The sequence below is a fragment of the Amblyomma americanum genome, chromosome 5, assembly GCF_052857255.1.
Source record: "Amblyomma americanum isolate KBUSLIRL-KWMA chromosome 5, ASM5285725v1, whole genome shotgun sequence".
NCBI classification, from domain to species: Eukaryota; Metazoa; Arthropoda; class Arachnida; order Ixodida; family Ixodidae; genus Amblyomma; species Amblyomma americanum.
This window is the reverse complement of record NC_135501.1, coordinates 11279506-11401401: the sequence shown is the minus strand read 5'-3', so window position 1 is coordinate 11401401 and position 121896 is coordinate 11279506. Positions and strand designations below refer to the sequence as shown.

Sequence of the window (121896 nt, the reverse complement as noted above, 5' to 3'; positions counted from 1 at the left end):
CCTGTTTTTGTCCAGATGGAAAAGTACAAAAATTCACCTGTAACCTTAATGATGAAAGAATGCAATGATTTACCTTCCAGGATTGCCATGATAACAGAGTCTTTGTTATTTCATTCAGGATCACTTTCTTATATGGATTCCTCACACTTTCAGTAACAAAATTTGATTTCTCAGATTACTAATTCGCACCTGCTGTTTATTTTCTCTGTGAATTTTAGTAAGAATATTTACTTGGCAATGATGTTTCTCGACTTGCACCTGAGTGCCGTACCTACGCTGCTTTTTTTGTTTCTGAAACAATTTTGTTCCGCTTTGAGTCCCCCCCATCTCCCCCTATGTAATGCCCCAAGTGGACCCTTAGGGTACTTGAATAGATCAATAAATGAGGCTGTGACTCACCGATTCTCCTCTGGTAGATGGAGAGGTGTCCAAGAAGAAGATTCCATAATGTGCTCCTCAGCTTGATATGCAGGCCACTCACACACTTAAAAATTCATTGGTTTATTGATTCATCATTGCATACAATATACCATGCAGATCAGTTAGTAGATATTAGTAAAAATTGCCACGGCGAAATCAAGCTAAGTCCATTCACACAGTCTGGGTGCCTGCACATGCTGTGTTTAAGATTATGCTAATAATGCATGCTGTGGATGGGCCACTCACGCTATCAAATACGCTCTTGGCATATGCACAAGCATTTGACATTCATGGTGTTGAATTCTGCTTCAGAAATAGGCACATTTGACAGGTCCATTTACCATTGCTGGCCTCCTCCTTCGTGGCGTCCCAACAGAGGCTGGGGCGGTTGGCAAAGTCGGAAGTTTCTGCATAAAATAAACTGTTTAGTAATGCAGCCCACCTTAGAATGCCTGTTGCCCTGTTCTCCTCCGCCATGCATCAAGGGATAAGAAGGAAAGCAGGACATGAGGCTAATCACAAAATTACTCGGCATGCCCACTACTAGGCCACGCAACAGCTTCAGTGCATATGTACTCAATGCCTTTCGATGTCACTGCAAAAGAAAAACGCTCGCACATTGTTAAACTCATATCACATAGCATGTTAAGGTAATGTTATATGTCTACACATTTTATTTTTATTATACACTCAAAGTGTTGCAGAAATAAAGCAGGGTTAATAGCACAACTGTGTAGAAGCGTGAATACATACAGCTTTAAAAATTATTGCATTAAATTTTGTGTCGTGCAATCTCCTTTTCTGAATGCCCACTGGAACTGACGTTAAAGAGGTTGGCATGTACCCATATAAGAAGTATTTCATGAAAACTTATACAAGGAACAACTGAAAAAGAAGAAAACATGACAGTACAAATTTTTCATGTAGCACGCATGCCAGTTTGCACCGAATACTTTCTACATAGCTGTCAATGACCTTGTCCAAAATCAGTAAAACCAGTTTGGAATAACGTGAAAAAATTTTGTAGAAAAGATATCACTGACCTGGTGGAGTATGTCTTGCATAGCCAAATTTTTCTTGGTACTGACAGATTATTTGTAGTGGAACTCTGACGAGATGACTATATTGATTTGTGTAACGAACATAAGCAATGAAGGCACATGAAAGAATATTGTGGCAGTTACTAATGTGCTTATGTGGTTCCACAAAAAGGTACCATCCTATATGAAGGATCTTTGCAGAACCTACTGCACTCTGCTACTGTCTCCTGTAAGCATGGGGCCTGACAAACAACTGCAGGTTCTACTGCACTTTACATTGCAGAATTGCAACGACATCCTACCTCATGCAGTGAATAAACCTGGATGGAAACCACACAGGACGATATGAAACTTACTGGTGTAAGTTGAAAGGCTTGAGATGGCCCTGGCTGAATGTCCAGCATTGTGGCCACATCCATAGATGCCTGTAAAAAAATTTTGTTCAGGAGAAATGTGTGTGTACCGAGACATAACAAGCGTTCAGTTTTAAGCACCTAGTGAAAAGTGGAGAAGCATCACACTACTAGACCGTTTTGAGTTATGTCTGAAGGAATAAAGATATGACTGGTGTGCTGAGGTGGCTTGGTCAAAACTTCCTCTGAGCCTGCGCCAGGAAGCTTTCTTTTACCTAAAAATTCACCCGTTTCGTGACTCGTGCTGCGAGGATAAACTCAGACACTGTCAATCTTCTAGCAGTTGCTGTCACAAAATGGTATATCGTAACATACCTGTTGTGATGGGCCTGGTAAAGTTTCCTGGCTTTCAGTGACATCCATAGGTGCCTGTGAAAAAAAATTTTATTCTTGAGAAATATGCTTCTACCAAAGCATAAGATGTATTCAGTTCTAAGCAACTACTGAAAAATAGAAAAGCATCCCACTGCTAGGCTGTGTTTTCAGTTCTGTCAAAAGGATTATAAAAAATGACTAATGTGTTGAGGCGATTCAGAGAAAACTTCCTCTGAGCCAGTGCCAGGATGCATTCTGTTACAGAAATCTGTTTTTGGTCGCTCGTGCTGCGACATAAACGCAGACACTGTTGTTCTTCGAATTGATGCAGTCACAAAATGGCATATTGTAAAATACCTGTTGTGATGGGCCTGCCAAAGTCTCCTGGCTTTCAGCGACACCCATAGGTGCCTGTAAAAAAAAAATTTATTCTGCAGGAATGTAATCATCGTCATCATCAGCCTGACTACGCCCACTGAAGGGTGAAGGCCTCTCCCATGTCTCCAATTAACCCTGTCCTTTGCCAGCTGCGGCCACCGCATTCCCGCAAACTCCTTAATCTCACCCGCCCACCTAACTTCCTGCCGCCCCCTGCTACGCTTGCCTTCTCTTGGAATCCACTCTGTTACCCTTAAGGACCAGCGGTTATCTTGCCTTTGCATTACGTGCCCTGCCCAAGCCCACTTCTTCCTCTTGATTTCAACTAGGATGTCATTAACCCACGTTTGTTCCCTCATCCACTCTGCCTACTTCTGGTTTCTTAACGTTACACCTGTCATTTTCCTATCCATAGCTCACTGTGTTGTCCTTAACTTAAGCTGAACCCTCTTTATTAGCCTCCACATTTCTGCCCCATAGATGAGTACCGGTAAGATACAGCTGTCGTAGACTTTTCTCTTGAGGGATAATGGTAAACTGCCATTTATGATCTGGGAGAACCTGCCATATGCGCTCCACCCATTCTTATTCTTCTAGTTATTTCCCTTTCATGATCTGTATTAGCGGTCACTACCTGCCCTAAGTAGGCATATTCTCTTACTACTTCCAGCACCTCGCTACCAATTGCGAACTGCTGTTTCTACTTTGGTTTTCTGCATATTATTTTTTAGCCCCACCATTCTGCTCTGCCTGTCTAACTCATTGATCATGCTTTGCAGTTCTTGTCCTGAGTGGCTTAGCAAGGCAATGTCATCAGCGAATCGCAAATTACTCAGGTATTCTCCATTAACTCTTATCCCCAAATGTTCCCATTTCAGGCCGCGGAATACCTCCTGTAAACAGGCAGTGAATAGCACTGGCGAGATCGTGTCTCCCTGCCTGACACCCTTCCTTATTGGAATTTTATTGCTGACTATATGGAGGACTATGGTAGGCGTGCAATCGTTATAAATATCTTCCAATATTTTCACATAACACTCTTCCACACGCTGATTCTGCAGTGCCTGCATGACAGTTGAGGTTTCCACTGAGTTAAATGCTTTCTCGTAATCAGTGAAGGCCATATATAGGGGTCGGTTATAATCTGTGCATTCCTCTATGACTCACTGATAGCGTGAACATGATCTATTGTTGAGTATCTTTTACGAAAGCCTGCCTAATTATTTGGTTGATTAAAGCCTAAGGTTGTCCTGACTATTAGCGATTACCTTAGCAAATACTTAGTAGGCAATGAACAGTAAGCTGATCGGTCTGTAATTCTTCAGGTCCTTGACGTCTCCTTTATAAACATAATGTTAGCATTCTTTCAAGCTCCTGGTACTCTCGAGGTCACAAGGCATTGCATATATAGGATGGCTAGTTCTACTAGCACAATCTCCCCTCCCTCCTTCAACAAATCTGCTGTTACCTGATCCTCACCAGCTGCTTTCCCGCTTTTCATTCCTACTAAGGCTTCCGTTACTTCCTCTTCTCTTACTGCTACGGGATGTCCCATTGCTGTGCGCTACGGCTTCTCTCATTAACGTTCTGATTGCATTGGCTACTGCATAGATTTGTGTCTCTTTGGCTATTTGATATCTTATCCATATTGCTAATGATATTGCCCTCTTTGTCTGTTAACGCATACATCATGTACCAAGCATACAAGGTGTTCAGCTTTAAGCAGCTAGTGAAAGATGGAGGTGGAGCATCACACTTTAAGACTGTTTTGAGTGCTGTCTGAAGGGTTAAGAAATATGATGACTAGTGTGTCATGGGATTCGGATAAATCTTCTGGTGAGCCCGTGCCAGGAAGCAGTGTTTGTAGCTCCTACTCCAACATATACACAGCCACTGTGATGCTTTGAATAGCTGTAGTAGTCACAAAACAGCGCTGTTTGAAAATACCTGTTGCAGTGGAGATGTGTGACTTTGTGTTAGTGCTTGCTGGGCGCCATGCTGAGCAGTGGCAGCAACAGCTGTGCCATCGCCTGGCTGCTGTGAAAGGGGTTCCTGCTGTAAATGAATAATGAGGTGCATCACATGCTCGCAGTGGAACGCCAGCCTTAGCTAAAAAGATGCATGTAATTCAACAGACAGATGTACCAATCTGAGACTGTCAATATGGAACACAGCCAGTGGGCGAGAGTGCACCCATTTCTTAAGAAAGCAACAGCAGAGAAATGCATTGTTAGTACAGCAGGTCTACCATATTTTTGAGAAGGGAGAGTGCGGTGTCTCTCCTCAGGCTCACCCAGCTATACCCCATGAAGTGTGTATGGTATGTGTATGAGGAATTATATATGCAGAACTGCCGTATCTGTATAATAAGGGAGCTAATTATACTCATTGGCATCCACCCAAGCGCAGCTATGCGGCTAAAGGAAAGCTATAAATTGTTTCCACAGAAACTTCGCAAAAGAAAACGGGATGATTCCCCTAAACATTTGGCCAAGCTTTCTGCCTGTGTTGTGTCTTTTTTTCTTTGTCTCATGCTTCCCTTTTTCCTTATGTGTATGACATTTACCGAATTTACTCGCGTAATTTGCGCCCGCACATAGATTGTGCACCCCAAAAAGTTTCAAACTTTTAACCCGATAAAAAAAAACTACTCGCACATTTTGCGCACTATGCTGAGCCAGACCACCAGCATGTATGCGGGTGCGAACTGTGCCGTTTACCCGGCTTGCTCGCGCTGGCGGTCGCTGTCCCGGACGAACAGTTGCGCGCGCGCCCGAATCCAAAACTCTACCGTACCATTTGCTATACGGTTTGCCGCTAGTCAGTCGGGCCACACGCAAGGGCCCCGTTTTATTGCCCGTTATCTCCTCCAACGGCTGACTTCGCGATTGAATCTTTGCGCGTTTATTGCTTTGAGCTAAGCACGTGCCGTCATGTCATGCCACCCCGCGGGGAGCTATAGCGTGGGGAAGGGGGGACGTGTCAACCTTGTTGCCATGGGGCGAGGGGTGCCAACCTTTTTTTTAGGACGTGTTCGGATAACTCGCTTGCGCGTAAATTGCGCACCCTCTTTTTGGAGCCCTAATTAAAGAAAAAACGTGCGCAAATCACGCGAGCAAATACGTACGGTGCTCTATGCCTTATGGAACTTCTTTGTGATTTCCTTTGTAAACGAACTATAGTTTTAAGGAATTACAGTGCTCTCTCAGTGACACTTCCCAGGTGCTATGGCCGAGATGACAACAAAAAATGCACCGCCTACTGCTAGACGCAAACATTTGCACACTACAAGTAATAATTAAATAGAAATGATGCCCCAAGGAAAACTGTGGTGTGCTCGATGCTCTCTTTTTTTTATTTTCTTGTGATGATGGAGTGCGTAAGCTAATAAATAAATAAATTATGTACAGTAAGCAGAATTTCACCAGAGCCATATATAAACCGCAGCCAGTTTAGGAGTATAATGACACAATTACTTTTTATCAGTGCGGGAGTACTGTAGCCGCGCTACTTGATCATAACGTCTAGCTAAAGCCATTTATTCACAAATCATTCTATTTCTTGCACGAACACCTAAAACATCATATTGAACGCATGCTTATGCAGTCAAGTTATAATAAAGCACCTTCTCAATAAGAGCATTTCTTTCCAATCTCTTGAGAATGTATAGAAGGTGGTTCCTCACCTGAAGGGGGACGGCATCCGCACGTATACGAACTACGAGCGGCGACATCCGATCGAAGTGCTCGGGCAGGAAATGTTTTGAACATACGCAGGTCCATTTTGCTGGCTCCCAGTCTCTGGCCTGGTCTAACGGCCTCAGTCCACTGCCTCCTTCGCTCTGGATCTTTCGGAAACCTGTTTGAAAACAATACTATTCACTGCACTCGGACAAAGAGCCACCGATAAGGCCGGGGCGGTACGAATACCACGTTCACGCCGTGTCGTGCGTTATGTTCTGCGAGCATGCATTTTACTCATTACGCAGTCAATTAAATACGAAAACAAAATGCAGTATACTTACGTGTGGAAAGTGACGCCCGGTTCTTGTCCTGGCGTGCGCGACCGACACCCAGGAACGCAGCAGCTGGGCATCACAGCGTCTTTGTTGTCAATGGGAGCAGAAGTCTCACTTTCCGCCGTGTCTGACAGGTGCCGACAGCCTGGCGCGGCGCGAAATCGTCTGCTCGCGCCGCTCGCGTTGATCTTCGCGGCGCTCGCATGCCATTGGCTGAGAAAACGGCCAAGTGTCATGGCGGAGCCCTCGCTTCCGGCTTCAAAAAATGTGACGTAGCAGCCTCTCCTCTTTTCCTTCTTTCCTCCATGCGAGCCACCAAAAGCCTCAGTGTTGCCAACACAGAACCAGAATGTACGGTGTGCAGCCGCTGCACGACAAAAATAAACAAAAATCGTAAAAATAGAGCGACATTATGATACTCGTAAAAAAACGCTGGAAATCGGGCACTTTACGACAAAATCGTAAAACTTGGCAGGTATGTATGAGTGTTTTTTCTGGAATAAACCTCAGTTGTTACATGAAGGAGCTAGACACCGCAGCGGACACGGGACAGAGAAAGAAGATAACACAGGGCGGTCCTCTGTCCCGTGTCCGCTGCGGTGTCTAGCTTCTTCATGTCTCACCAACTGGCCTACACATCTACCCTCCTAACTCAGTTGTTAGTTTGCACCTGTCCTGTCTTCTTACATGTGATTGTCTAGAAAGCGCAACCAATGTTTCCTATTGCAATGAACCAACTTGCCCAACAACGCATCCTGCTAAACTCCAGATGGCAGATGCATATTCTAATTTGGGTCTTGCAAGTGATTTATATGCGAGTAATTTTACATGGGATGGAGAAAGATGGAGGTCTCGCTTAAGAAAACATAGTGTTCTGTTCAATGCTGAAATGATATCGCTAATATGAGTGCGCCGTGATAAGTTGGAAGAGAGGGTGACTCCTAGATATTTATATGATTGTACTGGCTCAGCTGGTTTGTTGAAAACGGAATAATGAAAGCGATATGGTTTTTTAACAACGTGAGGAGGACATGAGTTTACATTTAGTAGGATTGAGGGACATTAGCCAATTATTGCACCAATTTAGCATGCTGCTAAGATCTGTCTAAAGAGTGTTCTGATCATGACAGTTACCATGGTGCAATAAATGACACAATCATCAGTGAACATTCAAATTCTATGGGAAACATGCATGGGTAACTCGTTAATGTATATTAATGAGAGGGGACCGTGGACAGGCCTTTGTGGAACGCCTGAGGCAACTGGGAGGAATTTAGATTGGTGGCTGTTAAAACACTGAATGAAAGCGATGACTTAGAAATCCTTCAGCCCATTTAAGCACATCAGAATGTAGGTTTAGCTGCGCAAGTTTCGTAATAGGAGGTGGTGAGGAGCCTTGTCAAAAGCTTTTGCAAAAGCTAGAAAGATGGTGTTGGTGTGGATTTCGTGGTCAAGAATAATGTACAAGTCTTGAAGGAAAAGCGATACAGTAGACTCGCGATAATTCAAACTCGGATGATTCATACTTTCGATTAATTCAAACAAATTTCAAAATTTTGGTTGGCTGGCTACATTTTTAAAGGATTTTAAAACCGCTTAATTCCTACTGCGATTTCTCTTAAATTTGGTTAATTCAAACTTTTTGTCTTGCTGTTGCACTCCCAGAGTGCTAAAGAGTGGTGACCGAGGTCGCGTGAGTCATGTTTACGGCGCTGCTTGAAATGAATGCCCTCCAACCGTTTTGCTCCAACGCGGCTGCGTCGACCGGAGTTGCGCCGTCGCGGCATAGTTTCGTTTTCCGAGCTGCGCTACCATCCCGCGACGATTGCAGTTGCTGGATGTGCGTCAGCAAAGTAAGGCCAACTGCGTGCCAATTAGGATGCTAATTGGCGCGGCGCTGTTCTTGTTTTTTTTTTTCCCTTCCAGAAAGTGCCTCACTGTTCCGGCGCAAATGGGACTTCCCCTCATGTCCATCCATGTGGTCCTGTGCGTCGATAATGCACCCTCATTACGAGCTGCTCGTTGTATGGTGAAGCCTTCTTGCATGGACACCGCCGCGTGTGAGGAGGCTCTACCGCTACTGCATAGCACTGTCAAGTAGGCCGCTTAAGGCCTTACTGTTTTGGAGCAGTTCCACTTTGGTATTGCTGACAGTGGGCAGGCACTACAAAATGACAGAATCGGAAAAGATCGTCACTGCCGCACAGTTTTTCACTCAAAACCAGTGTATTTTTTCATCCACTAAATTTGCCGCAGTGTAAAACAGTTTCAGGGTATTTTTTTGTAGCCATTTGACTTTTCGACTCTCGGATAATTCGGACCTTTTTTTTCGTCCCTTGAGGTTTTTACTCTATTGCAAAACCAACGCATTACTGATAACTTTTCTCGACCACACCTGAGTAAACCAACTTATCACTGCTGTTCATGGATATTTTATGTTGTGTTAAAGCATTTAGCTACATTTGCATAGAGAAATAGATCCAAAGTACTATTTGTATACATATAGATATTGATACAGCAAATTGCACTCAGTCTTCTATAAAGATGTTACATTTTACGATACAGCAAATTGCATTCAGTCTTTGACAAAGATGTTACGTTTTACGTTGCCTGAAGGTTAGTCATGTGCAAGGACGACCAGGGCACAGATCACAGGGAGTACTGGACAAAGCGCGCACACCACCCAGGCACTTCATCTACGTCGTCTGCCCAGGGATTATCCGGTGCATGGCCCTCCGGCCGGAAGAACACCATCACGGTGTGCTTGAGGGAACAGCTGGGCACGGCGAGATGTAGGGTTTCAGGCGAGAGACGTGGACGTCACTTTGAAGTGGGCGGGAGGTGGCGTCTGCGAGGGCCGGAACAATCCCGTAAGTGACGGCAGTGACCTGGCGCAGGACACAGTATGGGCCAACATAATGGGATAGAAGTTTTTCCGAGAAGCCGACGCGCCGAGATGGGGACCAAAGCAAGATGAGGGAGCCAGGAGAGAAAGAGACTATGCGGTGACGGTGCTTGTGGAACTCTTGCTGGGAGGCCTGCAAGTCGAGTAGTCGGGAGTGGGCAAGTTGACGGGCGTGGTTGTATGGGCAATGTTGTCGTGGGCGTATTCAGATGGTGGCGCAACAGGAGTAGGCAGCACCGTGTTCAAAGGCAATTGGGGCTTGCAGCCGTATAAAAGGTAAAACGGGGAGTAGCCAGCAGTATCATGGTGGGAGGAGGTGTACGCGAACGTAACATAGGGGAGAGCGAGGACCCAGTCGCGGTGATCAGGAGAAATGTACATGGCGAGCATATCGGTCAAAGTGCGGTGAAGGCTTTTGGTAAGGCCGTTTGTCTGTGGGTGATAGGTGGTGGTGAGCTTGTGCTTAGTAGAGCAGGAACGAACAATGTCGGCGACAACCTTGGAGAGAAAGCAGCGGCTGCAGTCGGTAAGAAATTGGCGGGGAGCACCATGATGTAAGATGACGTTGCACAGCAGAGTCTGCAACATCGGTAGCAGTATTGGTTGGCAGTGCCCGCGTGATCGAGTAATGGGCAGCATAGCCCGTGGCAACTGCAGCCCATCTGTTGCCGGAGGCGGGTTCCGGAAGCAGACCCAGAAGGTCCAAGCCGACACGGTAGAAAGGTTCGGGGGGCACATCAAGGGGTTGAAGCGGGCCAGCTGGGAGAGTGGCAGGGCGTTTCCGGTGTGGGCCAGAATCTCAGGTAGCAACATAGCTTTGTACGGCGCAGTAGAGATGGGGCCAAAAGAAGCGATGACGCACGCGGTCGTGGGTACGCGATACACCCAAGTGGCCAGCAGTGGGGAGATCATGCAGCTCTTCGAGGAGAGCAGGACAAAGGTGCTTGGGCACAACGAGTAGGACGTCGGGGCCAGTCGGATTAAGGCTGCGGCGATATAAAGTTCCATCATGGAGCACAAAGGTGCACTTCTGATAATTCAAACCAAAATCTCTGGTCCCTTGAAGTCTGAATTAACGAGAGTCTACTGCACTTGGGTTTCACAAAAGAAGCCCTTACAAACTTGTGTTGTGAAGGATGAAAAAAATTCATTTGAGTCCAAGAAGTTTAACTGGTGAGTAGGCGATGTGTTCCACGATTTTACAGGGCACATTAGTTTTTGAAATGCCCCTGCAGGGGCATCTGCAGCGTGCAGATGTAGGTGAGTTGTGACACCACAGGTTCCTGAGCATCTGCAGGGACATTCCTGCAGGGGTATGATGGTGAACAGAGAGTCACCACGGACCCGAGCACCCGCGCTTAGCCGTGTGTTGCTCAGCCATGTCCAGGGAAAAGGGGATCCTGGTGGTTGAGCCAATGCCGAGCGTTTTGACCCTTACGGCCCCTCGGCAGAGGAAACACACCACTTTGGCCCCCGCTTCCTGTAGACGGCACCTCCAGCCTGACCCGACCAGGGGAAATCGGCAGTCGCCATTTCCTATCCTCTCCTCCCATCTTTCACTTTCCTATCCCTTTCTTACAACTCTCCCATCTTCTCTTTGTTTCTTGGTTTTTCTGTCTTCCTGGCAGCTAGGGTTAACCTTGTGTGGCTGACAAACCTTTGTTACGCCACATTGCGCTATAGTGGTGGTTTACAGCTGGCGTGGGCAGGGCTTTTTAAAGGCTCCTGTCCTGTCCCCATGTTGGGCTCCGTGGTGGACGTTCTGGCACTGTTGTCGGACACCAAACATTTTTTATGGCTTCCCATTTTGTTTACACTGATCTCCCTAGAAAGACAGGGTGCACTGAGACAGAAAAATTCTTCCTAAAAAAATCAACCAGTTTCCCACAGTTCTATATAGTGCACTCTGAAGACGCAGAAAAAACTGCTAGGCTAATTTTACCATTTCTTGTAACCAGAACTCTCACAGATAGCAAAGGCCAGGGTTATAAGTTAAAGAACTAGCAAATGGCAACCTCCTACTAGAGCTCCTGTACAACCACCAGCATGAAAAGTTAGCAGAAATAACATCTTTTGGAGACACACCTGTGACAGTCAGCCCACACCGATCCTTGAACACAGTGCGAGGAGTTATCTCAGACGACGACCTTAGGCATGTAACAGAAGAACTTCTTGAAGGACTGAAAGAACGAAATGTGACCAATGTCTATAGAATAAAACTGAGGAGAGACGACAAAGAAATAGCCACGAAACACATAGTCCTCCTGACATTCGCATCAAGCATACTCCCAGAATCCACAGAGATCGGCTACATGAAACTTCAACTCGAGCAGTACATACCAAACCCTCGGCGCTGCTTTAAGTGCCAACACTACGGGCACAGCTCTTAGAGCTGCCGAGCCCAAATGACATGTGCGAAATGGGCTTCACGTGAATATGACACTGATAACTGTACAGTTGAATAACACCTGTGTGCAAAATGTGGGGGCAGCCACCCAGCGTACTCATGTGCATGCCCTGTATGGAAACGAGAAATTGTCACAACCAAAGTAAAACAAAACATATCCTTCAGGGAAGCATGGAAGCAAGTTTCTTTGATGCACAAATCTAGCTTCTCCGCTTTGGTGCAGCTGGGCACGGCACCACAGTGGCCCAGGTCACACATAGTGAGCTTGGAGCAGGGCGACCCGTGCTCCAGGTAGTAGCAGCTAGTGCTGCACCATTGCCCACAAAGCAGGCTGCGCAGTCCTCCAGGTCAGCGGGCCCCAAGGCCCCTCCCCACACAGAGAGGCCCAACACGAAAACAGCCTGCACGGGCGTCCAGCGTATCCGAGGATGTGATGGGCACTAGTTAAGGCAGTCCTGTACCGTCAACGTCGGAAGGACGGCGGGGCTCCTTGGATCGGCATAAAAGAGAGAAGCCCCGAATCAAGTCGCCCGAAAACACAACTTAGTTGTTTCACTAAGATGGCTTTAATACACTGGAACTGCCGGGGACTTCTACATAACCTAAACGACATAAAAGACATGCTAGCCACACACTTGCCTGTGGTGTTGTATTTGCAAGAGACAAACTTATGCTCTTAACACAAAAAAATTCTCAAAAACTATTATATCTTCCGCTGCGACCGAGAGCAGGCGAGCTGGCTTTCGGGTGGCGTTGCCATCATCTTTAAAAATGGAGTTGCAGCTCGTGAACACGCGCTTAAACTAGATTAGAAGCTGTGGCAGCCATCTTACAAACATTTAAAACAATTACATTGTGCTGTGTGTACCTGGAGCCACATCTTAACATAACCATTCATGAATTGGAAAACCTTTTAAAGCAGCTGCCAGAGCCATATTTAATATTAGAAGATTTTAATGCATACTCCAGGTTTTGGGGTTGTGAAAAAACTGACACTAGGGGACAAATCATTCAGGATTTTATACTGTGTAATAACCTTTGCCTACTAAACACTGGAAAACCAACTTATTGTTCTCCTAGCTCAGGAAAAATGAGCTGTGTAGATATATCTTTTAGTTTGCCATCGATTTCAAATCGGATGTCCTAGATAACCCATACGGAAGTGGTCACCTACCTGTACTAATCAACTTAACATCTTCACCAGAAGTCATTCCAACAAAACCGCGATGATAGCAGCTTTAGTAGTCTGGGCACTGTTCCAAGAAAAGGCCAGCCTAGAAAAAAATAGTTATCGGCAACCTAAATGTAGACAAATTTAGCGAACTATTCACAAACTGTATTATTACCGCTGCACGCCTAGTCACCCCTCAGTCCTCTGGAGCAGTAAAACGGAATCACAAAGTATGGTATACACAAGAATGTAGAGAAGCTAAAAAGACACAACACAAAGCTAGGGGAATATTCCATAGGTATCCAACGCAGGAGAGTTTAATCAACTTTAAAAAAGCGAAAGTGAAAGTCGGATGTATCTGCCCCAGTGCCAAAAAACTTCTTGGCAAAATTACGTGTCATCTCAACAAAATCAAAACACATGTGGGAGCTACTGGCAGCTACTTCCCATTCACAGTTCCCCTTCTGACAGTCCCTGGTATACAGACAAGTATAGAAGAACAGCCAGGTATTTTAGATAAATATTTTTATACAGTTTCCAGTTCATCCCACTACACAGATTCATTTATAGAATACAAAAACACAGCAGAGAAGCAAAGACAGCTGACAGGTTGTGGTGCAAATGAACCCTACAATAATTTAATCACAGTTCAAAAAATCCATACAGTACTTTCCTCCAGTAAGCAGACTGCACTTGGCCCAGAACAAATACATTACCACAAGCTGGCCCATCTCTCTGAACCTGCCGTAAAGGCACTTTTGGGGTTTTTTAACGAAGTTTGGGTATGGGGGAAAATACCCGAAGCCTGGAAAAAAGCTGTTATTGCACCGCTTCTTAAATCCGAGTAGCCACCAACCACTCTTAGCAGTTATAGACTAATAGCCCTTACCAGTTGCCTCGCCAAATCCTTTGAAAACGTCGTAAATATAAGATGGACTTTTGTCCTTGAATCCGGCGAGCTCCTTGACATCCATCATTGTGGTGTCAAAAAAGCACGCTCCACAACCAGCCAGCTGGTTCGTCTTGAAAATACTCTCTGTGAAGCCTTTGTACACCAACAACACTGTCTTGCTGTTTTTTTTTTTCGATTTAGAAAAAGCATATGACACAAACTGGAGGATTGGGATTCTTCAGGACCTGGCTGAGCTTGGCATGCACGGCGGGATGTTGAACTGCCTAAAAGAATTCTTGTCTAACCGTTCATTCCATGTGCGCCTAGGCTCAACCTTTTCGAGGAATTTTATTCAGGAGTGTGTTTTAAGAACAACTCTTTTTACTGTAAAAATGAATTAATCCCAAGGTCCATTATGTATTCAGTCTGTGCAGACAATCTCCAAATAGCTTGTACATCCTCCACCATATCAACATGTGAAAGACAATACAATTAACAATAAATAAACTGGCCACATGGGCAGACAGAAATGGTTTCCGGTTTTCTCCATTGTTTTCTCGCTCAGATGAGGCATGCAGATAGATCCCACCATACACCTGAACGAAGCTGAGTTACCCGTATAAAATGAACACAAATTTCTAGGCATAACATTTGACAGAAAATTCACTTTCCTGCCTCACATAAATGCGTTAAAAAAGAAAGCTTCCGGATCACTGAACATATTCAAAGTCCTTTCACATAAACACTGGGGTTCTGAAAGGGCAAGCCTTCTACATATTTATCGCTCTGTGGTATGATCCTGCTTAGGCTATGGTAGTATAGTATATGGTTAAGCAAGGCCGTCTTACTTGAAAATGACTAGGCCCAGTACACAATTTAGGTTTGCATCTTTCAACTGGTGCATGCAGGACGTCACCCATAAACAGCCTGTATGTTGAAACCAATGAACCACCACTTGCAGACAAAAGAAGCATGCTCACGTGTTCATACATTCTAAATATTCTTTCTGTACCAAAACATATCTGTCACCAGTTATAAAGCGCCCATCTAGAACACTATTTAACAACAAACCACAAACTACCGGGCTACTGCTCTTGCGTTTTGAAGAGATGTGCCAGAATCTAGGCATATTAAACACATTACCTGGCATTGCACGAAGACAAGATCCACTGCCCCCATGGTACATTTTTCGTGCAATCTGAGATTTCACTTTTACGTAGTTCCACAAAAAGCAAACTCCGCAACAACATATAGCAATACCCGTTGTTGGGCGAGTTGGTGTTCACGGTGATCCATAACAGCGCGACAGATGGGACAGAGAAGAAGGGACGCAACACAGAGCGCTGACTCACAGCTAAAACGTTTATTGGCCGCCAGCCAGTATAAATACTGCCTTGGTGGCCGGAAAGGATACAAGCACGCTTGACTTGCGTGATATTCAAAATCGCCAGTACATCAGGCAGGTGTCATTCGTGGGAAATAATGTCACCGCTACAGCAGGCACAAGTTAGCATTCACAGTCAAGGTCACGATTTTCCTTATCTGACAGCGCTACAGAGGGAGTACTGATACATTCATCTGAGGTCCTAGCTGTAAGGTGGGCTTCTATTATTTCTCTTGCTAGTGAGTCGCAGTTATTTGCTATCACAGAGCATTCCTTATACAGCGGAAAACAGACTTTAGTATCATCATCATCTTTGTCGTCTTGTAGTGTCTACAGTGCTTTGCTACGTGGCCTGTCATGGCGACATATGTTCTTAACCGATGAGTTAAGAACCAATGTGTTCTTAGCGATGTGTTCCTGGCTACATGCGACAGAATGTTGAAAGAGCGTTTTGACAGGCCCAGTGTTTGTCGCATTTTTAGATTTGTGGACAACTACTTCGTGTTTTTACACTGTGACAACCTCGATTTTGGGCAGCAATCGCATGACATGTTTTCGGTATTTTCAGAGTGACTTAATCCATTGATTTTAACACATGAAGTGCAGTGAATGACTTTATTAGGTTTTTAGATCTTTCGCTTCATTTCACTTCATCCCATGTTTGTTGGGCTTTGAGCCCCGTGGTGCTAAGCCAGTCTTGCCGTTTTCATCAGCTCATCCAAAGCTGGTGAAGAGAGCAATTGCTTATTCTGTGCTTTACAATGGTGTAAAGAAATCGTGTATGCACAGGTTGGAGCACAGCTTCTGCAACCAACTAAACTGCCTGACAGAAGCAGAAGTTTTAGGTTCCGTTGCAGAAAAACTGCAGAAAAAGTTCAGATTCGATAAGGTAGGTGAAATGAGACAAGAGAAGAAGAAAAGAAAGATTGCCGTGGTACCGTATCTGCACGAAGTCTCGCACAACTTGAAAAGAATTGGGAAACATGCTGGTGTTGAAGTTGTCTTCTTGGCGCCTAAGCCACTGTCTAGCCTGATCAAAAAAGTAAATTCAGTGGAAAGAGAACCACGCAGCTGCTTGATAAGGCACGCAAACAATTCGTGCCTTTCCAGGAAGGAGTAATTTATTCTCTGCCGCTTTTATGTGGCAAGTGTTACATCGGCTAAACTGGCCGATGTGTTAGTGAAAGATTAAAGGAGCACGAATGTAATGTCTCTCGTGTCGCCATCACAGGCCACGTAGCAAAACACTAACTACAGAGGCGATGAAGATGATGAAGACGATGATACTAAAGTCTATTTACCACTCTATAAGGAATGATCTGTGATAGCAAAGAACCACGACTCGCTAGCTAGGGAAATAATAGAAGCCCACCTGATAGCTAGGACCTCTAAGCAATGTATCAGTACTCCCTCTGTAGCACTGTCAGATAAGGAAAATCATTACCTTGACTGTGAATGCTAACTTGTGCCTGCTGTAGCGGTGACATTATTTCCCACGTATGATACCTGCCTGTTGACACGTGCCTGATGTACTGGCGATTTTGAATCTCGCGCAAGTCAAGCGTGCTTGTATCGTTTCCGGCCACCAGGGCAGTATTTATACTGGCTGGCGGCCAATAAAAGTTTTAGTTGTGAGCCAGCGCTCTGTGTTGTGTCCCTTCTTCTCTGTCCCGTCTGTTGCACTGTTATGAATCAACATATAGCACAAGAATTTCTTGCACTAGGGGAAAATACAGTGGTTTCACTGACTTTTATACTGATGATTAAAAAATAGATGCTTACATAGGAATTGCAGTAGTATGAGGAAATGAGAAGGAAATAGTAAGGCCTCCACAGTGTGCATCTATCTTTCATTTCATTTTTATTTCCTTAAAGACCCCCTGTAGGGGGTTTTACATCTTTAGAAGAACTGCAGACTGGGTTAGTCAATGTTGATTCATAATGGTGGTTCAACAGCACAAACGCACAGACCAAGAAAAAGCAAGATACACAAACCAGCGCTGAACTTACTGCTGATTTTTTATTAGGAAGAAGTACGTCATATATACACACACGAAAAAACAGCACACATGCGCAGTGTCAACGAACTCCTAGTGCTGGTAAAAGGTAAAACCGCTTTAAAAGCACATGTGCATCCACAGAACCGCTACCCGCTATGTAACCCCTTTTGAATTACAGGTCCTTTCATTCAAAGCTTGTAAAAAATGGCATCGTTACGGAATGCTTAGGCGTGGCAGTGAAGAAATCTTGTCATAAAATGATGCCCAGTCTCTTAGCCCAGGCAGACAGATGTAGGCAAGCTGGCTTCCCAGACTCAGGTCTCGTCTTGTGTGCAGACAAAGTCCTCTGTGCACTGAAATCGTCTGAAAGTACCTTAGGGCTGGAAAGGGGTTCGTAAGAAGGGAGAAGAAAGGCAATGGTTATGCCATATGTTCACACGCTGCCGCACCGGATTAAGAGAGTGGAGAGCAAGCATGGGGTGAAAGTTCTGTTTTCCGCTCCTAACAAACTAGAAAGAGTGAGAGCGGTGGTTCAAAGAAGGCATGAGGGGGCGCAAAAGAAATGCTTACATGGACGAGTGCTCTTCCGTGTTTGTTCATGTTCTTTTAGTGCTCGCAAAAAATGACAAAAGGAATGCTTGCAACATAAATCATGAAAATAGATATGTTCCCTGTAAGACTGGCATAGTATATCAAATCCCGCTGTCCTGTGGCCTTACCTACATAGGCCCGACTGGCCGCAGCGTTAACGTGCGGCTCATGGAGTGCGCTAATTCTGTAAGAAAGAAAGAAACTAACTTAGCGAAGCATTGTTCCACGTGTAAATGCACGCCATTTTTTGATGCCAGTGATGTGTTGTTCGTTCATTCTGCCCAGCACACTAGAGAAGTAGCTGAAGCCTTTCATATTATCAGAAAAAATAAAGGGTGCGTGTGTATGCAATCTCTTACATTATCTCTTTGAGAAATGGATATACTACATAGTGGGTAGCAGTTCTGCGGATGCACACGTGCTTTTAAAGTGGTTTTACCTTTTACCAGCACTAGGCATTTGTTGACATTGCTCATGTGCGCTGTTTTTTTTCCGTGTGTGTATATATGACGTGCTTCCTCCTAATAAAACTTCAGTTGTAAGTTCAGAGCTGGTTTGTGTGTCTTGTCTCTTTCTTGGTCTGTGTGTGTTTGCGCTGTTGAACCACCATTATGAATGCACCTATCTTCACAGCCAAATGTTACGCTGTGTGCATATCAGTAAGAAAAATAGTCAACGAGAATCTCACAAACAGGATTATTAACACATTATCCCTTAGTGTACTTACTGCTCTCCACTCTAGAAATGCTAACACTCCTATGCTTGGTGACATCATACACATCATTAAAACAGCAACAGCTCAAGGCCAAAGCATAAAACTCTGCTGGGTACCGAGTCATGTTGGAATTGAAGGCGAGAGAGCAGACCTCTGTGCTGCTCAAGCTCTTGGCAAGCAAATAAAACAAGTAAATATTCCCTTTAAAGATTGCATGAACTTAGTACATCGTAAAGTAAGGAAAAAATGGCAGTCAGCTTAGGACAATGAAGCAAATAACAAACTAATAATAAGTACAGTGGAACTATGTACAAAGGCGCAGGACCCATAGCCAAGGCTAGTGTCAGGTCCATCACAAAGATACCTTGCAAATGCAGCAGGTGGAGGGAACACTTCTCACATAAATAAATTCTAAACAATGAACTCGCACCATACTCTTTGTGCATCAGTTTCATTAAAAATATGTCCATATATACATTTGTTGTTCATGCGGACGTTCTTTATACATAACCTTAACAGAATAATTTTGGCCGAAAATTTACACACCCAACCATCCTCAAAATTAGACTCGGGAAGAACATCTTGAGGAATGGTGAAAAATTACTTTTAATTTTAAAATCATTAAGAATGCTATTCCATATTGGTGCACTGTTGAACTCAATTAGCGTTTTCCCATATGCAATGCGGCATATTGGTAAGTTAAAATGATTTGAACTTGCAGCTCTAGTGTACATTTTAGGAGTTGTAAAGATACTAAGGTGAAACGGCTCATTGGTTGCGGTATATTATGAATTGTCTGTGCTGCTTTCAAAGTATAAATGGAATGTAATGGTAAAATGTGGGCTGTCTGAAAAAGTGGCTTGCTAGGGCAAGTGTATTTGGAATATTTGATAATTCGTAGCGCTCTCTTTTGTTGTCAAATTATAGGTTCAAGATATGTGGGGTATGTGTTACCCCAAGATTCTATGCAGTAACTTAATTGATTGTGTATAAAAGCAAAATATAGTACTATATGTAGAATAGGATAAACAAAACATTCTCACGCTTTCAAGACAGTCCATATGCAAATTTTGAACAAACTTGTTTTATGCGATTTCTCCAGTGCATGTCGGAATCGAAATGGATGCCTAGGTATTTTGTAACTTGTTACATGTTGTGTCAGCTCATTGTTTATATACAAGGTGATTTCGTTGTAGTTTAAACTTTTTCCCCTAGAGCTGAACACTGTTTTTTGTTTTCTGAGTATTAGCAGGATTCGGGCGATCCTGAACAAAGGGGGTCTCCAGGTTGCGCACAAGCCCACCGTTGCGCTTTGCCTACCTGTTCCCAAAGACCGGCCGCTGAGAGAAAAGAGCCCAAGGCATTGTCTACAAAATTCCTTGGAGCCGACTACGACGCAAGCTACATCGGCGAAACCAAAAAGCTCAAAGAAAGAATTCGGCAACATAAAAGTGACGTCCACAACTTCGCAAGAGAGCGCAATCCTGTAGCCGAACATTCCGAAGACTCAGACCACAAAATCAACTTCGACGAAACCAGCATCCTGGGAACTGAAACAAATTACTACAAAAGGCTCCTTCTCGAATCCTGGCACATCCAAACCACGCGGAACAACATCAACCGCACAAAAGGAAACCTGCCCCGAGTATATGCCCAGGGACTTCGCTCTTCAACTCAACGAAAAAAAGTTGCCATGACCGCCTCCCCACAGTGCAACAACGTGACTAACAGCCTTAACCCCCCCCCCCCCCCCTTTCCTCTCCCTCCCCCATGCCTTTCACATCACAGCTTTCATTCCCTTGACCCCCTCCTCCTCTCCATACTTAAAAGGCGCTAGCTACTGCCCCAGTCACCCCTGATGAAGGAGCCAAGCCAGCTTCAAAACGTTGGGTTTGAAATTAAAGTTTTTGGTGAGAGATGTGCAGTTTATTGTCTTCAAATCCAACCGGACAGGCAAATCTTTCTAAACGTTTAGTTTTCAATAAGCTGCAGTGAGTTTTTTCAGATCCTTTGATCGAATTTCGCATTGCCACTGCTGAAAACGTAGATTTCTCTTGTCATGCTCCTTACATGGCTTGAGCTCATATACGCAGAATTACAACACTTGCTGCTGGAAGTCTGCTTCTCGGCAATAGCTAGCGTAAGAGGGGATCTCGAGTACTGCATTGCAAGCTTAGGTTTTTTTCTGTGGCCGGGTGTGTGTGCATTGTAGAGCTCTGCTCTGGCTGTAATTTTTTGATTGGGCCGAACCCACACGAAAACCTGACCAATTTGGCCCAGCTTTTGAACTGCACCAGCTCAGCTCAAGCCCAGAAACAAAGCGAAAGCCAAGTGCGCATTTAAATAATGGCAGAAGTTCTTTCCATCATGTACAGTAGGGGACAAAAGTCTCCTGACCACGTGCTCCGCAAAGGAAGCCCATAGCTCTATTATTAGCCACCGGCTGGAGACTGCACTTTCGGAGGCGAAAGAATGGGCTTTTGACTTTCAACTCCACATGTGTGGCCTCCAGCCGCCGGCTAATAATAGAGCTATGGGCTTAGCGCAGCACGTGGTCCAGAGACTTTTGTTCTCGACTGTACTTGAAGGAGCCCTGCGTCGCAAATCAACCATGCGGTTTTTATTTTTTATATGCATAGCATCAGGCATGGTGATGCCTTTGACACCCAAGGAGATATCCAAAATGATATTTAGTATTTCAATTTGTACCAAAAACGACTGTTTTGTGCCGACAGTGATGAAATGTCGCGGCGATTTTCAATAGCGGTAAGGAGGTGGCAACCAAATTGGCCGCACCCTTTTTGTTAGGCTGGACGTACAGTTCCAACTTAAACGATGGAAGCCAACAGTCACCGAAACCAAGGAGCATAAGGGATGTCCTTTTTAATTGTGTAGTTTTATCAATGGGAGATTAATAAAAGCAGAAGAAAAACAATCACGTGCCACCACTGGGATCCGAACCTACGACCTCCGAAATTCACGTCCGGTTTTCTACCATCTGAACTGCGGTGATGGCTGACTAATCAGCTGCTTTTGACGGCATTTATGTGCAGTGTAAGTGAACCTTGAGAGTGTTCACCAGGGACACCCTTGTCCATAGCGGTGTGGTGGACGTAGAATGTCCTGTTATTACCGCGAGTACCACGTAGGAATGCAGTCGAACGGTCAGGGCAGAAGCTGTGTGAGAACCCTCTTATGCAACCTATGGCATCAACACTCCTAGATTCAAGGCCCTGTCGTCGTAGCTCAGTTGGTAGAGCACCGGACGCGAAATTTAGAGGTCGTGGCTTCGGATCCCACGACTTCCGAATGTGCTTGTTTTGGTTGTTTTTCTTCTGCTTTTATCAATCTCCCATTGATAAAAACTACAATATTAATAAAAAAAGGCATCCCCTATGCTCTTTGGTTTCGGTGACTGCTGTCTTCCATCGTTTATGTCATAACGAGCACCTCTTTCCATTCCCTTATCTGCTTAATAGTTCGAGTGCCTCGAATCCGGCAGTCTTGATGTCACCTAAGGCATGAGGGATCAAAGGGATCTAAAATAGAATGTTTTTGAGTATTGCCACCTTTTCGCTTGTTCAAAGAACTGCAAAACAAAAGCAGCACGAGCGAATGAAAGCTAATAAGAATCAAGCTAGGGCGACAGTTTTCGTTTCGCCTAAAAGTATTGTGCAAGCGAGTGCTGCTGTTGAAACTCTCAATATCGAGAAGGTAGCGAAGAAAAAACCGTCTGTCGGACATCATAGCCAAAAACATGACGAGAAGAGAACAAGAAAATAAGGCCGGGGGGGGGGGGGGGCGCAACCAGTCCACGTCCGTCTGGGTGAAGACAAGACCGCTCATTGAAATGGTGGCAAAAACCCCGAGGCTCTCCTTTCCCTTGATCACTTTTTGAGAGTCAAGAAACCGCCCACTTACCCTCACTCTACCATATATTCCTCTGCCGGTGTTGCATATGAAAGTAGAAACTACAGCTCTATAATATCTTGTATATTTTGCAATTCCATCACATTGGTGTTTGGGGAAAGGAAAATGGCACAGCATCTGTCTCACATCTCGGCGAGTCTAACATCTCACTGCACCGTAAGGGAAGGGATAAAGGAGGAACTGAGAGAAAAAAGGAAGGAAGAGGTGCTGTAGTGGAGGGCTCCGGAATAATTTGGACTACCTGGGAATCTTTAACGTGCACTGACATCACACAGTCTTTGCGTTCCCCCCCACCGAAAAGCGGCCGCCGCAGTCGGGTTTGAACCCGGGTTCCATCACATTGAAATAAATGTTTTAATCATTCCTAATAATTAGGCTACACTTTGGCCGTAGGGGCCTAGGTGAGAGGAGGATGAGGGGGGGGGGGGCTGTACTGAAACTTGGCTCCCCCTCATGAAGAATGCTGTGCACGTCGATTGACACCATTCAAAAACATGTCTAAGCATCTTAGCTGCTGACGCTAAGCGGCCACTCATCGTCTCTGCAGCGAGCGCGGGAACACACGTGCGTAACCTTGGTTCGGGGCATGGAATATGTGTGATAAGTGACCACTTTCTTCAAACATTTAGACTATACAAATTGGCCAAATATACCACCACATCTTTGAGGCTCAGGCTATGCCAGGGGAGCCACGAGTGCAATTGGCTGTGGGAGTAAATCTCTTATTCCCTCCATTGTCAGCAAAGAAGAAACCAGTGAGTGAGAGTGAGTGGTTGTGAGTGCGAGTGAGTGGCTGTGAGAACGAGTGGTCATGAGTGTGAGTGATTGGATGCGAGTGTGAGGATATGAGTGCGAGTGGACATGAGTGTGAGTGGACATGAGTGATAGTGTGAGTGAGTGGATATAAGTGCGAGCCGTCGCGAGTGTGAGTGTCATTGAGCCACCTCTCATGGTGCCGAGGCATGCTCCTGAGATACGAGTTGTTTGAGAGACTAACTGAGTCAGGTTAAAATTTAAACTGAGATCGATAAAGTTCTTCGCCTCTGCATGATGTGCCATGTTCCGCCATTCAATGTCCGGGTAATTAAAATCGCCAAAAAGAAGAATTCGGGCATTTAAGTGTGTGGTCACAAATTCATGAAAAGTATTGTTCAGACGATGTGGGAAGTCTGGATTAGTTTTTGGAGGCCTGTCGCAAGCGCCAAGCAGCACTGTTATGGGGGGGGCACGACTGATGACCCATAACAGAAGAGGCATACTCTAATTTTGGGTGCACTAGACACTTCAGTAGAGTATGTTGCTCGGCTAGTTGGTTCATAAAGCACAGATGGTGGAACTAGCGAAACTGACACAGGACAAGACAAAGAGGCACACACACACAACACTTCTGGGCTTACAACTCAGCGGTGTTGTGTGTGTGCCTCACTGTCTTATCCTGCGTCAGTTTCGCTGGTTCCACCATCAGTGCTCTAGACGCTTATATAGCGGTAGTTTTAATAACACAGAAGCAAGGGAGAAGTTACGATGAAGAAAACCATTATTAATAATATGTTTAACATGCATATACCATGATATGTTGGCAGTAACGTATACTCCAAGGCACTTAAAATCAAAATAAAGAAATCAAAACAAAATAAAAATTATCATCATCATAAGCCTGACTACACCCACTGCAGGCCAAATGCCTCTCCCATGTCTCCCCAATTAACCCTGTCCTTTGCCAGCTGCGGCCACCATCTCCCCGCCAACTTCTCAATCTCATCCACCCAGCTAGCTTTCTGCCGACCCCTGGTACGCTTTCCCTCTGTAGGAAGCCACTCCGTTACCATTAAGGACCAGCGGTTATCTTCCCTTCGCATTACATGCCCTGCCCAAGCCCATTTCTTCCTCTTGATTTGGACTAGGATGTCATTAGCCGACATTTATTCCCTCACCCACTCTGGCCGCTTTCGGCCTCTTTAACGTTACACCTATCATTTTGCTTTCCATAGCTCGCTGCATTTTCCTTAACTTAAGCTGAACCCTTCTTGTTAGCCTCCACGTTTCTGCCCCAAAGGTTAGTACCAGTAAGATGGAGCTGTTGTATACTTTTCTCTTGAGGGATATTGGTAAACTGCTATTCATTATCAGAGAGAATTTGCAATATGTGTTCCACCCCATTCTTATTCTTCTAGTTATTTCCATCTCATGATATGGATCAGCGGTCACTACCTGACGTATTCCTTTACCACTTCCACCACCTTGCTGCCAATTGTGAACTGCTGTTTCCTTCCGAGACTGTTGAGCATTATTTTGGTTTTCTGCACGTTCATTTTTAGATCCACCATTCTATTCTTATTCCCAACTGTTCCCAATCCAGGCCTCTGAACACGTCCTGTAAACAGTTGCTGAATAGCATTGACGAGATTGTGTCTCCCCGCCCGACACCTTTCGTTACTGGAATTTTATCGCTGGCTTTATGGAGGATTATGGTTGCTGTACAGTCGTTAAAGGAGAGTTATTAAGGAAATAAGTGCATGAAGAAGACTTGTTAGGTGTGCGTGTTGCTCTCATTGCTTGGCAGTTACCTACATTAAGTTGCACTGCCGTGGCGGCTCAATGGTTATGACGCTCGGCTGCTGACCCGAAAGACGCGGTTCAGTCCTGGCCACTGTGGTCACATATCAATGAAGAAATTTTAGATGCCCGTGTATTGTGTGATGTGAGTGCACGTTAAAGAACCCCAGATGGTCAAATTTTCCGGAGCCCTTCACAACGGCATCCCTCGCAGTAATACAAAACGTACCACGTCTGCCGTTATGGACGAAGGTGGCGTTGGTAAACACTTGTAGCGGCTTTATGCAAAACCGAGCTCACTGTGGCAGTGGAACGGGTGGCTGGGGGCACAAGAAGCAAGTCCGGGGCGTAGTTGTCGGAATGGCAAGCATACGGTAGGGCTGTCTCGCTTGTCGCGGAGGCACAGGCACAGCACAGGCCCGGTTCGTAGGTGACGTGGTGATGGCGATTGTCATACACATACTTCTGTACTTGCTGGGACGCTTGGAGCCGACTACGGGCGTTTGGCGAGTGTCTGCAGCTTGAGCAGTGGCGTCACGGGCGTAGGCGGGACGGTCAGCGGATGGGATGAGTGTGTCCAAAGGCAGGACGGCATGTCTCCCATATAAAAGATTGAATGTAGAGTAACCAGTTGTGTCATGCCGGGAGGTGTTGTAAGTGAACGTCACATAGAGCAAGGCGAGATCCCAGTCTTTGTGGTCGGGGGAGACGTACATAGACAACATGTCTGTCAATGTCCGGTTGAAATGCTCGGTTAGCCCATTCGTCTGTGGGTGGTATGCTGTGGCAATCTTATGCTTGGTAGAACATGAATGCAGGATGTCGTCAACAACTCGGGACATGGAATAGCCTCCGCGGTCTGAATAATTGACGAGGGGCACCATGTTGTAGAATAAGATTGTGCAAAAGGAAGTCAGTGACATCGGTCGCGCAATGCACGGGTGATCGCGTACCGAGTGGCATAGTCGGTGGCTACTGCGACCCACCTATTTCCGAATTGTGAGGTCGGGAATGGTCCAAAAAGGTCGAGCCCTACACAGTGGAACGGCTCCAAAGGCACGTCTATAGGGTGCAGAAGACCAGGAGGTGGTGCCGAAGGCTTCTTCCTGCGTTGACAGAGGTCGCAAGCGGTGACGTAACGCCGTATTGTACGGCATAAGCCAGGCCAAAAGAAGCAGCACCTTTTCCAGTCGTAAGTTCTTGCCACACCAAGGTGTCCAGCTGCAGGCAGGTTATGGAGTTCTGCGATTATAGAAGAGCGCAGCTGTTAGGGAATGATGAGAAGGAAGGACGGCTTGTCAGGACGGAAGTTGCAGCGATAGAGGATGCCATTTTTGGTATCGAAGAGCTGCAGGGAGCACTTTGAGCTTCCAGAGCTGACGTTCTCGATGGTGGTTCGCAAATATGGATCCTTGCACTGCTTCTCGGCGATGTTGTGTAGATCAGAAATGCCAAACAGGGAAGGGTCATCGTCAGTCTCACTGAGATCAGGTGGCTCGTCAGGGTACTGAGACAGGCAATCAGTGTCTTGATGAAGACATCCAGACTTGTACACAACAGTGTACGAATATTCCTGAAGGCGGAGCACTCAGCGGCCAAGACGCCCGGAAGGGTCTTTCAGCGAGGACTGCCAGCAAAGGGCATGGTGGTCTGTGACAACAGAAAAAGCATGCCCGAACAAGAATGGCTGGAATTTAGCTAGAGCCCAAACCAGGTCGAGGCAGTCACGTTCGGTAATCGAGTAATTTCACTCGACAGGTGAAAGCAGGCGACTAGCATACGCAACAACGCGGTCTAGACCCCGGGAGCATTGTGCCAGCACTGCTCCGATCCCGTAGCCGCAGGCGTCTGTGCAGAGTTCAGTAGGGGCAGCGGGATCAAAATGTGATCAAAATGATCAGAATCGGTGATGACGTCAGCAGGCGAACAAGCGTGGAAAACGCATTTGGTTGATCAGGGCCCCAGGTAAAGTCGGTGTAAGTCTTCAGTAGGGCAGTGAGGGGACGAGCGATAAGGGCAAAATCTTGACACAGCCTAAGAAAACTGCACACGTCCTTGTGGGACTGTGGACGAGGAAAGTGTGGCACCGCTTCAATTTTAGCGGGGTCAAGACATACACCGGAGGCATCGACGAGATGTCCAAGAATGGTGAGTTGCCAGCGGCCAAATTGGCATTTGGACGAGTTCAGCTGTAGCCGAGCTGTACGAAACACAGTCAGGATACTCCTGAGACATCCAAGGTGCGAGGCAAAGGTGGGAGAGGTAGCACATACACAAGGTAGCACATACACGTAGACCACTTAAATCTGCGAAGGAGTGAGTCTATCATCCTTTCGAAAGTAGCTGGTGCATTACAAAGTCCGACCTTCCACCTTGGTGGAGCTGCGGCAAGACGGAACTATGCAGCGGACGCTACCTTTCATGGCCGACGGAAGCATCACCCCAAGATTCAGCTGCATCGGTGTCCTCCATCATCCTCACTCACCCTCGTGATCCCGGACCCTCCTCTGGGGACGATGACGCCGTCGTCGAGACCTGGCTTTGCTAGTATGAACGGTGCAGCGCTAACAACCGCTGGGACCAAATGTTCATGCTTGTGAACATAGTTTACCTTAAGGGCACGGCGTTCAAGTGGTATGATACCAACGAAGAGACACTGACCAGTTGGGATGACTGTAAGTAGAAGCTTATCGACCTTTTCGGAAAACCACTTGGCTGGCAGCTTGCCGCTAAAAGAGATCTTGCCAGTTGCGCCCAGTCATCCACGGAGTCCTATGTCTCTTATATTCAAGATGTGTTGTCTCTGTGCTGCATGGTGGATACAGAGATGAGCGAGGCTGACAAAGTCGGACATGTACTCAAGGGCATCGCAGACGATGCCTTCAATCTGCTCATCTACAAAAACTGCGACAAGATTGCCGACATCATCAAAGAATGCCGCCGCTTCGAGAACGCCAAAAGCCGACGGATCACCCAGCATATCACACGCCTGCCCAACACAACTGCGTCTTCCTCCTGCCAAGATCTTTGTTCTCGGAGCCAGCCGACCGCACCTGAGAATGTGACCCGTATTGTACGCTGTGAGCTTGAAGCAATTGGTCCGGCTCCCTTAGCAACTCCTGTGGCCAACCTGCCGCTGACCCTTCCACTTATTCAAGCCATCGTGCGACAGGAAATTGCTAACTTGGGTTTCAACTCAGTCATCGCTATTCATCGGCTCCGTGTTATCGCCCCGACGCTGCCCGCTCAAGCTCTTTCTCGCGACCCTTCGACCAATCAAGCCCCACCACCGATGTCTCACCGCCACGCTTCAGCCGCTCACCATCCCCACAGCGCCGCCAGTCCTGTTCGCTGCAACGACTACGCGCTTCCTCTCCCAGCCCCTACTGACGATCACAGGCGGAAAACTAGCTTCTGCAGCATCTAGAGGTGATGCTGCAGTGACGACCTGGCCCCAAAATCCTTGTTTAGTTCTTCGTACCCTGCACCTCTACCAAGGATGTTACGGGGAAATACTGTTTACATTTATTTACAAGCATTAGGGGTTACAATGAAGAGTTCCTAGCAGGGAGCACCATCGTGAACAGGGAGCAGCATTAACTTCCTCTTCTTCGTTCGTCCTTTCACACGAGAGGCCACTTCGTCGTAACAATATGTAAATTGGGTGCGCTGCTGCAAAAAACACTGTTCATTTCGTGACATTGGTATAAAGGTTGTTTACTGGGCTTGAAAAATAGTAGATAACATGGTGCAGCGTTCAATGCCTTAGTGAAATCAATAGAAATGCAATCCATAAAAGATGAACAATCCAAAACAGAAAGCAAATCATTGGTAAAAGCGAGCAGCTGTGTTTCAGAAGAACGTTGTTTGCGAGACTGAATTCAAGGCGAGAGATTAGGTTAGAATAAATTGCATGCAATTGGTGCTAATGAAATAGGTCTCTGGTCATCATCATCATCAGCCTGTCTACACTCGCCGCAGGGCAAAGGCCTCTCCCATGTCTCTCCAATTAACCGTGCCCTTTGCCAGCTGCGGTTACCCTTTGCATGCAAACTTCTTAATCTCATCCGCCCACCTAACCTTCTGCCGCCACCTGCTACGCTTACTTTCTCTCGGAATCCATTCCGTTACCCTTAAGGACCAGCGATTATCTTGCCTTCGCATTAAATGCCCTGCGCAAGCCCATTTCCTCCTCTTGATTTCGACTAGGATGTCATAAACCTGCTTTTGTTCCCTCATCCACTCTACCTGCTCCCGGTCTCTTAATGTTACATCTATAATTTTTCTTTCCATGGCTCGCTGCGTTGTCCTTAGCTTAAGCTGAACTCTTCTCTTTAGCCTCCACGTTTCTGCCCCAAAGATTAGTACCGGTAAGATACAGCTGTTGTACACTTTTCTCTTGAGGGATATTGGTAAACTGCCATTTATGATCTGAGAGAACGTGCCCTATGCGCTCCACTCCATTCTTATTATTCTAGTTATTTCCCTCTCATGATCCAGATCAGCTCTTACTACCTGTCCTAAGGAGACGTATTTCTTTACCACTTCCAGTCCCTCGCTGCCAGTTGTGAACTGCTGTTCTCTTGCTAGACTGTTAAACATTACTTTGGTTTTGGGAGGCGTTGCGAGCGCCCGCATGGTCAGACGTGTCTTCGCACGGCTCCGTGTTTCGATGCTGATATCCAAAGAAATCTCGCCCATCTACCAGGGATTGTTTGGATAATCGCACGTTGGAAGTCACCAGGACCACGAGGATACCAAGTTTTCCGAAAAGTGAGTCCGCATTTCCAAGAAATCACGCATTTACTTCGAGGCTAGAGCTAAGCCTAACCCGGGCGCCAACTCTGGCGCAAGGCTCCGGCAGGTGCGGCGCAGGAGCAGCAGCGACAACCGCGGCGGAAAGGTGCAGCTGCGCGACGCAGCGGCGCCCCTAGCGGGAAGAGCGGCAAGCGCCGTCGGCGCGTCACCCGCCCGCGAAAATTTGAATCTACGCAACCATGCAAGTGGTCGAGGGCCGCGCAGTGGACCCGCAGGAGTTCACCGTACCAGGCCAATGGTTCCAATGCAAGGGAAAGAAATATGTTCCACTGGAGAAGAGCAAGAAAGAAATTTAGACCGAGCAATACAGGCTCAAGCAAGCCCGGAGAAGATTGGCGGCCATGTCGGTCGAAAAACAACAGACTAGAATACCAGAGGGAGCTGACAAGATCATCATCCGCCGTAGCGGAGGACTCGACAAGCTCCTCAAACACAGAATCGCATACCTGACCAAAGTCATCATAGCGTCAGTGGGTATAAATACTAACGAAGTAGGCGAGGAAGACGTTGTTATTCCCAACACGAAACAACATTCAATCCTCATCGCCACCACGAGCGGAGAGAGAAAACTGAAATACACCAGCATGAGCCGAATCAAACTTGGAGAAGAAGAAATCGTGGTTTTCGCCTATGTGGCCACGCCAGATGACTGCGGCAAGGGGGTGGTACACGGCGTCGATGGAGAATTCACGCAAGAAGGCATCATGACAATGCTAAGACACAAGGCGAACCCCGAAATCATCGGGGCCAGAAGATTAGGAAAGGACTCCACGTCAATACTAATTCTTTTCAAAGAAAGCTGAGTACCAAGGACGGTCATCCTAGGATGGGCCTCACACAGATGCTACCTATACCGGAAGAAATATGAAGTCTGCAAGGCCTGTGGCCGACTCGGTCACAGGATCGACGTATGTCCGGACCCAAAAAACGTCAAATGCCGTGGCTGCGGGCAGGAGAACCCTCCCGAAAACCACTCCTGCACGCCGAAATGCCAACTCTGCGGCAGAGACTACATACTCGGAGACAGCAAATGCAAGCTAATACATCGTACACCGTATGAAGCCAAGAAAAGATACTGGGAGAAGAAAATGAGAGAAGAGGAGGCCACGGCAGGAGCCAGTGACCGATCGCAACAGTCACGGGTGCACCAGAGCCGCCTGCGCACTAAACCAGGCAGCGAGGGGAGCGGCTATACAGTTCGAGACAACTTCTTTCCGAGGCTGGGAGGAGAACGACAAACTTCCCGGGGACGGAGCACCTCCAAAGGAAGAAACAGATCCAGGGGACATTCGAGCTCGAGAGACCGGACCTCCAGCCGGACCCGGGGAGGATCAACGGCCTGGGGCGGCGAAAGCAAAAGGGTGAGTTTCGCGAGCAGGGTCTCCCAGAGCGATGGCAACAATAATAAGAAAGATGAGGAAATAGAAAAACTAATGAATATCGTTAAAAACGAGTGATACGATCTCCAGCCTTAAGAGGGAGGTACAAAATCTAAAAACGGCCCTAACTACGGCAGAGGCTAAGCCAACGGCAGTTGTCAGCACTCCCCAAACAGGTACACCATCCCTGGTAGCACCTAAAGCAAAAACCGCACTAAATAACAGCCAGGAGAGCGAAAGTGACATGGTGGTCGAGGATGCCGTCCCGCCCCCATCCAAGCGCAGAATCAGGGAAGAGAGCAACTCAGACCTGACTGCGGACGAAAAGCTAAACAAACTAGGAGCAAAATGGACAAATTTAAAAACTTTCGCAAAGGAAAGGGATAGCAAACTAGAGGATTTTGTTCACCAAATCCAGAACCAAATGCAGAACAATTTCCGTTTAATAACTGAGGCACTTCAGCAGCTGAAGGGGGAAAATGCCGTCATACATGCACGGCTCGCTACAGTTGAGGAGAGCATCACCAAGCTTAGCAATGGACAGGTCGCCCAGTAGTACCCAAATTTGGCAGTGGAACTGTCGCGGCTACCGACGCAAGCGGCCGGTGCTACAAAGCGCCTTGTCGATGCTCGAGACAGCCCCGCTAGCAGTTGCGCTGCAAGAGACCGGCGGTCCGGCTAAACTGCAGGGTTATCAGGTTTTCCATAGCAGCAGGGGAGACAAATCAAGGGCATCAACATTAGTCAAGAGAAACGTAGCAACAATAGAGCACGATCTAGAAGAAAAGGTAATCGAAAACGTTTTCGTGGAAATTTTAACAGGAAAGAAGCGAGAATCAAACATTTTTCTCTTAAACATATACAGCCCACCCAAACAGAGGAAGGTTAGGTTTCGGGCGGTAATTAACAAAGCACTTAAAATAGCAGAAAACCAAGCCTTAGTCATAGTAAGCGACTTCAACGCCCATCACCCGGAATGGGGGTACCCGAAAGAAGACCCAAAAGGGAGACAATTATGGGAGGATATACACAACCTGGGACTTACGATACTAACAGATCCGGAGCACCCCACACGAGCTGGAAATAGCGTCAGCATGGACACTTCACCGGATTTAACCCTCGTCAGAAACGTAGGAACGGCGAAATGGATTAACACGGAACAGAACTTAGGCAGCGATCACTCTGTCATAGCAACAGAGATAAGAACCAAGAACAAGCAAATAGGCAACAAACTCCTACGAAGATCACAGAGTGGGACCACTTTAGGGAGCTCAGAGGAAACAGAGACGAGACAGTCATAAATAACATCGGAGACTGGTGCGAAGCAGTTAAGGAGGATGCCAGAAAGGTAACCAAAACGCTAGACGGGGAGAAAGCTCCCGAGATAGCGGACAGCCGACTCCTACACATGTGGGAAGCCAAACAAGGCATGGAGCGCCGACTAAAGAAACGGCAGGAACAACCGCAATCTCAAAAGAAGATTGGCGCGGCATAATAAAGAAATAGAGGATTACGCCTTTAAACTGTGCGAACAAAATTGGAATAGCAAATGCGACGAAATGGAGAGGAGCATGAATCTCCCCCAGACGTGTAACATTCTTAGGCATCTCATAGACCCACAAAAATCCAAAACGCAAGAGAAAGTTACAATGACCAAAGTTAGACACGCGTGTGGGGAATCCGATGACGAAAGCCTCATGCGCAAACTAGCTGAAACCTACATAGGAGACACAGACAAAAGTCGGCTTCCCGATTATGAAGGAGCCCCGAACGAGATCCTGGACGCGGCCATTACGGTAGCCGAGGTAAGGGCGGAAATAGACTGAAAACCAGATCGGCTCCTGGCCCTGACGGGATTACGAACACAATGTTAAGGAACCTCGACGACAACTCCATAAAGGCCCTCACAGATTACATGCAGGAGTGCTTGGAGAAGGGCGAGATTCCCCCGCAATGAAAAACGGCCACCGTGGTCCTAATACCTAAGCCCGGGAAGCAGCCGCAGATAGGGAACCTTCGACCTATATCCCTCACATCGTGCGTAGGGAAACTAATAAAGCATGTCGTCCAGACCAGAATATTGAACTACATGGAAAAGAATAGGAAGTGGCCATATGAGATATATGGGTTCCGACCCCATCTCAGCACACAAGATGTCATGCTGCGACTAAAACAGGATATCATTGACTCCAGAACCAGGGACGCAAAGGTTATCCTATGTCTCGATCTCAAAAAAACATTTGATAATGTTAAACATGAGGCAATATTGAAAGGACTCAGCCACGCCGGAGTAGGCTACAAAACCTATCGCTACATAAGAGACTTCCTCACAGATAGAACTGCGAGCATAAGCTTCCAGGAGATTAAATCCGGGGAAATAAAGCTAGGAAGCAAGGGAACCCCTCAAGGGTCGGTGGTATCACCCATTCTCTTTAACATGGCCATGAGAGAACTCCCAGGCGAACTTGAAAAAATTGGCAACCCAAACTTAGAATATAGCCTGTACGCGGATGACATTAATCTATGGATCAACCGAGGAAGTGATGCAGAGATTAATCAAACCCTACAGGCAGCTGCCAATATAATTTCAACGTATGCAGAAGAACGGGGCTTAGAATGCTCGCCCGAAAAATCTGAAATATTCATATATAACGATAAGGCTCTGAGGAACAAACCACCCTCGGAAATTCAAATTTCTGTAGGAGGAAAGGAAGTATCCAAAGTGGACATAATCAGAATCCTAGGCCTTCATATGCAGTCGAACGGGAGAAACACGATAACCATCAAAAAGCTTGAGAGCCACGTGATGCAGACCCTCAATCTCATCAAACGTGTCTCGAGCAAAAGAGGCGGTCTTAAAGAAAAAAAAACCTACTTAGGCTCATACACGCTTTTATAATAAGTAGAATCAGCTACGCCACGCTGTACCTAAATCTCAAAGCAGCAGAGAGGAACAAAATCGACGCTCTCATAAGGAAGTGCGTCAAGAAAGCTCTAGGCCTGCCCATGTGCACATCCTCAGAAAAACTCCTAGCACTGGGCATACACAACACGCTTACAGAGCTCGCAGAAGCAGTCCAGACATCACAGCTAGAGAGACTCAGCACAACACATGCGGGCAGAGCCACACTAGCCAAAGTCGGACTCCAAACAGACAGAGGGAGGATATCGACATGGAGATTAGGAGCAATCTCAGGATTCCCCCCTTACCCAAGAACATGCACACAGAAATGAACAAGGAAAGAAGACAAAAGTGGGCAGAGGTGATAGAACGCATCTATGGTGACAAACCTCAGGAGGAGGTTGCCTACGTAGATGCAGCGGGCGATAGACATAGTCAGTACACGACCGTCGCGGTAGTGAACGGAGCGGGTAGCCCCATCACGGTCGCAACTATCCTAGGGACAAACACCGAGACGGCGGAGGAGGTCGCAATAGCACTAGCTTGCGTCGGTTCCAAAGCTAAATACATCATAAGCGACCATGATTGAACTGCGCAAAAGAAACGGGGACCAAGAAGAAACACGTACACACAAAGCGCTGTGTGTGTGTACGTGTTTCTTCTTGGTCCCCGTTTCTTTCGCGCAGTTCAATCATGAACGAAATCCACCAACTAGCCCGCCTCAAAACCCTTCTTGAATCATAAGCGACAGCAAAGCTGCAGTCCAAAATTTTAGTAGAGGGAGAGTCTCTCCCCTCGCCGCCAAAATTTTAAGACAAGTGACATTGAATAGAACAATCAACATAATCTGGACCCCCGCGCACGAATCTGTCCGTGGCAACGAGGCGGCCACGAGGTAGCTCGAGATCTCTACCACCGACCTGCACAAGACGGGCCACCGTTCGCAGATCACGGGAGAGAAGGGAGACTAATCTCCTGTCAGGAAGTTACAGAATATTATAGACAACATCGCAGGTACTTTCCCCCACCTAGCAAAGCACTCAACAATCAACAGGCGGTGGCGTGGAGGCGTCTACAAACAGATGTCTACCCACACCCAATTCTAAGCAAACATATCATTCCAGAAATAGAGGACGATAAATGCAAGAAGTGCGGGGCGAGAGGGACCCTCGACCACATAATATGGGAGTGTAGCCAATCCCCAGGCACGGCAAAGAACATTAATAGTAGAGATACCTGGGAGACCTTGCTCCGGAGCACGGATCCTGAGCTCCAGCTCACCGCCGTCCGACTGGCTGAAAAGGCCGCCTGGATACAAGAGATCCTGGCCAGCATCTGACGCGACTACCCCATGCGGTGGGATCTCTCCTGATCCTCCTCCCTCAACTGAGGGTATGGGACAGGGGAGGTCTGGATGAGGTGGTCTCATTCTGTTGGACAATAGAGGTTTTTCACTCACTACTTTGGTTTTCTGCATGTTAGTTTTTAGACCCAGTATTCTGCTCTGCCTGTCTAACTCATTGATCATGATTTGCAGTTCACCTCCTGAGTGACTCAAGAAGGCAATGTCATCAGCGAATCGCAGGTTATTTAGGTATTCTCCATTTACTCTTATTCCCAACTGTTCCCAATTCAGGCCTCGGAATATCTCCTGTAAACAGGTGGTGAATAGCATTGGCGAGATCGTGTCTCCTTGCCTGACGCCCTTACCTTATTGGAATTTTATTGCTGACTTTATGGAGGACTATAGTAGCTGTTAGTTGCCATATATATCTTCCAGTATTTTGACATAAGGTTCTTCTACCCCCTGATTACGCAATGCCTGTATGACTGCTGAGGTTTCCACTGAGTCGAAAGCTTTCTGGTAATCAATGAAGGCTATATATAGGGGTCAGTTATATTCTGCGCATTTCTCTATCACCTGATTGACAGTGTGAATATGATCTATTATGGAATATCCTTCATCATCATTTGGTTGATTGCCGCCGCGGTGGCTGAGTGGTTATGGCGCTCGGCTGCTGGCCCGAAAGACGCGGGTTCGATCCCGGCCGCGATGGTCGAATTTCGATGGAGGCGAAATTCTAGAGGCCCGTATACTGTGCGATGTCAGTGCACGTTAAAGAACACCAGGTGGTCGAAATTTCCGGGGAGCCCTTCACTACGGCGTCCCTCATAGCCCGAGTCGCTTTGGGACGTTAAACCCTATAAACCAAACCAATCATTTGGTTGATTAAACTCTAAGGCTGCCCTGACTCTATTAGCAATTACCTTAGTAAATACCTTATAGGCAACGGATATTAAGCTGATTGGTCTGTAATTTCTCAAGTCCTTGGCATCTCCTTTCTTAGGAATTAAGATAATCTTTGCATTCTTTCAACCTTCTGCTACAGTCGAGGTCATAAAGCATTGCATATGCAGGGTGGTTAGTTTTTCTAGCACGATCTCCCTCCATCCTTCAACAGATCTGCTGTTACCTGATCCTCACCAGCTGCTTTTCCACTTGCATTGCTCCTATCGCTTTCTTTACTTCCTCTTTCGTTACTAGCGGGATGAGGCATTGCTGTGCGCTATTGCCTCTCTCATTAACGTTCTGATTACATTGGCTACTGTACAGATTTTTGTGTAACTCTTCGCCTAATTTAACTCTCTTATCCATATTGCTAATGACATTGCCCTCCTTCTCTCTTAACGCATACATCTGGTTTTTACCTATGCCTAGTTTCCTCTTCACCACGTTTAGGCTACCTCCGTTCATTAGAGCATGCTCGATTCTCTCCGCATTAAACTTTCTTATGTCGGCTGCCTTGCGCTTGTTTATTAATTTCGATTGCTCTGCTAGATCTATTCTGTCTGTAGAGTTAGACGCATTTATGCTTTGGCGTTTCTTAATCAGATCTTTCGTCACCTGAGATAGCTTGCTGGCATCCTGTCGAACAGTCTTACCGCCTACTTCAACTGCGCACTCTGTAATGATAGCTGTCAGATTATCGTTCACTGTATGAACATCAAGATCGTCTTCCTCATTTAAAGCCGAATATCTGTTCTGCAGCGATATCCTGAACTCCTGTACTTTCCCTCTTACCGCTAACTAGTTAATGGACTTCTTCTTTACTAGCTTCTTCCGGTCCCTTTTCAAGTCTAAGCTAATTCGAGACCTTACCATTCTGTGCTTGCTACAGCGCACCTTTCCGAGGACGGCCACATCCTGAACGATGGGCATAGTATAAAGTCGATTTCATTTTTAGTCTCACCATTGACACTCTTCCATGTCCACGTCCTGTTCTCTCTTTTGTGGAAGAAGGTATTCATGATCCGTAAATTAATTCTATGTGCTAATTCGACTAATAGCTCTCCCCTGCTATTTCTAGAACCCATCCCATAGTCTCCTACTACGTGGTCGCCAGCCTGCTTCTTTCCCACTTTCGCATTGAAGTCGCCCATCAGTACAGTGTAGTGCGATTTCACTTTATTCATTGCAGATTCCACATCTTCATAGAAGCTCTCAACGGTCTGGTCATCATGGCTGGATACAGGCGCGCAGGCCAGCACCACTTTCAGCTTGTACCTCCTATTGAGCCCAATTACGATTGCTGCCACCCTCTCGTTAATACTATAGAGCTCCTCTACGTTGCCAGCTATATCCTGATTAATCAGGAATCCCACCCCTAGTTCTTGTCTATCCGCTAATCCGCGATAGCACGATGCGCCCGTCCTTTAGTACTGTATACGCCTCACCTGTCCTCCTAGCTTCACTAAGCCCTATGACATCCCATTTAATTCCCGCTAGTTCCTCTAACAGCACTGCTAGGCTAGCCTCACTAGATAGAGTCTTAGCATTAAACGTTGCCAGGTTCTGATTCCAATGGCTGCCTGTCCGGAGCCAGAAATTCTTAGCACCCTCCGCTGCGTCACAGGTCTGACCGCCGCCGTGGTCAGTTGCTTCACAGCTGCTGAGGGCCGAGGGTTAATTGGTTTGTTCATAGAAAGTTCATGGTGGCCAAGTCCTGTTCTGGTGAGTGAGTGCGTTGTTGGTTCTGCTCACCGAGGTCAGGCTGCACCCCAGGCCTGGTTATGCAATTCCATCGACACGCGGATTTTTTTTTTAAACCTAGTGGAGAATTGCGTGGCATCAGGATTCGAGCGCCGGTCCTCTTGCACGTGAGGCGGGCGCTCTACCTCTACGCCATTGCTGCATCTAGTAAGGTCTCTAGTAAGAGCTGTGAACATCAGCACATTTATGGACTGGAAGTGCCTTCCAGTTGTCCAGCAGCATGGCACTGTGCGATGACTACAAAAAGACATACAGTTAAACCTGGGTGTAATGAACCTCCACACAGCAAATTCCTCGATGCTGCGAAGTTTGTTAATCCCCCCCAACGACGCTGCCACTGAAGAGTGTGCATTTGAGACCTCCATGTAATGAAGGTGTTGCAGCAGTTGACCTTGATGCAACGAACATGCTGCGCCGAATACCTATTAGCTAGTGCTGAGTTACTCAAAATTTGGCAGACCCACGCGAAGGTTTCATGATGATAAAGCACGAAGTGACATGAGAGGAACGCATTTCGCAACGAGCGACCGCATTTCACAATGCACCATTCTCCAGCACAGCCAACGCATCTCCAGCGCTTACTGTTTTGGAACAGCATACCACGTGATATTACAACAGTTCAAGCTCAAAAACAGCGGAAAATAATGGGTTGTAATAAAAAATAAACGACTCGAGCAGTGCGCATCCATTGCCCCGCGCGTGATTCCGCCGCCGGTAGTTGTTGGGAGAGGGACGGCAAGCGCTGTCGCCACAAGGCGGAGTCCATTTTCTAGGGGCAACACATAGGCCGACAGCGGTAACATATGCATGCCGCGGTTCCTCTGCCTCTTCCGCCCACCCCACTCGTGGCGGCATTGCAGTAAAGATGATTTCACTCATACTTATTTCTTATTTTAGTTCCCGTTCTGCATTGCCCTTTTCGAGTCTTTCGCGAAAACTGCATATAATGAAAAGATGAATGTAATGAAAAAACTGAGTTTTTTCAGTTTTGTTATCTGTACAACAATGTTGTAGTTTGTGTTGTGTAGTTGTATAGGTTATTAGCATATGAAGCAACAAAAGTCTGTGTGAGAAAGACACCCACGAGGACAAGAGGGCAGCCGTGTATGTGCACCAGATGCTAGAAAGGTCCTGAAATTCAACAGGAAAGAGGGTCTCTGACCGAAAATTTCTTGCAGTGAAGTCACGGATATCTTCTAAGAAAAAAAAAAGTTTTTTTTCTTCTGGGGTTTCAAATTCAAAACCTAACTTCTCAAGATCTCTAATAGGCAGTGGATATTTTTAGCTTGTTACATACCTTGATATCAAGGGAAACCAATGCCATGCATTTTAACAAGTTCCCTGTAGCAAAATTTCTTCAAATTTATAGTCAGAAAACTTGCACGTGTAATGCACAAGAACTTGATTTACATTAAATGGCATGTTTGGTCGACGTGGACCAGTGGTTATGGTACTACTCTGCTGACTCAAAAGACTCTTGCAGTCACATTTCAGTGGAGGCCCATGTACTATGCATTGGCAGTACATGTTAAAGAACCTGTTACGAGCATGTTCGGCCTATGCTGAGAAGTGTACTGGCTCGGCGGTCGGCGTCAACGGCTAAACTCCGAAGAAGACAAACGCAGGCAGGTAGTACACCACATTCCACTGTGCAAAACAGCACATGCACTGCTCATGCTGTGCCTTTTTATTCCCACAAGATCGTGGCGCTGCCTCTGGGTGGCACCACGTGAAACAACTGTGTGAAAACGAAACTGCAACAGAACTCCAGGTGGTCGAAATTGTCCGGGGCCCTCCACTACTGCGTCCCTCTTAGCCTGAGTCACTTTGGGACGTTAAAGCCCACAATGCCATAATCCCAATTGACATGTTTGGAACGAGTGCAGAAAATGTGTGTTCCCTGAAGATTTGATAGTTATGATTTCATTAACACATTCACTGCATCGTGGGTCAGTGGCGGGCCACGGCATGTATTCAATTTGTGCAATAGAAATACTGACTGGCGCGATGAACCCGTGGAACCTGGTAACCAGGCTTTTTAAAGAGCCTGTGAAAACACATGGCAGGTTGGTATTGCAATATATTATCAGTTCCAATAAGTTGGCTTTGCCTGAGGATCACTGGGGGGTCACGCCCCACCCAAAAAAATTTCGTGGTGACCCACTGGTGGGGCAAGATGCACAGGGGTTAGGGCTCAGAAAATCACTGCCGCAGTCAACGTGTTAATAAAAAACGTTCAGTCTGAGACCCACTTCCCCTACATTGACCACATGGTAAACATGCAATACCGAGATCCACTTATACTTTTCGTGTGTCCAGCCTGCAGAATGGAAAAGTGGGTGAAGGCTGTGCATTCTGAGCAGTGCGGAGAGACATAGCAAAGGGTGACATAAAGCACTTTGCTTTATGCATGCCTGCATGAGCCGTCCTTCATATACTTATAAAAGCTTGGGGCCTTCTTAATCGCATTCTTAAAGAAAATGCGATAGCATTTAGGTTGCCTGCTATGGTGTCTACAATGAACAATGAGCGCCCGACGTTCTTCTAGTGATTTTCCTGCCACTGTCCTTATACGGTATGCATGATTCATCACCTTCTAGAATGTTGAAGTACCTTCCATTGGATTACCACGAACTAATCCAACCCACTAATCCACCTTAATCTATTTTCTCCGGTGGGCCTATTCATGAAATTTTAAATGCCCTCAGATTTTTCAAATACGGCGGCGCCCTATGATTGGTCCACTGGTAGTGAAAACTCTCTTAACCAATCGGGGAATTTTGCGACTGACAAGTCGGAAATTTTTTGTGAGATGACAACCTAAATGGTATTGCATTAAAAGACAGTGTTCCTTGCAGCCCCCTTGTCTGTTCAAACTGTTTGGAATGCACACAAATAAAAAGAAACAGGGCTCAACACCCCTACTTGTGAGTGTTGTGCCCAGAGTACTATTTTTCTATTTTGCAGTGCCACCCAAGGAGCTGGGCTAATAAAACTGGGGCCGAATTACGGAAAGATTGTAAATGAGATCTAAGTTTGTGACAGTTACCTAAAAAATGACGAGACGATGAGACGTTACCGCTTGACGCACTGATGAATCAGCCAATTATAGCAAGGTGGTGCCTTGGAAGCATTTATTTGTGCAGAAAGGGACCATCTGCTAAATTTTTGCAAATTGACTCTTGAAAAATGCAGCAAATCGGGTAAGGAATGTTTTATTTTGCCAAGAAAGCTGTGTTTGAAGCTGAAAAATACGAAGCAAAACAAGAAGTAACCAAAGTTTTGCTATTGAATTTGCTGGTAGGTAATTTCTGCTGCCTCGAGGTTGCGTTGATGGTGGAACATGTTGGGCTGCAAACGAACAGCTGATTTCATGCCTAGTTATTGTTTTTTTACATGTCTCCTAACAGCAAATTAAATGCATCTTTGTGCATCCTTTTTCGCTGTTGCTCGCGCTGGCACAACTGCCTTAGTTGCATCACCATGTATGCTGCCACCATTTTCAGTCACAAACAGAATGCACCTCCTCAAAAGCAATCACAAAAAAAAAATTTGCGCCAGCATAATTAGGTGTGCAATGTCACCACTCTTGCATGAGGCAAAAAAACGTGTGACCAATAGGCTAACTGATCTTTTTGTAACAGGTTTGTGATTTTATCATTGTTATTTGGCCCCTGTTGTGAAAGAAAGAGGGTTTAATAATTTCCCAGCCAGTTTTGACCATACTTTTCCTCAAAAAAAAGTTTTTTCAAGCAGCAGATCATGAAGTCATGCAAGACCAGTGTTGGATGCCTGCTGATGTCTGCAGGGTCTTCACTGCAGGCGGGCGTTTGTGCATGTAGCAGCTCTCGTTGGATGCTTCTCTTGCAGGTGGTGTTTGTTGTATTTGAAATCATAGTTCTTTGATTGTAAGCTGAAAACTAGAAATAAAAACAATCAGGTTCCCATATATGCATACTTTACTGTTTTATGCCAAAAGGCATTGATGCTCAGACTAAAATAAATTGTACTTTGTTGGTTGTGGATGCTCATTGTGAGGGTGGGTGCACTCATCTGTGTCATTTTCTACCTTTGCCTGTTTTGCGCTGTACCACCCTTCAACGAACTATTATTACCAACTTGCCCAGCTATCCATCCTTGTTTATAAATTGTTCTGGTTCATTATATGTGTTCGAATGTTTTTAAGGTCACGCTCAGCTATGCCAGAGTTGGCATAGCCCAACTGAACCCAGGAAGGAAACAATGGTCTAGCTGAGCCACAACACGTGATGGCAACAAACAACGGGAAAGGCAACCCTTGTGTTGCTCTAGTTTTCTGTGAAAATAACTAGCCTCTGCTATCCTGTCCCCTTTCTTGTCCCTGTCCAAGTTCCATTGCTGTGTGCTGGTAGGCCCTATTGAGTCACTGTTGAGGAGGTAACTTTCAGTCAGCCCTATTGCCATTTGAGGTATGAGAAACGCTTTTCTTCCTACTTAAGTGGCGAATTCAAAACCCTCCAACTCAAGTTCTGTGATAGGAAGGGTTATAATTTCTTAAAAGCTCGCAACAAAAACTTTACATAGCACATTATGTAGTGCACAAGGACTTAGTTTACATGGAATAAATGTGACGTTCGGAATCAGCACACAATAATCCTAGTCTTCTGCAGATTTTGCAATTGTGACCCTCTATTCTCTTTAAGTGGATGCAACAGAAGACTGCCCAGACATCCCACTTTTATTCCTGACACCTTGTGTGTCTGTCTCAAAGAAGCTTTCCACATAGTAGCATTCTGTTGCCATGCAAGTGTCGTGCAGCTTTTACACAGTTGCATAAGCAGCCCCAAACTTAAAAAGAAAGGCATCGATAGACGCAACATGGGAGCATGACATCACTGCAGATATGGGCTTATGCAAGTCACTTATCAGGCACATATATTTCTGCACAAATTTTCGTGCAGTGGCAATTTTCCTCTTCCATGTGCACCTAGAACTGTCCTAGTCTGTGCAGGCTGAACTTGCAGCAACTTTTCCTGCCCCAAATAACTTTATGAGACGAGCTCTTTTGTCATGTCCTGGGAAGTTTGATCAGCCATCAGTAATACACATGTATGTTGTTGCTTTGCTCATGCACTTTTGTACCAAATGGTTCCATCAGTAAACCTGAAGCAACACTAAACTGAGATGGAAAATCCTTTTGGAAATCATGCCCTTGCTGCATCCCAGGTATATATGGGGAAACTGATCAGGCCACTTCCAACTGTAAGCCTTGTGTTTGCCAAGATTTGATATCTTTTCTTCCCCAGTTTTTCAGGAAGGCTGTCTATGAAGGATGCTAAGTATGCCTTATTTTTGTGCTAACACATCAATAGATTGAGAAAAAAGCATTTCACTTTTTGTGCAGAGCCATCAGTGCTACACCAGTGCCGTGTTTCTCCTTTCATACTGATGTGGAACTCTTGTGCAAGTGAACATGGCTCAATAGAAGCCACACTCGAGCAAACTTGGCTGGACATTCTCTGCCCTCTGTATTCATCAAACAAACCTTGCTCATTTGATTGAGACCGGAACCTGTCTTAGATGGATGCAGAAATTTTGACTCGCACAAGCTCCACTGAACGTTGATGCTTGTTCCAATATCTTCCCATGCTGGTCCCTAGTCCAGATTACTGACCTTTACCACTGAACAACCACAAACAATGGGCAGACCAGCATTGCATCCGATGTACAGATTACTGGCCCACCAATTAAAGGCAACCTTGCAGAATGTACATTGTTGTTCAATCCTACGTACAATACATTTCCATGCTACCCCTTGTCCTCGGAGCAGCATTTCAAACTATGTTACAAAATAAGATACAACAAAACCTTCCTGTATGATGGAACTTCCAGTATTGTTTTATATATTGATAGCCAGGGATAAGTGGGTCCAAGGCTTTGCAGGTATGTATGTGTGTGAACACAAAGGTCAATAAGCAGATAATGGTGTCGCACTTTCAGAACTTGTACACATTGGCTATTCATTAGCACTACTTGGTTAAAATAACTGGTTACCAGGAAAGGAAACTTGCAGTATTAACAAGAGGCACAGCAGGGAAACAAACTAGGACAGCAAAAGGAGATCTGTAAATCTTGTTGCCGGGCTAGTTGGTTCGTGCCTAATAAAGGTAGTTTTACAGCGCCGAAAGCTGGACAAACACGCAGGTGGATAATGTGCAGGGCAGGCACCGTACTCCAACTAGATTGATAGTCGCGAATGAGCAACAAAGACTGCTCATGATCCAAAAGTTAGATTATGAAAAAACGATCACTTTTACTTTGGTCAGCAAGCGCTTGATCCTTGCTTTGGCTACAACCCCTGTCTAACCAAACCCAACAGACTCCTTTCACCACTGTAAAGATTCCGAGGTGTCAGTGATGTAAGCAGAGCCCACTCTTTTGATGAAAAATGATGAAACGTGTGTTCTTGCTCCCGCTTTAGCAATCCTATCTGTGTCAATCTTGGCTCACAGATTTGTTTTAAATCACAAGATCGGTAGTGGGCGGGCAGATGACTGTTCTCTTGCTCGATTATTCACACATCGGCCAACCTTTCCATACTTAGAGGATTTCGGAAATCACTCTGGTGGCAAGTACTTACGGTGGAAACATGGTTTTCCTTCCTCCATGGGTGGAAACGACTGAACAGGACGCATGCGCTTCTTCTCTCCTTCGTTTCCATCAACGTGGACCAACCCCGGACGTACGGCTCGAGTGCTTCTTGGAGCAGCCATTTTGTTATCCAGAAATTGGCCGCATGTTACCTGCATGCGCTCGATCGAGCGATGGGCGAAAGGAAAAAAAAACACTTAATGGCTATCTCATGCTTACTTTCGGCATAAGCGAATGGGCAGTGCTGTTGCCATTATTTTCAGCGGGCAAAATAAAGCGTACCTTTCGAGCTGCAACTAGCGGAAGAAAACTGTTTTATGTTGGAGGTATAGAAACAAAGTGATTGTTGCAAATTCAAGCTAGCTGGTAGTTGAGCAAACAAGGTTTCACGAAACAAATAAGGGGCGTTCACAAACGTGGGCTAACTGAAGCCAACGTTGCTTAAGCCGGAAGCGCCTAAACTAGAGTGGCACGGAACTTCAGTTACCTCAATTTTTAACACTGCAGGCAAAAAGACAGTTGCTTTTATGGAAGCGCCTCATCATACCTTGATAAACGATTATTCCTGTAATGTGTTCGATGTTCACGGCACCCGTCACATTGCACAGGACAGCACCTCATTAGAAATGTTCAACCATAGAGAAACATTTGGTCATAGAGGAGGGTATGATATCGTTCGACCGCAAAGCAAGCACTAGCAAAGCATAATCGCTGCTTCGGTACGCATCCGTTCACGTTCTTTTGCCCCAAGCTAGTCACCCAGTACTGCGCGTCCTCTGCGGCGGTCTTCGACGTCAAATGCAGCTTGGCTAGTAGTACGCCCTGTTGCAGCTGCCGGCGTTAAGCCCTTTTGCAGCTGTGTGCCTTTGGCTGCCGAGCTGTTGTGTGTAGCTGTGCCTCCAATAAAAACGGCAGAGCATGACTTCAGCAGTGAAATTTGCGGAATAAAGCCGCCTGAAATGGTTGCAAATTATGTAAGTACTTACAGCAAAACTGCAAGTAAAAAGCACTATGGAGATGTAAATTTGCATTTATAATATTCTCTGAAACAACTACTGCCGTTCCTGTCAGGATGGCCGAGTGGTCTAAGGCGCCAGATTTAAGCTCTGGTCCTCGTAAGAGGGCGTGGGTTCGAACCCCACTTCTGACATATTTTTTTTCCTCATTTTTTTTTTTTTTTTAAATGCTAGCACAGGTGCTTTAACCGAGGCATGAACTGATCCACATGTCTTGCGAGTTGCTTCTCGTCACTCCATGCTGACGTCCGCGCAGTTGCGTCCTTCAGTGAACGCGTAGCGCACGGAAGACATACGAACCCACGTAATCATGCGCGCTTGTTCTGGATGAATAATTAAATGCTATCATTTGAGAAATATGAATCAGCTGGTCCAGGTTTCCACGGCTACGCGCAGTGAACTGGGGAGAAGCACAAGGGTCATTCCACGCCAAACGTCCCACCCACTGAGCACAGAATATATAGATGTCCTGAACTGTCTGTAATGGTCATAGACATCTTGGGCTACAAAATATATCTACAAGACGCTGTTTGATACTTGTCTAGAAGATATTGAGCCAAGATGTCCAGAAGCTGTCTTAGGAAGTATTTTTAAGCTTTCAGCAGCTACGCAAGACGCTTACTAATCCGCTTAAGCAAGTTGTCTTCAAGGCATTCTGCTTCAGAAGCCTGGAGGCTTCCTCACGAGACGTTTTACGGCTTGACTTATACATAGCTTCAGTGCAATATTTACGTTTAAATAGGAAACACCTAGAGAGGCACGTGGCCATCAGAAACATGACAATAGAAAAGAGTTCAATTCACATCTTACCAATTAACATATACACGCATGCATGACTGCATATGGCAGGAATATTTTATTGCCCCGTACATGCTATTCCGATTCCTGCGGCATATGCGTGACAACTGCCTGCCCAGTGAGCCCCAACCAATCTACTAAACAGATATATATGTGTTTTTCCAAGATGAACAAACAATCTTAATAAGGCATCTCAAATGACCTCTGAGACAGGTATTGGATATTTCTTAGACGTCTTGACGAAGAAATCTTGCAGATGATTACAAGGCGATTCTAGGCATTTTGAAACACTCTGTAGACACCTTCTAGCTCAGCTAATGCTCCCACTTTTTTTGAGCTACAAGACATTTTGCAAGACTTCTTGTAGATATCTCAAAGACAAATTCTAGAGGTGTACACTGGCTTGAGTGACAGCCTACAGCAGGAAACATGTATGACAATCAGAATTCTCAAGAACTCATTTTGAGCTATCCCCGAAAGTGAGCGTGGCCGCTCACTAAGCACGGTACGTCTTATAATTAGACTCCAAAATCTAATAGTGATGTTTCAGTAAAAGTTGAGACATCTTTCACAGACGTCTAAAGTACATTTTACTTGACCTTTTTTAAGTAGAATGCGTGTGCGTGCCCATAAATTAGCTTTCATTTCTGAGTTTATTTTTCTTCTGTGGTATGAATCAAGACTTGCAAATAACAGAACGTCGCATTTAAACCAGACTAATTCTAATGCACCAAGAATGAATTAACAAACACGAAAACATATTCAGTAACTTTGTAGATCGGAAGTTCTCCCCATGCACATTGGAGTGGGGTATATAAGGATGACCAGCTAAGGTTTCCTGGTAGTATAAGGTTAGTGCTGCAGGGTTTGTATTCTTTGATGTTTTGTGTGCTTGTACGGATGACTGTGGCGGCCTTTATTAAGCAGTGCATAAAAAATCTTAGCCACTTTAGACTACATATCTTGTGGGAGCCCTAGCTGAGCTAGAAGATAGGTACAAGATGTATCAAGATGTCGAAAAAATTTTTGCAAGCAGACGACAATATATCAAGACATTTTACAAACGTTTAGTAACTGCCTGAGAGGCCAGTTGAGATGTCTATAAGACGGCTTATCTAGGTGATTATAATATGTCTGACGAACTTTTGTGGGTGTCTAAAAGTTATCTTGGGTCAGCTACGAAACATCCTATAAGACATCTTGTTGCCCAAATAGGTGGAGCATTAGCTGAGCTAGAGGACATCTACAGAACGTCTGAAAGGTATCTGGAAATATTTTGCAAGGCATTTGTTAGATGCCTTGCCAAGACATTTTTCAAACGTTTATAAACTGTTCGCAGATTCACTTAGGACGTCTTCAAGACGGTTTGGATCATCTTGCCAAGATTACTTCTAGTCCTCTGAAAGATATGACACAGTGTTCAGTGGGCCAGACGTTGCGCTCGACCATCTTGTAGGTGCGTTTCCAGTTTCTGCGAATCATAGCAATGGTCGATGCTCCCAACTTAGTAATTTGTCGAAGTACACGAGCTCGCGTTGGCCATGTGCGGCCTATAAAGAGAAATAGTTTGCCACTGTATTGTATATATGGTTAGTAGTAAACATGTAGAAAGCATTCCTGCCGTTTATTTATGCGCTAGGCATTGAATAAAACAAGTTTTGACACTCTGCACTAGCCGGAATGATTTTACTTCGGGACAGTAGTGAGGGGAAGTGCTGGCGTTGTTTCGCCAGAGCAGACATGCGCTCATCGTCTGCTGACATACCTACGTGTCGCGCTGCGCGAAAAGTGGGGACAGCGTCGTGTCCCCGATCTCCTGTCTCGCTTAGCGCTGTTTTTAGCCGCATGACCACGCACCAGCCAGGCCGACTTGTCCTCTTGTTAAGCTGGTCGATTTTATGAAAATTTTTGATTTCTAGAATTATTTTCTTGTCTAGCCCTGAAGTCTAGTTTCGTGACGAAAAATTATAGCAAAATATTGAATACAAATTTATAAATTACGCTTTTTAGAAGTGTGCTCGTCAAAAATTGTGAGGTAATTTCTTTGATTTCAGTGCCGCATTTCTTTGACCAAAGCAAAAGCGAAGATGCCATAAACGAGGGAATAAACTTTAAGGTTCGTTTTGTAACCTCTCACATTTTCTGCGACTTGATCACTCACCTTCGTAATTCGCATGAAAATCAAATGATTCCATTTGTCGCAAACTATTCCTGAGACGTTGAGGAGCGTAATAAATCTCTCGATTTTTTTCCCTACACGTGCAGTACTGTGTTAGTTATTTCTTGTAAGAAACGTTTTCATGAAATTATGCATGCATAAGTACTGATCATATAGAAAAAGAACTAATCGCGTCATCGTACAGAACAGGGCTTTATGTACATGCTGGCATAAAAAAACTGCGCACTATCTACTCAGTTATTTGAGACCTTGGGGGGACTTGACGACGGTGTTAATTATAATTACCCAGAACTGCACCAGGTATAGCTATAAATAAAAAGATTTACTGAAACTAGCGTAGTAATTTCGTATTTGCACCAAGTTTAGTTACATTTCGCATGCATGAATAACGAAAACACTTTTCATTGCCGCGTCCCCTCTCAATCTCGCCACGTGTCTGTTAGTAGCACGCCTGCGGCTGCTTCTTTCCAAACAAGCTTCGCGATCATGTACTACCTCATGAAACATGACACATGCATGATGCAATGAAGAAGCATACGGCGTTTAGCACACTTAAGGTACGCTATTCTAAGCACACCAACGCGACCGCGCAAGATTGACACAACTTACCAGACTTCTTTCTACTCGAATGAAATAATTACGTCATCATATCAAGAAACAGTTTCAAGTAAATATTAAATGTCATAAAACGCGCCATTAAAACATGGTGCGCTATTAACAAAATAACGCATTCCTTGGGGGCGAGTGAACCTGTCGGCGCCCCGTGCACTCCGGCTCAAGGTGATAAGTACGTGTGCAGCTGCATATGTCTTTTTTTTCCTTGAGCAATTATCAGCCTACTATCCTGAAGTTCAGGTGAATGAACGCAGTATCTTGCTTGCTATTAAGTGCATTGAGTGGCAGTGCCTATCGACTCCCAGACTTCGCGCTTTACTACCGTGGCCCAATGCCTGTTTGCCAGTTTCCGAATGCGGCATTTATGCGCGAGAAACCTATCGAGGCTAATTTAATATTTTTTATGCTACTACGCGGATCCAGCAGTGACGCAGCTGGTCAATACATGCTGCTTCTGCAGTGCACAGGCTTGAAGCAGCCGCCGGTAGCTGCGGTAGGCACGGGCAAGCGGAACCTGTTTTGCCTACCATGCGAAAGTCGCTGCTAACATCAGCGCCACCGCATCTTCGTGACGTCGCGGGGTGAAGGAGGTCCATAGATGTGTAGTACTTATAACGAATTTTACAAGCGATGAAACTGCATACATCGAAGTGAAAAGAAAATTCTGAAGTTGAAAGATGTGCGTTTTGATACTAAAACACTCGTTAATTTCACCCTGAGGTGGTCCAAGTAAAAATAGAAGCAATTAGAACAGCATTGCCTTTCGATTCTGGAATTTTTATCGAGGTAATTTTTGTTTAAGGCGGAGGTCTTAGGCGCGGATTGGGGTGACGCTCCCCTCCCTGCGGTGGGCTCCTCTTCTAGGCCGGACGCCAGGTGGCCGACCGACGATGTCGTTCGGCGACCTATTCGGCCCGCTCCGTGACTCGGAGTTGAACCTCCGGGTCCGAGCTGAGCAGCGCGGCCTCCCACTGCGATTGGGTAGAGAGCTACAGACTGTTCGACGGCTTGTCTTGATTACACAAGTATAGGATGTGTGGTGTGTCTGCCCACAGATCTGAGAACAGACGGGGCTGAACTGCTCTAGGCACCATATGGAGTACATATGTACGCATTAAAGTGTCTCTTTGGAGCTGCCGCCAACTGACTTGTGTTTTACTTAGAGATCAATGTGGTTCTGGGAGGATCTGTCTTTCTTACTTGATGTGGGTAGTAATTTCTTTGTAGGTCCTTGGCCGACCTGAGCGCGGGCTAGCCCACCTCTAGGTTAACTACAAATCCTCGGGCAAATTGGTGCGCCGCTTCGTTTCCAGGATGGCCCAAATGGGCGGGGACCCAGATCAATGTGATCTGGCGGGTATTGGAGATTTTTTGTAATATTCTGGTGGCTGCGAGAAAAGCGAGAAAATAATTTTCGAAGTTGAGAATTCGCGTCGCAAGTTTCGTCGTCTCTTAATGCCTCTTCACCGCACAGCACGACACTGGCGACACTGTGGCCAGACGAAATGTAGAATTCTTGTTCTTAATGGGGCCATGACAGCCTAGGGCCCCTTTAAAGGGGCCATAACTAGCGCCTGTAACATGGCGTTCGCCGGTCTCAGCTGTATCCGGACTGAGAGCTGGCGGAAGCGTCCGACAGTGCCATGCTCAACGCCGAGCACTGGCCTTCCAGGCACTGGCGCGTAGACTGTAGTCCAGAGTTAGGCCTGGGTCACCGCCACCACGAATTCCGGTAAAAGTCCACTAAAAACGAAGCCGAGGCTCCAAAGAACTGCTCAGCACACACCAGAACCACTAAGGAGAGCATCCATGCAGTCATCCTCAGTATCTAGGCGAACACTTAACCGTTGAAAAAAGGAACAGTTCGCGGAGCGCACGCAAAACGTGTACGTTCTGCCGTGTCCGGAACGCTTCTCACAGCGTAAACAAAACCAAAACAGCGGCAAAAGCACGTAACCTTGCCTGTGCTGCTGCCCTTTCCTCTTTGATCGCCGGTGCGGCGCCAAAAGAAACATGGCCGCGCGCGCCGTCGTTTCGAGAATGTCCGAGTAGTGTCTACTCATTTGTCGACGGAGAGGGCGTAGCCTTGACCCCGCTAAATGATGCCCTCTCCATTTTTTCCCTCTCGTCGGCAACGGCGCAAGACGAGAAGGCTCTCGAAACTTCTGGAACCCGGTTTTTGCGCTTGACCAATAAGGTCGCGCGCCTGGCGCGAGAAGGAAATTTTGCAGTTGATACTGCGTGTATGTGCGCGCCTGCCTTGGCGCGAAGGACGAACAGACGCGGACCGCGCCTATAAGTGAGGGGCGTTGTCCGCTCTCTGTCAGCCCGAGCCGCCGTTTAAGCTTCAGAAGCGCGCCCGCTCGACTCCCGGGAGAACACCACTCGCCAATCCACGGACCAGCGAGGCAGCGAGCGCCAACCTGCGGGACGGCACCGTCGTGTTCCTCAGGTCGTCGGACTGTCGCAGTGCCCGGCGAACAAATTGTGTTTTGTTTGTTTGTCTCGCTCTGCGTTAGTGCACTTTGGTTGCAAAGCTGTTGTTGAATTGTAATCTCTCTCGAGTGTTACTCTGCATTTGCTGCATTGTTTCATGGAATCGGTTTGTATGTGTTATTACGAGTGATTGTGGAATCCTCTGTATCGTCTCTTTACTGTATAAACTTTGTTTTGTTTGTGAACCTTTGGCTCCGACCCATTTTCTGGCTTGCGACGGGCGAAAGCTGGGCACCAAACGCCCACCCCCTTGTCATTTGGTAGCTTGTCTCCGGCTGTGCTTGCCACGCTGAGTCGAGGGCGCCTCCATTGAGACCGAGACCGCTACCCCCACACGCTTTAAGGGTTTCTGGGAGTGCACGCTTAAGTGCGCGAAGAGGTGACACCCACCCTGACCCACGTACGAAAAGTGGAAGGAAGTTCGCGTCCTGTGCGCTGAAGAAACGTCAACTTGACAGTGAAGGCGCCTCAGTTTGTGTGCTAATTTTGACTTCCACTTTTCCTACGTGGGCTTAAGCCAGACGTTCACGTCGACGGTGCAGGAGAGCGTTTGCCGCGCTGGCACGCGGTGCTCGGCGATGTTGACTTCGCCGTTCAGGTGCGCAGTAAGCAGCGATTATGTCGCCGTTGTTCTTGGTAAGCACTCACGCTGTTAGCGGAGCCTGGTTCAGGCTTTGAGAATAGTTTACTGCCGAACAAAGTGCGCAATCAGGACATGTATACGTTGTAAACAAGCTGCCTTACCTTTGTTATGTTACGACTACGGTGTCGGTCGACGCTTCCTTCACCGACGTCACGTGCACCCAGCCGCTCGTTTCAAAGTTAACGCCCCCCAAAACTCCTTCCGCGACTTCATTTGCTTATGAGTGGTGAAGCTAGTACTCAACACCAAGAATGCGCGGACGTTCGAATCATCCACGCATGGCCACAAGCCTATGTGCTGAACGCATCCGCTTGCAGCAGCGTGAAAAGGGTTCATGCCCCCGATTGTTTTCTCCTCATAACATCGTGTATCGCACTCGGGTAACGTCGCTGCATAATCTCCAGGGACCGGAGTCATTCTCTTTGCGAACGGCAAGGCTACTTGTAGCCCGTCACTAATCCTGAGCAGTTATCACGTTCGTGCGTGCATCGGTACAGCATGTTGCGATATGAACTGGATTGTAATGTTGCCGTAGCGGCTGTGGCGACTGTAGCGGGCGTCTGCTTAGGGTACTACAAGATGGCCGTTCACCGGATGGATGGATGGATGGATGGATGGATGGATGGATGGATGGATGGATGGATGGATGGATGGATGGATGGATGGATGGATGGATGGATGGATGGATGGATGGATGGATGGATGGATGGATGGATGGATGGATGGATGGATGGATGGATGGATGGATGGATGGATGGATGGATGGATGGATGGATGGATGGATGGATGGATGGATGGATGGATGGATGGATGGATGGATGGATGGATGGATGGATGGATGGATGGATGGATGGATGGATGGATGGATGGATGGATGGATGGATGGATGGATGGATGGATGGATGGATGGATGGATGGATGGATGGATGGATGGATGGATGGATGGATGGATGGATGGATGGATGGATGGATGGATGGATGGATGGATGGATGGATGGATGGATGGATGGATGGATGGATGGATGGATGGATGGATGGATGGATGGATGGATGGATGGATGGATGGATGGATGTGTGTGTGTGTGTGTGTGTGTGTGTGTGTGTGTGTGTGTGTGTGTGTGTGTGTGTGTGTGTGTGTGTGTGTGTGTGTGTGTGTGTGTGTGTGTGTGCGTGTGTGTGTGTGTGTGTGTGTGTGTGTGTGTGTGTGTGTGTGTGTGTGTGTGTGTGTGTGTGGAAGGAAGGATGGATGGATGGAAGGTTGCAGCGCCCCTTTGAAACGGAGTGACGGCACTATAGGTCGTGTCGAAAATACATCGGACATTGCGTCACGGCTGAGCTTTGTGACGTGAATTTGGACTTCCGGGTCCTTCCTGAGGTTCCGTTTGTATAGGCATTGCTTGCAGACAGACGTGTGTGGTTTCGGAATTTCTTTCCTTAATACTAACGCTCACATCGCTGAAAAAAAGGGTGTTGTGTGCTGCCTCAAACTGCAGCACCATGTTCCGAGTGCCGTCAACCAGTGAACGGCGAAAACAGCACGCCGTTGCGATCCGCTGGCAGACTGCCTGCTACGAGCTCCACGGACAACCCTTAGCTTTACTTCGAGCATTTTGTTGGTGGTAAACGTTTCAGAGCGTTGTGGAAGTGTGGGAATTCGGATATGCGGGCTGTTTTCTCTCCTTGAGAAGCACCAATTTCTGTCTCGGACAACTTCGGACACAGCCTTTCTTGCCTGACTACGGTAGCACCGTGTGGTCGTAGGTGTGCAGCTATGTGCTATTCGGCCTCCGTCACTACAGCTCGACAAGATGTTAAAGGACAGAAATATTTATTGTTCAAGAATTTGTGCTGCATGCGAGTTGCTAGAATCCAGAGCTAACACTTTAGGTCTATGCGATCGCAACAGTCAGCTGCCGAAACGGCGACACCGGCCACGGCGGGTCCCGTTGCCTGACATTGCTGGTCGCAGTATATGTTTACGAGCACTTTTAGGATTTATGAATTGTTTTATGTGAACATATTTCCCGACTTCATGCCCAAAGTGGAACACATGTTTTCACCAGCAGACCAGTCGATCGACATGAGCACACAGCAGGTGTGGAGAAGCGAGCTGTTGAGTTAAACTTACCCGTTTGTGTGGACCCGCATGCTGCAGTAATGTTTCTCCGTTTCCTGTGTGTGGAGAGGGAGGGTGACAGACAAGCTGATCACATTACAAAGTGATAAGAATTATTCACCACTATTCTTTTCATACTCTGAGGCAGTAAGTTATGAGAACCTTCACTTCAGGATAACCGAACTTAAAAAAATATAGCAGACAACGTAGTCCAGTCGTTTTTCACCTTTCATTGTACTGCACGGGGGAGAATTGACATATGAGACAAATGTTATAATACTGAGCTGTCGCTGTGCAGCAAAGCATCATTTGAAAACTGTCTGGGTGCTGAACATGCATGTGAAGTAGATAAATGTTTGAGTCTCTAGCTTACATGTGATGCACTGCTACTTTTAAAAGGCCAAGAAACAGATTATGTTCACAGACATCCTAGATTTTTTGGTCTCACCAGTGTCTTAGGGACGGTTTACCAAAGTCAGTTAACATTCAAGCTATGCCGCAGTGTTCACGTCAAAACTAAAACTGGATGGGAATGCCTTTCGTTCAACATTGCACAAGACTTCGTTAAAGAAACTCGTAGAAAATGCTGAAAATAACTTGGATCAAGCCTCTGTGTGGGCTGGAAAAGCCGAAGCATGATTTTTTATGCTCTACCATGCTATTTATTATTATTTAATGTTTGTCACTCGGATCTCCTGCATTAAAATCATTTATTACATGCTGTGCTGCATAATTTGTGCCTGCGAGAGTTTTTGCATGACAAAGGTTATACCAGATGTTATTACCCACATGACAAGAAGAGTTTCCAATCAACAGCCGAAGAACTTTCTCATATTGCAGTTAAACAGTAAATCTGCCTATGTGAAGAATTAGTTCTGCTTTTGGCTGTGTTCTGCTTTCTGTTTTGTCTTTATGCCTGACTATATGTTGTGGTGCCTGTAGCAAAGTTGTGCAGCAGGCTTTGATGCTTTGTTTTGACTTGGGGTTTTCATTAAGAAAAACACAAGGCAAGCTAATCTTCTGCCCAGCTGCTTGTGTTATTACTTACCTACCTTGCCTTGAACACTTCGCATACCATGCACAAGTTTTATATTTCCACATTTCTGTACATGTGCATCGACAGCTGAGGTGCCAGCCACTGGGACGTCTGTCCGTACATTGGCTGGTGTTTCTTCTTCGACCAGGCTCCGAGCACTAAGTACACGACAGCAAATTGGCTACAGGCTCGCCTCTGCCCTGATGGGAAGCCATATAAAGCCATTCAAAGATGCCATAAAACAGTGCATATATTTTAGTACTTCTTTTTCATGTACATAAAGCAAAGACCAGCATTAGGAAATCAAGCACAGGAATTCTTAACATTCAGATCTGCAAGTTATATGTAAATGGCATGTAATGTCCCGCACCACCATATGCAGGCTGTGAAATGCATTGCTTGGTTAATTTTGTGTGTGAGTGAGGTTCTTGTGCACGTACCAAAGCCTCAATAAATGGACGCACCTCTCTCAGTGCTGGAATAGCTGCTATGACACTTGCCTATCCATGCTCTTGACGCACATTAGTAGAGGTTTTTAGCCACAAAGTCTAGGCGCGCATGCTCGGTGCAATTCTTACTGGCAAAAGAACGCAGTAGGGCTGGAAATGCAACACGTTTGTCATGCAGTTGCATATTTGCAGTACAAACGAACTGAAATTCATTTGCTTGAGACTGTTGTTATGCATGCGAGCTTTTGCAGTAATTATTCCATAAGCCGTAGTAAATATTCGACAAAAGCAGTTGAGCTGACAAGAACATAACAGACAGTAAAACATTGTGCACCTTTGCTAGGGTGTGAAGCATTCTTAAGTACAGATTTTTGGGAGGAGCTCAACGTGCCGCATGTGCCAATTTTAGCGCAACTAAAAACGCGGTCAACCTTGCTTGCAGAGCCCCGCCGCGGTGGCTCAGTGGTTAGGGCGCTCGACTACTGATCCGGAGTTCCCGGGTTCGAACCCGACCGCGGCGGCTGCGTTTTTATGGAGGAAAAACGCTAAGGCGCCCGTGTGCTGTGCGATGTCAGTGCACGTTAAAGATCCCCAGGTGGTCGAATTTATTCCGGAGCCCTCCACTACGGACCTATTTGTTCCTCTCTTCTTTCACTCCCTCCTTTATCCCTTCCCTTACGGCGCGGTTCAGGTGTCCAACGATATATGAGACAGATACTGCGCCATTTCCTTTCCCCCCAAAACCAATTATTATTATTATTATTGCTTGCAGGCAACAACAGTTCTTGTGCTACCGCGTAGCAAGAAACCCTTCCAGCTCCGATGCAGTGCACATGAAAGCTTTGCAGACTAGAAAATCATAAAATATTGCAAATTGTATGGTGTCACGTATAGAAGCGATACACGGGCAATGAGGGACGCCGCAGTGAAGGGCTCCTGATCAGTTTAGATGGGTTCTATCGCAGAGCACACGGGCGCGCCTTTCGCGCTCCGCAGATGATATTACAGTCTGGGCCAACCAAGGCTCCTTGGGAGAAAAACAAGAGAAACTGCAAGAGGCAGCAAGCTGCGTGGAAGATTATGTTAAAGAAAGGGGACTAGCCTGCGCCACGGAGAAATCCGAGCTCCTGAGAGTAGGAAGACGCCCTACCCAAGCAGAGCTAGAAGTGAAGCTCGAGGGACAAAACATACCAGAGAGAAACATGATACGTGTCTTGGGCATGTGGATCCAAGGAAGTAATAAATGCAGCCACACGATCAGCCTGCTCCAAAAGTCAACGGAGCAGGTGAGTCGTATGATAACCAGGGTCTCCCAAAGAAGATACGGGATGAAAGAAGCTGATACGATAAAACTGGTCAGAAGTCTGGTGGTCAGCAGAGTCACCTAGTCGCTCCCGTGCCACCCCATGAACAAGCAAGAAAGGGAACAAGCTGACACGCTCTTAAGAAAAGCATACAAGACGGCGCTACACCTGCATAGGAACACGCCACACGACAAGCTGCTGCAGCTGGGGCTCAGCAACACCTTCATCGAACTAGCGGAAGCACAGCTCAAGACGCAGAATTCCAGACCCCGAACGTCAGCTGCCGGCCGAGCACTCCTAAAGAGGTTAGGTTACGACATGGAAGGGCATTTTGATAGATCCGCCGATATCCCCGACAACATCCGTAAAACCCTCCAAGTCTGTCCTATACCAAAGAACATGTACCCGAATCTCCACGCGGCTAGAAGACAGGCGCGGGCAGATTATGTGGAACGCCATTTGGCTAAACTAGAAAACACAGTGTACACGGACGGAGCGCTTTATCTGTGGGATAAACGCACAAGAATTATCAATGCCGCCGCAGCAGTCGTGGATTACGTCGGTAAACCGATCACATACGCAACCCTACGGGGCCACACGGTAGCAGAGGGGGAGGAAGTCGCCGTTGCACTAGCGGCGGCCGAAGGCTATCGAAGAAACAAATCACTGATCATATTAACAGACTCGTAATCCACATGCAGGAACTACGCGCAAGGTAGAGTGTGCAAGGCGGCCCTAAGAATCCTCCTCGAAACAGGGCCCCCTAGCCAAAAAGTAACCCACAAGATACTCTGGATACCGGCACACACTGGGATAGAGGGAAATGCATACTGAAGAAGTTGGCGCGGAGTAGCTTGTCCTCGTTTTTTCCGCGCCAACTTCTTCAGTATGCATTTCAACAAACTAGCCCAACTTTCTGCTCTCCTAAGATAGAGGGAAACACAAGGGTGGACAGATTAGTTTGCGAGATCACGTTCCGAGCTGAGCTGTTGGAGAAACCCTAGAGAACCCTACCATAGTGGAGCCAGTATATGCGGAGCTGCTAAATTGCTACAGAGGACAGAGGCTCGAGTACCCTCCGTCACACAACTCATTAACACAACAAGAAGCAGTGAACTGGCGGATACTGCAAACAGGAACATTCTTCAACCTATACATTCTGCACAAAATGTACCCTACACAATTCAGGGACACACGCCCGTGGTGCGGGGCAACCCCCACGCTATACCACATTACATGGGAGTGCAAACGCAATTATGCATTTCACAAACTCAAAACCCCGAGTGCGGAGCAACGGGAGGGTCTGCTCACCAGCAGCGAGCTCACAGCCCAAAGGGCCTTTGTGCAGCACGCATGCGAAGCAGCAAGACTCAGCGGAGCCCTGGAATAGGGGCCCGACCTTGCGAAGAGGCCAGACGTCAACGATGAAGACGACGGCCCACCGCTAATCTCATTGAGATTTCAATAAATGTTTTTCTCTCTCTCTCGCGCTCCGCCGCCATCGAAACGCGGCCGCCGCATCCCGGATTGAACCCGCTGGTACTCCGACTCAGTAGCCGAGTGCCCTAACCATTAGGCCACCGCGGCTGGTGTAGAAAAAGTACCTGAAGTCCTCCGAGGATTTGCATGACGAAAGCTCTTCGCCGTCGCAGCCACTCAGTTGCTGGTAGTCCATATATTCAGCGCCTGGTAGCGCGAAACCTCTCGGAAATATGTTCCCTAACATATATATTAGAGATGAATGCAGAAGCCGAGTAACAACAGAACTTTTTAGCGAGTGAATGAAGCGTCCTAAACTTCTGCGCGAACAGAAGACGCACGCCGAAACGTTCGCACTTGCAATGCTTTTTCGCCATTAATTCAAATACGGAACGTCGAGCGCGGACATAATAATGCACGTACAGCATGCTCACCATTTTCACGACTTTATTGGCGCGTATTAACACATGAAGAGCCAAATTCAAGCTTGTCAATTCCGCATTTCAAGCAAAGCGCTGTACACACGCATCTCGCCGAACGACCCGGAAGTCGTAGTACCCAACATGCCTTGCGGCTCGTTCAGATCGGACACCGCCTATGGCCACCATGCTCAACTTTTTTTTCCTTCATTGTTGCGAAAGCAACACTACGCCACCCAGGCAGCCAGCTCGGCTCGTCGCGTGGTCGCACTTCAGCCATATGCCGTGGCCCACGAATGACCTTGAGCAGACGTTGCCTAGCAACGCCGCAGCCGCCCTCCAACAGATGGCGCCGCCGTCGGCTCCGCTGCCGTCGCCGCTGGCTCCACCAGATGTAACAATACAATTTCAAACAGCGCTAGACAACAGGACCAGAAAGAGGAGGAGACAAACACGGCGCTGAACTTGCAACTGATTTATTTGAAGCAGGAAGTCAATTTATACATACAAGCACTGGCGCACACGCGCCAAGTCATATAGAGAAGATCAGATACACACTCACCAAAATGCCACCATACACACGTGATGTAACTGCCTTGCAATCTACCCTTTATGCAGCAATGACATTTCCTTCGCTGACAAGACTAAAGACGTTTTGCTAACGCAGCCATTAGATTTTCTGGTGATATGGAATGCTTCGGCGACTTCTCCGGTGGTCTTGTCACAATGAAAAAAATAACAATTCTGCATCGTCAAAGAAAGGTACGCATTTACAAAAACTGCAATGCTTTGCCAGATTAGTGGCTTTTTTCTCCAATGAATTGGCATGCTCCATTAGTCTAATGTTAATGTAACGGCCTGTCTGGCCTATCTAAGTTAGACCACAAGATAAAGGAATTTGGTAGACCACGCCCTTCTTGCAACTGATGCACTTATTGCTATGGTTTACCTTGCAGGCAGTACTTTGTTTAAAGCTATCCTGCTTCCTCTGAACTGCTGCCCCTATCTTACCCAGCTTATTAGGTGCAGAAAGAGGAGGAAAGGGTAGATTGCAAGGTAGTACATCACGTGTGTATGGTGGCATTTTGGTGAGTGTGTATCTGATCTTCTCTGTATGACTTGGCGCGTGTGCGCCAGTGCTTGTATGTATAAATTGACTTCCTGCTTCAAATAAATCAGTTGCAAGTTCAGCGCCGTGTTTGTCTCCTCTTTCTGGTCCTGTTGTCTAGCGCTGTTTGAAATTGTATTGTTACCATAGAACACCAACTCGCCCAGTCTGCTACGCTTCTCCACCAGATGTGCTCCGCTGGGGTAGAGGGAGAGGTGTCGCCTAGCGGGGGAGGAGAGAATTATATATATATATATATATATATATATATATATATATATATATATATATATATATATATATATATATATATATATATATATATATATATATATATATATATATATATATATATATATATATATATGCGCTTCGCCTCAGTGGATTATAGTCGTTATGAAGAGCGCGAAAGATAGGCAACAACGAAAAAAGGAAGCGAGGAAGAGACAACGCGCTCAAGAGACGGCAGAAGAACGCGCCGCACGACTGGAGAAGCGTCGTAGCGAAGATGGCGAGGGCCGTTTCACATGATGCGATTGTTGCCGCAGTGCAGTGCGATTTCTGCCGCTGTGCGACAGAAATGCGCGTCGTTCTCGTCGCAGGGCCACTGCGACAGACTTTCAACAAGTTGGTCGCACTGTCGCAGCGTCGGTGCGGTCGCAGCGATGGCCACAGTAGTCAGCCAATAGGAGTTCAGCGACATGACAGGAAAATCTCGAAAAGGTTTTATTGAACTTAATAATACATCACAGCTCAATATTATTACTCATGATTACGAAATCAACGCCTGCCACGATGTTTGACATTTATTGCAGCCGAAGAATTTTCGTCCACTGAAAGGCCGCACCGACGCTAGGGTGCCGATGGCACCGACAGAAATCGTTGGCATGTGAAACGGCGGCTGCGATTACCGTCGCAACGACAGTGCGACCGGGCCGTAATTTTTCGTTCCCGTCGCGCCATGTGAAACAGGCTGAAGTCGTGCCACGTCCCGGAGTGACTCAACTGCGGAAGAGACCGGTTTGAGTTTTCGAGAGCGTCGGAATCAGACGCTGCGTAGATGACGTGCCGAGGAAACGAAGCTTTCGCAATTCAACTAGGGTGTTAACCAGAGCTAAACCGCAACCAATTTTTTTTTGTTTAGCTGCGCTGTAAGTTATTAAAATTCGTCATTTTTTTTAAATACGCATTCCTACACTTTTAACCTCATGTCACCTCTCTGCAAAGGAGCGTCCACTTTGAAACGGGGCGGTCGCAGTTGCCACCATGCTCGGCTTTTTTTTTTCTCACAATGCATCGTGCCGCCGCCTTTCGTGCATGTGTGAGGTGCACACCAATTCGTCGGGTGATTTTTTGAATGCGGTGCGTCGACAGTGGACAACGGAGCGCTGCGCGTGCCAGGCCAGCGTTGCGCGTGTGCACGTGCGAATGGTGTGTGCGAGGCGGCGACAACGAAGAGCGTGGCGAGCACGAGGAGCGGAGAGCTGACGTGCCAGAAAACCAAGGTGTGAAGCGAGACAGGAGCAGCGCAGGTCGTGCCATTCAAGCGTGGAGGTGGCAGCCGTCGGGCGTTTGTCCGTGCTGCCGGGTTCTTTTCTTAAGAGCAGAAGTTCAGTCGAGATAAAAAGTAAATTAGAGAGCTGTTGGAAGATTAGCACTAGGCGCCGCGGGAAAACAATGAACGAGGCAGTACAGGGGGATATGGGCTGAGTATCGTTCGAAGCACGGGAAGCTCAAAGTAAAATACCATATGAATAACGCCTGCGGAAACTGAACAATAACAGGTGGGCAGCTAAGGTATTTAAATATATGTACAGAAAAAGCATTGACTCGGACTGGCGGAAAAGAACTAGAAAGCTAACCAGTAAGTATGCCAGACACGAGGGCGGAGAAAGAGCATTAAAGACAGGTTAAAAACGAGGAAGCTAAAAATTGCATATATACAATGGAAAAGAAGCGTAGTGTTAGGACTATATCGATACTGGAAAAGGCAGGTCAGGAAGAAAGCGTTTTATGATAACTCAAGAGGCAGTGCCCTACTCTTTGAAGCTTGCTCAGGATATCTTAGAACGCGCAGCTGCAAAAAGAAATTTAACGAAGAAGACACATGTGCTGTGTGTGGTAAATCTGTCGAAACAATAGAACACCTCATACTAAAATGTGATGCTATCTAGCCCGATGTTGATGCAGGCTGAGTCACTCTTCTTGAGGCCCTAGGGTTTAGAGATAACAATGGTCATGCAAATAAATCTGCGGTCGAAATGATCAAAAAGCGATTTGAGCATTGGCGGCGCAAAAGAAGAGAGGTGACATAAGGTTAAAAGTGCAGGAAGATATATTTAAAGGAAATGGCGAATATTAATAAGTTACAACACAGTTAAACAATAATAAAGGAAAAAGCCGGGCATGGCGGCAACTGGCATCACCCCGTTTCAAAGAGGACGCTCCATCCATCCATCCAACCACTCGCCCGCCCGCCCACCCACCCACCCGTCCGTCCGCTTCTACTACTTCCCGTACTAGTTGCTCTTTATGACGATACAGCACAACAGTGTTGTCAAAGTACGGAGTGCACATGCAAGATTTGCAATGTGCAACCAACTTTGACGAACAAGAGCCTCCCAAAGAATTAGCGTGTTCCAACAGGCGTTCATTGAGGCACCTGCCTGTTTGGCCCATGTAGAAATGGCCACACGAGAACGGAATCCTGTACACCACTCCAACTCTGCACTGCACAAACTGAGTGCCGTGGTGAACTACACACCCTTCTGTGGCGTTACCATTTTCTTTCTTGCGTCGCACTGACGCCGGAACCTTGCTCAATTTATTTGGCGCAGAAAACAGAACCTTGCCACCAAACTTCGCTATCTTCCGTCTGTGGGATGGCCGATGAACATATGGGACCACCGCCCCTTTGTTCTTCTTACTGCCAGTGCCATCTTCCGCTCCTATTTTTTTATTTCTTTGTTTTCATTTTCAGGAGTAGCCTGTTGCACGTAGACACTATTACATTTTCCGGAAAACCTGCAGCTCTGCAACGAGACCATTGTGCGTCGAAGCTTGACCAACTTCATGCAAGCATGGCTTCCTAATAGCCGCTCCAAGGCACGCATGGCGATCCCGTTCTTGACCAGCTTGGAATGATTGGAGTCAAAATCAAGAAGTGGCTTTTGCGTTCTTGGTGCGTAGCGCCAACATACATGGTTCCTTTGAAACTTGAAGTTCGAATCCAAAAACTGCAAGCGGTCTTCAGAAGGCATCTCATAAGTGAACCTTTGTTCAGGCGCCGTGCTTGAAAATACTTTCGTGATGTCATTCATCACTTGAGGGCTGGCTTCCGTCGGTATATAGTGCCACAAGATAGTCATCCTCATATCTAAGGGTGCTTGAAGTGCGCGTTCTTCCACGATTGGTGTTTCCTTGACGATCTATGCGGCAATCTACAGGCGAATAATTAGGTGCAGGTTTTGCACCCCCTATTCCCACGCAGATGCTCACGCGGTCTCTGCACGCACCGACCTCAAGCGCGAACACCGCGCTGGCTTCTAAAGCCTCCTTATGTGCAGGGGTAATGTGCAGCGCTGAAAAAAATACTGCGCGGCTGGCACGACAGGCGCGTCCACAGATCGGTCACGAAATCACGTGCCATCAAACTTGGTCGGTACTGCGATATACTGAGAAAAGCCAAGCGAGCGAGAGACGACACCGAGCTCGAGTCCTGAAACCATGCCTGAAACCAAGCGGCTCGATTCGGCAGCTCTCAGTCGGACTATCGCGTATGCCAACGCGGTTTTTGCGTTGTACTGAGAATACCGCAATTAAACACGCTAAACCGATTAATTAAACCCGCTAAACCGTTCGAGCTCAATTTCGCGCAAACATGGAATTTGGTCGACAGAATTGTTTTATAGCACAAATGTTTGGGGCACATGCTTGAATCGCTAAGAAAAGTAGGATTTTCTCATCATCCGCGATGAAACGAAACAGGCTGCTTTCGCTGCGATTGCACTGGTGGCGCCATCTCGTTTGTCTTCCGTGGATATTCGCAAAGGAGGCGGGGGAGCGTTTTGCGGGAGGTTTGAAGATGCTGTACATGGAGGAAGTTTTTTTCTTCCTCCATGATGCTGTACCACGAAATACTCCCTTCGAAAGGCGTCCGAATAAATACCGAGCTGAACTCAACTCCAAGCCGTCCCTAGCTGAACCAAACTTGACGCTGCCTGTTCCCTAACTTTTTAGATGTCCCCAACCAATAATCATTTTGCTCACAGCGCAACAAGGGCGGGGCATGAGACGAAAGACTAACACAAACAAGCGCTAACTATCAACTGGTTTTTTATTGAAGAACGAAAGGCGTATATATACAGACATTGGCAGACTTATCAAGACAACAAAAGTTATCTGGAAGGCACGTGGGAGGTCTCACAACTCAATTCCCTCTCGGATAATGCAATGGAAATTTCCGCCTTGCTGTCCAACAAATATTTACAACATGCGTGGTGTGCGTTTTTGCACGTGTTTTTGTACGCGCGCCAACTTCGGTTTCGGTCCTTCGCAATGCCGATCTGTCATGGCCGTGCGACGAGTGCCCGTCGGCGACAGTCAGCACAAGCGTATTGAGCAAGTCTCGTATATGGGGACACAACCTGGGCCAGAGGGCGCTGCGGGCGCCAGTGAAGAGCGCCCTTTTCGAGCGACTTCTCCTAGTTGATCGGGCAGGACGACGAGCTTCGCCACTGATTCGCCTGCGTCGCCTGCGTGATTGGGGGCGACTTCAACACACCGCACCCTTCATGGGGCTACCCGGCTGCGACACCAAAAGGCAGAAAACTGGAAGTAGTGACGCAAGAAGGGCTATCGATCCTCACCGATCCCACTTACCTTATCAGGCTGGGGAACAGTGTTAGTAGAGCTACGTGTCCGGACCTGACTTTCACCAAGAACATAACAGCGCCATTTGGAAAAATACCGAACAGCACCTGGGAAGCGATCACTTCATCCTCTCTTTGGAGTTAAGCACAAACGCGTGCAAGCGCAAAATAGGTATCGCAAGAATTACGAACTGGGACAGGTGGAGAAAGGTCCAGACATCTACGGGAAATCCTATTACAGATCTAGATGAATGGGCTAAGGGTGAGGTGCAAACTTTGAAAGCCTTTACGAAAGAGGTTTGCACGACAGAGGATTGCCCAGCGGTCGATCCGCACCTTCTACATTTATGGGAAGCAAGACGCTCATTGACAAAGAGATGGCGAAGACAACGGCTTAACCGCAAACTCAGGAAAAAAATAGAGATAGTAAACAAAAAGGCAGAATCCTACACCATATCCTTGGCCAGACAGAACTGGAATGCGCTCTGCGATGGTATTCAGGGGAAGCTAGGTGTGTCAAAGACTTGGAAGCTCCTGCGTGTCCTAATCGACCCCGGCGGCAGCAAGTCGGTCACTAAAGACAGGCTCAAGAAGATCGTGCACACCACCCCGGGTACGGACACAGAGTTGATGGAAAAGCTCAAGACCATGTATCACCCAAAGTCGTGGAACAACCGAAGTATTCTGGGCTGCCGAATCCCAAGCTGGACATCCCACTCACGAAAGAAGAAATCCAAGCAGAAATCGCGGCCATGAGAAAAAATGCAGCTCCAGGTGCAGATCAAATAACAGCGAAGCTCTTATTTAACCTCAGCGATGGCACCATCACCTCGCTGGTGGAATGCTTCAACGAGCAGCATTGGGCTACAGGAACGTTACCAATATGCTGGAAGATGGCCGAGGTTCGGTTCATTCTGAAGCCGAACAAACCCCTTAAACTGGATAATCTGAGACCGATATCGCTCACCTCGTGTTTGGGGAAGCTCATAGAGAGGGTCGTCTACACGAGACCGAGTAGATACTTAGAAGAGAACGACCTAACACTCAATTCGGCTTTCGCCCTCACCTATAGATCGCAGGACGCCCTCTTGTACCTGTACAAAGACCTTCTTGAGACACGTCCCAGGTCAAGGACAAGGGCCATCCTGGCACTTGATTTGAAAGGAGCGTTTGATACCGTTCTGCATAAAAATATTCTTGAAAGCCAGCCGATACCAACTGTGGCGCCAGAACCTACAACTATATCAGAAACTTCTTATCAGCCAGGCTAGCCACTATAAGCTTCGGTGGAATAAAATCAGATCCCATCACTCTAGGCCCGAGAGGAACTCTGCAAGGGACGGTACTGTCACCCCTTTTGTTCAATTTGGCTATGAAAGACCTACCAGGCCTTCTCGCCGAAATCCCGGGCATCGAACACACATTGTATGAGGATGATATCACTGTCTGGTGCAACTCGTGTCTCGTGGCATTCGTATGTGGTGTTGTTTTCTTTTCTTGATTATAGCGCTCCCCGGTCTCAGTATTCACGACCAACTAGCCCCCTACAACGCTTTACAGTCGGGGAGTGACGCCGAGGTCGAGGAGTGTCTTCAAGCAGCAGTGGACACGCTGGACCGGTACGCCAGGGAGAGAGACCTCCAGTGTGCGCTGTAGAAGTCCAAACTGCTCATCCTGAAGAACACGAGGACACCCGTGGCGCAGAAAATCACGGTGTATACAGACAACCACTCAGTACCGAAACCCACGAAAATCAAGATCCTAGGCCTGTATATCCCGCAGGGGCGACAGAAAACCACCACAATGAAGAAGCTTACAACATCCACCGAGAAAATCCTCCGGTTGATATGTCGCATCAGAAATAAACACCAGGGAATGAAGGAAAGGGACACCATCCGCTTAGTGCAAGCTTTCGTGATCTCTCGGATGATGTACGGGACGGCAAACCTTTTCCTCTCCAGGTCGGAAATTGCAAAGTTAGAGACACTGATCAGGAAAGCCTACAAGACGGCACTGGGGCTACTAAACTCCACGCCAACGGCAAGCTCATGGCGCTAGGAGTACATAATACCCTCAAAGAGATGTGGGAAGCACAATGGCTCTCACAACTCAATAGGCTCGCACTCGCAATGATCGTTATTATTCTTCCCTGTGCGATAGACCAAAGGGAAGGAATACTACGCGATCTGAGGACACGCATCAACGTGTACCCCATTCCGCGGAACATGCATCCCGCATATAACATCGAAAGGAGAAAAGCAAGAGGGGAAGCCCTGCAGAGGAAATGGGACGAGCAACCTAACACTCTTTAGGTGGGCGCCGCATGACCAAAGAATGGAGTGATGACTATTGTGGTCTCAATGCCTTCGGGATCGATGGTGAACTGCGCCTCGATGAAAACATCCAACCCCACTAACGCAGAGGAAGCAGCTATTGCATTAGCTATATCATCTAACACCAACGCCGTTGTGCTCACTGATTCCCAGAACGCCTGTCGCAACTTCAATAATGGATTAATTCACAGGTCAGGGTTGTCATTGCTGATTAAGCATCCACCCAGACAAGCCTCAGTCATCTGGTTTCCCGGTCATTTGGAACTACCAAGAGGAAACGAACCCGCTCTCAGGCATGCCCGAGCTCTTCTATACCGGGCGCCTCCCCCTGATGACCATGAAGGGTGCTGCGACCTAACTGCTTAAATAGTGTACGCTGACAATCTCGCACCATACAGAACAGCGAGGCAGGAGTACCCAACGGCACATAAATCCCCCAATAAGTTAAAAGAGAACACCCTTAGGAGCTAGACTGTATACAAACCAATACATAACCAACGCCAGATAAGTTGCACCACTGGTACCATACACTATACTCTCCTCAGTGCACACACTGTGGAGAGGTAGCTTGTGGGCATGCCAATTTAATCCCTTAGTTGACCCCATTCCAAACCCCTCAGAGGAGCAGTGGGAGGCTATTCTGCTCAGCGATGATCATGACCGTCAGCACTGGCTGGTGGGGAGGGCCAGCGTAGCAGCAATAACAAGTGGACTACCGGACTAGGCGGCCCGCCCACGTGTTCTACGAATATTCAACAAATAAAGATGTTTTCAATCAATCAATTAATCGCCACTGACATGTGTGCGTCTGCTTCGCCCGCACGTCAAGGAAACCAGATAGTGCGCGCGCGCTCGTTCTTTCTGGCTCGCGCTTCGGCGCCGTTGTGAGAGGAGCTTGCTTCGCGCACGCTATGCTCTCTCCGCTTGTGCATGGCCGCCGTTGTGAGAGAAGAGCGCACGCGCTCGGAGTGTTGTCCTCGCGCTTTTACACTGCTGCGAAAATTTTGCGCCCGCTCTCGTATTTTAGAGAGGGAGCAGCTCGTGTGCGCAGCGTCAAGCAAGTAGTCCAAAAGGGCGGTGCTTTCGTCACGCCCTAGTTTTGTGCCCAGAGCGCATAACCACGTAGTGTACGAAGTGAAAACTGAAATTAAAGCCTACCTTCGAACGAAACTGCGGCACGAATGCGTTTCGCGTTTCTTTTTTCTTGGTGTCTTCAGACTGTTCTAGCTCAGCTCGATCTGCTTGCTCCCGCTGTGCGTGCCTGTGACATGTTTCTATCGTTTTCTTTTCTCTTTCCGCGGAGTTTCAATGGCCTCGGCGCTAGGCTGCTCACCCCAGTGTCACAGGTTGAATCGCGCCGCGTTTAGATTTGTGCAAAATACGAAAGCGCATTTCGCGATGTCGGTGCGCATTAATGAATCTGATTTATTCAAATTTATTCAAAATACCCCCAAAGGCCCTCATTTGAGGGTATTACATGGGGGGGGGGGGGGGGGAGTAAGTACAAAGCATTGTTATAAGGTGTAAGATATTGCACTAAAATAAAATAGAAATCACAAAATATTAATCATAAATAGGCATTCACAGAAAGGGTCGCAACAATGCACATAACAGCAAAATTTGAGCATAAATAACAGCACCGCTAGAAAAAGAAAAATACAACACTGGAAAAGGTGCGCTGAAGTACCAAAATAAATATAAAATAAAAAGAAGACAAGGCGGAAGAAAAGAACGCTCAAAAAATACCTTTTTTGTTGTTGAAACATGAGTGCATAAGATGTTGGAATTTATTTAGATCAGATTCAGTGGCAATTTCTGATGGCAAAGCGTTCCATTCGGTTATTGTGCGTGGTAAAAAAGAATAGGCATAATGGAATGACTGGCAGTTAATGCGTTTAACTTTGTAAGGATGATCGCGACGTGGAAAGATAACTGGCGGTGGCTGAAAGAATTCATCATGAAGGGAAGGATGGTGATAAAGCTTGTGGAAAAGTGACAGACGGGAAATTTTTCGGCGCAGTGCTAAGTTATCTAACTCGGCTTTAGTCTTCAATGAGGAGACGCTGGTGTAACATGAATAATCAGAAAAGATGGATCGTGCAGCACGGTTTTGCAGGGCTTCGATGTTACTGATGATATAATTCTGATGAGGATCCCAAATGGCAGACGCGTATTCGAGTTTCGGACGGATTAATGTGGTGTACGCTAGTTTTTTTACATGTGTCGCGGCCTCTTTTAAATTATGTTTGAGAAGTCCGAAAGTACGGTTAGCGGAGGCAAGAGTGAGATTAATATGATGATTCCATGATAAGTCGGATTGTAGGTTAATGCCAAGATACTTGTAACTTGTGGTGAATTCTACACTATTGTTATCAAGAAAGTAGGCGGTAGGAATACGTGGCTTGTTAGTGAAAGACATGAGCTTAGTTTTGGAAAGATTTAAAGGCATTAACCAATTAGAACACCATGTGCTTATCGCTTCAAGATCAGACTGCAGTGGCTGGCTGTCAGTGTTACAGGTTATACGTCGATAAAGCACACAATCGTCAGCAAATAGTCTGATTCTGGTCGTCACGCAATTGGGTAAGTCATTAATATAGATAAGGAAAAGTAAAGGTCCCAGTACACTGCCTTGTGGAACTCCAGACGTAACATTAGCGTAACATGAGTTAGAGTTGTTAACTGATGTGAACTGAATTCTAGATGAGAGAAAATCTGCTATCCATGCAATAATATTAGGGTGAATGTTCAGTTGGGAAAGTTTAAGCAACAACCTTTGGTGTGGAACGCGATCAAATGCTTTAGAAAAATCTAAAAATATTGCGTCAACTTGGAAACCAGCGTCAATCAGTGCATGAATATCGTTAATAAAACCGGCAAGTTGGGTGTCGCATGAGTAGCCCTTGCGAAAACCGTGCTGATGATCGAAGATAATGTTATGATCTTCAAGGTAGTTGATGACCTGAGTATGTATAATATGCTCGAGTAATTTACAAACTGTACTTGTTAAGGAGATGGGACGATAGTTAAGCGGAGAAGCACGATCACCTGATTTGAAAATGGGTATTATCTTAGCTATGCGCCAGTCGTTAGGAATGGTGCCAGTTGATAGCGACTGGGAAAATAATGCGGTTAACATGGAACAAATGCTATGTGATGTATTCCTTAAAATTTTATTATTGAAGCCCATATGATCAGCGCTAGAAGATGTTTTGAGATTGTTTAGTAGAGATAAAACACCAGGCTCACTGATGACTATCTCGTCCATAGTTAGTTCCACTAGTGCGCTTAATGTAGGCAAGGATGTAATGTCTTCATCTGTGAACACAGTTACAAACGCATCGTTAAGGAGTTGAGCGCACTCTGAATCAGGGATGGGAACACCAACAGAATCTGTAAGAGTGATGTCAGGTCGAATTACTGGGTTTACCACACGCCAAAAACGGCGAATATTATTTTTCAGCATGGAAGACAAGTCATGAGAAAAAAAGTTGCGCCGAGTAGATTTTAATAGTGCCTTATAATCCTTTTCACAAGCTCTGTATTTGTCATGTGAACTCACAAGACCATTCAGTTTTGCCTGTCTGTATAGTTTTTTCTTTTTGTTGTTCAGCCGCCGAAGACGGTTGGTAAACCAAGGAGAACTGCTATCACAGGTAATGGTTAACATGGGAATGAACTGGTCGATGAGATCATTGAGGGCAGTTTTAAAAAGGATCCAGTTCTGCTCTATAGAGCGAGAGCAGAAATCATGCAAAAATTTATCAGAAAACATTAATAATTCTGCATTAATTGCATCAAAATTTGCTTTGCCGTAACATCTTATGTTCTTTTTAGTAGTTATCTTTTTACTAGTGCGAAATTTAATGTACCCAGTGATAACATCGTGGTCAGAGATGCGTTCCTCATGAGTTATGCCTGAAAATATATCAGGTTTGTTTGTGAGAACTAAGTCAAGTACATTGGAAGAGGCTTTAGTTGATCGGGTTGGTTGGTTAATGAGTTGTGTTAGTGAAAAATCAAGGCAAGTGCTGAGAAAAGAATGTGCTTCTGCATCTGTGTCCACTACGGAAAGTGTTGACCAATTAATTCTTGGAAAATTGAAATCTCCAAATATAATAACAGCGGAATTGGGAAAACGCGCATACATTTCACTGAGCACCCGATGATATTCATCTGAAAACGCACCAGACATTTCGGGAGGACGGTAGAAAACGCCGATGATGACACGAAATGCACCATCATTCAAAGAAACCCAAACACATTCAAGGAAAGAATCGATAACGATAGGTGTGGCAATGAAATCCTCCTTTATCGCGATGAGAACACCGCCCCCCCTTCGCAATTGTCTATCGCAGCGAAAAAATTTGAAATTGCATGCACTGGTAAAGATGTTGACATCATGAATAGTGTCGTTCAGCCACGTCTCAGTTAGTACCACTAAAGAAGCTTGACATGAATCGATGAAAGATGATAGTGCAATACCGTTAGCTACAACACTTCTAATGTTGGTGTACAAAAACAGCCATTCGTTATCATTACCACAATGTAATTTGGCAGGTGAGGTGGTCGATGAACGCAGGTTAACGGAAACGGAGGGAGGACGTCATTCGCCATCCTCGCGCCCTGATACAAGAATGGCTCGACTTTCGTTGGTGTTCCACATGTAAAGATCATCGTTAACGAAGAGCTTGTTGAAAACGAGTCGCACTTTATCCCCGTCTTTCTTAATAGATTTTGAAAACTGAAGAAGCTTCCGTCGCTTTTCGCGAACGGCTTCGGAGTAATCGCGCGAGATGCTTAAATTAGTGTTTTTTAACTTATAGCCGCGGCTCATGACAGTGTCAACTTCCCTTTCTGTTGTGCTTTGAGAGTTTTAGCATGGGCGTGCGGCTGATACGACCAATGTGGTAACGCATTGCCGTTCCTACCGGTGTCGCGCTTGTCTATAGCCGCTTCTGGCGTATGGTCGTATTTATAGCAGGTGGCGTATTTACCATACAGATATCTAAAAATAATATCTGTTAATCCGGAGCCCTTCAAAAACGGTTGCGCACAAGCCGCTTCTGGCGTATGGTCGTATTTATAGCAGGTGGCGTATTTACCATACAGATATCTAAAAATAATATCTGTTAATCCGGAGCCCTTCAAAAACGGTTGCGCACAATCTGCGTGCAGCCTTAGGATGTTAAACTCACAAACCACTGGCACGACTCAGTTCTGATACGCATCGAGGGGGCACGTGCGCTGTCGCCCGATGTCTATAGTCCGTGGTCTGTAATCCGCAGAGCCGCACTGCTACCACGTGTGTACGACGGACACAAGGTTAATTCACATGTGTAATCGTGCCTGCCATCTTCGCCTTCGCAGTTGTATGCGCTGCCAGTTTACATGGTGTCGGCCCAGTAAGTGCACATATATTAAGTGCTCGCCAGCGCTCTCTCCATTTGCCGCAGGTGATGGATCATTAGTACTATTTTTTAACCAATACTGCAGCGCCCGGTACTGCACCAATGCTTCGCATTAAACGATCCCTGCCACATCGGTAATTTATGTTTACAGCACACACGGAAATAAGCAAATGCGTCATTTCAGGTCTAGCAAGACGCTTCCCAGCCTTTAGGCAACCGCGGTGCCGCGTGAAACTTCGATCACCGCGTAGTCAGTCAGTCAGAAAAACTATTTCCCACCGATATAGGAGACACGCCTACCTTCCCAGCTCAGGTACGCAGACCCGGGAGGGAGTAGGGGGCTCCGCGACTAGAGGCCTGTGTGGTGAACCTCTTGGTTCTTCGAGGCCTCGGTCGCCAGGCGGATGGCTTCGAGTTGGTCTTCCAGTTTTGAGCTTCGAAGGAGAGACTCCCAAGCTTCCTCATTAGGAATGTTTACGGCAGCCCCAGGTGAGTAGGGGCATTGCCAGATTATGTGGTTTAGTGTCCCTCTCTGGTCGCATTGTTTACATCTGTCGTGTTCTCTTGCGTCTTTGTTAAGGAGGTATAGCCAGTGTGGGTTCGAATAGTTGCCCGCCTGGAGTCTTCTCAGACACCTGGCTTGTTCGTTGTCCAGTTGTGTGTGCGGTGTGGCGTAGGATCTTCTACCCAGTTTATAGTAGTCGCAAATGTCTCTGAAGGTGGTCAGCCGCTCCTCGTGTACTGGGTCGTCGAGCCGCTCTGCGCTCGCCCGGTAGTAGACGTCTCGAGCGAGCGTGTGTGCGGCTTCATTCCCCGGTGCCGATTCGTGGCCAGGAGTCCAAATAATTCTGACCTTACGGGAAATCTCCCTGGATTCAAGTATTTTCTTCGTTTCTGCCGCCACCCTTCCTTTGGCGAGGTTCCAGATGGCTGTCTTGCTGTCACTAATTATGGTGTTGGCTTGCGTCCCGACACACGCGAGTGCAATAGCCACTTCCTCTGCGATGTCAGCATTTCTTGTTTTGATCGATGCTGTAATTAACGGGATGCCTGCCCCATCTACCACCGCGGCGACCGCGGCCCCAGATTTTCCGGTGGCTGCGTCCGTGTATGCCACTGTTTCCGGTGGTTTCGAGTCCATTTCTCTTGCTATGGCCTTGGCTCTGCTTTCCCTTCTTTCCTTGTGGTGAAATGGGCTCATGTTTTTTGGCATCGGTGGGATGTAGAGGTTGTCTCTGTACCCGTTGTCGAGACTAACTTTCGGGGTGGTGCCCCTGTCGTGTTGAAGCCCCACCCATCTCAGTACTTGTCGCCCGGTGTCAGACAGACTGAGTCGCTCTATCTGTGTGGTTCGTGTGGCTTCCGCCAGCTCGTCTACTGTGTTGTGAATTCCAGTGGCCAGTAATCTTGTAGTCGAGGTTGATTGAGGGAGACTGAGTGCGTTCTTGATACTCCTTCTTATTACGGATGCTTCGATCTTTTCTTTTTCCTTCGCATTTAGGTGCAGGTAGGGGATGACATAGCAGATTCTGCTGGTGATGAAAGCCTGCATTATTCTGGCTAAGTTCCCTTCATTCAGACCTCTGTTTTTGAGAGAGATTCTTCTGATGAGCCCTGTTACTTGCGCTACGGATCCTTGCAGTTTGTTTATCATGGTCGTGTTCCTCCCGTCGGCCTGGATGATGAGTCCGAGGACCCTGATCTGGCTGACTGCTGGGATCCTTAGGCCTTCCACTGTAACTTCGATGTCGGGTTTCTGTCTGCTCTTGGTATAAATCAATAGCTCAGACTTTTGAGGAGAGCAACTAAGGCCGATTTTCGCCGCGTAATCGACCACAGCGGCCGCCGCTAGTTGGAGATTCTCTTGAATTTCTCCGTCTGATCCTCGGTTGGTCCAGATATTAACGTCGTCGGCGTAGAGGCTGAAATTGATGTTTGGGATGGTACCAAGTCTTTGCGGGAGTTTGATCATCGCAATACTGAAGAGCAGGGGGGACAAGACGGATCCTTGAGGTGTGCCCTTCCCAGCTATCTTTATACTCGATGATTCTGCTTCCAAGAATGTCAGGGTGACCCTTCTCTCCGAGAGGAAGCTGCTGACGTAGGCGAAGGTATTAGCTCCAACGTCCATGTCTCCGAGGTTTTCAAGAATGGCCGCGTGGTGAACGTTGTCGAAGGCTTTCCGGAGGTCAAGCCCCAGAATAGCCTTCGTGTCACCTGAGTGCCACTTATCGACGATGTCATGCCTCAGTCGCAGCATTACGTCTTGTGTGCTGAGGTGTTTCCTGAAGCCGACCATTTCGTGCGGACAGAGCCCTTTGGACTCCATGTAGTTATAAAGCCTCGTATGTATCACCTTCTCCATGAGCTTTCCAACGCAGGAGGTGAGAGATATGGGTCTCAGGTTTTCGAGCTTGTACGGTTTACCAGGCTTGGGGATGAATATGACATCCGCTGTTCTCCATGGCAACGGGAGTTTTCCTTGTTCCCAGACTAGTTGCATGTAGTCCGTGAGTTTAGTGATCGAACTGTCGTCTAGATTTCTGAGAATCCTATTGGTTATACCATCTGGTCCTGGTGCCGTGTTGCGTTTTAGGCTGAGAATTTCCGCTCTCACCCCCGCCTTCGTTATAGGCCTGTCCAGTTCCGGATTGCTAGCTCCAATGTAGGGTGGGAGGTCCTGGTCCACACGGTCGCCAATGTATGTCCTTCTGAGTTCCTCGAAAAACTCTTCTTCGGAGCCTTCGAAGATGTGTTTGATCTTTCACTGAGTTACTTTTGCCTGCGTTTTAGTCTGCTCCGGGCACAGCAAGTGCCTAAGTATGTTCCACGTTTTGGGGAGGCTCATCTGTTTCTCCATGTCGTCACATCTCTGGAGCCAATTCTGTTCGCATACTTTGAAAGCCTGCTTCTCCATTTCCTTGTTGTGTCTGTGTAGTCGCCTCCTAAGGTTCCTGTTCCATCTCTGTCCTTTCAGTCTCTTTTCCATGCTCTTCTTGGCTTCCCACATATGTAGTAGGCGCGAGTCCATCGGGGCAGGGGCATCTTCGTCCTCGATCGTTCGCGCATTATTCTTGACTCTCGTTCGTATTTCTTTGGTCCATTTCTCGATGTCTTGGATCGCGTCTTCTGGTTGTGACTGAGTTTCTTCGTTCCTGAATTTATCCCAATCAGTGATTCGCTGTGAGAATTTTCTGTTCAATCCGAGTGTTTTGGCGAGGGAGAGGGTGTGACTGAGTACGTAATGATCGCTGCCCAGGTTACATCCGGTATTCCCCCACATAAACTCTTTTAAGTTTTTGTGAACGTGAGGTCCGGCGATGTGCCCTTAGTGACACTGTTGCCGTCCCTGGTTCGGGAATTGGGGTCTGTGTGGAGAGTGAGATTGAGGTCGTGTGCATCCTCCCACAGCCTTCTGCCCTTAGCGTCTAGTTTGTCGTATCCCCAGTCTTGATGCTTGGCGTTAAAATCTCCCATAATAATTAGTGGGCACGTGCCAGCAGCTTCAATCGCTCTATTAAAGAGCGGCTTGAAGCGGTCCCTGTAGTTCCTTGGTGGGCTGTATACGTTAAGCATAAAGATGCTGGGGGCGTGTTTGTTACCAGTGACGATTTCCACCAGTACCGATTTTATGTCTTGGAAGGATGTGTCGTGCCATATGGCCGTGATGTCCTTTCGAATTAGGTAACTACCCTGGTGTCATCCCCTCTTTTGCTTCCATAGGCCTTGAAGTGCCTCTGTTTTGGCCATTCTATATTTGTTTCTTGAAGTGCGATGGCTAAAGGAACCTCACCAAGTAAAGAAATGTAGTTTTCTAGCAGCGCTCTTTTTTGTCTGTAACTCCTGCAGTTCCATTGTAGAATGGTTGTGGGGGTGCGAGTGCTTATCCTGAAACGTGGTGGGAGATTGTTGTTTACGTGACTAGCCATTACGGGCCTTCCAGACGTACTGCCGCTCCACACCCGAGCTTTTCTTGGAGTCCCTTGATTTCGCTTGCCGTGCACTGCATTTGTGCATACATTGCTTCCATGGCCTGTCTCATTTCAGCCACGATACTTTCTAGCTTGTTGTTGATTCTTGTCATGGCGGCTTCAAATTGTACCTTCGTAACGAAGATGTCATCCATTTTTTTCCGCGCATTTACGCTTGCTAGGCGGGGACTGTGCCTCGTCGCGGCTCCCTGCTCCTTCTGTTAGCGGTGTTATTGTAGGTTGGGCAGTTTGTGACAGCGGTGTCTCTTTGAGCAGTGTGGCCGCGGTGTTTTTGGGGGTGTGCACTTCCTGTTCAAGTGTTTGTACTTCCTGTTTGAGTGTCATAATGACATCATTAAGTTCTTTTACTGCTTCCCTGAGCTCGTGGTTTTTTTCTCTCTTTTGTATGTACTGGTTAGGCTGGGAGTCTCTCCTATCGAAGCTCACCTTTTTTTCTCCATCCGAGTCCTTCTTGAGGCCCCAGGGGTCTCCGGGCGTTCTCTTGTTCTTGTCTGGCTGGGTGGAACTGGACTGGCCCACTATCTTCTTTTCCCTGGACGCGGACCGTGATCTGGACCTGTAAGTCGAACGAGAAGGGGAGGGGGACAGAGGCGGGAAGTGGTTTGGGGATCTGCTCCTGCTCCTGGCCTTCCTCTCCTGGGATGGTGTCTTGAGAATTGGCACTAATTTAAAATCTTTTTTTGCTAGCATTTCCTCCGCAAGCTTCCTTTCCCAGAAATTCTTCTTTACCAGGTACGGTGTTCGAAACATGGCCTTGCACGTCTTGTCGCCAAGGGGGTGCGCCTTGCCACACAGGGCGCATCGAGTCTCCTTGCAGCTGTGATCCTTCTGAAGGTCTTTTTCACCGCAGTTTCTGCATCTCTTGATCGAGGTGGGGTTAGGGCACACGTCCATCCGGTGTCCCAGGTCCCCGCATCGATAGCAGACTTCGTAGCGTTTCCTGTACAGGAAGCATCTCTCGTAGAAGCCGAAGAGCTTTATAGTCCTTGGGAACCGCTCCTCTTGGAAGACGAGGAGGATCGTAGTCGACTGGGGGCTAAGTCTTCTGACCGCGATGACTTTCGGGTTTATTCCCAGACTTGCGTTAAACTCGAGTTCTGCTACCAGTTCGGCGTCGGAGACGCTGAGGTGGACGTTGTGAATCACTCCTTTTCCCCTGCTCTCCGGGATTGTCATATGTGCCTTGATTTCCGTCTTGCTTCCTTCTTCCGTGGTGATGGAAGTTATTTGCTGGTATTTTTACGCCCTTTTCTTGTCTTCAGTAGCGATTAAAAGGGTCTGCTGGGCTTCGTTGGGCGAGAGGATGTCCCTCCGAGCGTCTCCGTAGGAGATCGCAGTCTCTTTGCACACGTAGTACAGCAGCCTGGCGGCTCCGAGCCTTGTAAGGGGAGCGAGACCCCCTTTCGGTCGCAGAATTATCCGCGTGGCGCCATCGGGGATGCGCACGTGCTGTTTTCCAACTGATTTTTCCGTCAGCTTCTTTCCCGCGGCGCGTTTGAAATGGTTTGGCCTCTCCTGCGTGGCGGCGCCACTGACTTCTGGTTGCCGCTCCTCGCGTTGCATTGGTACAGCTTTTCCTCCTTTCTTGACCTTATACCAGCCTTCTGGCTCGTAGTCTTCTTCCGCGGAGGTTCCCCCGACTTCCGCGTCCATTTCCGCTGCTTCGGACCAGCCCACCAGGGGCCCTACAGCGATTATTTTGGGCCCGAAGGCCGCCGAGCCTACTAGCCCTAACGCTAGGCTGAGCGGTCCGGCGTGGTTGGAGCCTCAAAGTCCAATAAAACCCGAGCAAGTGAACCCACCTCCGAGAGTATGGTATCCTCTTGGTCGCTGAACATTCCGATTGACGAATCCGACGAGATTTTGGGTCGTGGGCGAAAGTCAAAGCGGGTGGTAGAGATTTTCGACGGAGCCCATGCGGAGCTTGTCCGATCGGCTCGACCGCTCGCAGCGCCCTCGATCACCGCGTAAAAACTGCCCACCGATGGACATAAACGGCGCACTGTACAGTCGTTAGGTTGTGCTCGCATTCGCCACGCCCGCGAGGAGACGGGAGCGAGCAGCACGCGCAGAGGAAACGTGCGCAGCACGCGAACAGAGCGCCGCGTCAGAGCACGCGCGTCAGAGCGCCGCGGTCCCGTCGCGCCCGACCGATGCTTCAGAATTCCGCCGCTACGGGAGGATAACGGCGCTGTCATCGCGCGGCAAACTTTAGGTTGGGGCCCCTATGGTTGTGTCCGTCGGTCGAGACCTGCACGTTCAGCGCTGCGCGCACATTTCACTGCTGTGAACGTGGGGGCGGGGGGGGGGGCAGCGGCGTCCCTTTTTCGAGACCCAATGCTAGTCAGCAGGAGAACTGCGACAACATCAAGGTACGTGGGCATACAACGCGTTGAACTTTGCCAATTTGCAGTATTGAATTCTGAATTATCATTTCGCATCCTAGGCACTCGTCCTTCAGCTGCTGGCGCGCAACGTGGCCGCTGTGGTGCTCGTGGTAAAGTCTTGCCACGCCACAATTTATCACGGCAGATGCTGAGGCAAGCCGCCGCCAGTTCAACCGCCGTCACTTGCTAAACTGCAAGCGGGCGGCTACGCTTAAGCGGATGCCCGGTGGTCACCCTGAACCCGGACGTGAGTACCGACATGCAAGTCTTCCTGTACGCCGGTGAACAGAGCACAGAAAGGCTAGTAGGCAGAAAACCCGACGAACAGAGTGCTGGTTTGCGACAACATTTATTCAGCATACAAAGAATCGACGATTGCTCTTGGTGCAAAAAAAAAAACTAACAATCGAGGAGAAGTTTAACGCCCGCATGTGGCCGTAACTGCCGGCCTCTTTTGCTAAAAGAGAAATCGAGTATACATTGGCGTAGTTTTGGCTCCCTGTTGCAGTGATCTCAGCTTGCATACTTTCTTGCGTCAGTTGAACTTTATATTTTTGGGAGCAAAAGTCTGCCTGCGCCCAAAGGTATTACAAAGCACTCATCGATCATGGGCAGTTTCCACCTTAAAGCGTACTCTCTCAACCTACTACTTGCAGTTATACTAACTGCTTGCTGCACGAGAAATGATTGCAGTATGCCACATTGTGTGCACACTTGATAAACTTTTGGTAACTTCTCATGATGACGCTGGCTGTGCAGCTACTTTTACCATTCAGTTGTGCGCAGTGCAAATTCGTTGGAAGAGCATTAACAATGTATTGTTTTGAATTCTTTGACGAGATCTTGTCCTCACAAAATGAACGGAAGTTTTCAGTAGCTATGTGCACAGGTAACATGTGCCAGTTTCTCAGCTCATATCCCCATTTCCATTGAACAAAGTGTGCTAGCACAATCAAGTTTGGTGAAAGCAGTTTGCTCACAGCACTAAAAAAAGAGGCCGAGCGTAGTGCTGCTGTCATTCTCTACATCCACACTCTGCCACACTCCCTCCAGAGGTTGGCTGATGTCAAGGTTGCTTATTCAGTACCTTAAATGTTTGATCACATATGTGAGAGCATGTTGTCCACTAACTCAGTGAGCGTTCAGAGAAGTGGAGGGCTATGTTTCCTGGTTTGCATAAAGTGTGGTGTATTGTAATCTTTTGTCTCACAGCAAGTAGTATGTTGGACAGAGTGAGTGGTGTCATAATAAGACACTTGACCATGCAGGATGCTTGGCTGCGCATTGTAGTGCCAGTGGGTGCACAGACTCATTTTCAAAAACGTGAAGCTAAACAGGAGCAGAAAACTAAAGAAGCTGAGAAAACTGCAGCAGGAGGTGATGAATATGAGTATAAGCTCGGTATCTTGCCACAAAGCTCACCTAGCTGAGGGGCACATGAAGACATTAAAGTTCTCCTTGCATGTCTGCTTGATGACCTGCCGTCAATATATTTTGAGACATTTTATCGAATTATTTCACTTTTTAAGTGAGTTCTGTGTTTATGGGGTCTTCATTGTTTCTGATTTTTCATGTGTTATTTACCTGAAGGATGCGCCAGAAAGCCGAAATTTTCACTGTATCGCTATGCTGCTTTGATGATTTACATGTTTCCCTGCCGTGGGGGCTTAGTGGTTTGGGTGCGCGCTGATCCCGGTGATGCGGGTTTGATGAAGGTAAAATGGAAGGCGCTGCTGTGGTGCTGTGTGGGATATCACAAATGGTCGAAATTAATCCGGAACCCTCCACTGCAACATCCCTCATTTGGGACATCAACCTTATATACCATAGCATGGCTTAGGTCTAAGAGCACTTGCTGCTGGGCTAGTTGGTTTTGGTTCATAATTAAATAGTTTTAGGCGCAAAAAAGGACAAGACACATAGGGTAGGAGACAGGACGAAGAAGACAGGCGCTTCGTCCTGTCTCCTACCCTATGTGTCTTGTCCTTTTTTGCGCCTAAAACTATTTAATCATGGCTTAGGTGTTGGCTCAGTTTGCCTTATTTCCTAGCAAATTCTATTCTGTTTTCAGCACCGCTTCCTGGTTGCATATAAATCTCCAAAGGGGCACCTTTCGCTTGTGATGTGTGCCACCTTCGGCTGGGGAAGGAGTGGAGGAGCTAGCTGAGATCCTCATCAGGGGCCTGGTAAAGGTACCAGGCATCCTTGCACCTTACTCAAGGCCACCAGCCAGGCACATCATTCATGAGTGTCATCACTGTAGTTCAGAGGGCCATCTGCATGGGGAATGCTACGAGTACTGCAGGCCGTGGTACCTGCTCTGCAACCTGCAGTACTCATAGCAGTGGGTACTGCAGTAACAGTGAGTCCTGTTTATGATGTGTTACTGAGCTGTGCCTGCTCCTTAGAGTCTGTTGACATCTGGGACTCTTTGATGCGCACTGACATCGCATAACACACAGAGGTTTTTGCATTTAATCTACATTAAACTTGCCGCTGCTGTGGCTAAAATTAATCCACTGCTCTCCACAGCGGCGTCTCTTGTAGCCCGTGTGGAGATTTGGGGCATTAAAATGCACGTGACAGAGATTAATCACATCCCCCACTTTGTGCTGGCCTGCTTCAATATGCCTACCATTGGAAAGGTGGAAATCTTGGTTGGGAAGAACAAATAGGAACGATATGAAGAGTCAATGAAATTTTACTTCACTGCAAGCTGTGTCCCTGCAAATAGCAAGGTGCTTTATAAATTTGTGGTGCAGCCGCGTCTTTAGTGCTTTGGAATAGCTGCATTCCACAACCATGTGGTCTAGCCTGTTACAAGACAAATGCTTTTCACACACCCAAAGCACTCCCAGAACTTTACAGTGCCCCTTCACTAATGCTGTCAGCAATGTACATACCAGGTTTCAAATGTGCAGCAAATACATGTGTTCATGTATTGTCCAGCTGCCACTTTTCACAGACTCTGAGAAGCAAATTGTTCGCCTCTGAATCAAAGATGTCTAATGTGTGTCACAGCTTGCTCCCTGATCCATATCAGACTTCAGGCAGCAATCATCTGGTGTGGGACCCATGGAGCTGAGCAACCATCACAATGGCACACCAGCTTGTTACAAGTGGCAACCAGTTCTCAGCTGGTCCGCAGTTATGCTTGCACCAAGCTGCAAATTATCGACAGATGTCCAATACCCCTGATGCACTTCTAAGAAGTGAAGTCTTCAGCAAAGAATTTGGTGTTTTTGTACTGCTGCAAGCATAGCCACACAGTGCTCGTCATCAGTCATCGCCTTTCTTGAATCTGCACAGAACTTGACCTAGGTCCACAGTACGCACAGATCGGCCAACCCAGGCCACTGTACTCGGGTGAACCATGGCAGCCACAGCATGTGAGTACCCTTTCCAGGCTCCCTTGTTCAGTATCCCAGCCGCGGCTGTTGCATTTCGATGGAGGCGAAATTCTAGAGGCCCGTGTACTGTGCGATGTTAGTGCACATTAAACAAGCCCACGTGGTCGAAATTTACGGAGCCCTCATGATGGCGTCCCTCATAGCCTGAGTCGTTTTGGGACGTTAAACCACCATAAACCCATCCTGCATAATGGTGTTGCCTAAGGCATTGTCCAACTATAGTTCATTCCACACTCACAAAAGTTACTTACATAGCTACAGCTAGCGCAACAGATACTGGTCAATTATGTGACAGCTCTGATGAAAACAACAGTTTCTTCACATGTACAAGTACAGATGGGCTGGAAATTGAAGTAGCATTCACTGTGCAGCACCCAGATTTCACTTCATAATTCCTGCAGAGACAAGTGATGCTCATGCAGTAAAGAGAGCGCATGTCATGCCTGGTTCTTGTTTCTTGACAACATGATGCAGCTTTTGTCTGAAACCTCCATCTATGACCTTCCGCGGTCGTCAGCCGGAGAAACTGACAAAAAAGAAATATTTTACATGTCAAGCTGCAGTGTAGTAAGTACTGGACTTGCCTTCAAGAACATGTTTATTCTCTTGATACCCCAGATAGTTGGCAGCTGGTTTCTTGGTAGTCGTCTATAGAAAATGTCTATGTCTACGAAGCCAGGACCATCTTCACTTGGTGAATCTAGGGTGCAAGAATTTCTTAAACTTAAAATGAACTACACAAGCATTGTCACCGTGCACATTCTCCTGTAGTGCCCCGCATATCACTGCCTGGTCAGAGAAGGACCCGCTCTAATAAGAGGCCGGTTGTGCACTTCTTTACTGTGTTAGGGGCTACTTCAGTCATTGCGACGTATTGTGATGTGATGGGTACTGGGTGAACGTGTGCATAGATTGAACTTCTTCACTGACTGTTAGTGTCCGAGTGTTGTGCGTGTATTGTAACTGTGGAAACTGCTTAACGAGTACAAGTGTATCAGCGTGCATGCGTTACCTTTTACAAAAAACATTTTAAGTCTGCGCATTGGTTGGCCTTGTTCCTGCCCTCATGTCTTTTTTTTTTCAGAGGCAGAAGGGGTAAATAGCTGGGCACAAGTGTGCTTGTGGAATGCCAATACAAACAGCATTGGCTTAATGATCCTACTTATTTTGTGTACATGCTAATGTCCATTCGCCAAAAAAAGTGACACTAAGTGTTTACTTTATATGCTGAGTGTGTTTCTGCACTGCTCCAGCTCCCTGGAGAGTGCCATCGCAAGCTGGTGCTGAGGAAGGCTTCTTTCACGTGCAACTATCATTTACCTAGTGGATAGCCTTGTAACATTCCCACTTGTTCTTCTCACGCATTGTAGTGTATAATCTGCATTGCAATGTCTATGTACCCATTTGCCATTATAGTTTACATTGACCACATAGTTCAAAGAAGGGTTCCCAGAAGCCTTTTTGCTGTTAACTTTGCTGTATGTTGTGTGGCCCTTTATCCTAATTAAATTCGCTGGATTCGCGGGGATTCGCGGCCCAAGAGCATATCGGTAACTTGTGCACTTTGCTTTCTAGATACTCGTATCCTGCCGCGTGCTTACCAAGACTGGGCCCGCGCAAGCTTCTCGCCATCGTCCCACCATCCCATCTTATCATCGAGCGCCTTACCTGTCCACTGGTGTCTCCGTTGCATGACACCGCGGAATGGGACCCGTTTTGTGACGTCATAGACGGAGACAGCGCCGCCTGGAGCAGACTATTCACCAGAGACGCCTATAAAGCCACCCTCCGGCTTCGCATTTCTGGGATTCGCTGCCCAAGAGCATATCGGTGACTTGTGCACTTTGCTTCCTAGGTAGGCCTTTTTACTTATCGATCGCTTTTTAGCATCTTCCCGCGGCCGCTGATCCCAACTGCTGTGTTTCAATGGGTGTCGATCTGTGCACGTATCGCGCTCGCATCGGCTCATTTTCTTCCCGTCCCGTACATGTGTGTGAGCAAGACTATCGATTTAGACCAGGGGCGGGACTAGTCCGCGAAATTTTCCCGAGACCTACTTTATTCCTGTTTTCTACATGCCTGAGCTTACTTTTGCTTTGTGCGGGAGATGTCGAAGAAAATTCCGGACCAAAGGTTAAAGATGTGCTCGCACTGTTAAAAGAATGCCATGCTAAAACGTCAGAAACGCTAAAAGAAATCAAACAGGACATAAACAACATCCAGGACCGTGTTGCTGTCATAGAGAAAAGTATGTCCGCGGTACTTGATATGAAGAAAACTTGGACACCGACTTGTGTAGACGTCAAGACAAATATACGCAAAACAAACGATGAATTTACAGGTGTAGTCGAAGACATGAACAACAGAATGAGAAGGAACAACTTGATTATTAAAGGGCTCGCTGAAGAAGAGCACGAAGGTTATGCAGAAACAAAAAATAGTTAAGGACTTCTTTAGCGAGCATCTTAAGATACAGTGCGGTGACATCGAACGTGCCCATCGCCTTGGTCAGCCACGTTCTGATCAAGCTCGACCAATTATGGTTAAATTTCTGAACTTTAAATCTAAGCTCGAAGCATTTAAACATGCGCATAAATTGAAATATCTCACGGAACCAAAAGTTTGGATAGACGAAGACTTCTCCCCGAAGGTTCTACATGCAAGGAAAAAGCTGCGCGACTTCGCCAAAGCGAACATCAGGTGTTGGAAAAATGAACCTGTTGCTGGAAACGTTCACAAATAGCCTTCAGGCCAATTTTCATAACCGTACGACTAATGAAAATTGGAAGTTGTTTCGTGACAAACTCAAAAAAATTGAAGATTCGTGCGTACCAAAACGAATGATAAGCACACGAACTAATGATCCTTGGTTTACCACAGATGTAAATAGGGCACTAAATATGAAAAAAGAGCATTTAGGAAAGCGATTCGGTCAGAGGAAACTATAGACTGGGAAAACTACAAAAGCATTTCCAAAATAGCTGAAAAAGAGATTTCTGAAGCAAAAAACAAATATTTTACTTTTACACTTCCTAGTTTGATAAAAACCAACCCTAAAAAATTTTGGAACACTGTTAATCCTAAAAGCGCTAGTACGGTTCCTGTTATTTTGTGTGTAAACGGCAGCACCCTATCTATAGAACAGTGTACAGAACAATTCAATAGCCACTTCTTACAAATTTTTACGGACGAATTGCCCATTTATAACCCACTGCTGCTTCCTGAGGCCGATATCCAGATTCCCTTTTCACCCATTCACATATCTGCGCTTGGCGTGGCTCGTGCATTTGAACGTCTACCTCACCACACTAGCCCAGGACCCGATGGTATCAACGCGAAACTGTTAAAAATTACTTGCCAGCACACAGCTATCCTACTATCTCTCATTTTCCAACAGTCAATCGATACGACATGTGTGCCAGAAGATTGGAGGTCCGCTTATGCCATCCCGGTATTTAAATCTGGAGACAGATCCGTTCCTAACAATTACAGGCCAATTTGTCTAACCTCGATATGTTGCAAGGTACTCGAACACATAATATACACTAACATTACGAGTCATCTTAACCAGAACAACCTGCTTCATAACAACCAACATGGCTTCCGCAAACATTTATCCTGTCAGTCACAGTTATTTGAGTTAATAACGGACCTTCATCAAGCAATCGACTCTTCCCTCTACATTGACTCCATCTTTATTGATTTCTCTAAAGCCTTTGATTGCGTGCCTCATAACCGCCTAATGATAAAGATACGCAACCTGCAGCTGGATCAACGTACTACGCAATGGATCTATGCATTTCTAACAAACCGCTTTCAGTCAGTTAAGTTAGGGAGCTTCTTATCAAGACGTACAGGTGTTGCTTCAGGAGTACCCCAGGGTTCGGTGCTGGGTCGATTGCTTTTCTTAATATATATTGATGACATCACGTCGAACATAACATCAACAATACGATTATTTACAGATGACTGTGTAATATACCGAGTAATATCGAGCCCTTGCGACATCATTGCTCTCCAGACTGATCTTGATGAGCTAACTCATTGGTGCGGCAGGTGGCAAATGGTAATTAACGCAGATAAAACTAAACATCTCAAGTTTACTTCCGCTGCTAACACGAGTCCTAATGCCTACACAGTTAATAATACTATCATTGAAACTGCAGTGTCGGTAAAATACCTCGGTGTTAATTTTAGCTCCAATTTATTCTGGAGCTCTCATATTGAACTGATCACTACCAAAGCCTTAAAAAAACTTGGTCTACTTAAAAGCCGACTTCACCAAGGCAACCAGGACACAAAACTACACGCATTCAACATGCTAATCAGGCCTGCAATAGAATACGCGTCAGTGATCTGGAACCCTCATTATAGCTATCTTATTACCATGTTGGAATCTGTGCAAAACAAGGCTGCTCGATTCATCCTTTCCCGTTACTCTCGGTATCAAAGTGTAACAACACTGAAAATATCACTCCATTTCCCGCCTCTGGTCATGCGCAGAAAATTCAGCCGTTTATCCTTTTTCCATACTCTCTACCACAGCAACACACCATTTGCAAGTTCACATCTCCCGGCACCCTACACATCGGCTCGCGTAGACCATACGAAGAAGACTAAACCCATTTTCGCTCGGACAGAACGACACAAATACTCACCTTTGGTACTAGCTATGGAAGAGTGGAACGCGCTTCCTTCTAGCATTGCGGCTATCGCTGAAACATCATCATTTCAAACAGCTCTTTGGTCATACTTATAAAATTCCAATGTAGAATGATGTGCGCTTTTTTTTTTTCGTTTGCTTCAGTGTGTGCGTGTCGGCCGTAACGTTCCATGAAATGTTAGATGCCATGTTTTGTAAATTCAGAAGGTGCGATTTTTGTTTTGTTGTGTGGGATTTGCTACATGTGCATTTTTTCAGTGCCTTTTACTAGCCATTCAACCCCCACCCCCTCCTATTAATTTGTACCTGGCTTCTTGACTTGTTTATTTCTATCTTTAGCCGTTTATATGCTGTTTTGTATATTTGTCAAGTTTCCTTTGATGAATCCCCCCCCCCCCCCCCCCTATGCAATGCCCGCATTGGGCCTTTTGGGTATTGAAATAAATAAATAAAAGTAAAATAAATAAATAAAATTGACTTCTGAGAAATTGCATTAGTTAGCATGAAGCGCAACGGATGAGAACGTAGCATCGTCTGCTTGTCTTCTCATAATTTAATATATTACAGTTGGCTTATGTCAGCTCTTAAATGGTTTATGGTTTAGGGGAGTTTAACATCCCAAATAAACTCGGGCTACGAGGGACACCGTGGTGAAGGGCTCTGGAAATTTCAACCACCTGGGGATCTTTAACGTGCACTGACATCGCACAGTACACGGGCCTCTAGAATTTCACCTCCATCAAAATTCGAGTTGTGAAATTAATCATGTTTTAAGTGCCTGACGTTGGCAGTGTCTTTGCAGTTAGGCTGCATTTAGCGTTGCTATGATGCCATGGCAATTACTGTGCTTGTTTTCACCTGCCGACATTGTGACATGCTAGTCATTTTAAATCAAATGGTGCCTGTCAGTGCAAGTGCAGAAAAACGGTCTTGGGCACTGCCCATGCTTTCTGCAGATCCGTTTTGCAAGACTCCTGCTGTGCAAGTCACAATATAATCAAGATAGTTCACAACGGAACCCGAGGCCATTGTTGCTGAAAGGGGCGAAATTATTATTCAGTCCGATGTCATTGCACTTGATTCTGTGCTGCATGCTAAATGCGATGTGCAATAGTCACAAGCAAATAACTTTTGGGACTGTTGGACTGTATCAGCGTTGTTTGAATGAAGTATTGATGGGCTGACGTCATATGAATGCAATATGTCAAGCTTTGTTACGTGCATCCTATGTATAGCGAGGTCAACACTGCGGTCTGGGGGCCCAGAAAGAAGTATCGTTTTCCATGAAACTTTGGGTACACATTCATCTGTAGTAAACGTTGGCCGCATGCGGTTCTGGTTTGTTGTTTAGTTCAATGACAGTTTCTTTTAATTGAATTTATGTTCATAAACGAAAATTAATCGTGGTGCGGTTAATGATCATGCATGAGTGAGTTTATTGAAGAGAATGGTGGTTGGAGCACATGTGGGTGGGCCCTCAGTCCTCAGCTCTGGAGGTTTCTGCCGACCTTATGGCGATAAGTAGAATTGCTGTCTGGATCATTGCGGCATGCACTGGCCAGATTCACCTCCCACAGCTCCAGGGCGGCATTTCGTGGCTTTAGATGGTGGAGTTTTTGGGGACATGTCCATATGATATATGGTAAGGTTGGGGTGTTTCCGCACCATGGACATTTGTCTTCGTAAAGAGTTGGGGTTAGGCAATGTAAATCGTGTAAGTTACGATAGGTTTTTGTTTGGAGATGCCGCCGGAGGCAGGAGCCTTCAGAGGAGAGGGAGGGGTGAGGGAGAGGGTACAGGCGTCTATTAAGGCTTTGCGTTTCGAGCCGGGGGCCAAGTGAGAGGATAGTGAGTATAGGGTAGGGGAGGATGGCCCTGCTTGGTGAGTATATTCTCGAGCTAAAGTGTCCGCCCTGACATTGCCATCAAGACCCTCATGGCCGAGGACCCAGCTGATGATGTGGTTTTGATGGAGAGTGTGTCCCAGGATGCGTAGCGGCTGTCGTGGGACACAGGCACTTGTGTACGCTCGACAGGGGTCTTGAGAGTCCCTTAATATGTGAACACTGCTGGAGTGGGCGTCACTTATTTTGATGGCAAGGTCAATGGCGATCACTTCAGCGGCGGTTAGGTCTGAGGCTCGGACAGGGCCTGCCAGAAGTGAAGTGTTGGTGCTGTCTAAGGCAACAGAGGCGAATGTCCGTGGGTGGGCATGGGAGCCGTCATCAACGCGTAGACAGCGGTGGAATTGTGTCCGTAGCTGTGTTCGCACACGCCGGAGTCGGGCTTGTCTCCTGGGTTTTTGGAGTTCATGGTGCATGTGTCTGGGGATAGGGCCTGGGTAAAGGTGGGTGCGGATGGTGGGGGGTAGTGTTCCTGTGAGGCGAGTGTTTGGGTTGCTTGGGGATCCCCGACGTGTAGGAGGATGGTCTGTCCCGCGGAGGTAGTAAGCGTGTGCGTTGGCAAGAGAGGACTGCATCTGGGATTTCATCGAAGGTTTTGTGGATGCCAGAGTCACCAGTCGAGATGTTGACGTTCACATGGGGAGTCCTAGAGCGGCTTTGAAAAGTGTCCGTATTAGGACCTCAGCCTTGTACTCATTGGTGTTGGTGAGGTGGAGGTAGGGAAGGCTGTACTGAATGCGGCTTATAGCATAAGGCTCGACGTGTCAGAGAGTGTCTTCTTTGAAGCATGCCTTTTCCGTGCCCCGCTATGCTGCTGATCATGCAGGCGATATTGAGAACCGAGGTCCGGAGGGTCCGCAGGGTGGGGATGAGTTTGCCGTTGTGTTGAACCAAGATGCAGAGGACTAGGATAAGTAGGCGTTCCTCAATGAGACGACCGGGCCAGGTGACTTGTAGGAGGCAGATAGAGCCAGGTGACTTGTAGCGAGGTGCGTGTATTGAATCACCTCAGTTTTTTTCGGGACGCATTGCATGCCGCGGTGGGTGACGAAATCCTTGACGGTTAGGGTGCCTTTTTGAAGAGCCTTTTCCTTGGCCGCGAGGGAGCCCCGAGTAGACCATAATGTATTATTCTCTGCATACAGAGTGTAGCCAATGCCCTCTTGATCAGTTAGTTGGCCAAGGGGGCCATAGAGGTATTAAAAAGGAGGGGGAGAGGAGAGCTCCTTGAGGGGTGCCCTTATTAAGAGTGCTGAAGGGTTGGGATCGCGTGGTGCCCATGCTGATTGTGGCGGTGCGGTAGGTGAGCAAGGCGGTGATGTACTGATAGATGCGGGGGCTGCAGTTGACATGATTGAGGTCGTTCAGGATGGCTGTGTGTGCGAATCATAGACGGTAGAAGTCACAAGGGTGGAAACTTGGGCGAGTCGGTAACGATGATCCATGGTATATGGGGAGCGCAAAAACGGCACAAGGGACAAAGAAAGACGGACAACACAGGCGCTGTGTTGTCCGTCTTTCTTGGTCCCTTGTGCCGTTTTTGCACTCCCCATATACGATAGAAGTGTTGTTACTCGAGGGTTGACCATACCGCTCTAGAGTGATCAGCTCTTTAATTGAAAAACAGAATTGAGCCGGCGTTTAGATCCGCTGACAATACACCCACATGAAAATGATTTATTTATTTATTTATTGGAAATACCTGCAGCGCCCGAAGGCATTATTGCAGGGGGGATGAGGATACATAACAGAAGAATAGGCCAGAAAAAAAAGAGGAAGAAAAAAAAAGCAATACAACAAGGCATGACACAGCAAGTACAAAATGAATGAAATATGAAACAACAAAAAGACATGACGAAAAAAAAGCCAACTGACCAAATGATGCTGGACCAACAAGAACGAAGACCGCGTGATTAAAAAAGCCAAAAGAAAGCCAACTGCGCACTCATACATCCGACAGTAACGCGCGGATTATGGATTATGGATTATGGAACCTGGAAATTTTTCCAGGTGGAAATCAAGATGGAATTAATTCCAGCTGGAAAAATCAGGTTCCATAATCCAGCTAGAAGCATTTTCAGTTCTATATTCCAGCTGGGAATGAAAATTTTGCGGCTGGAGAAGTAACACGGGGGGCACATTTCTCAGCTGGAAATCGCATGCTTTCTAGTTGAAAGAGAGATCATTTTAAGCTGGAAGTTCCCCGCCAAATACAACACCTACACCAGCTGGGAGGCTGTAATTTCTAGCTGTAACTTTTTTTTTCACAGGTGTTGTTCAAGGAAAAGACTGGTTTTCGCCAACAGCTTTGATTACTTCAGAGAACAACGAGGCATAAAGGCAAATTGCTTTTTTTCTTGCTGTCGAGTGTCCTCTGCCAAAAACGGATGTCATCTACAGATGCACGAAACACTCATTCGTCGATAACAGAACCACATTCAACAAAAGAGAGAGGCGGGAATCAACGGTGACTAACAACCAGATTTTTAATCCACTTTCGATCGAATATATACATCTCGCTCGTGCAATAAGTAAAGGGCAGAAGCATGAGAAACGAATAAGATGTACACATGGTAAGAGATTAGGACAACGCACGCAGATAATCAATTTCGCGGTCACGAAACGCTATTGAAAGTATGCTGACGCATGAAGTATGCGTTTTTCATGCTTTTTTCTTTTCCTTCTTATACGAGCGAGATGTATATATTCGACGAACGTGCATTAAAAATCTGGTTGTTATTCAGCGTCGTGTCCCGCCTCTCTCTTTGTCTCGTGCTGCGCTGCTCCCGTCACAAGATCATGCACCAACCAGCCCAAATTTTCACCTTGCTTAAGGACATTTCATGTAAACAGGTAAGTCTGAATGGCTTAGCCAGCAAGCATTCACGCGAGTTGACAGATGTATTACATCACCTGTAACGTAAGCATATGCCTGACATTTGGCACATATGTGCGCTTAGATGCCTGAAGTCTGCATGAAAAAGAAGAAATAATTTTATTGAACGAGAGCCGAGAAATCTAGCATTAACCTTTTGGGGCTGTCCCTGGTACGTACAACTTTTTGGATACGGCTAGTTGTGGGGACGTTTTTTGGACGTCTCCGGGAAAAATGAGAACCTCCTGGGGACATTCCAAATGTCCTGATGGGATATTTCTGGGAGATTTTGAGGAGGTTTTGTGTTTGTTGGGATGGCATTCCTCACAGCCCGGTATGTCGCTTCAGGACGTAAAATTCCACAATTTTACCACAACGATGCGCTTACATACAAGCAGGCTAGGTATGGGGAAATCGTCATAAAAAGCAAGAGCGCTACGACGGTACGCCGTCGCAGCGCTTTCTCGCAGTGCGCACGTGAAAAGGGGCGCAGCATTTGATGATTATCAGGAAGAGATTACAGCTGCTTCCGCTACTCACGGTGACAGACTGGATGTGTCGCAAAGTTGCTAATGCACTTAAAGGGCAACTGCACCACTTTTTGAGAACTGTGTCATATTAAAAAATTCAAATCTGTATAGGCTGCAGGTAAAGCTTGCGAAACTTCTATGCGTTTGTATTTAAGATGACTACGTCATCAGCATTTCAATTTTAGGCTTCTCCTCAGAGCACAAGATGAGCACGGAGAAGTTTATTGCAACTACAGGGACGGTGCATTTCAAATTTCCACTGCCGTCAAGCACACCCATCTGTGCGTCGTTGGGTGCTGTCAAACAACGCTCAGCAAGTTTCTCCCTCAAAGCAAGCGTTTATACGTTGGAAATGTACTGGTACCGTACATGGCATCATCATGAGCTTCACATTTGGTGCTGTGCATTGCTGAGAAGCTTGAACGCTGTACCGATTTTAATTGCCGATTACATCACTATTTCAAATCATACCACCCTTCGCACGCTTTACTTGCAAGATTCCCACATCCGGCTCCTTTAAGCTTGTCGAATTTTAAAACTTGTGCAGTTTCCCTTTAAAGGCAAAAACTGGGGGCATTTTGAGTTGATAATCGCATCACAATAATTGAGTCCCCTCGCTCCAGTAATCAGGTACAAAAAAATGTTTTTCAAGATACCAAGTAGAACTATTTTAAAAAGAGCAAAAACCAGGAAATGAAAGCTGAAACTGGGTTTTGACCAAACAATGACGTGACAGACCGTCCTATGACGTCAAGGGTACTGTCACAAAATCCATGATATGCGTGTTGACTGGCCATACTGGGGACAGTGAGTGAGAGTTTCGGTCATTATTTGTCTGAAATGACCAAAAGACATCTCTAAATTCTGCCCTTCAGCAAACGCGCAATAAATACGACAATCATGCGTCCCGGGATGTCATACATGCAAGGTTGCCAACAGTAATATCCACGATTCAGGCAATGAAAGGGAAAATTTTAAAATTTGTTTGCGTAGCAACAAAACATTGCCCCATTACGAAATTTGACACAAAGGAACAAAACTGCGGAGAACATACCGTGAAAAGTAGACGCTTGTTGGTTCATTTTTCAAAAGTAAAAACGTAGTGAAAAAAATAAGCGTTGAGGAGTGCTGTGTGCGTGTGTCTTTATGAGTATTCGTTTTTGTTGCGCTGTTTTACCTTTGAAACACCGTGAAATTTTCTATAATATCAGAGGAGGTAAAACAAACTCTGGAGTTGGCCTTTAAGATAGTGCACGTGCGGACTGGTTTCTGCAAGCACTATAATAGAAGCTGTTCAGACTTTGTGCCAAAAAATACTAGTCGGCATTTTAATGAAGCGAAATCATCAAAATGCACCTCAGTCATCAGTTACATTTTAAAAATGGAGCTGTTTGGATCTGGTGTTTTCCCGGATAATACGTTTTTGCGCACACTTTTTTAAAGCGCATCGTTGAGATTATACTGTATAAAGACTATGAGCACACTATTGCCGGAGAGCGCCAGAGGTAGCGAGAAATGTTTTCGATCTGAATTCTACTGGGACACATAGCTGCAGAGGAAAGCCGAATTTGTTTTTGTATTACGTGCGATGGTACCACACCTGCCCGCAGTGCACAGTCGCTGCACACAACAATGCACCAGAGTGGACGTGGTAAAAAACAGCGCAGCGACGACGGACACGTACGAAGAAGACGAACAAGCGCTGACTAACAACTGAGGTTTATTGGAAAAACACAGGTATTAATACACTCCAAAGAACAACCAGGATACATGATTCTTCGAAAACACATCTAATCATGGGAATCGAGATACTTAATCTCACAATCATGCAGAAGCACCGAAGCTGTGCTTACACGTGTTTCACTACTCACGTGGATGTGATATGCCTCACACAGTTCCCTTGTTAATTTTTCCCTAGGGATATGCCTCACACAGTTCCCTTGTTAATTTTTCCCTAGGAAAAAATTTACAAGGGTTAATTTACAAGGGTTAATTTTTCTCTAGGGAAAAATTAACAAGGGAACTGTGTGAGGCATATCCGTAGGGAAAAATGAACAATGGTTAATTTTTAAAAATTAGCAATGGTTAATTTTTCCCTAGAGAAAATTAAGAAGGGAACTATGCGAGGTATATCACATCCACGTGAGCGGTGAAACATGTGTAAGCACAGTTTCGGTGCTTCTGCATGATTGTGTGATTAAGTATGTCGATTCCATGATTAGATGTGTTTTTGAAGAAGCATGTATCCTGGTAGTTCTTTGGAGTGTATTAACGCATGTGTTTTTCCACTAAACCTCAGTAGTTAGTCAGCGCTTGTCCGTCTTCTTTCTTCGTACGTGTCCGTCGTCGCTGCGCTGTTTTTTACCACGTCCATGATGCACCAACTAGCTCAGTTGTCGGTTCTTCGGCGCCAGCGTGCACCACGGAAGTGGCAACAGCACTGGGAGCACCTCTTACATAACACCGAGGCCAGTCAGTGACACTTGGCTGCGGACTGCACTATATACACTGTATGAACACACCGTCACTGGAAACCAGGAACACCACTGCAAATTTACATTGGAGAACCCGAAAATACCTTTTCACAAGGCGCAGATACTGCTAGCACCAGAGAGATTTCTCGTGAACAAATGCACTCAAAAGGCTGTCACCCTGCTGGACTGTACCTGTTCATGCTACGCAAAAGCAATGCGAGCACAAGTGGCAACAGCTCTGGGGACAGCTCGCACGTACTACCCAGGCCAGTCAGTGACACTTGGCTGCAGACTACACTATATACACTGTGTGAACACACCGTCACTGGAAACCAGGACCACCACTGCAACTTTTACATTGGAGAACCCGAAAATACCTTTTCACAAGGCGCAAATACTGCTGGCACCAGAGAGATTTCTCGTGAACAAATGCACTCGAAAAGGCTGTCACCCTGCTGGACTGTACCTGTTCATGCTACGCAAAAGCAATGCGAGCACAAGTGGTAACAGCTCCGGGGACAGATCGCACGTACCACCCAGGCCACTTGGCTGCAGACTGGAACAAGTGCTCATCATCCTGCATCATCTGGTGCTGCGAGCGGATGTACCCATGTGCAACACCACTGCGTATGTCCGGCATTTTCTTGGCCGCAAGCGCGGTGAGCATGTGCATGACCTCGCCAGCATCTAGATAACAGTCGGGCAAGCAGCAACACCTCCAGCTCAGATACTGTAGAGGCTTGGTCAAGTTGGTGGGACATTGTTTTTCAGCAGCGCAAGGGACAAAAGACGAGACATTATCACCAATCTGTATTTTGTGTATCTGTCTTTTTCATTTGAAATTGGTTGCCACTGTATTTAAGAAGTGGAAATCGCCTCAATCAAAACCAGTTGTAAGTTCAGCGCCGTGTCTATTTTTTTATTTACCCACTGCGCCACAGTGGCATTACAGGGGGGGGGGGGGGGGGGTAGATTGTACAAAAAAATTATTACAAGGGCAGTCACGATGACAATACAAACACTTCATTGTGAGTAATATTTACAAGAAATGAAGACAAAGCATTCCATTCTCGAACAGTGTGAGGAAAAAACATCTGGAACATATCGGTTCTTGACCTGAATTCGCGCACTTTATGGTTATGATCAACCCACTCTGATCTGCAGTGTGGATGAAAAAATGTACTTCTCCCTAGGAATAGCAATCCTGCTGTAATATATATATATATATATATATATATATATATATATATATATATATATATATATATATATATATATATATATATATATATATATATATATATATATATATATATATATATATATATATAGCAGACAAGGGCAATGAAGTGAGGGGCTCGTTTGACAAACATATTAAGGAAGCCAACAGTCACCGAAATCAAGGTGCATAGGGGAATGTTTCTCTTTTTTTTGATATCTAGTGCCAATCAATTAGTTTTTTAAAGAAAATTACTTATAAAGCAGCAGGAAAAACAACCATGCCTCCGGTGGGATCCGAACCCACGACCTCCGAATATCGCGTCCGGTGCTCTTACCAACTGAGCTACGGCGACGGCTGTCCAATCTGCTGCTTTCGTGGGTATTTATGTTTTGCGTGTAAGCGAACCTTGAGAGTGTTCACCAGCGCCACCCTCGGCGGTAGCGGTGGACGTAGCACGTCCTGTAATATCGCAAGTGTGACGTAGAACGTCATCTAACGGCGAGGGCGGAAACTGTGCGAGAGCCCTCTTATGCTACCTATGGCATCAAGACTGCCAGAACAGAGACCCCCGTTAAGCTATTAGCAGACAAGGCAAATGAAGTGAGGGGCTCGTTTGACAAACATATTAGGGAGCCAACAGTCACCGAAATCAAGGTGCATAGGGGAATGTTTCTCTTTTTTTTTAATATCTAGTGCCAATCAATTAGTTTTTTAAAGAAAATTACTTATAAAGCAGCAGAAAAAACAATTCCCCTATGCACCTTGATTTCGGTGACTGTTGGCTTCCTTTATATATATATATATATATATATATATATATATATATATATATATATAATGAAAAATTTAAGCCTTAGCTTTCTCCTTCTTACTTCGAGTGGTTCCCAATGTAATTCCTTTTTTATGCCAAGCACACTAATTTATTTACTATAATTCCCAAAAACATAGCGGGTCCCTAAGTTCTGGACTCTTTCTAATTTTTGCTCGTCGGTCTTCGTCGGTGGGTCCCATGCACTTGTCTCGTCTTTTGTCCCCTGCGCTGGTGAAAAACAACCTCCAGCGCGTCATTTGTGTAGCGTTGAGGCTTTAGTATTTTTACAAGGTTTGTTGGGGTGGAGGACATCCCTGTGTTTCATCTTACGGTCCTAGCATTGGATTGTTGTTGGCAGTGCAGCCAAGCTCTCTTTGATCATTGTAGCGTTAGCACGTGTGTGAATGCAGCTGCTTCGTTGGCAGTAGATGTGTTGTATCGTAGCTATTAGAGCGTAGCATGACACTGCTGGAACCGCCGGCATCTCCCTTCTGCTGCAGTGCTGAGAAGGGAAAAAAGAGTTCGAGCTCAAAAGGGAAAGAGTTCAAGTGAGTGGGGAGAAGCGGCGGCTTAGCTGCGGAGTGGCAGTCTCCGGTCGCAGAAAGCGTCGGGCTACGGATGCTCGTTGCTGAGCTGACGAGCTATCGCGAATACGGGCGAACTTGGGCCACGCGTCTACGAGGTCACCGTCACTGCGCTCTACGCGTCAGACCCCCGCCTAGGCTCGCTTGAAAACCACTTCCCAGGCCAACTGCTCCGCTCGCGATTTTCCCACCGTTCTCGTGGCAAACAAACAAACAAAAAGCAAACATACAAACAAACAAAAAAACTCTTAAGGCACCGCTACATACGGGACGCTGATTTTGAAAGAAAGGGAAGCAAAACACGAAGAAATGGCGAAGGAACAAAAGAGAAATCTTTGATGCTAACGAGAATCGTCAGCGAATGTCGCGAAAAGGGCCGTGGCATTCAACCCACGGACCGCTTCGCGTTCCTACAACGTACAAGCGCTCGCTACCAGGCGGCAGTATGCGGAGCGGGCGGAATGGCCTTGATGACCCTCCACCGTCGCTGGAGTTAAGCCTGGACTCCTTGTGTGCGGAAAATCGAGCGACGCGCAAAGGCTGCACGGCTACGCTCGCTCCGTCGCTTGTGGGCAACCTCTATGCAAGCGAAGGCGGCAGGCGACGCGCACCCGCGACATGCGCAGCGCATCCGTGCTTTGCGCACTCAAGCTTAGAAACACGCCCGTAACCTGTTCTCTCTCTCAAAATTTTGTGGTGTGCCTCACTGTCAGAGCAAAAAAAAAAATATTTCCTCTACGGCAGCGGTGTAGCGGCAGTGGAGATAACCAACGGCGTGCTTGCGGAGATGAAGTCACATCACGGGTTCACGGGGGAGGTGTGCTTTCGTTCGGTGCCTGTGCACTCCGGCTTAGTAAAAACACTCTCATGAACTGTCACCGCAATCTGATTGTTAGTGAGTAAACTATAATATACCAGTGAGAATGCGCGCCGCGAGTGTTTCGGCCCGTATATACAGTTGGAGCGCAGCGGCACGGTGGATCGGGCGCCGGTATCCGCGGCTCGACACGCATCTCTCCCTGCGGAACGCCCGCTCGCGTAGCCCGCTCCAATTGCTGTCAGCCCCTCCGCAACCAACAAGTGGATTGTTTTAATTATTTAAATCGTGCAGGTCTGCCTCTCAGCTACAAAACCAAATATTTTCTCGACGGTGGCGATGACCAAGAGGACGCGCTGGTAGGGTTTCGTGAGATGTACCCGTGAAAAACCATGGAAAAACCGGAAACGGCTTTGTGGGGCTCCGATTGGCCAAGGACTTCCGGGCGACGAGCGAAATTTTCTGCCGGTGCAGATCCGAGCACACGGCAAGCGACACATGAATTTTGCTTCGCGCGACGGCGTCGCTTGCCGCTGTCGCCTTCGCGTTCGCTTGAGTTTTCGCGTACATGGAGTCCAGGCTTTAACCGTCCATGCGGAAGGTCAAAATCTTCGCCGCCGCGCCGCGACATTTTTGCGAAGAGCCAGAGGCGCCTTAGTTACCTCGGACGCAAAAGTGAACGAATGTCAGGGCAGGCGGGAACTTTGTGACACAACCCCCAAGAAAAGAATGACATTCTCGATAACATTCACATACAAATGTCATGCATGCACAAACCGCCTTGCTGGAAAAGTAGACGCAGATGAAAGGCGCGCACTTAACAGTGACGAGCGCAAACCACCTCGTCGTACCACCAGCTTTCCACGAAGGCTCTCAGGATCGCGCACTGACGTAACACCTCGCGCAGTGACGTCCTAGTCAATCCAGACTTGTACACTGCACTTTCAATCGAAACAGTTGAACGCAGCACACAACATACGCACATCGTGCGTTGCCTAACAATTCAGAGCACTAGAAAACAATATACAAAATTTAGAGAAAAAGAACTGGATAACAAGGGGGGAAACTGAGCCGTCGTAGCGCTTGTTTATAGTTCACGCCATGCCGACTCACACCTTGAGGTAGTCTGCGCCGACGTTACCTTTTCGCTAAATGCTCTCAACCTCGAAGTCATACTCCTGTAGGAGGAGCGCCTGGCGAAGCAGCCGTGAATTCATAAACTGAGCCTCGTTGAGGCGGGCTGAGGGGCTGGCGATCAGTCTGGACGGTGATTCGTTTGCCATATAGGTAGAAATTGAAGCGCTTGATAGCTCAAGCAAAGGCCAAGCTCTCCTTCTCAACTGCTGCGTACGCCTTCTCTCTTGGAAGTAGCTTCCCACTAGTGTAGGCAACGGGGTGCAGAACTCCGCCCTTTTTTGCAGCAGTACTGCCCAACCCCTGATCTGGGGCGTCGGTACGGAGTACGAATGGCTTGCTGTAGTCTGCAACCTGCAGGATGGGGGCTTCTGAGAGCAGTTAAAGGCTCGTTATTCATTATCTTCCCACCTAACGCTACTTGGTCAGGTCTGTAAGAGGGGCGGCAACATTTTCGTAATTCCGGATGAACTCACAGTAGTATCCTGCTAGGCTCAAAAATGCTCGCACTTGGCGCTTGGTTTTCGGTTGTGGGGCTTGGCGGATCCTGTCCAAGGTTGATTCCATGGGGCCAAGGGTCCCCTTTCCAATCGTGCGACCCAGAAAACACAGTTGATGGACGCATAGTTCACATTTCTTCGAGTGTACTCTCGTTCCGGCCTCCCGGATATGCGTGAAAACCTTCCCCAGTGCCTTGAGATGGCCCTCCCACAACTCGGTCGCCACGAGCAGGACGTCGTAGCAATGGTAGACGTTGTCTATCTCGTCTAAGAGCATTCTAATCAGCTTAGCGAAGACAGCTGGGGCGTTCTTGATGCCGAAAGGCATGCTCCTAAATTGGTAGAGGCCACTGGGAGCCGAAAACGCCACCTTTTCCTTTGAGCGGTCGTCCAGAGAGACTTGCCGATAGCCCTTTGCGAGGTCGATTTTGGAGAAGTGCTTTCTTCCTACCATCTCAGCAATGAGGCAGTCGGCGACCAGTGCCTCATTTAACCTTCTCAAATGTACGCAAAAGCAGTTCGAACCGTCGGGCTTCTTTATCAAGACTGTTGGGGCATTATGCGGTGAGCGCGACATCTCGATCACGCCCATCGCAGCATCGAGGCAACCTCGTTCTCATATTCCTGACGCACTGCGAAGGGATGCGGGTACTGCTTGACCTGGATGGGCTTGTTGGTGGTAGTGGCCAAACTGCACGCGGCCCACGTGGTGTACCCTGGCCGATCGGAAAACAGCTCCTTATGTCGGGAAATAAGGGACCGTAGCTTTTCTGCCAGTCGTGGGGCCAGTTTCTCAAACGCCGCGACGTCGCGGTAGTCTGCTTGTTCCCCAAGAAGCCACACCAGCGCCCCTTCCTTCCTCGATACTGGATGCTACCGCCGCAACCACCGGCACGTGGGAGTCGGTTTCCGGGACCCGGCGGAAGTATTTCTTCGGCATATTGACATGGAATGTTTTCGGGTTGCCCTCAACATCTCCCTTAATTCTTTCCCTTAACCATGAGCCCTTCCATTTCATTGCGAGCTTTTTGTGCTCGGTAGGTTTGCAATTGATGTTGAAGATTTGTATTATGAACTACCTCATGACAAGCTCTTGACCACCGTGAAGGAATGCATCACACTAAAGAACAATGAAGTAGCATTTACTGGTCGCAGCGGTATCACAGTAGAAGCCTTTTCAGAACTGCTTTCCTTTTACCTGTGTTCAACCTTTGTGGAATGGCGGGGGACAATTTTCGTGCAAAAACAGGGCGTGTGTATCGGTTCTCGTGTAGCCCAGATACTCAGTAGAAATTCCCTGTAACGCAACGGCATGGCTGCGCCGGTTACACGCCCCAAGTTGACACGGACGGTTCCGCCTTTTTGTAGGCTGCGTACGTGTCGATGCGGCTCCCAATGTTCGTAGGATGGCAGTGGACACTTGTCCAACTCAGCTGTAGCACTTTTTCCGTTGACGAAAACGTTGAACTGAAGTTCACCGCTGTCGGGAATGGATGATGCTGGTAGCAGAGCGATTTCTTCGTTGTCGACGAGAAGTGATGCGTCGGCAAAGCCTCTGATAGCCTGCACAAGCAGAACTTCCGTGCAAAGCAACGGCATGGCTGCGCCGGTTACACGTTCATACCTTAATACCTTGAATACATTAATACCTACAGCACGAGCTTTGAATTTGTTCTGCGTGGCTATGGGGTCTTAGACATTGTAAAAAGATTCGAAAACATTCTGCGGGCGGGAAAAAGAATCCACGGCCGAAAGGCCGCCAGATGCGGTGGTGTATGCGAGGTGCGAACTGGGGCAGCGAGCTCGGCATACACGCGCATTCCTTGTCAAGGGTCTGCTTCCGAGCCGAATAACGGGGCTCTTAAGCCCATTGGACAATCCTAAGCTTGGGAGAGTCGAGGACTTAACTTCCTCTCGCCTTCGTGAGATTACGGTCCCTGAGAGAAGCCGCGCTGCAGGGCTCAGAAGCAGACCCTTTGGAGTGTATACCTTAGACAAAGACTGCATGTGGGCGAATGCCCACTGCGACATTTGGAAATGCCAGTGCCACGAATAGAATACGAGTTAAACGCGGTCCTCGTGTGTGCTCTTGGCGCACGTGCCGGGCTGCCTTTCTTGGCGGGACGCACCTGCCGCGTGGTTTCTATCGCAGCTGTGGTGCCTGCGCTTACGGTGACAGACGATGCCGTGGATTTTATGCGAAGCATACTAGCCGCACAACAGAGCTCTTCCTTGCTGCGCCGCGCGCAGCAGCGTAGCTACCACTTGACCTACATCGGCGCACCACGTGATATGACGTCACAATAGCTGTGAAAGCTGGGGCTCAACTCGTGCGCTCGCTTGCGGACGCGCAGCCTCCGCCGGCGGCCTAACTCCCGCTCCTACCGCTAGGAGATACTGACGTCACGCAATTGTATAAAAGGCGACGCACTCGTTGAGTCAGTTGAGCAGCGAGATGTCGGCCAGGGAGAGGGCGGCTCGCCAGACCGCAAAGCGCAAGTTACAAAGAGCCACGGAAACGGGAGAAGAACGAGAAGTACGGCTTGCCAAGCGACGTATGCTTCGCATCCTAGGCTTAACCATAAGCTAAGCCAGGCCATTTTTTCTGGAATGAAATAGCAGCGCAGAAAGTGGTGAACCGACATGGTGTCCCGGTTGTGTTTTCCACGCCGAAGAAACTTGCTCACGCATTTCGGGTGCTGGGAAAATTAACAGGTTGGCCAACTGCTGCACTGGAGTCATTTCCGAAATTCCGTTGACCTGCGGGAAGGCCTACATAGGCCAGACTGGGCGCTTCGTAAATAACCGTGCAGGGGTGCATTTGCGTGCGGTAAGGGGTGGAGGCACAAATTTGGTAGAACATTGTGCGAACTGCGGAGCGTGTGAGGCATGCGCGGCTGAATGAGATAAGGATCCTGGGCAGAGGTCGTGGTAAATCGGCACGTGAAGTGCTGACAAGCTTTTCACACTAAGATGGAATGAAAATAGTTGCGTTAGTGATACGTCTGTCAAGGTCTTGAATGCGGAGATCATATTTCTTAAACAGTTTTTTTATTCTTTTGTTTTCGTGGCTTGTCATTGTTTGTTAAGCAGTACTGCGCATGTCTTGGTATTCATGGTTTACGTATATATTTGCTGGCGTGGCTCCAAATAAAGACAGATGAAAAAGCGTGTCCTTCTCTTTCTCGGCCTTTTCTCGAGTATCTTTTTCTGCGCTATTATTTCATTTAACAAAAAAATGTTATGCATCTCTAGCCCATCTAGAAGCTTTGCGATATCTCTGCACACAGAGCGCACAACAGGCCCTGCATTGACAGCTTCTTCGCCCAAGGCAGCATGCTCGCTCGAATGCTTTTCAAGCAGTGTAGCACACATCTGGCGCGTCCGCCGGATCACCGTTCGGGCTGCCGTATTAGATGCCCAGTGGCGCCCCCTGGAAAGTTGCGAATTGCTTGATGTGCACTTTTTACTTGCGCGGCTGCTGAACAGACTTGCTGTGACGGCTACGAATGGACGGCGCAGGCTGTATACAATGTATTCCGGCTTCGAGCCGCCGGAGCAGCCAGCATAGGGAGTGTTTCTGAACCTGTGGACCGGACTGCCCGTATGCATCGCACCGTAGCCGCGCCATGTGTAGGAAACTTCCGTAGCCACCACTGTCCAGCAAATCGCGACGTCAGCGCCAATTCTCTTAGCGGTCGGAGGAAAGCCAACTGAAGCGTCGTATCGTTCTCATGGGAACGATTCTAGGAGAACTAGATGCCCGAATAGGATTCCAAGCACTGACAGAGCAACATTGTTTTCCCGTGATCAGGCCATCTTTGCTGTCTGTGGCGTTGCTTGCATGAACAGGAGTTAGCCATCCAGTCCTCCAGAAACCAGGATGCGCTGGAGTATTCGTGCGGCGGTAAAGAAAAGTCGAGCATTGGAATTCTTATTTTGTTCGTGGTGGCCTTCGAAGCAAGGGGCGACGGGGACGATATTTCGAGACGGCAATATCGACGATGCCGGAAGGTCTCGAAAAGCTACGCTCCAGCCGATGACGCCAAAGTAGAGTCACATGGTGGCGCTTCAAAACTGCACTGCATACGCGATCGTGTTTTCTTTTCGCTAAGAGGCCGCCCTGCGGGTTTTTTGACTGCAATCCACGCACCCGCTGGCACAGTGACAGTTCAGTCGGCCGTAGTGAAGGACTCTGGAAACTTCCACCACCTGGCCATTTTTGTGTACTGTGGCTAGCTTGTACGCGTGAAGGGGATTAACAAAACGCCTAGGCTCTGGCTGCGCTTTTGAGGACCCAAAGATGGCCGCCACTATGACGTCGGTGACATGCTGACACGAACCAATACTTGTTAGCAGGCCAACATGTGGGGACCAAATTCGGTCATTTTTTCCGGGACGACTGAGAAATGGGCGAGCAGCAGGCAGCGACCTCCTAGTCGTCACGTTGCCACTGACATATTGGAGTCGCATTTGTAATATGCCACGGCCAACACTCTGGCTTCTTCGATGTTCTGTGCTCATTGGTCGAACGTCATTTTTGTGCTGCCCGATTCTCTGATTGAGGTTTTTGTCTCGCCGCCATATGGTGCCGGGCATCGAAACAGCGCGACCAGAAAGGGCACTAGCCACGCCTCCGAGCGCGTCACACACTGGCGAGACTGTCACGTGTTCTGCCCGGTCGCCACTCAGTTGCTGCAATGGAGCGCATGACACCCGCACCGCAATGTGACGTGCGCTCGTAGGCGTGGATCTGTCAGGTCGCGCTGCTTCTCACGTATGCGGCTCTAAAATTGCTTGCGCTGCTGCGGCGCCGAGAATGGCATTTTTGAAAATATATTATTTGCGGTGTTCTACCAGCCTCTCTATAAAAAGGCGCCTTAGAGTAGCAGTTGAAAGTCTAAGTATTTAATGTTACTTAACCAGCCTGGCAGTTAGAACGTCTTTATTGTATTCTGATGCACTATAGCGCTCACAACGTATTCCGAAAAAAAGCACTCTTCTGACTGAAAAACACTTACTTTTAGGTGCAACACCCTGTATATTTAGCAGTGGGATCTGTGTTCGCGATAACATTTATGAAATTATCGAATAAAAGATGGCCTAAAATGCTCCCCTTGGTAGAACTTGAAGTAGTCGGCTTGACTGCTAAGAAAAGCAATCGATTAATTGAAATGTCTTCTTTGGCGTAGGTAAGAAGTGTGACGACCCTACATACTGTGCCCACATGCAGAAGATACTGATGGTGCCCGGGTAGTCGCTTTGGAGCACACTGGTAAGAGTCCCCCCAATCGGCCGCTAGATACCGCGCGCTATTTTTGTATTTGGTGTGTTTTTTCGGAGTGTTGGCCTCGAGCGCAGAGAACTATCACACTATCCTTCTGGTTGTGTGACAGCGTTTAGAGATTTCGCTCAAGTTCCGCACTAGCTTCATTCCACTCAACTTCATCAGCATGTCGAGGCATTTCATCGCGGCGCGTGGCAGCAGCGATCACCAGTGGCAAACATGGTAAAGGCTTAATTAGCGCAAGCTGCCATGTATTTTGCGTCTACATTTTGGACCACACATTTTTGCGGCTCCTTTTGGGCTGTGCAATTGCCGCGCAGTGCAAAAAAACCAGCGTGTACACGGAATTGTCAGGTAGCGAACTTTTTTTCCCGTGACCACGCTGGTCAAGCTCGAAAGTTAAGAGCGCAGCAAGTTCAGCTGGTTGGTTAACATCCACACTGAAAGAATTGCGCACAAACATGAGGACAAAGGCGAGAAGAACAAGGAGGAGAATTTTTTGGCAGAGCCATGCCATGGATCCAGGAAACATTTTTTTTAAAGGAAAACATATGACGCATAAAACTGCCTCACATATCTCGGTCATCAGGCTGATGAGTGTGAATTTCGGCTCTCTAGCGTTTATGATTGCCTTTCTGTCGGAGAGGAAGTCTTTGATGTAGCGATATCTTCGTTCCCCGCAGTTGGTTTCGCTCAGCTCCCCTAGGATGTTTTAGTGCGTCACGTTGTTCAGAGCTCCTTTTATATCTAGCGCTAAGAATGCCTTGGTTTGGCCTTTGTCGGAAGTCATCAGCACCTCTTCTTTGATGTGATGGAGGGCATTCTGCGTTGAGAGGTGCTCTCTAAACATGTAGACGGTATCTGGAAGTAAGTTTGGTTTTGTGCATGTTAATTTTGACACCCACCGTTCTGCTCTGTCTGTCTAAATCATTGATCACGTTTTGCAATTCATCTCCTTAGTGACTCACCAAGGCAATGTAATCAGCGAATCGCAGATTATTTAGGTATTCCTCATTAGCTCTTATCCCCAACTGTTCCCAAATCAGGCCTCGGAATACCTCCTGTAAACAGGCGGTGAGTAGCATTGGCGAGATTGTATCTCCTTGCCTGACGCCCTTCCTTATTGGAATTTTATTGCTGACTTTATGGAGGACTATGATATCTGTACAGTTGCTATAGATATTTTTCAGTATTTTCACATATATAAGGCTCGTCTACACCCTGATTCCGCAATGCCTGTATGACTGTTGAGGATTGCACAGAGTCGAATGCTTTCTCGTAATCAATGAAGGCTTTATATAGGGTTTGGTTATATTCTGCGCATTTATCTATCACCTGATTGATAGTGTGAGAAGATCTATTGTGTAATATCCTTTACGAAAGCCTGCCTTATCATTTGGTCGATTAAAGTCCAAGGTTGCCCTCAGTCTATTAGCGATTACCTTAGTAAATATCTCGTAGGCTGCGGACAGCAAGCTTATCGGTCTGTAATTTTTCGAGTCCTTGGCGCCTCTTTTCTTAAGAATTAAGATAATGTTTGCGTTTTTCCAAGCTTCTGGTACGGTCGAGGTCATAAAGAATTGCGTATACAAGGTGGCTAGTTTTTCTAGCACGATCTCCCCTCCATCCTTCAACAGATCTGCTGTTACCTGATCCTCACCAGCTATTTTTCCCCTTGCATTGCTCCTAAGGCTTCCTTTACCTCCTCTTTCATTACTGGCGGGATGACGCAATGTTGAGTGCTACTGTCTCTCTCATTAACGCTCTGATTACATTCGCTACTGTGTAGATTTGTGTAGAACTCTTCGGCTACTTTAACTATCTTATCCATGTGGCTAATGCATGCCCAGCTTTCTGGGACATCTACTACTTGCGCCATCTACCGGCAGTGGCGGCGACAGGGAGCGTAACTGAATGGGAAGGGGTACAAAAGAAAATCGTAAAACGTGAACAAAAGCACCTACAAAAAATGCTTCGGGGATTTGTGTAATATACACTTAGCTGAGGAATGTGCCGAAGTTTCAGTCCTGTGCTATTAATACACGAGCTTCCCAGCGCGTTTGAATATCAGTTCTGGACCTGTTTCTTGTTTCTGACAACCTGCTACGCCGAACACCACGTGTGTCTGTCTTAGAGGGAATATCAGACCATAAAATGTTAAGTTTATCTTTGCAGTTGCGCCCTATATCAAAGCTTCAGAAGAGAGAGACAACTATCCCGATCTTCTCACGTGCAAGTGATGTCGATATCTTAGATGCACTAGACACTTCCTTTTCTTCCTTTTCCTGTTTGTACGAAACACAGAGTACCTCTGTTGAGCACATGTGGTGCTTCTTCAAAAACTTAGTTCACCGATGTATAAGTGATTTTGTGCCAAGAAAACGGAAAATTTTGCGCACTAGCAATCCTTGTATGACAAAAGATATTGCGCGTCTGGGACGTAAGCTTAAGAAAGCGAGACAACAACACTCAAAGCATCCTTCATCGGCCACTGCAGATAAGATTTCCATGCTACGCCTGTCGTTGCGGAACGCTATCAATACAGCCAAACACCAATTCCACACTGTACGTATGAAAAATTTCCTTGTTTCTTCTCCAAGCAAGTTCTGGCAACATCTCGCGCCACGCAAGAAATTGATTCTTGGCCTTTCTGCAGATTGTGCGGGTATGCACGACAAGTTAGAAACAGCGCAGGCGCTCAACCAGTACTTCAGCTCGATATTCACTCACGATGACGGCTGCAAGCCACATTTTTCTTCCTTTGATGATCTGGCACCAGTCAGTGACATTTGCATAACTGAGGAAGGTGTGCTAGCTCTTCTGCTTAACTTGGACACAAAGAAGTCACCAGGGATTGACGAAATACCTAATGCCTTTCTGGTACGGTACGCTGAATGGTCCGCCAAATATTTAACTTTAATATTTAGGAAATCACAACTGCTCTGAATTGCCAAGTGATTGGAAACACGCAAAAATCACCCCGATTCCCAAAGACCAACACAAATCAGCACCTTCTTCCTACCGGCCAATTTCTCTTTTGTGCACTTCAGTAAAATTGCTTGAACACATCATCTGTAAACACTTGACTAACTTTCTCGAGGAGAACCACGTCCTTGATAATCGCCAGCACGGGTTCCGTCGCGGTCTCTCCACAGTAACGCAGCTTATTGCAACAGTCCACGATTTAGCGGCAGCACTAGATAGGCATAATCAAGTTGATATTGTTTTTCTCGATTTCGAGAAAGCATTCGATCGTGTGTCTCATCAAAAATTACTGCAGAAGTTAAAACCTATACTGAAACACGAGTGCCTACTCTCATGGATCGAAGCCTATCTTTCGCATAGACGTCAAAGTGTGGTTGTTGATGGTGTCCTCTCTGATGCTGTCCCAGTAGAATCCGGTATTCCGCAGGGCTCAGTCTTGGGTCCCCTTTTCTTTCTAGTATTTATTAATGACATAGTTCACAACGTACATGTTAAAATACGGCTTTTCGCAGACGATTGCATATTTTATCAAGAAATTTCTAGCCCTGAAGATCAACTCCTTTTAAGCGATTCACTGTCTGCAGTAGAAAAATGGTGCTCCACGTGGCAAATGACTTTGAATTCCAACAAGACAGTAGCTATGACTGTGACACGTAAAAAGAATCCTTTTAGTTTTACATACCGCTTAGCCAATGAGCCCCTCATAGTTGTCAACGCTTTTAAATACTTAGGAATTCAGATAGCCTCAGACCTTCGATGGAACGAGCACATATCGTATATAGAAAAAAAAGCTCTAAGACAACTGCACTACTTGAGAAGAACGCTTGCACATTCGACACAAGAAATAAAGCTTTTAGCTTACAAAACATTTGTTCGGCCAATGTTGGAATATGCTGCGGCAGTGTGGGATCCCTGGACCGAAAGTAACAAACTTAAAATAGAAAATGTCCAACGCAAAGCTGCTAGATTTATCTTTAATTGTTACAGTTGGAATATTTCCCCAACAGCCCTACTGCAAACCGCAGGACTTGAACACCTGGCCATGCGTCGTCATCGAGAAAAATTAAAGTTATTCTACTTGTATTATCACAATAAACTAACAATAGAGGAAGGAATTTTAGTTGAGCACACATCTCGACACCCTACACGCTCTTACCATACTAAGAAAGTTGCCGCGTTTTCATGCAAAACTAATGTATTTAAGTATTCGTTCTTTCCCCATACTATCATTAAGTGGAATGGTTTACCTGCTAATGTTGTCAATTGCGAATCGGTGGATTTATTTTTACAAGCTCTGAAGGATGTATAGGGCTCTTATGTATCCTTGTTTTGGGCCAAGTCCGATGCCTTCGTTTGCTGCCAGGATCGATGTCATTATATGTTCTATGTCTTTGTAATCGATTTTATGTTGTATGTACTGGTTTTTGCTCTGTTCGCTATCTGCTTCTTTTGCAATGTACTTGTTATTTTTATCAATATGTTTGTACCCCACTCCTGCCTAAGGCCTGTAACACAGGCCGGCAGTATTTGCTAAATTTGCTAAATAAATACGATGCTGCCTACAGGAGGGGGCCAAAGTTTTGGCATTTTTCCAGACTTTGAAACTGTATAGCACCGTAACACGGATAGATATCGAAAATGCTTCCCGGTTTTAGGTACCCAAATATATGGTGTTTAAAATGGTGTGCAACAATCTGGCATAGCTTTGATCAAGAAGCTTCCTGAGGCCTTTTAATTGAAACCTGATATTGCCTAAAATATGAAAGATGGCGCCCGGTAGCGAGCTACGCTGCAGAAATGGTTCGGACTGCTGAAGTTGCGTCGATTTCGACGCTTACCTTTTTATCGGGTGACTTTTGCCTTGCAGACAAGAACACATGTCAGAGCTCGAACCCAGTGTCTCGACCGGAGCTTTATATAAAGAAGGTTGTTACGATGACCATGCATTAACGCAGCTACATAAAGTATTCGCGGCTGTTCATATATGCTTGTCGTGGAGCAACTTTGCAAATTGTGAGCCCTTTGCTATTATCTAAAAAGTTTATTGGGGCGTGTGATCATGATATATTAGGGTATGAGAGCTAGCTCGCCTGAATTTTAGCTTTTCTTGCTACTTTTAAAGAGCGTAGCGGCATTCAAACGGCCGACATCAAAAAGTATTCGCGGATATAAATGTTTAGTTTATTATTTTAACACTTATTTAAGAAAATTTGATATAGCTTTACTCAGAAACATTCTGAAGCTGTTCAGCTGTTGTCGGGCAGAACACAGAATTTGGAGTCTAGAAGCAAATAGCGTCTAGATAGACGTTCAGGTTGTTATTGTCACGCTGTGGGCTCATGCTGTGCCATGTCGCAGCCTCCTCATCCACTGGTTTTCGCTACGCAGGTGCTCGCGCCTGCCTTTGCCTACATCTTCCCAGCCATCTTCGACACTTCGTGGCTTGTTCTACCGGACCCAGAGCGGCCGGTCTGCGTCGGGTACAACGGACCATTCAGTTTGAGCAGCGCAGATGCATCGGTGAAAAGAGCGCCCCCTTCCTGGACCCTCGACATCGGATGGCAAGCGCAACCGCCAGCGACAACATTGACCCTGTCAACATATAAAGAGCACCGCCTTCCGCCCGCGCTCTGTGGGCTCGGTAGCTGTGCCATGTCGCAGCCTCCTCATCCACTGGTTTTCGCTACGCAGGTGCTCGCGCCTGCCTTTGCCTACATCTTCCCAGCCATCTTCGACACTTCGTGGCTTGTTCTACCGGACCCTGAGCGGCCGGTCTGCGTCGGGTACAACGGACCATTCAGTTTGAGCAGCGCAGATGCATCGGTGAAAAGAGCGCCCCCTTCCTGGACCCTCGACATCGGATGGCAAGCGCAACCGCCAGCGACAACATTGACCCTGTCAACATATAAAGAGCACCGCCTTCCGCCCGCGCTCTGTGGGCTCGGTAGCTGTGCCATGTCGCAGCCTCCTCATCCACTGGTTTTCGCTACGCAGGTTAGTCCATCATACTGCCTCTTTTCTAAAAAATGTAGTGACCGTTGCCTGGTACAGCTTCCGAGCCTGCAGTGTTGCATTTCTATTGCTGGTGAATGCTTTTCTGGTGTAAAATATCTTCTTCTTTTGTCCGGAGATGTTGAGATGAACCCTGGTCCGGACAAACTTGATAGTGTTCTTGCTGAACTCAAGAAGTTGTCAGCCGGTCAAGGCCAAATAATCGCGGATGTACAGGACCTTAAAGGTCAGATGCGTTCTGTCGACCAAACCATTTCCGACCTGAGCAAACGCCTAGCAGACCGGGAAAGCCTCTTTCAGGACATTGCTACCCTAAAATCTGATCTAGAATCCGTCAATTCCATTGCTGCCGGGACGGCAGCTCTTGTTACTAACCTTGAGGCCCGAATAGACGACACAGAAAACAGATCACGCCGCAACAACCTGATATTCTATGGCCTTCCAGACTCCAATCCCCGCGAATCATTCATCGAATCTGAAGAAATAATAATTAAGCACTGTCAGAATAAGTTAAAGTTAACCTTAGAGCCCAGTCAGATAGAGCGTGCCCATCGCTTGGGACGCCATAACGAGGAGCGCCAACGGCCAATTATAGCAAAATTCGTCTCCTTCAAAACCAAAGAAACTATCCTTTCCAAAGGTCCTATGCTGAAGGACACGAACTGATGCATTGGAGAAGATTTTACCCGCTCTGTTCAAAAAGCCCGCAAACATCTTGTCGCATTTGCAAGAGCAGAAACCGGACCGTTTTCTTTGCGGTACAAGACCCTATTTCTCGGCAAAAAACGCTACACTTTTGATGCTGCCACCGAAATGGTGAAAGAAATAGCATAGCGCTCACCGCACAATCGTCACTTATCTAATCCACGCCATACCTCCCCTCGACAGAATATTTCTTTTTCGGTTATCTATACTAATATACGCAGTCTGCTTTCAAAGTGCGATAGTGTATCCAGCCTTGTATCTTCAACAGGCTCTAACCTGCTTGTGCTGACAGAGACTTGGCTGACCGATAATGTGGGCGACACTGAAGTTCTGTGCAACTTACCTAATTTTAACCTTTTCCGTGCCGATCGCAAAGTCCCCCGAGGAGGAGGCGTCCTTATCGCTACCAGCAATCAACTACAGTGTTCCCACAATAACATCCAATCTGACCTCGAAATATTATGGCTGCTTTGTCGCGCCACGCCAGTGTCTATACTAATTGGTGTTTGCTATAGGCCCCCCCACAATAACCCCGAATTCCCTCGAAAGCTGCACAACATTCTGAACCAACTTACAACAAAACACCCTAATGCACACGTGCTCCTTTTTGGAGATTTTAACTATCCTGACATAGATTGGAATAACCCTCATCAGCCTATTTTTAGACAGCATGAATCACAGGAGTTTGTGGATGTGTGCTTAAATTTTAATCTTACTCAATTAGTAACCCAGCCTACACGTATCGCCGGAGACACCGCAAACATTCTTGACCTTATACTATCTAGCCACCCCGAATGCCTCAACTCCATTACTTATCTCCGGGAAATTAGTGATCACAAAGTCATCCATGCGTCTTTTACCTTCACTCCAACAATAAAAGAAACTTCCAAAAAAACAATCACCCTTTATAACAAAGGTAACTATGAGGCTATAAACAGGGCGTTGGAAGCTTATTTCCCATCTTTTCAGCACTCTTTCCCGGAACAAACCATCCACGAAAATTGGTCGATGTTTATTCATAAAATCAACGAACTTACTAATAAATATGTTCCCAAATGCAGCTTCCGCGCAACCAAACAGAAACCATGGTTTACCAAGGCTCTAGGAAGACTAGAAAACAAAAAGAAACGCTTGTTCCGCAGTGCTAAACAGACTGGAAATGACTACGCATGGGAAAAATATTACGCTGCCGAAAAGACATACCTGGTCGCAGTAAAAAACGCTAAACGCTCATTTTATCATACTGACCTTCCCAACATACTTAAAGATAACCCGACTAAATTCTGGCAGCTTTTAAATCCGCAATCTATACGCACTATTACCTTAACTGATGATTCCGGGCGTGCTGTTTCTGATGTCGAGTGTGCTAACATATTTAATTCTGCCTTCGCATCTGTATTCACTCATGAACAGGAACCGCCCCCCCCCCCCCCCCCTCATGACAGCAAATGACCAAAGAAGTTTAATGCCAGCCGTTACTTTCTCTGAGGCCGGCATATCATGTCTCATAGATAAACTAAAACTGTCATCATCTGCCGGCTTTGACGAAATCAACACCAAGGTACTAAAAAACGTTAACCATACTTCTGCCAAATTTTTATGCCTGCTGTTCTCACAGTCTCTTTCTACAGGAGTCATACCCCATGACTGGAAAGTGGGGAAGGTCGTTCCGGTCCACAAGTCGGGTAACAAAGATTCACCACTTAATTACCGACCCATATCACTCACCAGCATACCATGTAAACTCATGGAACACGTCATTTATTCTTTAACAATGCATTTTCTGGATTCAAATAACTTTTTTCACCCATCGCAGCACGGATTTCGCAAAGGATACTCATGTGAAAGTCAACTAGCACTTTACGTTCATGACTTGCATGCCAATCTTGATGCTAACCTCCAAACTGACGCAATTTTTCTCGACTTCGCTAAAGCATTTGACAAGGTACCTCATAACCACTTATTTCTGAAACTCTCTCGCCTAAACTTGCATCCCGACATACTAGCATGGATAAAAGAATTCTTAACTCACCGCTTCCAATCAGTCGTTGTCAATAACCAAATGTCTGACCTCCTACCAGTCTCCTCAGGCGTGCCCCAAGGATCCGTCCTTGGGCCACTCTTGTTTCTAATTTATATTAACGACCTACCTGAGAAATTAGATTGCCATATTCGGATGTTTGCTGATGATTGTGTTATTTACAGAACAGTCACTAACACCTTTGACCAACAATCCCTTCAAAATAATTTAACTCATGTACAAGACTGGTGCAGTGAATGGCTAATGACACTTAACACAAGTAAATGCAAATATATGTCGTTCCATCGTCGCCGTTACCCTCTTCTGTTCCAATACAGCATATCTAACGTTCCTCTCGATCTTGTCCAATCATACAAATACCTTGGTGTTCATATTTGTCATGATCTTACATGGAATACGCATATTTCAAACATCATATCATCCGCCAACAGAACACTAGGATTCTTAAAGCGTCACCTACGCTCTGCACCTCAGCATGTCAAGCTCCTCGCATACAAATCATTAGTCCGATCAAAACTAGAATACGCATCTCCCATCTGGTCTCCAAAGCAAGCATATCTCTGTAATTCAATTGAAGCAGTTCAAAACCGAGCAACTAGATTCATTCATTCATCGTATTCTTTTGATATCAGCATATCATCCCTCAAATCACAGTCCAGCCTACCTACCCTTGCTCATCGCCGCTACATTGCTAGTTTATGTTTGTTTCACAAGTTTTTTTTACTCTGGGCTACGACAGGAACCCTACATCTGCGCACCACCACCACGCATCTCCCTCCGCACCGGCCATCAGCAGCAAGTGTCACGACCTCACGCCCGCACCACTACATTTTCTTCATCATTCTTCCCCCGGACCGCGAACGACTGGAACGGCCTTCCCCGTGAACTTGCTGCTATCACATGCCAATCATTGTTCATCGAAGAAATCACGCGTGTACTTGCTTAGTGATAATCTTATATTTGTATAACTTTCAACTTATCTGTTTAGTCTTTCTGTTTTTCATTTCTGTGTGCCCCACCCCTTATGTAATACCCTCTAACGAGGGTTTTTAAGGTATTAAAGTGGAGTGAAGTGAAGTGAAGTTCACCTGTAATGCTTTCAAATTAGTGACTCTAGCGTTGTCCGAATATGGTGACTCGAGCTTGCACTTAAAGTTCTAACCTGGGTTCAGAACCTTTTGTTTTGGTCAACTAATTTCAATAAATGTGCTCGTTTGAATATAAAATATATTAGTATGAATGTATGAATGAAAAATTTCACGCATGATCACTATTCATACTTTTATTGCTGCAGCTATTGGCGACTTTTTTTTGCTGTTCTTTCATTCTGACTTCTGTAATATGCATGCATGATGTATTGCCGGGATCCATTCTGTGTAACACAACTGAAAAAATGAGGCTTCGCTTTTGAGGTACGAAACTTCGTTTTTAACGATACCGCAAGATACCGCCAACTTTTTTCTATTTTTGCAAATAAATTGGTGAACTTAATTGTGTTCACTTCTGTGCTACGAAAAAGCGCTTTTACATGGACGTCATCAAGGAAGCAGTTCATAACGGTATATATAAATGGTAAATATGGTGGCTGTCGCAATTTGCGACTCAGCCAGCCGCTACGCTGCCAGTCGCTGCTACGCTACTTCGACGGCCGATTGTCATGATATCGCAGTTAATTCTCCCGCACCTCCCAGAGTGACATCGCAAGGGGCCGCCAGGTGCAAGAGGGCTAACCACGGATTAACAGGGTTAGTTGCGATGTCATATCAATCGTCTGAAGCGACTGTCTTGAGAGCCTCCTTTGAAGAACGTTTGCATCTGTCCTTTCAGGCTGGGCTGTAATCATTTTAAGCAATGAATTTTTCTATTTCACCAGTATAATAGATGAGTTGCGTTATCGCAAGCAGCTTGCTTTTAAGATTCATATTCTTCAAAATGCTATGAAAACGTGTAAAAAAATTGACCGCCAATAGCAAGATCAAAGGATGTCAAGGGGTATAAATTAGAGGGGGAAGAAAAATAAAAAACAGCTAAGTGTCCTGCCCACGCCAGTACAAATACTACATTGAGACTGTTAAAAGAATGAAAACTAGAAGTGCCCCCCGTTAGGACGGCCAATAAAAATCAAGAGAAACACCCCCACAAATACATTCAAAGAGAGAGAGAGAGAGAGAGGCGGGTGGGGGGGGGGTGGCAAAGTCTTGCACAGGGTGCCGGGTGATGTAAGGCCGACTCAGGACCCAGCCGCTATGCCCACATTTCAGCGTACGCGAAATGCAACAACGCTCCGGCTGTTTACCCCCGGGGGGTCGAATTAGTTCGATGCGCTCCAGTGCGCTTTCCCTCATAGCCCGTAATGGAACGAATTTGTATTATTTCATTGTAGCTTTTCCCAGTTCCCAGGTTACTCTGCCTGCAGCAGCTTTGATTTCTGTGGTCACGTGAAAAACTAATAATACTGCACTGAACAATACCATCGCTTACTTTGGAAGCAGCAGCGTTTGGTAAATCAAACCAAATACAATTGTAACAGAGAGGTAGAGCGCAACAAAAATAACCAGATGCTAAAAAGGAATGTATACCAATAAAATAAGTCACGAATTGCATTTTACGTTACAAAGTTAATGAGAATATCAAATAGGCGGGGATTTCATTATAGCAGGCGGGGATGTCATTATAGCACGTAGCGGAACGCACAATGTCAGCAAATTACCATGAATGAAGCGGAAGCCTTCGTAACAATAACACTCATGGGAAGTGATCTGTTACGTTTACAGTAATAGTCGAAGCACTGGAGGTTATATTTCTTTTCTCCTTTGCACCTTTGGGGAGGAAATCGAGCAAATGTAATAGGTCTATTTTCATGGCGTCGCTGTCAATAAACTTGCACTTGTCACACTATCTGAAAGCTGGTGCGGTAGGGGTTATCCCTTGCCCGCAAAAAGGCAAGGACAAGGGCTATAGTGCCGACATAAAATGTTTTATTATACACTTTTTATACAACATTTGGAAACAAAATGTGTACAGTCAGAATCACATAGCGTCATTACATTGTGTTCATGTTACATGTCCAACCAGAACGATGCACTCCAAACGTAACGAATATGAATATAACTAAACACACTTCAAAGCAACATGGCATACAAAAGAAGCAATAGTTTGCGAAAAGAATAAAGAACACGGCAAACCTTTCATCGGTTGCCAAACAAAATGAGTCAGCAAAGAAGGACATACAAATGAACATAAATGATGGCATTGAATGTGCGTAGTACTGCTGTCGTCACTTTTCTCGAGCCTGTTTGTGCGCGTTGTGCACTTGATGCCAGTATCATATGATCTACGCCCGATACGCCCAATCAGTTTTCTTAAATTCGCTGCAAAATTTTTTCCTGCTGCCCCGCAGAACTTAAAGGCGTGTGTGCATGTTGATTTTCAAAGCACCCCCCCCCCCCCCAAGTACTTTTTCTAGCTGTACTGATTGCGTTATAAATCGGTTATCCAAGGTTTGTTTACATAAAAGAATTTTCTTACGCAAAAGACAAGCTAAAAGATCATTTTAAAAGTGACAACGGCAATACTTACAAAACACACATATCACATTTATATTACACCAAAAAATTGCTCCGGGCATATATGGCAGGTAAACAGTCACATAACACAAATATACTATTTTTAGTACACACTGAACACTCCATTAGGGGCAGGTTACATAAGGAATCAGGAACAGTACTTTTCATCTTCAAGCAGTGATGCACTTTCTAAACTAGAGGTACAACACAGCACTATAAATATAGGAGGAAACACGCAAAACTAAAAGGCACATCTCACCACATAACTGTTATCTCCTCCTATGGCTACAATCATTGCTTTTCTCTTCCTTTCCTTACAAGGTTGCGAAGTTTTTCTATTGATTTGACTTTCGTCGACATTCCCATAGCCCGAAGCTCCGTGCGCAATTCTCCTGCATCCATGTCGTCCACATTTTGCAGACAGTTTCCTTCGCTCACTTTTTCTTCTGCACAGCGTAGCCTCTTCGCCCGTGTGTCTTGAATAAGTCCCTCAAACCAATACTCTTGGTTCCGCTTTTTATATGCACGGCTTAGTCTGATATTCTCACTCACTTCAAGCCTTTTCGCCAGCTTGAGAGCGTCAGCGGCTGCATTCCACTTACTAGATTTACCATGGTGTAGATGCTTTAGCACGTCGTTTTTTTCTCTAACCCTTGGCTTGAAAACCAACCAAGGCACTTGAACCTTTCGTGCTTTGCGGAAGCGTGGTGCGCGAGAATATGAATGTACGGCGAAACTCTATCGCCACCATAGCCTTTGCAACCTTGGGCTCCGAATTCTAAGAACGTGTGAAAGAATTCTGAGGTTTCCCTTTCTATGCTGCGACCTTCAACATCATTTTCCAGGTGGTACAAAATTTTCCGCATAAGCTTCCAAAGGAGCAAAGTTTTTTCCCCTGTTTGAGGGTGCAATTTCCCGGCCAGTTTTTCAGGCAAAGCCTTCAGCAGGCGCTCACAATCGCCCCCCGATACCGACGTGAATGTTTTTCCCTTGTTTCCTTCATTGGCTTCCCAGACGTGAAATTTAATCCCACAGTTATTTATGGCGTCAACGATGTCCTGAACGTGTATGGTCATACAACGTGGGTTGCGGACTTTTTCAAGGTAATCTCTGTTTTCTGCTCCTGAAAGCAATCCATCTAGGCGGTTAACTATTCTTAACTTCATATGCAATACATCAGGAATTAGTAAATCAGAGTCGAAGTTAAACAATGGCACGTTTTTCATCCCGTTCGCCTCTGCGCAGCAATCAGCTTTCATGTTCTCAAGAGTGTGGATCAAAGGAGGCTCATTAAAGCTCCTGTTACTTGCCACAACTGAGCACCTTGTCTGTGGGTTTGCTCGACAAAATGGACAATGATAGTGTAATGCAGCAGACTGCAGACCCTGAACAACAAGCAAAAATTTCAAATCTGACCCTAGACAGATGTGAATCGGAATCTCGTGGTCTCCTACAGATATGCTACCCCTTCGTGCGACAACATTCATTTTTTTTATCAAATCCCGAAAAGCCTCTCTTATTTCAAAATAACCCTCCGAGATCTCCGCCACACCGAGAAGGCGATGAAGATTATGGCTTTGTAGCTGCCGCGTTTTGCAAATGATGACGAATGATAATGTTGTCCAGGTCGTGCGTCTATTCACAACGCAGCCATCACCCTCTATTTTTACAAGGAGTGCCTCGGTGGAGATCTCTGTCCCACTTATGCCTACATCTTTAGCTAGCTCTTACGCAGCTAACGCCAAGTCTTCCTCAAATGAAACCTGAGCGCCAGGTGAGGTACCTGGTGTCTTGAAGACAGTTATCCTGCTATCTAGATGCTCTCTGTAAGAATTTGTTACCCTTATGGTAGGCAGATTAGGGACGCTCGCGCAGAGGTGCTCCCAGAAAACGTTACTGACAAAATGTACGTCCAAGAGGGCTGCAACTTCTCGCAAGCTTTGTTTGTTTGGAGAAGAAAGGGCATTATAGTTAACTTGACCATTGCTGCAGAAACCTCTTTTTACACCGCAATTACAAATAATTTCTCCATTTTCCTTGAATGTTACTTTATGCAGCAGGCCTTTTAAGTCAGTTACGAGAAGCTGGCATACATCTAAGCCGTAGCTCTCCAGTACAGCGTCAAGTGCTTGCGCGATGGAATATCCAGCGGCATTAAACTTCCTTCGGTCTGTTTTTTTGCACCCCTCGCCGACCATTATTCCTTTGTTCAGTAGCATTGTAGTTTTTTCGGATTTCAGCTTTTCATTCTCCTGCTCTAGGTTAAGAAGCTTAGCCTTATAGGCAGAGACGGTGTCTCTGAGCTCATTTATGGCCTTTTCTGAAACTGTTCCTACTCTTTCGAGTTCTTTTTGCAGAGCAAAAATTATGTTCTCTATGGATTCTCCGGTATTCGTTTCAGGTGGGCTAGATTGAGACTCGAAGTGAATCTTTATGAACCTTTTATTTTTTAAGAAGGACGCTTTCGCACGGCCTGTCAAATTCCTGTAGCGCCTATCCGCAAAATCGCACAGTGACGTAAACCGGTCTTCAAAATATTTACCCATAATGGGAAGCCTTACATTCGGGGGAAAAAATGATTGCACAGTTTCAAAGTATGTCTTTCGAAGAAGGTCCTTCTCGTGTCTTGTCTTTATAGCTGTCTCATTGGTCAGCGTGAATGTGACACTGCAACTGTCAAAGGTAGCAGACAAGATTATATGGTTATCTGGCGTGGCCATTTCGTGGAGCTATAAACAACAAACTAAATAAAAACTAGAAAATTTGACGAACAAGAAGTCATAGCAGTGGATTAGAGACAGTAACACTCAGTGAGCTAAACATGTGACACGTTGTACAAAACAAGCCAATATAACGCGAAAACAAAACAAATAGAACAAAAGTAGAACTCCATGGCGATAAACAATTATCACTGTATTACGATGCGCCAGCAATGATCTTTGTCACGATAAAAACCTGCAAGGTCTCACGAGGAAACCCGCAAGGAAACCTCTTGCAGGACTTCTGAAGTGTTACCCCACCCTTAATTCTGATTGGAAACTCAATCGCCACCGTGTTCCCAAGTTTCGTTTCCCGTATCGACCATGCAGACGGAAGTTGGAGCCTGGAGAAGTCTTGTTCCTCACAGAAAAGCCATTTTTTTTCTAATGGTTGGCCTTTCCCGTGAAAAGCCCATCGATAAATGTCCTGGTCAAGTTTCACCTTCAGGAGAACGCTTGATAGACGGCAGTTGGACAGCTTTTTTTTTTAATTTCGTACACGATATTTTCAGAGGCAGACTGGAGGCGTCGATTCGATGGTTTCCTTGGGGATGTGAACTCGCGCAGACAGGCCTCGTTGAGATTCCTCTTAGGCTCCAGGGTACAATGCCATTTGGAGTACCCTTTCCAATGGCTCAGGTATCCTTTGCGCTAAATGAAAGACAAATGGAGACATTTTGTCAATACTTTAGGAAACGATTTCATTTATCTGAAGATAGCGAGAGGGGGGGGGGGGGGTGAAACCAAAAGTAGGGAAACTGAAACTGAGTCTCAGGATTTTATTTGTTGTGGTACTTATTAGGTTTATAAGATTTGCAAGCGCACGTGCACCTTATTACGAGTAAAATTGGCATGTTATCTCTATGAAACAAAAAATGCTACTGCTAATATGAAGGCGGCAGAGCGTCATCACGACAAACGCTAATAGAAATCGTCCTTGGCACTCGCGAGAAAGGCTAATACCTGTGCTACGCGGGCATGTTCGAATGACACCTGAGTCGAATGACATTCGCAACTTGGAATGGCATTCGGACTCGACTGACTTCCGCG

General features: G+C 46.6%; 1 protein-coding gene and 1 non-coding gene across 4 annotated transcripts; one reads left to right on the top strand and one right to left on the bottom strand.

Annotated features, from left to right (window-relative positions):
* Positions 1 to 485: 485 nt before the first annotated feature.
* LOC144132292 (uncharacterized) lies at positions 486 to 45877 on the bottom strand. 3 transcript variants are annotated; one of them, XM_077664602.1, is made up of 11 exons: positions 45463 to 45877; positions 44905 to 45067; positions 13071 to 13170; positions 11575 to 11669; positions 6591 to 6951; positions 6252 to 6424; positions 4514 to 4621; positions 2546 to 2599; positions 2189 to 2242; positions 1817 to 1885; positions 486 to 827 (listed from the first exon to the last, which is right to left on the bottom strand). In XM_077664602.1, the coding sequence occupies exons 6-11, from the start codon at positions 6297 to 6299 to the stop codon at positions 729 to 731; spliced, it is 432 nt and encodes a 143-aa protein (XP_077520728.1). In that variant the 5' UTR covers positions 6300 to 6424; positions 6591 to 6951; positions 11575 to 11669; positions 13071 to 13170; positions 44905 to 45067; positions 45463 to 45877; the 3' UTR covers positions 486 to 728. The 3 variants fall into 3 exon arrangements, 1 of the variants encoding a protein (XP_077520728.1); XR_013314760.1 differs by lacking the exons at positions 486 to 827; positions 1817 to 1885; positions 2189 to 2242; ... (4 more) ...; positions 11575 to 11669; positions 13071 to 13170 and adding an exon at positions 17375 to 17723 and having other exon boundaries at positions 45463 to 45789; XR_013314759.1 differs by lacking the exons at positions 486 to 827; positions 1817 to 1885; positions 2189 to 2242; ... (4 more) ...; positions 11575 to 11669; positions 13071 to 13170 and adding an exon at positions 41485 to 42205 and having other exon boundaries at positions 45463 to 45775.
* A 104-nt stretch (positions 45878 to 45981) lies between these two features.
* TRNAL-UAA (transfer RNA leucine (anticodon UAA)) lies at positions 45982 to 46065 on the top strand. Its single transcript has one exon. It is a non-coding gene; the product is annotated as a tRNA-Leu (tRNA).
* The last annotated feature ends 75831 nt before the right edge of the window (positions 46066 to 121896 follow it).

Coding starts and splice junctions, on each gene's coding strand:
- LOC144132292 (XM_077664602.1), bottom strand. CDS start 6,299: ATGTCGCCGCTCGTAGTTCGTATACGTGCGGATGCCGTCCCCCTTCAG. Junction 4,622..6,251: donor CGGATGCCGTCCCCCTTCAG/GTGAGGAACCAC, acceptor ATTCATTTACAG/CAGGAACCCCTTTCACAGCA. Junction 2,600..4,513: donor ACACATCTCCACTGCAACAG/GTATTTTCAAAC, acceptor TTTTTTTTACAG/GCACCTATGGGTGTCGCTGA.